Source organism: Dryobates pubescens, chromosome 7 (assembly GCF_014839835.1).
Source record: "Dryobates pubescens isolate bDryPub1 chromosome 7, bDryPub1.pri, whole genome shotgun sequence".
Lineage (NCBI taxonomy): Eukaryota > Metazoa > Chordata > Aves > Piciformes > Picidae > Dryobates > Dryobates pubescens.
The window spans coordinates 5,737,715-5,881,893 of NC_071618.1; the positions used below are offsets into that span (position 1 = coordinate 5,737,715).

The 144,179-nt window shown below is 40.8% G+C and overlaps 3 protein-coding genes across 4 annotated transcripts; 2 read left to right on the top strand and 1 right to left on the bottom strand.

Annotated features, from left to right (window-relative positions):
• Positions 1 to 3,763: 3,763 nt before the first annotated feature.
• On the top strand, positions 3,764 to 40,457 carry RGPD4 (RANBP2 like and GRIP domain containing 4). 2 transcript variants are annotated; one of them, XM_054162837.1, is made up of 30 exons: positions 3,764 to 3,932; positions 5,943 to 6,010; positions 6,575 to 6,686; positions 7,543 to 7,695; positions 8,501 to 8,731; positions 9,162 to 9,307; positions 10,636 to 10,828; positions 11,518 to 11,608; positions 12,441 to 12,650; positions 13,146 to 13,324; positions 13,413 to 13,588; positions 13,872 to 13,995; positions 14,316 to 14,477; positions 15,844 to 15,981; positions 16,058 to 16,201; positions 16,677 to 16,859; positions 16,943 to 17,023; positions 17,519 to 17,657; positions 17,831 to 17,928; positions 18,440 to 23,189; positions 24,155 to 24,232; positions 30,882 to 31,046; positions 31,905 to 31,997; positions 32,900 to 33,084; positions 33,506 to 33,716; positions 34,284 to 34,382; positions 34,545 to 34,687; positions 37,271 to 37,544; positions 37,680 to 38,014; positions 39,885 to 40,457. In XM_054162837.1, the coding sequence occupies exons 1-30, from the start codon at positions 3,858 to 3,860 to the stop codon at positions 40,188 to 40,190; spliced, it is 9,342 nt and encodes a 3,113-aa protein (XP_054018812.1). In that variant the 5' UTR covers positions 3,764 to 3,857; the 3' UTR covers positions 40,191 to 40,457. The 2 variants fall into 2 exon arrangements, with proteins under 2 accessions (XP_054018812.1, XP_054018813.1); XM_054162838.1 differs by lacking the exon at positions 24,155 to 24,232.
• A 3,800-nt stretch (positions 40,458 to 44,257) lies between these two features.
• Positions 44,258 to 87,224, top strand: CCDC138 (coiled-coil domain containing 138). The gene is given in 13 exon segments (XM_054163027.1): positions 44,258 to 44,391; positions 45,135 to 45,256; positions 47,345 to 47,529; positions 49,151 to 49,309; positions 53,928 to 54,047; positions 55,460 to 55,537; positions 55,617 to 55,727; positions 59,046 to 59,210; positions 59,996 to 60,112; positions 61,212 to 61,404; positions 67,969 to 68,145; positions 85,318 to 85,456; positions 87,031 to 87,224. Coding segments are annotated over 13 exon segments (1,872 nt in total). The 3' UTR covers positions 87,203 to 87,224.
• Positions 87,225 to 106,324: 19,100 nt separating this feature from the next.
• On the bottom strand, positions 106,325 to 135,757 carry EDAR (ectodysplasin A receptor). Its single transcript, XM_054163065.1, has 11 exons — positions 135,693 to 135,757; positions 134,892 to 135,014; positions 133,601 to 133,782; positions 126,080 to 126,165; positions 114,403 to 114,489; positions 113,241 to 113,366; positions 113,078 to 113,152; positions 112,692 to 112,764; positions 111,228 to 111,387; positions 108,194 to 108,254; positions 106,325 to 106,644 (listed from the first exon to the last, which is right to left on the bottom strand). The coding sequence occupies exons 1-11, from the start codon at positions 135,741 to 135,743 to the stop codon at positions 106,325 to 106,327; spliced, it is 1,344 nt and encodes a 447-aa protein (XP_054019040.1). The 5' UTR covers positions 135,744 to 135,757.
• Between the last annotated feature and the right edge of the window lie 8,422 nt (positions 135,758 to 144,179).

Genomic DNA, 144,179 nt, shown 5'->3' on the forward strand with positions numbered 1-144,179 from the left:
TCTGGTTTTATTTTTCCCTTTCTTATAGAAAATACAGTTACTTAGGACTTTTTGATGGTACTACATTATGAAGTATGCAAACTTCTTTTTTTAATTATTTTTTATATTAGTGACTTAAATTTTATGTAATTACATGATAGGAACTTTTTTTTCATGTTTGTGAAAGATCAGTTGCTTTAAAATGTCTGCTTTCCAATGTCATCAATAAAGGCTGTGTTATTAAACCTCTTATCACATCTCTTAAATGAGTACCTGAGAAGGGGGAGAAAGCAACTAGACTGTCTTGGTTCCCTATGCCTTTATCTGTGGCTGTATGTAAATACTTCCTTATTATCCTGATTTAAAGGAGACAAGCTTTTCCTAAATATCCCACTATAGTTAGTTCTTGGGTTTATAACAGAAAGTGCAGTTTGCTTCATAAAGAAATGTGTGAGCCAGAACAGGCAGGATGTGAGAACAGCTACAAAACTGTGACTGAAATGCAAACAGTAATAAATATATTCTTTAGAGCTCGCAAACCAGGGGACCTCTGCAGCAGCACCCAGGCAGAGGCACACAGTGAGGAGCAGGCACTGCAGAGCTTGGTCCTTGATAGAGAGCAAAAAAAAGCTTTGGACCCTGCTGCTTTTGCCTGTATATCAGGGACTTCTGCAGCCATAGTTTGCCCCTGTGCTTTCATCTCTCACACAGCAGGGCAAGAACCTCAGGCACACTGTATAAAGCGTTATCTGTGTTGTCTGAACACAGATGTTCTGTTTGTCAAACACACCAAGACAGAAACAATTAGAATTATCTATGTGCTGCAAGTGACTGGAGCATGTTTATAATCCTTCTCTCCAATCTTCCAGTATTTTCTCACAAGAACAGTTTGGTTCTCATGGACATTTTCTGAATTGACATAGTTGCTAGCATTTCCTAAAGAAAGTATCTTGTCTGTATTTAAAACATACACCTTCCTATAATTTTTAATCTCCTCCTTTGACTGTAATGAAACCGTTGCCCCAAACTTCAAGTTTGGTGCTAAGTAGGGTATTTTGGGGCTATTTTATCCTACATAGTTATTGAATGCCACAGCAGTTCAGTAACTGAAGGCAGTCCTGACTGTGCTTAACATGTCCCCAGAAAACATTTACATAACTAGCATCGTGGCCCTGTTGGGGTTTTGGACTGTGCCATGCATTGAGTAAAGCATACTCATCAATGCTTCCTTTAAACTGTAATTTACTTCTTGTTCTAAGTTTTTCATGTTATACTGACAGTACTTATTTTCTTTCAGTCTGTGTATGCACAGCCTTATGCTCAAAGAGTTGGGAAGTGCCCTTAACTGAGGCTAAACTGCAAGACCTGACTCACATCCACATTGCTTGGGGTTACATCCATCTACAACAGTGGCTAATGCTGTCACAGGCCTCCTGTCAACTCTGGTATCCCAGTAGCCCTAACACAGGAGGGGTTTTTTTTCTGTTTCCAGGTTGCTGATGGCCAATGCTGTGCTAAAGTTCACCAAGGCAGCAGGTTTTATTTGATGAACATGAGCATGTGTGGTGCTAAGAGCATCTGAGGATACTTAAGGGTTCAAAGCCTGACCATTCCTGAATCATGGAAAAACGTTGGTTGGAATAAACTACTAGAGCTTAGCTACTTCAACCATCTGCTCAAAGCAGATCTAATTTCAAAGCTGGATCAGCACTGAAAGTCTTGTTCAGCAGAGCTGTGAGTATCTATCTCAAGGGAGATTTCTCAGACTTTAGTGGGCAATATGTTCCAATATTTAATCACCCCCATGCTGAAATTCTACTTTTGTTCAAGTCCTGTCTCCATTGGAAGGTTCCCCAAACCCATACAACTGATTTGGGAGTTGTCTTTGAGGTGAACTGCCATAGAAATAATACCCCTGGACATTGTCATGAAGAGACTTAATTAAAAGCAGTTGCAAAATAGAGCCAATGAGTAAGCTGGCAATTAGGCAGCCTGGACAATTACAGGCCCTGGTGCTGAAGCACACTTCCTGGCCTGTCACAATTAAAGATATTTTGTATACCTGCACATACTTTCCTGAAAGAGGCAGAGTTTATTGTTTTTCTACCCATGACCCCTACTAGGTCTCGCAAAGAAGGCTGTGAGCCTGGAATGTGGGAACGGATGCCTGGGAAGCTTTGCCCCTTTCTGGTGCATAGGATTAATCATGCATGGGCAAAAGAGATTCCTTTAGGAGCCCCTGCTTAGACTAACAGTTAGAGAGCACTTCAGAAAACCCAATGAATGCAGCTGTAGTGGAGAAGCTGTGCCTAAGGCTTTTCTGCTGCCGGCATTGGCAAGCCCTGTACTCTGTTCCAACAGGTAGGTAGTGAGCTGAACTCAGCAGTCAGGGTGCAGGGATATCACTAGACGCAATTTCTTCCTGGTTAGCTGCTTTCCTGGTCTGGTGACAACATGCTGGGTGCTGCTACAGTCATGGGTGAAAGATGGTAACCAGTGTCAAGGCACTGAATCTCATCTGTATGAAGGCAACTTTCCATGCCTCCTCATCAACTGAAGAGCAGTAACTTCTGCTAGTGAGCCCACTCCAGCATTGTCCTCTGCACTAGCACCAAGGCTTCTGTTATGCAGCCTGGCATGTGCTGATAAATTGTTTGGCAACCTTGGTTATAGACATAGTATTAAATAAAGTACTTAAAAATAGATACCCTTTCTTCTTGGAGAATTAATTTGAATGTCTGCATGAATCACCATTAATAAAAGAGGGTTAATTCTTTCAGTCAGGGGATTAGATGCTGGGTTGGTGCTTTTGATGGGTGTGGTTTGGTGGGTGGTGTTTGTGGTTTTTTGTGTGTTTGGTTGGTTAGTTTTTTTTCCCTTTCTGACAAAGATGGTAAGAGTTCTGGAGATACCAGTATTTTGGGAGTGTAGCAGGAATTGTATGGCTGTCCATGGGTTGCTTGAGATTTAAAATGGGAGAACTTTTTAATGATGCTTCTTCAAAGACAGAGCCCAGTGGTCCTGACGTGGTCTTGAAAGACCATTCCAACCCAAACCATTCCATGATTGCATAATCTTTCAACGAAAGTGCTGAATTTAGATTTTGCACACAGGAAAACGTTCTGTGATAACGTAAAGCCCACACACAAATGGAATCTGGTCTAGTAACAAGGCTGCAGTGGCCATTTCCCCCTTAAAATTTACAAGGACACAAAGCCAAGGCAGCTTGGCTTCCTATGGAGGCTGACAACCCTTAAGCGTTGCTCCTCCCCCTGCCTCGCTCATCTTACCGGTCCCTGCCAGTCCACTTGGGTACCCTGCCCCCTTCATCCGCGCCTGGCTCTGGCGAACGGCCTGGCGGCGCACGGGAACAGGATGTCCGTCACCGGCGCGGCACGGGAATCGGCCCTAGACGGGACCGGTCCCGTTGCCATCTCTCTTCCTTTTGCCCAGGGAAGTGGTGGAGTGTCTCTGGAGGTGCTCAAAAACCGTGTAGCCGTGCTATTTTGGCGCACGGTTTAGGGGCCACGGCGGTGTTGGGTTGACAGTTGCATTTGACGTACTTAGAGGTCTTTCCCCCCGTTAATGAGTCTATAGTTTTAGGCCCCACCCCCCGCCAGCCCTCCCCTCAGCAGCAGCAGCGCGCTCCCGCTCCCGGCCTTCCCACGGGCGCATGCGCGAGGGCGGACGAGGCCCCGCCCTGCAGAGGGAAGGGGCCGCTAGCGGGGCGGCTGGTGGCGTTTCGGTGTTCTGTGCGGTTGCGCGGGAAGTTGCGTAACGCGCGACGGCCGCCGCTTCCTCCATCCCTCCCCTGCGAAGGCCGGCGGGCAAGGCGCTCTGTCTGGAGGGAGGCCGGGTGCGGCCCCCGCCGTGGCGCCATGATGCGGCGTACGAAGCCCGAAGTGGAGCGGTACGTCGCCTCTGTGCAGGCAGCCGCATCTTCTCCCAGAGAGGTAAGCGATGCCGGCGTCGGGCCCTGTCGGGAGCTGCCAACGGACCTTCCGCGGCCTTGTCCTTCTCGTCCACGCCGCTCAGTTGTGGCTGCTCGCGGCCGCCCGGCCTGGCTTGGCTCGGTGGGGCCTGTGGTGGGGCCGTTTCCCACGGCTCATAGCGCCAGGCTTCAGAAGCAGCTCGTGTGGGCCGCAGCGGCGGCCCTTCCTCGGTTTCGGAGGGGCGGCGGCTTCCCGCGCAGGAGCCTCGCTGCTCCTGCCGCACCGATAGGGGCCCGGCGACTATCTCTGTGTACCGTGGCTGGCTTCCCTCACTGTGTCGGGCCCCGCCGTGCCGGGGCTTAGTCTGTTCTGCACTTCCTCATCCCTAGTCGTACGAGGAAGTTGTCTCTGGCGTATTTCTGAGTCAGTAAACTCGGGGGTTTTTCAAGTCGAGTGAAGTACGGGAAGCTGCTGTGAGAGAGGGTGGGAAATGGTGTACAGATTGAGCAGTCTGTTACAATTCATGAGAGCTATTTAATCCTGAAATACCCTGTTCTACTGTTTTGAAAGGATTTTATTGCAGAGGTAGAATACTCATCAGTGTGTTGTGCAATGTGACTGCATCCATGTTCACCATTATGCAGCAGGGCCTTTATGCAGGGCCTGTGTACAACATCATCATTTGTACCTTTCCCAACAGTAACAACGTTATCCTGTGACTTTAATTGGCTTGGGTACCGTGTAGGCTAGACAATGTCCAGTACATCTGTTAGAATCGGAGGTGTTTTTCAGTTGTTGTGATATTCCTCTTGGACACAAACTAAAAAAATTCCTCCCCTTCTCTTGTGCTTAAGGCCAGCTGGCATATATTTAGCAGGGTGGGATTTTACCTAGTGCTTACAACTAATTATATAGTATAGTCAACGGTGGAAATAGTTACTGGTTTTCTTATTGTGTTGATTTGGGATGGAGGCGAGCCACTTAGAAAGCTGCAAAGCGTGTACCTTGAGGTTTCTTTTCACACACGTTTAAAAGGAGATGCCAAGTGTGATTCCACTCTGACGTGTTTCAATGTTTCCTTTTTCTAACATACTTCTAAAATAGACTGATAATGTGAAGTGCCTTAGTAGGCCTGCTTTCTAAACCACTATTTAAAATTTTGCAGGAATAGTACAGGTGGGAGAGAGGGGGAAACTAGTAACTAAAACGCTTTTTAAATCTGCATATTTTGAGTCATAGATGTAAGTATTGCCAGCATTTTGAGGGGTTCACAAGCAAAATAGGTTTTTGGACTGATACTGGGAGCTCAAGTGTTAAATGTGTTTGGTTTACATCTGCCTTAATTTTTTTGCCTGTGACATAGCAAGTTCTTCAGCTTGTTCCTTTCACCCTTTTCCTCCTCCCCTCTTTCCACCCTCTTGCCCTCTGCCCACTTTTTGTCTATTTATTTTGTCTCTGTTGCTTCCTTGTTCTATCCCCCAAAAAATTACTTTTAGGAGATGTTTCACCTTTCATCTATAAAATGTGTCTGTTCAAGTTACCTTAGACTGACATCAGAAATAAACTGCATAAATACACTTCTTACCCAAACTGAGAGTGACATGGGTAGAGATTGCTTTTTCCATACGGATGTTTAAACAGTACTGTCTGATAGCATGCTACAGCGCCTGCGAATGACACTCTTGGTTTGAAGTTGGGTTTTTTCCTTTGCTATACTGAAACTGATCCCATTCTTTCACTCACTTTAATGAGAAGCATTTATGAAATACCACATGTATAAGAGTTTGTTGCTTGCTTCGCTTGTAATCGCTATATTGCCTAGTAGCGTTTGCTAATTATAGGAGAAATGTTATTAATTCTTAATCCTGCATCTTTGAAAAACAAACTCTTAAAGGTGAGGAATGGATTTGAATCAAATAACTAGTTGTCAGATTCAGTCATTTTAAAGCATTTTGCATTATTGAAAGATCACTGAATTACTTTTGAAGTACTGTATGGCTAAAATATGTCGCCCATGTTTTTTTTCTTCAGAAATCAATGAAAGGATTCCTCTTCGCGAAGCTGTATTTTGAAATAAAAGAGTATGAACTTGCTAAGAGGTAACATGCATTGATGTATGGTGTTTGTGTTATTTTTCTATTCTATGAAGTGTCAGAGAAAGCTAAATTAATATGAAGTTTACCAGAGAAACCAAGATCGGTGTCATGCTGTTTAAAGATGTGGATATTAAACCTTTAAATCTTTATGAAACAGCAACTTTAAAGAAGATTAGTTACAAGATACTGAAAAACTTACCTGTTTGGAATGGCTCTTATTTCCTCATTGTGTTTTATAGGTCTTACTGTTTCTGTGAACTACTGCCTTCTTTTTTTTTTTAAACAGAAATACTTGCTAGCCATTAAGTAGTATCTGTATATATAAAACAATATTATTTCTCACTTTAAGGTCCGGAAAGTTATCTAGAACAAAATATGCCTAGCAGGGTAAGTGTAGTGGTTTAACACAGTTTGCTTTCACAAACAACCCTCCACACACAGATGGGAGGGAAGTACTCATCAGCAGATTCAATTGAACGCGTGACATTAGGTTGTTATAGCTCAGGAAGGAGAGGAGTACTGTTGAAAAACATTGGTCAAATAACTGACTTTTTTCCCCCTCCATAGATATATATCTACATACCTCAATGTGCAGGAGCGAGATCCCAAAGCACACAGATTTCTTGGACAAATTTATGAAGCTGAGGATAACATAGAAAAAGCTTTTGGATGTTACAAGGTAAGTACTATGCTCTATTACTCTTTTGTAAATTGACTTCTAAAATCCTTCTGTTCTGGACATTCTCAAACCTATAGAAGAAAATGTGTTCCTGGGAAAATGGCATTATTTATACACCTTTGGCAATGGAAAGCATACATAGCACTGCATCGTCACTTGATGTCACTTGCTTCAGTAGTTTCTTCATTTTTTGTTTGGGACTTGATCTTTCTGCTTCCTGCTGTTAAATTCTTCCTATGCCATACATTGCCTTTTGGGTTATGGATTTGTGGCTGTTGTAGAATTCCATAATGTGGGTTGATGACAATAGAAGTCTAGTTGCTACTGGGAGACTGTAGTCCTGTTATGGTTTTTTGCTTGTTAGTTTTGGTGGGAGCAGGGGCAGAATGGCAGGATAGAGCTCATCTAGATTAGGCTATCCTACAAATGTCAAATTCTCCGTCTGGTTTTGGAGAGGCAGATGATGTGCTCAGAAGTTTGGTCGCCAACACAACTCCAGGAAATGCTATCACACGTGTTAAACTGGCTGTCTTGACTGCGTTTTCAGAAGTGTCTGTGTCTGGGTAGACTAGAGGTAGTTGTACTGCCTGTGTAGCTAATAGCTAGTGGTAGGTGCAGAGGAGCTGGCTTTTGCATTGTTTTGGTTTATGTGCTTCTGAATTCCAGCAGTTGTCTGGAATGCTGTAAACCAGTGGTGGCACTTAGAAAGGCTTTTCTTAATATATTCTATATTGATAGATCTATCTAATCTGGGTAGCTGGCCTCATTTGTGTGAGGGTTAACTCTTTCCTGTTATATATGGATTGTAAAATCGACTGACCTTTTTTTGTCTCCTTTGTGCCCAATGGAAAACTAGCGTTCGGTGGAGTTGAACCCAACACAGAAAGATCTTGTCTTGAAGATTGCCGAGTTACTGTGCAATAATGATGTTACTGATGGAAGGGCAAAGTACTGGGTTGAGAGAGCTGCTAAGCTCTTCCCTGGGAGTCCTGCTGTTTACAGGTTGAAGGTAAATTCCAAATTACTTATGTTCAATGGCTTAAGGAAACTTTCAGCATCTGATTGCAGTGCTCTTTGTATGTTGTTTTACACACAACTCTTCCTGGCTGGATTGTTTCAGAATCTTTAACATGAAATCTGAGATACAACTTTCTTTGCAGTCTTGACATTTTTGTCTAGCTTTCAAGAAAGATGCATCTACAGGCTTTCATTCACTTTTTAATGTTTCAAGGTTAACCCACTTAAAAAATGCCGAGAAACTATTAGTTGTCATATCTGAGAAGTTAAGACTAGATAAACACTGCATTATCTTTGTTTTGTCATTTGCAGGAATGTAAACTCAGACTTTCTTACTCTGCACTGATCTTTTGTTTTTAAAGCTGTATTATGATCACTTTTGCAGAATGTGAGAAATGCTGTAATTCTCAAATACTGTGTAAATGGCTGTCAGTCATGCAGTCTCACTTTTACACAGGTGTACTAATTTTGTGTAGGTAGGCAACAGGCACATGGGAGTTTTAAGATGTGTGGTTTGTATTGGTTTTTCCTTATGCAAAGTAGTCTGTGGCAGTGTATACCGTCATTGAAAACAAAGTTTGACAAACATTACTTAAAATTGGTAAGGGACAAATTCTTCTGAGGATTTTGATAGCTATCTCCATGTAAAAATATTTCAGCAAACTTCATGTAATATCTGAAAGCTTTTAAGAGTAGTGTAGTTTTGAGTCTATGTAGTGGAGTAGTTTAGTACTGTAGTTGTTTGAAAGGCTCATGTGGGAAATGAAATATTAACATGTTGCCTTCATGCTTAACAGGAGCAGTTACTGGATTGTAAAGGTGAAGATGGACGGAATCAGCTTTTTGACTTGATTCAAGCAGAACTTTATGCAAGACCAGATGATGTCTACATAAATATCAGACTAGTTGCACTCTACCGTTCAAATAATAGATTAAAAGATGCTGTGCTTCATTGTCAGGAAGCAGAGAAGAAAATACCTTTACAGTCAAGCTTGGAATGGTGTTCCTGTGTTGTAGAGACACTTGAGGTGTTTAATCATATTTTGATCCTGTGATAGTCTTCCCTATCTTTTTAACTGGTCTATTTCTCTTAGTATCATTACTCTGAGAGCTGTTTCTCAAGTGATTTATCTCCTTCAAATGCAAGTCTACTGAAACCAGTGGAATTACAAAATACTTCTTGGTTTTTTTAAATTGGAATTTTCTCATTAAAGTTTAACCTTATAGAACGATTGAGTTTCTAACTTCAAAAGCTGAGTTAGATACAGCAGTTCCATTAGGGATAAAATTGCTCAGGCAAATAGTTCTCTGGAACTTTGCTGCTGAAGAATATGTTAAGATCTCACCTATGAAACTGGATTATGCAGTAAATGCTACTAATGTGTTTTGGAGAAGTGCTGCCCTTGCCTTCATGGAAGGATGACTGTTCCTTATCCTGTGATGAACTTTCTTCTTTAGGAATATCTGGAATCTTTGCAAGACTTGGAGTCTGATAAAAATAACTGGAGAGCTATCAGGAAAGATTATCTGCTGGCCTATTCCAGCTTTGTCAAAATGACACTTGCTTCTAGAGATGTTCAGGAATGCAGAGAGACACTTGAAAGGTACTATTTTAACTTTCCTGTTAAAAAGTCTCTAATAATTGTTATTTTTTTCTTACTATTCATTGATTTTTACTGGGTTTGAACCTCAGGATGTCTTTTGTAGACATGCAAGCCTTGTTTGAATAGTCAGTATGCAGCTATGAAGAAGACTTACTGATCCTGAATCAATTAACTTTGTACCTTCTTTCCTTTCAGTAAGAGTTCTGTATTTTAGCAGTTGACCAATTCAGATTTTCCAGAGAAGTGGGGGAAAGAAAACCAAACCACCACCAGGCCACCCAACAACAACAAGAGGAAAAGTCAAAACTACCTCTTACGGATCAGCTTTGTCCTGATCATTTTGGTCTAAATAAACACAAAGCATGCTGAAATAGTTAAGAACTTTATGTATATAGTACAGTTGGGAGGGAGGAAGCCACTTGATGGAAGAACACTCCTTCAGGATAAATGTTGATGTTGCAGGATCAGCTAAATCAGCTGACTTCAAGGCATTTAATCTGTGGTGCACTTAGTACTACAAAACAGTGTTTGTAGTCAATATATTAAGGTCTGTGTTACTTCTGTTATCTTCCCTTTCTTACTGTTTTTTATTGACTTACCTTTGTTCCTTAATTATGCAATGGCTGTTATGCCTCTTGTAAAACAATATTCTTCAGTCTGTTAATCTTGAATTAGTATTTGAGGTAATACAAACAGTGGTTGAGGAATACTTAATGCTCAGATGTACTTTATTTTCTCTTCTCTGTTATTGACTAAAATTGTTATGGGTTTTTTGTTGTGATTTTATTAGAGCAATACAAGGTCATGGCACTGCTAACAGCCATTGTAGTTCTGTCAGGCAACTGAAAGAGTATTTTAACTGTACTCTGGAAAGCCTCTCATGAGTGGGGGTTGTATACTAGTCTACACTTACTCAAATTATCTACAGTATGTTTTGTTTCTGAGGATCCTGTCTACCTGTATTCTGAGCCTTTCTGATAAGCAAAGGAAATAGTAAAGCAAAGTGACAAGTGCTTCATGCATGTCTCTGAATCTGCTGTAGAGAGCAAGTTTACCCATGTAGTTTGGGAGTATACTTTTGAAACCAGCTATTGTAAGATACGCCAAAAAGGACTGTAAATATCTAGGTAGTATTTATTATATTTTGCTTCCAGTAAGCTTTGGGAGTTTGAAACTGGTTATTTTTAGTGCAAGTTTGGTTTATGCAACAAAAGCGGTTCTAACCATTGATTCCTGGAGTTACTTGATTCATGTTAAATGTTAACCAAAATCATCTGCTATAGCTTTTACCAGGGCACTGTTTAGAATGAGTCTTCTCTGCATTTTAGTTTTGATCGTGTGCTTCAGTCAGTGAAACCGTATGTGAATGGGGCTGATGAGTTGTCTCGGACCTTTGTGGAAATGAAAGGACAGCTATACATGCATGCTGGAACTTTGCTGCTGAAAATGGCCCAGCACAATGAGGCACAGTGGAGAGCTGTGTGTGAACTAGCAGCATTGTGTTATCTGATAAGCTTCCAGGTAAGTAATTTTTCAGTTTATACCTTTTAGTTTGTGAAATGTTCTTGCTGTACATGTGCTGAACTGTATTCCTGAGATGAATTAGTGTTTGTGTGCCTAAGGAAAGGCTTCCTTCTCATTCACCAAACCCTGTTCTTTTGTAATTCTTTAAAAGTTTTCAAACAACTTGAATAAGGCAAAAGTATCTTCAGCTATTTCCCTTAAACTCACTAAGCCTTTTATTTCCTACAGTATATTCCTTTTTCTGTAATACAGCTGCACACGTGTTGAGTGTTAGGCTTATTGCTATAGGGAGGGAAGGGGATGAACTGTATAGTTCCCATACTTGTTGCATAGAGAACAGAAGTGAAAAAACAAGCATAATTTTTTGCCTTATGAAATAAAATTGATTGTTGTCTTTGTCACCACTTGCTTTCCAGATGTAATGTTTCCTCTCATGTTCACTTAATGTTGCTTTCAATAGCTGTAATTGCCCACTGTGGGATTGTGTATGTTTTGGGTGGGTTCCATGACACTCCCCACCTCCCCTGTCCAGGATGTGACATTGTGATTTCATATTAAATCGTGGGTTTTTTTAAGTCCTGTAGTTTTATAATGCTAAAAAGCTTCTTTCCTAATTCTTAGGACTAATTTAAATGATCCTCTATTACTGAGAAAAAGCTGTAACAAATTTCTCCTTACTTTACCAGGTTCCTAAACCAAAGTCAAAGCTAATAAAGGGGGATCAAACTGGACAAGATATGCTAGAAGTGTTGGCCTGTGATCGAAAAAGCCAGTCTGGTAAAAAAACCCAAAAACCTAAAATACAGCTGTGTAGCTACTTTAAAGGCTGAGTGGTTTGTTAAAGAACATAGCATTATCTTGAAATGCAGTGTTAATATTTCAGATTGTGATAAAAATCTTCTAGAGTCTGACTACATACATAAAACAGCAATTTTATCCTGAGACCTGGTATTTCCTTTTTATCATGCTGTTAGTGCACATTCTCATTTTTTAAAGTGTCTGTGAGGGTGTTTCACTTCCTCTTTGCCTCTCTAACATGCTAAGATAGAATTTAACTTGTGTGGTCTATTTATCTACTGTAAACGGCTTTTTGCCTGATATAGTACTTTGCAAGTATTGTTAGCCCCAACAGGAAAAGAAAATACTACTGCTTCCCTCTTCATCAACTTTGCTCTTTTTGCTGCTAATGATAGACATTTTTTCAGTTTATAGACTCTTGCACGTTCTAAATGTGAAAAGAGGCACACTAGGCATGAGGTTCAAGTGTTTCAGATTGGATTTGAATAAGAGACTTCTACTTGTGTTACAGCTACTTATTTTCAGGACAGTTGCAATGCCTCTAGGAGAGTAATAATACAAAGATGGCTTTGTTTTCACAAAGAACCGCATTTACCCATGGCTTGAGATTCTTGTCAGTAAGAGCTTGGAAAGCCAATGTGCCGATACACTGATCTAATTACCAGGGAGAAAGAATAACTTAACCTGTAGGGTTCATAAAAGGAAATCCTTATTCGTGCCCAGCTTTCGGGAACAAGAGCAGTGCAGTGTATCAGATATTTTCTTTATTTTTGCTAACAGTTTTATGTCAAGTGATATTTTTGTTTTCTAGGTCATATGCTGCTGAACTTAAGCCATGGCAAGCAGGACTTCTTTAAAGAGATTGTGGAATCATTTGCAAATCAGAGTGGTTTATTTACGTTGTTTGATAGCCTATTTGAGAGTGGAGCTTCTAGAGAGAGATCTTTTATTGGCACGGATGACATTGGAAATACCAGTACTCAAGCCCCAGTGCAAGTGGAACTTCATAAATATGATATTGGTAAGAAATTGTGAAACTCAGCACAACTTTCTACATCAAAAGTTCTTCAAATACTTTGTATTACAACAAAAGACATACCTGGAATAGCTGTCCAAAGTCGTTCTAATCTCCTAGGTAAGACTTAGACTTCATTGCAAAGTAAAGAAGCACTTCTCTTAAAAAAAATTGGAGAAGAAAATAGCTTTGGTAAAAATAGTTGCCTGTTAAAATGAATATGGTGAGCACAGAAGTGAAGGAAATTGTAGAGTGACCCCCTTTTAGAAGCTTAGGGAGTTGATGGTTTGAGCACTCAGAAGAACTGTCTATATGATATATTTGGCTAAGTTGAAGCTTAATCTTTTGTAAGTGAAAGTTAGAATCTTGGTGCTTGTAATATTACAGTTCTTTGGCTGCTCTGAGAGTGAAATGTGAAACCAGACTCTGATTAGACACAACAAATCTTGCTGACTTGTAGAAGCTAATCTGTGCATCCAGTTAATTCTTTTTTTTGCATAGGTGCTGTTCGTATGCACAATGGCAGTCTCCAGCACCTTGTGTGGCTTGGCTTGCGCTGGAACTCGATGTCAGTTTTACCCCCCATACGCAAATGGTTAAAACAGCTTTTTCACCTGCCCCAAGAAACATCAAGACTTGAGACAGATGCTCCTGAATCCATTTGTCTATTGGACCTTGAAGTAAGTAAACTTAGTAAGTTTTTAAATATAGTGTACAATCTAAGCTTTTTGGTATTGAATACATTTTATCCTTTTTTTTTTTAAACAGGTGTTCCTGCTTGCAGTGGTATTCACTAGCAACTTACAGTTACAAGAGAAGTTTAATTCTCAATACAGTGCACATCAGCCTCAATTCTTACCATTGCCAGTGTGCAAACAGCTCTTTACTGAAAAGCAAAGATCCTGGTGGGATGCTGCTCGTGCTCTTATTCAGAGAAAAACAACGTAAGACTCATAGTTTGTTTAACTACATTTTTAGGCAGCTTCTGCTGCAGCAGCTTGGATTGGTTCCCAGTATGTTCTTGTAAAATTATATTTTTCTTGATATGTTTGAAGTTTTGTATACTGGGGACTTGATACATATGATAGACTTCTGGAAATAGAATTTTTAGTTCTACCAATGCATGTTACGACCAAAACTGCTGGCTATGTTCATCAGAGAAATGACATGTGAACAGACTGAAAAATAAGAGAATGCTAATCAAGGAATGTTTCTTCTGATATGTAGACCAGGAACAGCAGCAAAACTGAGACTTACTGTACAGCATGGAATAAGTATTCTGCGAACACTAGACAAGCATGGCCTTCAACCTGCCTTAATTATTCACTGGGCAAAAAGTCTGCAAAAAACAGTAAGCTGAGATTATTTCTAAATGTGCTTCTTATTTGCCAAACTACAAACAAGCTGGGAATGGGGAAATAATCAGTTAAGAGCATATTATTGGGATCTGCTGGTTTTGTCTGGCAAAAGTCTCTGTAGTCGCCCTATAAAGTACTCTGTCTTAGACTGTAGTGCTGTTTTCTATATGTTACTTTACATGGCTCTTGAGAGAAACTCCCTAAGGTGTATCTCAAGTATCAGAGAAGTACTCCTGGAACTTTTCAAGAAGTAACTTTTTTTTCCTTGAATTCACTGAAATAACATGTGCTTCTGTTCCCTTCTCTTCATCAGGGCATTAGCCTTAACTCTTTCTATGACCAGAAGGAATACATTGGACGAAGTGTCTACTACTGGAAGAAAGTTTTGCCTATGCTGGAAACTATCAAAAAGAGGAGGAGTATTCCTGAACCTACTGATCCACTCTTCAAACACTTCCACAGTGTAGACATTCAGGTACAGATTGATGAAGCCAAAGCTGATCTCTGTGGTAATGGTTGCAATAAGCAGTGAGAGCAATCTGGCAGTGTAGGCCTGGAGCCTGACGTGGTGGTAGGCCGTGTCCAGCACGGGTGCAGAAGTAGCTAGCAGCATAGCAGAATAGTGCTGTGCCTGCACCGTGTAACCAAAGCAGGACACCGGTAGCTATAAACACAGAGTTATCTCAGAATAACAGGACACACATGTGCATCAACAATCTTGCGTGTTAGTACTGGTTTAACCAATAATCTATAGTAATAGTGTGTGGTCACTCGTGAGGGGCCAATGAAGCCATGCCAGCAATGCCCTCTGAGTTGATATAAGTTCTAAGGGTTTTCTTACTGCGCACTTTCCTCCATGCTTTTCTTACTAGCCTGTCAGCTCTGTCTGCTCTGTACCATGCTTTCACCATAGCCCTAAGCCATGGGCCTGCAATACTGAAGCAATAAAGGACAATACTTGATCAGATGTATTGACTCCATTCTCCTTCGTTGCTAAATCTGGTGCCCAGCGTGGGGCGCCAGATTTAGCCAGATATGGTGATGACGGAGGTACTTGGAATCAATACGGCTGACCAATATGATCGGGTATTGATCCTTTATTGTTCCAGCATTGCAGGCCTGTGGCTCAGGCCTATGGTGAAAGCATGGCACAGTAAAGCATGGAAGGACAGGAGACAGGCAGAAAAAGAAGTGCGTAGCAAGGAAACTGCTACAATTTATATAACCTTGGTGTGCCTTGTTGGCATGGACTCATTGGTCCCCTATGAGTGACCACACATCACACTATTGTAGATTATTGGTCCAACTATGGATGACACGTGAGGTTTGTTGATGCAGGTGTATGTCCTGTTGTCCCAAGATAACTCACTATGTTTCTAGCTACCAGCGTCTCGTTTTAGTTACAGTGCTGCAGGCACAGCACTGTTTTGGCATACTGGTAGCTGGCTCTGCACTTACGCTGAGCATGGCCTACCACCATGTCAGGCTCCAGGCCTGAACTGCCAGATTGCTCACACCACTCGTAACTGGTGTTCCCACAGATCTCAGAGTGTCTACATCAAAAACTTACATCATGGGATTTTTTTGTGCATTGTACATGGCATTTTGTTATTACTGTAAAACTGTTTATGATGAGATTTGGTAGTATAGGTGTCTGATAGAGAGCAGGGCAGGGAATCTCTCCTTACAACTTGATTCTTCAAAGTTGTGTACATGATTGGAAGGCCTGAACACCCTTAGTACCAACTTCCTATATTACAGGAAAACACTTTTAAAAGAAAAACCCAATAATACTTGCGTCATTCCATTCTTAGGTATGAGTTGTCTTTCATTTTTTGCAGGTGTTTCAGGTTGCAGCATATGAAGAGGAGGCACGTATTGCATTTGCAATGTTGGATGCAGTTGATGGCAAAACCGATGATGCTTTGTTAGCATTTGAAGCTATTAATAATGTGGTTTCGTACTGGAATCTTGCCATGGTAAGTTTATAAATTGCATCACCCCAACATTGCATTTTTCTGACTGACCCTAAATAATCTGCATCCTGTCCTTCAGATCTTCCAAAGGAAGGCAGAAGACGTTGAAAGTGATGCCATGCCAGAAGAACAAGAACAGCGCAAAACCTACCTTCTTAAAAGCAAGCATTATTTAATGCGGATCATTGAGGAAAACTCCTCAGATGTGTCAGTAACTGAGAAAGTAAGTAGTTCTTGCTTTTGAAACCATTTTCGATAAATGCAGTGGACTTGCTTATTGTTTCAAAATGAGACTGTCTGCAGTTATGCTTGCTTTTTTTAAGGCTAGGCTCTGCATTAAGGCAAGTAAACTTAGTTCTTTGCTCAGGACAAATGACCTGCTTAATACCAGTGGATTGAAAAACTGAGTAACTACTGTAACCTAGCAGATCATGCAGTATTCAGACTAGTCTGGATGAAAGCTATAAACAAACAACTTTTGCCACTATCTTTTTCTGGAGTTCGGTAGTTTGAAAAAGTAGCATGCATGTTTATGTGAATTGTTTTCTTGTATTACTCTTAAGACATTTAGTGCTTTGTTGTAAACCTGGTGTTTGTGTAATGAAAGCCTTGTGAACTGTTCAACCACCATTCTGACTGCAGTCTGTCCTGTTCCAAATGAGAATTGCAATCATCACATGTTTCTAATAACTTTCTAGCTGCCAGTGTCTATTGAAACTGTGAGGGAAATGCTAGATACAGTGATTCAGGAACTTGGTGAGAATGATGAAGAGGGAAGTCCTGCCTTCAGAAATGGTCTCTCAAGTGCTGCTGATTCAGAGGTGAAACATTCTACTCCATCACCAACTAAGTTCTCTCTTTCACCAAATAAGAGTTACAAGGTACTCTAGCCAATTATTACTTCAGGGAATTGTTGTCTGAAGAAAAATGCACAAGATTAAATCAATGTTTGTTTTCTTTCTAGTTTTCTCCTAAAGCTCCTCGGTGGGCAGAAGATCACAGATCTATACTTCAGATGATCTGTGAGCAAGTGGAAGCTTTAAAGGTAAATAATTTTGTCACTGTATTCAGTGAAGAACAGTTAGCCTTTTAGTTACTCTAAGGCTTTGGTGAGAATAGTATAGGCTAACTTACAGTTCCTAGACTACTATTTAAATCAGTGGTATTATCTTCTGTAAATGTTTCCCTGAATTGATCACTAAAGTAATCTTTTTGCTTAAAAACTTTCTTGGGAATTGGGCAGGGATGCAGAGGCAATCTATCCAAGGACTACGCAGAAGGCAGAAAGTTCTGCTTTCATAAGCTTGGTTCTCATCTACTTGTCTCTATTTTAGATTTTTGGTGGGTAGTTTTGTTTTGTTGTTTTGTTTGGTTTTCCCTTTTCCCCCCCTCCTTTTTTGGTTGGTTGTTTTTTTTTATTTCCCCTTCTGATGTCAAGCATGTTTTAAATAGTAGAAGGGTAGGGATCATTCTTTGTTTTCTTCTACAAATACCTATGTAATATATACTTACACACCTGATTGGCACACTGTCTTGACAGCATGAAATGCAAGAAATGAAACATAATAATTCCAACTTAAACACTTCATCTCATCGGTGGCCTGCTGAAAGCTATGGAACAGATACAATGCCAGAGGGTTATCAGAGACCACAAAATCTTCATGAAGCTCCATTAACAGGTAAATGGCTGCTAAATTTTTATCTAAATGCTTAGCTAAATCAAGTAAGTCTTTAGAAAATTAATGCAGAAAATGTTTTAATGATTTACAATCCAAAACTGATTGCTGGGGAGAGTCCTTTCAAAACAACAAGAAGAATCAAGTATAAACTGTTCCTGTTGTTCCTTTTTCAGTTGCTACCACTGGCCCATCTGTTTACTATAGCCAGTCACCTGCCTATAACTCTCAGTATCTTCTTAGAACTGCTGCGGCCAATGTAACACCAACAAAGGTGAGAACAAATCTATCCCCTTAAGCTACTTCCATTGATCTACTGGAAATAACTGCTTTTGATTCTGTGTGTAGTTGGATGTAATGGCAGTCCTTACATAGCATTTGGTAAACTTGAGCTGCTGGGGATAAACTCCTAATTTATAGTTCTGCTGTTTTTTTGGTGTGTGGGGTTTAGAAGGAAAAGACAGAAAAATGTCTGTAACATTAGCACTTTCCCCCTACTGGGTGTATATATAATTCTCTGCTTCCTTCCCCCTGCAAAGTAGTATGGCCAAAGACAATGGGATCTTCAAGGCTTTTTTCACCCAAAAAACCCAACCCACTCATCTTGTGCCACTTTTTGAACATTAGTTTTCAGATCCGCTTCAAGACTTAAACTTAAAAGTTTAAGTTAAAGTTAGTTTAAACTCATATGAAAGTATTGCCCTGCTGTTAAGTGAGTGCATATTATGTGGGCACAGTGAGACTTGGTCCTCTGCAAAGCAATTGTTTTTCTGCTTTTTCTTTAGGCTCCTGTCTATGGCATGAACCGACTTACACCTCAGCAGCACATATATGCTTATCAACAACCGATGCATACACCACCTCTGCAAAACACTTCTTGTATGTTTTCCCAGGAGATGTATTGTGCACCTCTACGTTTTGATTCTTCTGCCACTGGAATAATTTCTCCTCGTGGGGGTGATGATTATTACAATTACAGCATTCCACAGGCGAGCACAAATCCACAGTTGCCTGAACCAGGATATTTCACAAAGCCTTCAGTCGCACCACCAACTTTAAAGCCTGTGGAATCATCTAAAGTGATAGAATTTCCAAAATCTAAACTTGTACAACCAGGAGCAGCAGAAGGATCAAAACCACCTCTGCCAACACCAGCACAGCCAAGTCAGCCAACAACTTTTAAATTCAACACTAATTTCAAGTCTAATGATGGAGACTTTACCTTTTCTTCACTTAAGGTTGCACCGCAGCCTCCTAATGCACCTTTTAATAGCAGTGAAAGCCTCTTGGGTCTTCTGGCATCAGATAAGCCTTTACAGGATGATAGATACGTTGAACATACGCCAGTTAGTGATCATACAAATGGCCAGAGAAATGTCTTCAATTTTGGCAATAAGCATGCTCCAGGCATCTCTTTTAGGGAAAGCATGCCACAAAATGCGCATAAAAACCTGGGGTTTGAGAAGAGTGATATGTTTAGCATCCAAGAATCAAGCAAGTCTGTATGTATGACTTCAAATTCTGATTTGGCCAATAGAAGTCTTGAAACAGAGGGAGGAAGCACCCATGGTGGAGATGATGATGATGATGGTCCTCATTTTGATCCTGTGGTGCCACTCCCTGACAAGATTGAAGTGAAGACAGGTGAGGAAGATGAGGAAGAATTCTTCTGCAACAGAGCCAAGCTCTTCCGTTTTGATGCAGAATCTAAAGAATGGAAAGAAAGGGGTATTGGAAATGTAAAAATACTGAAGCATAAAGTGTCTGGCAAGTTTCGTCTCTTAATGAGACGAGACCAAGTGCTGAAAATCTGTGCAAATCACTACATAAATACTGACATGAAATTAACTCCAAATGCTGGATCAGATAGGTCATTTGTATGGCATGCCTTAGATTATGCAGATGAGTTGCCAAAACCAGAACAGCTTGCAATTAGATTTAAAACACCTGAAGAAGCAATGCTTTTCAAAAGTAAGTTTGAGGAGGCACAGAGTATTTTGAAAAACTTAGGATCAAATGTTGACACATCTGTGACTCAGACTACTGGGACTGCAAGGGAAAAAACAAATCAGGACATCAAGGAGCCTAGCAGATCTGTTTCTGGGATGCCAAACTTTGTCTTTCCATTCCCAAAAGAAGGGGTGAGCAGTGAAGCTGATAGCAAAGGTAGCCTTCCAGCTACATCAACTGTGTCTGGCCCTACCACTTTTTCATTTGGAAAGGAAACTCTTCAAACCTATTCTTCTGATGACTTTGGGCAGCATCTTATGAAGAAGGATCAATGGATGTGTAAAGTGTGCTTAGTTCCAAATGAAGCAACTGCAAAGAATTGTGTATCATGTAAAAATCCAAATCCAGACACATCCAGAGACTCAGCTGTAGATTTCAAAGCCAGTGGTAACACTGCACAGGACAAGTTTATGTCTGCTTTTTCTAAAAAAGAAGGTCAGTGGGACTGTGATGTTTGCTCAGTAAGAAATGAACCCACTGCTTCCAAGTGTGTTGCCTGCCAGAATCCAAACAAAACTAGTACAGCAGTATCTGGTCAAGAGAGATCCTTTACATTCAGCCAGTCAAGTGCTCCAAAGGCTCAAAATGATTTGGCAGCTGCTTTTGCTAAAAAAGAAGGTCAGTGGGACTGTGATGTTTGCTCAGTAAGAAATGAACCCACTGCTTCCAAGTGTGTTGCCTGCCAGAATCCAAACAAAACTAGTACAGCAGTATCTGGTCAAGAGAGATCCTTTACATTCAGCCAGTCAAGTGCTCCAAAGGCTCAAAATGATTTGGCAGCTGCTTTTGCTAAAAAAGAAGGTCAGTGGGACTGCTCTGTATGCCTAGTCCGAAATGAAGCGAAAGATGTGAACTGTTGTTCTTGTCAGAGTCCTAACTCTCAAAGTCAACCAAATGTGTCTATACCTGCTGCTCAGGCATCTCCTGCTCCCAGGTTTGGTTCCACTGTTGATGCAAGTAAGCCACAGAAAAATGGATTTGAAGGGCTTTTTAGTAAAAAGGAAGGGCAGTGGGATTGTACTACTTGTTTTGTGAGGAATGAAGGTTCTTCACTATCCTGTGTAGCCTGCCAAACACCAAATCCATCCGGTAAACCTACTGGTGATGCTTCATCAACTTCCTTTGGCTTGAAAAGCAAGTTATCTGAACCTGTTGGAGGACAGTCAGGGACAGGCTTTAAGTGTGATTTCTTGGAAAAGAGCTTTAAATTTGGTCATACTGAGCAAGGCAAGACGCCATCATTTACGTTTCAGATTCCTTCTGATACTGAAGCTAAATCTACAAAAGAAGGGTTTAGCTTTTCAATGCCGGTGCCTGCAGATGGATTTAAATTTGGGATACAGGAGTCTAGTAAAAATACTTCTAAGAAAGATGAGCCATCCAAAGAGTGTACAACTGGCTTCTTAAAAAGCATTGATGAAAAAGACACAAAGGAACTGCCTTCCAACAGTGGGATTAAATTGCAATTTCAAGAAACAGCAAGCAAGGAGAAAGGTGACTTTGTTTTGGGGCAGAATAGCAACACTTTTACATTTGCTGACCTTGCAAAAAGTACTCCTAAGGAAGGCTTCCAGTTTGGCAAGAAAGACCCTAACTTCAAAGGATTTTTGGGTAAAGGTGAAAAGCTGTTTTCTTCACAGAATTCTGAAACGGATCACAAAGCAAACACATCTGCTGATGGTGAGAAGGATGATGATGTCTATAAGACAGAGGACAGTGATGATATCCATTTTGAACCTATAGTTCAGATGCCTGAAAAAGTAGAACCATTTACGGGGGAGGAAGATGAGAAAGTGCTATACTCCCAAAGAGTAAAACTATTCAGGTTTGATCCAGAAACAAGCCAGTGGAAAGAACGTGGGGTGGGCAACCTTAAGATTCTTAAAAATGAAGTTAATGGTAAAGTAAGAATATTAATGCGGCGTGAGCAGGTACTGAAGGTGTGTGCAAATCACTGGATAACAACAACAATGAACTTGAAACAGCTGTCTGGCTCAGACAAAGCATGGATGTGGATGGCCAGTGACTACTCTGATGGTGATGCAAAGTTGGAGCATCTGGCAGCAAAATTCAAGACACCAGAGCAGGCTGAGGAGTTCAAGCAGAGGTTTGAAGAATGTCAGAGGCTACTCCTAGATATACCACTGCAGACACCCCATAAGCTTGTTGATACAGGTAGGACAGCTCAACTTATACAGAAAGCAGAAGAGATGAAGAGTGGCTTAAAAGATCTCAAAACATTTCTGACAGATGACAAAACTAAACTGTCAGAAGAGGAAAATGCGAACGGCGTTTGTGCCAGCAGTACCTCTGATCTGGTTATAAAACCACATGCTGACAGTACTGGGCCTACTCTTGAATGGGATAATTATGACTTGCGTGAAGAAGCACTGGATGATAGTGTAAGTAGTTCTGTATATGCATCACCTCTTGCAAGCAGCCCTGTAAGGAAAAACCTGTTTAGATTTGGAGATTCTACTACAGGCTTTAGTTTCAGTTTTAAATCTGCCTTGAGCCCATCCAAATCTCCTGCTAAACAGAACCAGAGTAGAACATCAGTAGGCACAGATGAAGACTCTGATGTTACTCAAGAGGAAGAGAGAGATGGGCAGTATTTTGAACCTGTGGTACCTCTGCCTGATCTTGTGGAAGTGACCAGTGGTGAGGAGAATGAACAAGTTGTGTTCAGTCACAGAGCTAAACTCTACAGATATGACAAAGATGCAAATCAGTGGAAAGAGAGAGGTATTGGGGATATTAAGATATTGCAGAACTATGACAACAAACAAGTGCGTATAGTAATGAGAAGGGACCAGGTACTGAAACTCTGTGCCAATCACAGAATAACACCAGATATGAATATACAACAAATGAAAGGATCTGACAGAGCATGGGTGTGGACTGCATGTGACTTTGCAGATGGGGAAAGGAAAGTAGAACTTCTGGCTGTTCGATTCAAACTGCAAGATGTTGCAGACTCATTTAAGCAAATTTTTGATGAAGCAAAGCATGCCCAAGAGAGAGAGACATTGATCACACCTCTTTCTTCTCGAGCCAATACACCAAAGGAATCTCCATGTGGCAAAAATGCTGTAGCTGTCCTAGAAGAAACTACTAGAGAAAGAACTGACCTCAGCCATGGTGATGATACTTCTGATGTAACTGTAGAGGTCACAGAGGTGTCAAGCACTTCTGAAACACCAACAAAAACAGTGGTTTCTCCTCCAAAATTTGTATTTGGATCTGAATCCGTCAAGAGCATTTTCAGTAATGAAAAGTCAAAGACATTCACCTTTGGAAATAATTCAGCCACTAGTTCTCTCTTTGGCTTCAGTTTTAATCCTCCAAGAAAGACTGAACACCATAGTCCAATGTCTCCGAACAAAGCACAGAAAGAACAAGAAGTTTCTGAACAACCAAAAGGTTTTAGTGCACCTCAGAAGCCTCTAGACAGCAAGGTAGACAACTTGCCTACTTCAACACAAGATGGAGCCTCAAACTTCTCATTTAGAATTCTGGATAAAGGTGAGTGTCAACTGAACTAGCAGTTTATTTAACTGCGTAACTTGACCAAATAGTCTGTATGCTATTTTTTTACTCTGTCTCAAAAATACATAGTTTATTTCAGTTTTAACATGGATATCTCCATCTTCACAAGTTCTCAAGTTTCACCTAAAGGAGTGAATTTTTATATAAATGATTGTGATGTAGGATAGATTTTTATTGATTGGCAAGGAGATTTCAGGTCGGAGCTGTAACTCTGAAGTGCTGTACGTGACTCTCATGCTTAAGTGCTTTAAAGAAGGAGCTGTGGATTTCTTTTTTGAAATGTAAGTAGGTAGCTGAATTGATACCTGGGCCTTTTCTCTAGAGTGGTGAAGTGTGAGAAGAGAAAACAGATGCTTTAGCTAACATTGAAATTATTCGTGTGATTGAACAGATGGTATTGTAAAATTGCTCTATATGAATTTGTTAAGTCTTCTTTGCCAGTGCGGTTCTAGATGTGTAGCTTAAATAACACCAAACATTAGCCTTTTCCCTTACCCTGGAAAGAGGTTATATGAGTGCATCCTCAGTTACACAGTTCATGACAGTGCCTGAAAAAGATGTGCATGCAGAAGCTCTGGCTGTGACACAACCAGTGTAGTGTGCTGAAGTGTCTTTTAGGAGAATGGGATTTACTAGCATTTTAATGGTAGAGTACTTGACAGCTTTGTGTGCTGCTGCCTGTCAGAGCAAGACTGTTTAATCAGATGATAGTTGTTGCATTTACTTGCTAGTCTCAGAAGTGTGAAGATACACTAAATTATGATAAAGTGATGTGGCAGATGATGATAGGTACAGTCTGTTCACATGGGTTGAATAATCTCAGGTAGAGAAATGCATGCAGTTTCCAGGACTGTGGGGTGCTTCCAGTACACAGAGAGGTCTGGTTTACCATTCTGAAATTCCAAATGAACACTTATATCCAAACAATTTATTTTCTCTAGGGTTTAATTTTAGCCTTTTTAAATCTAATCCTATGGCCTTTTGGACAAGCACATCTTCCTTGCAACCTGATAGTAAAGGTATTTACATACTGCACTGAATGTGTGTGAAGGACACTATAGCAGGCATGGACAGTAACTCAACTGTAGCAAAGTAGTTGAGTCAGTAATCTTTATAATTAACTTGCATGCTCAAGATGAGTACTCAAAATTGTGTGTCTGACTACTGTATTTGTCCTTTTGGAGAATGGCTGTAGCCCTTGGTATGTTAATATGAGCTAGCACAATGGATGGCCCTGTTTAAGCTTTTGGCTTCTGTTTGCCTCATTTTCTGATGGTACCTGCCTTGCACTACATCACAGTTTTACTGAATGTGCACAGTGGATCTCTAAAATACCTCTTTTCCAAAGAAATTATTTTTAGTGAATGCATCTTGTAGTGCCTGAGGTCTTTGACTTCAGTGACATAAGCCTGAAGATCTCAAGACAGGTCATCCAGTAAAATGCTTGAATGCATTTTGCCTCTCTGTAGGAAATGTTTAATTCAGTTCCCTGATAATCAGTATTATTGGTCAGTTGCTGAGGGAAGCTGTTCCGAAGCTGGCCTGGCCAGCAGCTTGTCCTGAGGTAGGAAAACACCAGGGTGAGCAGAAAGACCTGCCAGAAGCTAGCAGCTCTTGCAGGAGCCACAGAGGACTGCTGGGTATTGCCAGAGCAGTGTAATAAACTAGCTTTTGTTTGCTAAGGAAGCTTCCTCAGAGCTGGCCCAGCCTCACCAGAGTGGCATGCAGTGGCTTTTCCTGAGGGCAGTGGAGACATGCACCAGCAGGAAGCAATTCTAGTGGGAGGGGCTGGTGAGGCCTGGGCATTGCAAGAGCAACCACGGGCCACCCTTGCCTCTAAAAAGCAGCCTGGGGAGTGCTAGTGATTAAGAGTGCTACAACCAGAATGGGCAAACAGGGCATGAGCCAGGGTATGGTGTAGTTGTTTGCATGGGAGGGCACGGAAGGTCCCACAAAAGCATGCAATAGTCCAGGTTGCAGACTGCAGAGATTGCCAGAACCTTTCAGTGGTAAGAGGTAGCAGCAGTGAGAACAGTTGTGTTGTATAAGCAAACAGATGATTTGCTGAGCCTGGTGACAGAGCTGTGACAGTAGAAAGTTTAAGGAGCATCATGGAGGCTGAGCAAGCAGATAGACTAGTGAAAATTGGGCATGGAAGGCAAGAGAGTGATATTGCAAAGCTGAAACCTGCCTTATCAAAAAATAAAGGGCGGTGGAAGCAAGGACATATATCCTGGGAAGAGTATGAGGATATTGCCTGGTGGTGTAGGGCTGGGGTCAGGAAGGCCAAGATTTGGATGGAGCTAAACTTGGTAGTCTGTGTCCCTTGCCAAGAAGGGCTTCTGTAGTACATTAGTGAGAAAAGGAAGGTCAAAGAAACATAATCCCCTGATGATAAAGACTGGCGAGCTGGTGACAATGGACAAGAAAGTGTCTGAGGCCATAATAATGGGGTCAAGTGCATCCTCAGCAAGTTAACAATATGCCAAGCTGAGAGGTGCAGTTGGCTTGCCTGAGGGACTGGATACTCTCCAGAGGGACCTAAAAAAAACTTGAGGCTTGGGCCTTGGTGAACCTCATGAAGGTCAACAAGGCTAAGTGCAAGGTCATCCTGCACCTAGATTAAGGAAATCCTTGGTATTAGTACAGGTGGGGGGATGAAGGGAAAGAGAGCAGACCTGTGGAGAAGGTCTTAAGGGTACTAATGGACATGCATGCTTGCAACCCAGAAGGCTAACTGTATACCTGGTTGCATCAAAAGTAGCATGGCCAGCAGATAGGAGATGATTCTCTCCCTCCACACTTGAGACACCATCTGGAGTACTGTGTCCAACTTTGGAGTGCTCAGCACAAAGATGTAGACCTGCTGGAGCAGTTCCAGAGGAGGGCCACAAAAATGATCAGGAGGATAGAGTACCTCTCCTATGAGAAAGGCTGAGAGAGTTGGGATTGGTCAACCTGGAGAAGAGAAAGGTCTGGAGAAGATCTTACTGTGGCCTTTCAATACTTAAAGGGGCCTTACAGGAGAGATTGGGACAGTCATTTCAGCTGTCTGTGACAGGACAAGGGATAACGGTTTTAAACTAAAAGAGGATAGATTTAGACTAGATATGAGGAAGTATTTTACAAAGAGGGTGATGAAACACTGGAACAGGTTGCTGAGAGAGGTGGTAGATGCCCCATCCCTGGAAACATTCCCAGTCAGGTTGGATGGGGCTCTGAGCAACCTCATTGAGTTGCAGATGTCCATAGGGGATGGTTGGATTAGATAACCTTTAAAGGTCCCTTCCAACCTGAAGTATTCCATGATTCTGTGCTCACTATTAAAAGCAAGGAATACATGGAAATGAGAAAGCCAACTCTTTAGCTACTACTTCAGTGCATATATTTCATGTATTCTGTGAAATTTGCCTTAGCTGGTCAGAAAACTTCGTAGTAACCAATTTGTTTAGATTCAGAACCTGTAACTGAAACTGTTACTGTTAATATTTTGATATGTCACTATAAGATGTTACTAATGGTTCTTCCTGCAAATGTACTTGCTGTAAGCGTGCTCAGTTTACACAGTTCAACATAACTTTATAAAGCAAATTCTTATTCTAGTCTGCACAAGAGAATATTGTCATGATAGTATCTTACATTTTTAATATGGCCAAAATATAATTCCAAACACCATTTTCCCAAAACTGTATTACTAGAAAAGCTGTTCTTTATTTAAAGAACTGAACTTCTGTACATATGATCTAAAGTCAACTGTTCTGTGGTTTTGAGTATCCCTGTGCATGGAGTCTATTAACAATTCAGGTTTGATAGCCATAATATGAAATGTTTAAGCATTCTGCACCTAAGGATACATGGAATAACTTTTGCTACATCAAGTTGATCCTGTTTTTATATCCAGTAGTTGTGCTTGTGTATTTAAAAGAGCCAAACAAACAAATGAAGGCTTTCTGGTATTTCAGACTGTTCTTCACTTCTACTTTTCTGGTAACTAGGAATGATTATACACTTAGTGGTTTACTTATGGTTGGTAATTGTCTTCAGTGTAGCTTTTTGGTGACTTGATTTTGAGCTTGGAATTTAATAGCAAATCACTTTGGAAAGTATTCAATCCAAGTTTAATCTGAGCCTTTCTCATGGGAGCTATCTTTGGAGGAGCATCTTCCAAGTTGTGTTACAGCAACATTCAAAAGAAGTCTAACCTCAGCAGTTCTGCATCTGCATATAAAAACTAATGAAGTTTTCCTTTGGTCGGGTCATGAGCTTTCCATACACAAATGCTTTACAAGTTTGATTTCAAAGTTGTCAGTTGCTTGGTACAGTATCAGTTACATTCATTGAAGTTTAAACTCTGGTGCTTTTCTCTTGCATCCATCAGATACTCACTGATACATGCCTTATATGCATGAGAAAAATATTGTGGCTAGCTAAGTATTTTGGCCTACCTAGTATTAATCTTGGCTGAAACAAAAGTAAAAATCAAAGATGCAAGTGAAAAATGCTGCTGTGTATGGCAATGTTGTTTATTTTGCCCCTTCTGTATGCTAACCATGTGGATTTTTCTTTTTCTCCTGAGGAGAAAGTTTTATTGTTACAACACGCCTTTTAAGACTGTGTAGTATGTATGCATGGCTCTTTGCTTTACAGCTGCCTGTGAAGATATGTTTAGGCTGGTTGCAGCATTTTAGAGTAAGTAAAAGTTAACTTTCTTGTAGGGAGAGTGAGTAGAAAATGACTTAGCCAGTGAAATTCTTGCTCAGTTTTCTCAAATTGCACAAATACATGTTATAATCCTTTTTGTTGAACCCTTTCATCGCTTAGAGGGATGTTTGGAACACTTGAATCTTAATGCAGTGTTAGATGGGTCATCTTCATGGAGAATTTTACTTGTGGATTAATCTGAAATTACTTCCTATGTATTTATCTTACTCAGCTGCTTTGCACAAATGGTACTGAAAGAGACTGTGTGGTAGCTGATGGACTATACCACTCATCTGTTGCAGGCTCTTCTACCTAGATTTATACTGTTTATATTAAGGCAAGCTCTCACCCTTTTGCCATCTACCTGACTGACTTTGGAAAGATTTTGGTTTGGTTTTGGTTGCTTTCTTATGATAGTTTTTGAAAATTCTAATCCTAAAAAGGCAGGTTTTTGCTGGGACCTTTAATGGCTGTGACACTAAATACACTTAAACCTCTGTGATTGACTTTGTGCAAGCTTAGTCCACTTGAGACACTTGCTTAATTGATCTTGGAGAATGAAACATATCCTAATATGCAGGATACCTGCATATCTTTATAATACTGTACGAGATTTACTCCTAGTTCCTAAATCAGTGAGTTTTTTGCATAAGATTCTAAGACAATATGTGAAAACATTTGTAGCCAGCTGTCATTTTATGAACTTAAGAAACTGCTGTTCAAGAATTTTACCATGTATTACTTTATACAAGCTCAGAAGAGCTATTGAGATTTAAAGAAACTAAGCAAAAAGGATTAGCCTACAAGACTGTATATGCTGGTAATGAGTTTCAGCTATGCTGTCACATATAATTGCCTTAAATGATTAACTTGCAATCAAAGAGACAGTCAATTAGGCCAAAGGTTGGAGAGGGAATGTTTTGGGAAAAAAGACTTAGATTTTAAATGGTACTTTGTATTTTGCTTTTATTCTATTATTCTTTGTTGAACATAATCTGCAGGAAGATACAAGTGGCAAAACTACTTCTAAATGGCAGATTTATTGTAGTATAACAGATGTACCAGAGGATCAAGCAGCACATCTGTAAACATTACTGTTCTGTCCTTGTCTCCTCTTACAATGATGAATATCAAAATGCATGAGGAAAATCGGTGTTCCTCTGGAACTGAGCAGTAGTCTGATGGCCAAGCTGAAGATTTAGGTTCCAATTGATTAAATTGTGCCACAAACTTATCAGGTATTATCTCAAAAGTTGACTTTTCTTTTAATTAGAAAAAAAATCTGCTGACTAGTTTAACTCAAACCTGGAAAACATTAACAGACAGATTGACTTAAAGCAATCAAATCGTTCGTAGAACAGCCAACACAAAGATATTAATGTGTTTATGGGGTCCTTCTTACAATTTTAAACGTTGTTGGGTTTTTTTTTACACATTTATCCCCAAACTCCTCTCAAAACAACACTAAAACCCAACCCTAACAAACCTCAGACAAAGAATACATGACACTTAAATTGGTATGAGAGTATGGAAGATAAGGAGGAGGATATAGTCTTTGTTTCCAAAGCTTTCTGCTTGTGCATACAGTCTATGTCTTTCTGCAGTTTGCTCTAGGCTGTGCTTTCAGCTTTGGCCTTTGATTATGCACTGTTTTCTTAGTACAAGTGGAAGAGACAACTTAATATTGAAGGAGAGAGGAGAAAAAGTTATGTAAGTAACTTGATAGTGGCATTTGTCTTTGCTTGAAAAGCTAGTAAAACAGGATAAGAGCGATATTTTTCTGTTGTTCAACAAGGTGTGAATAAAAATTACTTTCCTTATGCAACAATAAAAGTTAGAGCCACAGCTATTAAGGTAAATTGAGATAAGCTAATAACAAACCCCAGATTTTCCATAGGTAATCTGAAATAAATTCTGTTTGGTTGCTGTTTAATATCTTCTACAATTGAAAACACTTCTCAGCAATGCAATGGGATGTGTCACTGTAGATCACTTTATGTCCTGGTTTGAGGCCAGGCACATCCTCTCTTGTCCTTGAAAGGGGCAAAAGAATGACACTCTCACAAATGGATTGCAAAAGTGATGGAAAGTTTTTAAATGGAAAATCAGTAAGTATTTTACAGAAGCTACAAAGCATAGTGACAAAAGAATCCCAAAGCATACAGAATCCCCTATAGCTCACCCAGAAGCCTAACACTTCCTACCTGAGGGTATCCCCAAAACCCCCAGGGCTCTTTCTTCCCACCCCACTACTGCTAGGCTAGCCTCAGGCTGACCAGGTCTGAAACTGTCCCTCCCCCTGCTCCCCTCCTCCCTTCTCCTGGCATTAGGCCTAGCAAGGCCTAAGAGGCCTTGAGATACTCCCTAGCATTACCCAATAGGGAGCATCTCCCCCTGGAGCAAAGAGGAAGAGAAAGACTTTGCAGATGGATTCATAGGGTGCAGGATATTATGGGTGTGAAATACACCATTTCCTGTGTCCACCTACTGGGTTGGTCACTTGGGACACTGGAGGTGTAACTTAGGTGGCAGTAACAGGAGGCACCCAGCCTAAACTGCCACACTTTGCTTTTTTTCAGGCCTCAGTTATTTTACTGCTCTTCTTGTAGACAACACTTAATATCCCTCTTCGCTATAGTTGTCTTTTGTTTGACAACACGGTTAAGTAATCCTTGTAACAACACAAAGATGCAGGCTTGCTCCTGTTTTGGTTCCTGAGTTTTAAAGGCAGTAAACCAAGTTGTAGTTGGACATGCAGGTTAGAATTTCTGAAGTTTTAGCAGGATGCTTTGTTTTATTAACCTGTAGCTTTGATTTTTTTATTTTCCCCTTCTCATGCATTAACAGAAAATATACAGGCTTCAATGTATTTATGATGGTCTTAGAATCAATTCAGTTCTGCAATAATGGGTTTAATGTTAATTTCTGTTCTGAAATACTCTTATCTTGTTCCATTTCTGTGAAAAGCTGAGAAGACAACATCAGAAGATTGTCTTCCATCTGATGAAGTCTCAATAGTTTATGAGTTAACACCTACCCCTGAACAGAGAGCTCTTGCTGGCTTTCTCAAGCTACCTTCAACATTCTTCTGTTACAAGAATAAGCCTGGATACGTGAGTGATGAGGATGATGGTAAGGAGTGCCAAAGTTTATGTTTGTGTTGTTTTTTGTGGGGAAAGGATGTGATACACTGCACTGGTATGGCCCCATCTCAAGCGCTGTGTGCAGTTCCGTGTGGTTTAGTGTAAGGAGGACATCAAACTAATAGGGTGTAGGCAGAGGAGGGTGACCTCCTTGGCTAAAAGGCTGTGAGGGCCAGACTTAATGATCAGCTGAGGTCGTTTGGTTGGTCTAGCTTGGGGAAGAGAAGGCTGAGAGGTGACCTACAATTTCCTCAAGGTGGGCAGCTGAAGGGGAAGTGCTGATCTTTCTCTGGTTACCAGGTATAGGACATAAGAAAATGGAATGTAGCTGTCAGGGGAAGTTCAGATTGGACATTAGGACAAGATTCTTCACTGAGGGAAGTGTTGGTCTCTGGACAGACAGGGAATATCTAGATGTTGTGCTAAGCAGCAGATATGTCAAATAGAAATTCTGAAGCATTGAATTAAAGAGAAAATGGGGAGAAGACCTCTCCCTCAAATAGCTGAGCTTGCTTACTTTTATAAAAAATATTTTCAGTCTTCCATCACAATCTGTTTAGTGGTATTCTTAATAAAATCACTCAATGAGAAATGTGTTTTCTGAGAACATGATTGTTACAGCTGTCTGTGCCTTGCATCTGCAATAATTGAGGCTGAAAAAGGTGGTAGTAGCACTGAAGCATATGGATGTGGAATAGGAAGGGGAAGATTACTGATGACCTGTGGAACTTTTAATAAGCAAAAATAACACATGTGCTTGTGTGAGGCTTGCAACTTGGAAAAGCTTCACAGACTTCCTGTACTTAAAGGATGCTTGAGAATCTAATGCTTTTTTACTGTATTTAAGATGAAGACTATGAAACAGCTGTGAGGAAACTTAACGGAAGACTGTATCCCAGTGATTCCGAAAAGAAAAAGAAGTCGCAAGATCCTGTAAAAGGTATGTCTTAAAATGTAATGCTTAAAATGTCTTATGTGCTGAAATAGTCTTTGAATATGAATATCACATGGGCACACTGAGAATAATTTTGTTTCCTGAGATAGAAACACTGATGCTGGCAGCAGAAAAGCAGCATCTCAAAATACGACTTTAAGCCCATTGAACTGGTAGTGAGCAGTAAACTCTCACCTGAATGAGAAACGTATGTTTCAGATGGCCTTTAAACAAGATCAGAGTTTCTTCCTACCTTGAGCCCTTTATGAAGAATTTAGCTTGGCATCATGCTGTTACAAAACACAAGTTGTTTATCTGTGAATACCTACTACTTTTGCTGATAGTCAGTTTGTTAAGCTTATGAGCTAATATCGTTCAATTACAAATAATTTGGTTTTGTACTGAAAATATGGGTGTAGAAAATTGAATTTGCTGCTTGAGTTTGTCTGCTTTGGCTGTGCCTCAGACTTCAGTGTTGCATAACTGAAAATCTGGTATAGACAATTCTGGAAGGGAGGTTTGGAGGTTTTTTGAGGACGTGTGTTAGAAAGAGGTGGTATATATAGAGCCATCTGAAATGTGAGCAAATGCTGAAGAAAGTTATTAGCAGTGGTAGATACAAGGTTGAACAGTTAACCATTTCATAGAAATTGCCTTATAGCAGTAGAAAACCAATTATGATGAATTTCCAATTCTGGTCACCAGGAGTGGAGTTAAATTAGTCTTCAGTTCCACTGTTTAAATAGTAATGCTGTATGAAAAAACTCTGCAGGTCTTTCTTGAAGTTGCTCTGACTATCATGAGGTTATTTTATAATACACATGCCAATAATTACTTCAGTATGTAGCTGCCTGCCCAGCTGTTTTCTGCTAACATTTTTGGGGGTTTTTTTGTGGAAAATATCATAGGGAAAAATGAATTCAACAATGAAAGAGAACATCCTACTACTTCAGAAAAGAAAGCAGCTCCTGAGGATGGAGTTAAAGCAGAAACTCTGCAGGTTCCTTCTACATCTCCCCATAGTGTCAGCAGTGACAGTGAGGACAACAGTCCAGAAGACTTTCAGAGAGAAGCTGAAGTTCAAGAAACAGAAGTAGGAACTAAACCTTTACTAACGTTTTTTGTCATTAAATGTGTAAAATTATTTTATTTGTGGAGAAAAAAGAGTGTGACTCTTGTGGCTATGCCTCAAGTCTTTGCCAACACTGAAGAAGCAGCTTAGATCTTATGTTCCTTTGCCAGAGAAAGAAGGTACAGCTGTTCTTGAACTGCTTTGGCTAGTAAAATCACTCCTAATATTTGAAAGCGTGCAACTTCAAAGGTACTTCAGTCTCTTGTCAAGTCAATGTCTTTGCTGTAAGCGTTCTGAAAATGTTCATTGATGCACAATTACTTTTTTTTAATTGATGTTCTTTTTATCTGAAATAATTGTACTTAGTCTCCTGAGGAATTAGTTTGAGTACTAGGCCCTTCTGGCCTATTTACTTATTACTTTACTTTTCTATTAATCTCAGGAGAATGAGGTTACAAGCTCAACCGACTTAGTCTGTTCCAGTAAAGAAGTACCTACTCCAGCCAGTGAGGTGACAGTACTTGACCAGTCAGCTACCAACAATGAAGAACCACATTCCACCACAGAAACTGTGCATGTATCAAGATCTGATGAAAAACCTGTGGATTTGTCAACGAAGAGAAGTGATTTGGAGAGTTCAGAGTCAACACAAGGTAATGTCAGTGGTATGTTCAGGTTTTTTGTAGGAGTGTAAGTATGCTTTTCTGTAGATCAGATTCATCTAACGTAGTTGTTGCCTTGGAGAGAAGTGGTATCACTGCTAAATTAGAAGCATGAGTATCAGTCTACTGAAAACATGATTGGGGAGTAGAATAATTACATACATTCTGATGGGCTCCAATGTGCTGCTACAGAGCAATGCTAGTGTCTGTTTAATTTATATATGATGTACTTCCAGTTCACTGTTAAATACTGCAGTTACTTATGTGAATCTGCACAGAAGTAATGTGCTGAAAATGTCATACAGTCTTGACACACCTCCCATTTAAAAAAAATTAAAACCCCAAAAAGAACAACAAAAATCACAAGCAAACACACACCCCACATCCCCCACACCCCAAACATGATAAATTTATGACTTAAGACAAGTGTCATGCAAACTTAAGATTTATTGTAAGGTAAAAATACCATGAAGACTTCTCCAGTTTATCCTTCTGACTGCCTAACATTAAATGCATTTTCTTTAAGGCAGAGAGAAACTTTCTTCTCTTATTTCATAGAAAACAGAGTCATCTCGTTCGGTTTCAGCAATACTGCAGGCTTGTCATTTGCAGATCTGGCTTCCAAAAACACTGGAGATTTTGCTTTTGGCTCAAAAGGTGAGTTAAACTAATCTCTGAGACAGACTCAGCTGGAATTCTGCTCTATGTGATACACCTTTTGTGCACCAAAGTTTCTGTTGATCAGTTAACAATAGATTTTTGGAAGTCTTTGTCAGGAAGAAACAACTACACAAAGCTTAAAATGTAACTCTTCTGTAGATAAAAACTTCAAGTGGGCAAATACAGGAGCAGCTGTGTTTGGAGAGACAGCCCGTAAAGCAGACGAAGATGAAGGTGGCAGCGATGATGAGGTGGTACATAGTGATGATATCCACTTTGAGCCAATTGTGTCCTTACCAGAGGTAAGGTGACTTCTGTAATATAAAATGACATTAAGAGAAGCATGTCTACTAATACTACAAGTTTTTAAAACCAGGTTTGCTTAACTAACTTTAGTTTGTGTTGTGTACTTGGTTCTGTATTCTTGAACTGCCTGTGTAGAAACACCTGCTGTAAAAATCCTAGCTTAGTTCTGGGGAAGTGTCTGGTGCATCAGTTAAAATCATCATTTATTTGATCACACTTTTGAGTGTTGATCAGCATGCAAATTTGTACACACAACTTGTAAAAGCACAGTTGAAAACCAAGGGGATGAACTCAGTAACTGTTAGTGCTTATACAGCTCACCTCTGACTTTGTACCAGTGATTTGTAGGTTTTGTTAGTAAAAGTTATGCCAACTTTGAATTTTTAGGCTAGGCAAGAGATTTCTAGAATCCCTAAGCAATAGAGATGTAGTACAATTAACCTCACCTGAAGGCTAAGGGGACTAACTGTGTCAAGGAACAAACCCACCAACCACCAGAGATGAAAGCATAACTACCTACCATTTGTTGCAAGAAATTAGTATCAATACATGTAACACAAATTCAGATGCTACCATAGTTGGCTCACACTTAACTATGGAACAACAAAACTATGCATGAGCAGAACTACTACAAGGATCACCTAAAGGCTTGTGATTTAAAGGGAAGGAGAGGACCTGTAGCTTGTCCACTCACTAGTTAATGCAAGGGCAGTCCAACTCAAGAAGTAGCCAAGGTAGGCAACCCTTACCACAGGGTGTTGCAGACCTGCTGCTCCATGGAGGACTTAAATGGAGTCCTACCAGAAAACATTTTAATACCCAAATCAAATTGGGGATTGGGGTGATATACGAGAACACACTACTTTGGACTAAGGAATCTCATCATCTTAGAGCTTTGTCCACCAACTGAAGGGGCTTCTGTTGACCAAGGTGGCATACATGGCAGCAGTAATGTTGAGTGCTGGGGAGTATTGTGGCTCAACTGTTGAGGGATCTCTAGTGTTGTCAGGCCAGGTGCACCTGGCATGCTTTGTTAGTCTGAAAATAACTTACTTTTCAAGAAGTAGAACAACTATCATCTTTTGAAGGTAGCCTCATAACTTTGGCTTTACACAGTCATTCATGTGTTGATTTTGGATTTAGCTGTAGTATGCCTAAAAACCATTTCAAACTCTTCTGATGGTACTGTTCTTTCATGTAGCTTTCCTATAAACATTATACTAATCTAAAAGTATATTTATTATACAAGACAGAGCCCAAATAAAGTGCCCAGTTCTGGTGCTCTCCACTGTAAGAACGACATTGAGCTGCTGGAGCGGGTCCAGAGGAAGGCCACAAAGATGGTCAGAGAACTGGAGCAGCTCCCTGATAGGAACAGGCTGAGAGAGCTGGGGCTGTTAGCTGGGAAAAGAGAAGGCTCTGGGGAGACCTCATACCAGCATTCCAGTGCCTGAAAGGGGCGTACAATAAAGCCATGGAGGGACCTTTTACAAGGGCTTGCAGTATTAGGACAAGAGGAAATGGATTGATGCTTTGGCAGGAGGGCAGGTTTAGACTGGAGATTAGGAAGAAATTCTTTATAATGAGGAAGGTGAGATGCTGGAACAGGTTGCCCAGGGAGGTCATGGAAGCCCCCTCAAGGCCAGGTTGGATGAGGCCTTGAGGAACTTGGTCTGGTGGAAGGTGCCCCTGTCCAGGGCCAGGGGACTGGAACTAGATAATCTTTTAAGGTCCCTTCCAACCCAAACCATCATATGAATCTGTGTAGTTTGTAACATACTTTTAACCATCTTACTCAATTTTTGGTATGCTTTTATTCATCTGTGTGTCTTACAACTCTTATAAATTGGGGTTTTTTAAGCTTTTTTTCTTTTCTTCCCTTACTTCCTGCTTCTCCAGTCTCATTTTTTCCTCCACAAATTGTTGTTAGATATTTCTCTAGTTCTTTCAAGTGTTCCTTAGGTTTGGAAGCTGTGTTAAGGAGGTTAGAGACCAGTAATATGCATACATGAACTGAGGAGGAGATACGGGTGTCAGGGCTCAGTTTGTTAAACTCAGTTGATGTTCATACTATTTAAATGCAAATATCAGGTTCTCTAATCATGTTCAAAAGCAAATGCCTGGAATGGTAATAGTACTGGATCTTAACTCTCAGTGTATACATTACTTCTGAAGAACTTGCCAAAACACTTGATAGTGTGCTTTATTTTTCCCAAGAAAGATAACACACAGACACACGCACACACACAGAATCTGCTAAAAAATCAATTCCCCAAAAGAAAGCCACATCAAAAACCACCTCTAAAGCAGTGAGCCTCTATTAAAACCATACAGAGCATGGCAAAGAAGTATTGCAGTGCTAGAATTAATCTCAAACAGTAAAATTTGTTGTGGTTTTAAATTCTGAAAAGGCTAGACTTTTCACTCATTTTGCTGTGATGGGTATGGTGTTGGATAAAGGACCACGTTGAATATTTTCCTGTTGTAGTACGTCAGAATCATCTTACGTGTGTGTGATACTATTCAACATCTGTCACAGCAGCTCTTTGAGAAATTACAAGTACTGTACTGTGTTTCAGGTGGAGGTAAAATCTGGAGAAGAAGATGAAGAAATTCTCTTCAAAGAGAGGGCAAAACTTTACAGATGGGACAGGGGTGCTGTTCAGTGGAAGGAGCGTGGTGTTGGAGAGATAAAGATCCTCTTCCATACACAGAAGAAATACTACAGAATCCTGATGAGAAGAGACCAAGTTTTTAAAGTCTGTGCAAACCACATCATTACCAAAGAAATGAACTTAGTGCCCTCTGATACATCAAACAATGCTTTTATTTGGACAGCCACAGATTATGCTGGTGAGGGGTTTTTTTAGATGTTTTTTTTGTCTGTAGTTTTTGTGGGTTTGTTTTTCCCTGAAGATTATATAAAACAAAAGGTATTTGTTTCTGATGCTACTGAATACAACTAAAACCTGTTCTCTGATTTTTCAGATTATGAAGGAAAAGTTGAACAACTTGCAGTCAGATTCAAAAGCCAAGAAATGGCTAATTCTTTCAAGAAGAGGTTTGAAGAATGCCAGAAAAGCTTGTCAGAACTACAGAAGGGACATTTATCTCTGGCAGCAGGACTGTCAAAGGACACCAATCCTATTGTGTATTTTGAAGTTTCTGCTAATGATGAACCGCTAGGACTCATAACCATGGAGCTATTTTCAAATATTGTCCCTCGAACTGCTGAAAATTTCAGAGCCCTGTGCACAGGAGAGAGAGGATTTGGATATAAGAACTCCATCTTTCACAGAATAGTCACAGGCTTTGTGTGTCAGGTAAGCATAACAAGAACTCTTCACTGAGAAACTGAGATGCATGTTGACTAATAATGGCACTTCAAAAAAATTGCTTGTACAGGAAAGCAGGTTTGTGTTGGCAGCATGAGTCCAGTGTGCAAGATACTCTCATCTGCCCTTTTCCTACGAGGAGATAAGAAATGGTGCTAGCAGAGCATGCTGCTCTAAACCAAATGAATTTTACCAAATGCTTTTGTCTGCCAGCTGCCTGATGCTTTAGTGTTACTTTGTGCTGCCATGTTGGTGTTGAAGGAAAACCAGAGATTCCCTCTTGCAGTAGATAACGGATCTGTTGCTGAACAGCAGCACCAAGGAAAGTAGGGGTTCCTAAAACTACTGCTCAGCCTTCTCTCTCTACAGAGATGAATTTCTTCATGCTCAGCGGCTGAGAAAACTTACTAAGTATCTCTTCCATTTCAAGAGTACACTTTGTATTTCAGATAACTTGCACTCTAAAACTGGTATTTCAAGTATTTTGAATGCTCAAGTTTCCTTCTAAAAAGTCCTGTAGATCAGTGCAGTGGCTTGTTCCTTAATACACTCAATTTCTTTACCTACATCTGAATACCTACATAGATAGTGGGTTTGAAATTATCAAGTCTCTTGATTAGGTGTCATCTGTGTTTGAAGTATACCCTTTATGACCGTTAAAACTCTGTGCCCTTCTGGTAAGGGAAGCAGTCTTACTCCTTTAGCGTTTGAGCTTGTTTTGAAAGTATTCCACAATCTATAAGGAGCAGACTTTTTCTTTTAAAACAGTTAACTGTGGTGCAGTTAATGGTCTTAAAACAAAGTGTGTACCCTGACAAAAAGTGAGCTTTTAACACATGAAATGAGTGTGTTCTAAGCTATGTCTGCTTTGCCTAAACTTTCTTCAGGTACACTGAGATTTTCAATGACAATTAAGGCTTTCCTTTAAAGATATACATAAAGGTGGCAGCATAGATTATCATATAGTTAAATATGCAATGGAGTCAGAAGTGTGCTGCCTTATGGAAAGACAGAAGACACTGCTCACTAGCAGTGACTGCTCTCCTGAATAAGCAGGTCACTGGTGCTTTAGCCTTTTTCAGATGTTCAATTCTGTGCCTGCAGGATGAGCCTTTTGTGAGATAACACAGGTCCTAACTGTCAGGGTGGCAACTAAGCACCACATAGCTGCTAGCTGACTCCTCCGCTCTTGCAGTGAGATAGGAAAGAGAATTTTGGGGGTAGGAGGGGAAAAACCTAAAACTCATGAGTTAAGAACAGTTAAACAAAATATGATAAAAAATATAATAATAGTAGTTAAAAGGATGTAACAAAGAGAAATACCCAAGAAATGACAAGTGATGCACAATGCATTTGCTTATTGCCCGCTGGCTAAGTCTTTGTCTAGTTTGAGACAGCTGTCTTGGCTGTGCTTCCTCTCAGCTTCTTATGCACACTGGCAGAGCACAGGAAACTGAAAAATCCTTGACTTATAGGTGCTATTTAGCAATGACTAAACCATCAATCTGTTACCAACATTATCTTTACACTAAATCCAAGACACAGCACTGCACCCACTACAAGGAAGAAAATTAACTCTGTCACAGGGCCAAGTGATGCAGCCTAAAGGAGCAGGAAGGTAAAATACTGTGGTGAGAATAAACAAGGGCTAAACTGTCCACTACTGCTTTCTTTATCATGAACAAAGCTGATGAAGGTGGGGAGTTGTATATCTAAGTAAATATGGTACTTGTAAAACTTAAGAATGAGCTCTTCCAAAGCAAAGTCTCTTAATGTTGAAGGGGAATGTAATTGTGCTGTTAGTTTGTGTTTCAGGACTTAACAAATTAATGCTGTGCCCTTTTGTTTTGTTTTTAAGGGAGGTGATATAACTAACCATGATGGAACAGGAGGGCGGTCAGTTTATGGAGAATCATTTGAAGATGAGAACTTTGAAGTGAAACACACTGGCCCTGGGTTGTTGTCAATGGCAAATAGGGGCAGGGATACAAATAACTCTCAGTTCTTCATAACACTTAAAAAAGCAGAACACTTGGACTTCAAGCATGTGGTATTTGGGTTTGTGAAAGATGGAATGGATGTTGTGAAAAAGATTGAATCCTTTGGTTCTTCTAAAGGGCAAGTAAATGGAAGAATTGTCATTACAGACTGTGGGCAAATATAGAATTATTGCTTCAAGTATACAGATGTTCTAGTGGTATAAATCGGTATTTAGATGTTACTGACTAATTATTTCAGCTTCTCAAAATGGACACTTCTGATGTATAAATGTAAAATTACACCTTATAGTTGGGTTTTTTTATGTGTTCTAATTGATTTTTTTTTTTGCATGTTAAGAGTTCAGACACTGGCATATTTCAGGTGTATTTCTGTTATCCTGCCATATTTGTATTAAATGTTAAATTTTAAAAATAAAGCTTAGTCTTGTTAAAATAAATGTGTTGTCTTCACTTTGATTTGTCAAAAAAAAGAAAAAAATAGAAACTTGGGTAATCTATTTTCTTGCTGTTGTAAATCTGTTTTGAATATGGAACTTGTAGGTGTTCATGGCTGGTCAGCAACCTGAAGGCCTTTGAAATGTAATGTTTACTCTTAAGGTGTGGAAAGCGAGCTGAGGCAGCTGGCAGTCTCTGAACAGCACTGGAATAGTTGAAAACTTGAAAATAGTTCTTAAACGTTTTGATTGGTAGCATCTCCAGCAAAATACCAGGGTGTTTTTTGTGTGCATACACTATTCCTAACTGATTTCATGCAGTGATAAACATCATTGGGATTTTACCTCACTGAAATGCCGTAGCATCCTCCATTACTTGCTGTGTTTCTCCTGTTCTTTTCCCAATGTCTGTTGGCTGCTGGGATAGACTTCTTGTAGCTCGCTTCTCCTAGCTTGCTGCAGAGCAGAGTAACTGCTTTTAATAGTGAATACGCGTGAATCTTAGGGGTGTTTAAATTTCCACTGTACAGCTCAGTGCTGGCGTTCTCAAGATAAATTTGGCATGGTCTGTAAGTTGGAAATATTTAACTTGTAAGGGTTAAAGCTGAGCATACAAGGACTTCTTGTTTTGAGTTTTTTGTTTGGTCTGTTGCTTCTCTTGTTGCTGGGCTTCGATGGTGATTTTGATTTCTGACTTTTTGTCGAGGAGGCATTAAAAAAAACCAAACAACCAACAACACACACACAAAAAAACCCCACCACCAAACAAACAAAGAGACAAAAAATCCACAACCACCAACCTGCTGTCGCTGTGAGGCTGCGGTTTAGTCCCCTGTCCCCCTTCGTGAGCAGCAGGCGTGGGGGGCTGCTCCCGCAAAGAAGCGCTGTCCCGCCTTGCTGCGGAGGGAAACGTTGGTTGCTACGGCGCGCGGCTGCCGCGGCGCTGCGGCGCGCCGCTCCCAGCCCGGTGGGGGCGACGGCAGCCGGCGCCCTCTGTCGTCGGCACAGGGAACCGACGCTCCTCCGCCTGTTCCCGCCCTACAGGCGGTACGAGTCTATGCGCCTGCGCACCGCCGCGCGTCCGCCAGTCAGCCGCTCCCTGCCGCGCCTGCGTTCGCCGCCGGACGGTGGTGGCGGTTTCTTCGAGCGCGAGCGGCGGGTCATGGCGGGTCCTGGACTGGGCTCGGGCCCGGGCCCGGGTCTGGGTCTCTCCGCGCAGTGTCTCCACCGGCGCTACCGGCGGGAGCTGGCAGGGGTGAGATGGGAGAGCCGGGAGCGCTCGCCAGTGGCGGGCAGACGGACGGTGTGGGAGGAGGAAAGACATTGCTTCTCCGCTAGTCCTTTGGCGTCTGGGAGCGGAGGACTCTGCGTCCCCTCCCGTGGGGTTCCTTGTGAGCATTGTGGTGTTACGTGTACAGTGAGAGAGCCCAAACCAGGATTTAAACAGACTTAGCTTACGTGTAAAGTGTGCTCTTTCTAGTCTTACCCCGTCCTTTTCCTGTGATTGTTACAATCCTTTTAAAGTAGTGCACTAAGCATGTATTTTTTATATATATATATATATATAATAGGAGAATTAATTACTTTTGTGTCTTCTTTTGCCACCGCAGTTGCCAGCCTTACTTGTCACTGTAAAACTTAAAGATTATCTGTTTGCAGGATTAGGAAGTCGTTCCCTATCTAGTTAACCATTACCACTATAACCAGACAGTGAATGTATGCATATCGTTGCCCTGCCAAGGTAAAGCAGTATTAATTTACACTAGAGAATGCCAATTTTTTTTACAGCAGTATGAATGAAGAAAATGGATTGTGATTCCTGTTTCCATTGCTTGTGCTGATGTAAGCATTTACTTGTCTGCACAGTGGATAAGAAAACTGGCCTGCCTGAAAATCCATCACCAAACACCTTTTCCACATGCTGGTGTTTAAAAGACTTTGGTACTCTGTGGAAGGAATGCTTGATGACTAGGCACTTTACTTTGACTGAAGCCTACCTGTCACAGACAAATTTTTGCAGTTGTTTCCTTGCATCTGTATTCCATGGGTCAAATGCTTTCACTCTGCACAGGGGTAACAGACTTTTTAAAGTGTTCAAACCCATGTTGCAACAGAAGCAATACTTTGTAAAAATAACTGAGCACCCAACAGTCGACAGAGGATGAAAATTGGATTTGAGCTAGCAATATAGTTGGACTGGGAGATCAAGCTGGCCCTGGGAATCTTCATGGTTGCCCATGAGCCAGCAATGTGCTCTTGTGGCCAAGGTGGCCAACACCATTCCAGGGTGAATTAGAAGGTGTGTGGTTAGTAGGTCAAGAGGGGTTCTCCCTCTCTACTCTGCCCTGGTGAGGCCACATCTGGAATATTGTGTCCAGTTCTGTGCTCCTCAGTTCAGGAAGGACAGGGAACTGCTTGAAAGAGTCCAGCACAAAGACACAAAAATGATTAATGGAGTGAAACATCTTCCTTATGAGGAGAGACTGAGGGAGCTGGGGTTGCTTAACCTGGAGAAGAGGAGGCTCAGAGGAGACTTTATTGCTGTCTACAACTACCTGAAAGGAGGTTGTAGCCAGGTGGGGGGTTGGTCTCTTCTCACAGGAAACCAGCACCAGAACAAGAGGACACAGTCTCAGGCTGTGCCAGGGGATGTTTAGGCTGGATGGTACAAAGAAGTTCTTCACAGAGTCATTTGCCATTGGAATGGGCTGCCCAGAGAGGTGGTAGGGTCAGTGTCCCTGGAGTTGTTTAAGGAGGGCCTGGATGGAGTGCTTGGTGCCATGGTTTAGTTGATTAGATGGTGTTTGGTGATAGGTTGAACTCAATGATCTCGAAGGTCTTTTCCAACCTGGTTAATTCTGTTCTGTTCACTATTAGTATTTCGTTATCAGTCTGTGGGAAATATATTTGCCTCTATATTAAAATGAAGTCCATTTACATTTATATATTGAAGAGAAACCACTCCCTTTTTCTAGTTTGTAATAAGAGTTCTGTCACAAGGCATTGTAGCTGTTGAAAAAGTATGCTGTAAAATATTCTTTTCCCTGAAAATTCTGACTATGTTATGGTGATTTTGCTCTTTCCTGTAGGATTGCCTTTCAGGAGCATTAGATGCTGAATGTAAGAGTGGAATCTCTCTAGCATACAAAGGTAATACCAAGCAACAGTGCTTTGATGTCTTTTTCAGGGAAAATAAATACTAAAGCTGTATCATTCCTAAACTTAAATAAATTTGATTTTTTTTCATTTTAAATAGCTAGTCATTCTTGATCAGGGGTTTATGATATCTGGGAACCATGCCTGGAAATGTTAGTATTCACATAAAGAGGACAACAAATGCTTTAGTATGATGATTCCGAATCTGTTTGTGTTTATGCCCTGCTTGAAATATTTGGTAGCAGTTCACCTCACAGTGCATATATCTGTCTTTCATTTAAATATGTTTAATATTTGGAATGTCTTTGTGCTTCTTGAGAAACATGTTACTGGTGCATGTGGGCAGGAGGGTAAAACAATGTATTTATTTATGGAAAAACTGGTATATGAAGGCAAGCTGTAAGACTTCAGAAAAACAGATTTGCTTTGAAAATAATTATTTCTGTGGTTTAAGCTGTTGTAATGCTTTATTCATTTGTCAGGCCTCAGCAGTTGGGTGTATTGTTGGTTTTTTTGGGGTTTTTTTTTTGTTCTTAGACCTATGTGTACACATGGTCAGCATTTCTGAAAAGCTGGTTTGGGGTTTCCTAATGTCATCTTAAATGCAGAACAAAATTGTTACTATTGTTGTTCCAGGTGACATGGACAGCTCACTGGAAAATACAGCTATTTCTTTATCCAAATCTTCTTTAGAGTCAGAATTTGCTGAAAGTGGAAGAGAAAACAGCATCAGATCTTCTAGTGATTTGCTACAGAATTTTCAAGATTGGGATTGGTGAGAGGTCTTCTAATTTCTCCTTTGCCATTTATTATCTCTCATAATCCATTTATTATCTCTCATAATCCAGATTAACCATAAATAAATGTTTATGTTCAGATTGTGCAGCTGCAGAAGTTGTTTTAAGATTTTTGTTGCTTGTTAAGTAAATAACTCCTTGTGGCCAGTGTATGAAATAGCATGAATGCCAGTTTTGATGAGGACACTTACTTATCTTGATCACTTTCTAATCTAGTCTGTGCGTGATGGAATTTCTAATGAGATGCAGGAATGATGTAAACCAAGCTAGGAAGTATAAACTGAACTAGGAGGAGAGCGAAGAGCTCAAACTGATGAAAAGCTTTAAGTTTATTTAGAGATAATGTGACTCCAAATTCCAAGAAATCTCTTTTTGGGGCTGCTTCACACAAAATAATTTTAAAATTTGTATTTTTATCTTCCCTACAATTTGGTGGTTGGTGATAGGAGAAGACTGTTGCTTTTACCTGCCTCATACATATGCTTCCAGTATGAAAATTCTGGTTATTGTTAGCTACTTTTAGGTCAGCAACTTTATTACTAGTTCTGGTTAAAATATTGCCTTCCATCAAAATGATTTAACTCTGCTATTTGTTGTCAGTTAAATACCAAATTCTTAGATCAATCTGTGTTTCTATTTTATACAGACTTCTCTCACCACTCTATATGTAGCTTCACATTGTTGGCTTTTTGTGGTGTTTGTTTGTTTGGTTGGTTTTTAGTTTTGATGATAAGTAAGATTATTTTTTTGTGTGTGATTCAAGTGATATAGAAATAGAAGAGAAGACCATTAGTTGCTCTGAAACTGATGCACTTCAAAATACAGCTCTATACATGGAAACAGGTAATAAATATTGAATTTCAAATAATTCTACAACTGAGTGATGGCTAACATGAAATTTAAAAATCTTCCTAGTAAATGTATTTTTGATCACTTCAGAAATACAATAATCATCTAAAATCGGTTTTAATTTGGGGATTAAGCCTTTCATGTATCTCTAAGTAACTCCTTTAGAATTAGATTAGGAGGTCTAGACATACTTGGTGCACAAAAATTCAACCTTTCATGGAACCTCCTTGCCAAGTGACTTTATAATGCAAACAAAGAAAGAGGGTGGGATTTGGTTTTTTTTTCATTTGCTTTATTTCTTCATTAACAGCTCTGTTAAGCCAGATGTCTTTTGCCAGTTTTTCATCCTTAAACTGGCAATGGTTTTAGGTTCAGAAGAAGATTGCTGTAGTCTTTTGAACATATATCTGCAGGTATGGAGGCTGGCAACCAACCAACCTCAAAGTGGCTAAAAGAAATTTTGGAAGCCTGGCAGAATAGTAATAGACTCTCACTAAGACTTGTAGTAAATGAATGGGAAGATTATAAGAACAGCTTTCTGAAAAGCCATTCTTTCAGAAAAATGTTTAAAACTAAAATTAATTGTGCTAGGAAAAATGAATAGTTTACAATACTTGGGATCAGAGCATTTGCTAAATGCAAAACTAATAAATAGCATACACATTTGTTTCAGATATGACTGCTTTTTTCTGTTTTCTTGTCCCTTATTTTCTGTTTCTGTTATGATTTGCTTTGGCATTGTACTAGTTAAGCTCTTTTTCCTCATTTCTGAAGGCACTGAAGGCAGAACAGGTTTGGTTTATTGTGCTGCTCCAGCTGTGATGGGTGATCAACCCAATTGCATGCCACCAATTAGCTCTGCTAGATCATTTGCTTATCTAGTAGCCTTTTTCCTGTTTCCTGATGCTCCTTCTCATTTTCCTTCTTTTGCCTTCTCTAGCTGCTTGCCAAATAAACAGCCTATCCCTAACTACTTTTTCCTCATTGGCCTGACTTTTGCTACATCTATACCTGTTGTGGTTTAACCTGCACAGGCAGATCAGCCCCACACAGCTGCTGGCTCACTTTCCCCCCAACCCTTCCCAAGTAAGGAGAGAATCAAAAAGGGGTAAGTGAGAAAACTCATGAGATAGACAGTTTATAGGTAAAGCAAAAGCTGTTCATGCTAGCAAAGCAAAACAAGGAATTAATTCACTGTTTCCCGTCAGCAGGCAGGTGTTCAGCTCTCTCCAGGAAAGCAGGGCTCCATCATGCATAATGATTACCTAGGAAGACAAATGCCATATATCTGAAAGTACCCCCTTCCAACTTATTCCCCAAGATTTTATTGCTGAGTGTGATGTCATATGGTCTGAGATATCCCTCTGGTCACCTGGGGTCAACTGTCTCAGCTGTGACCCCTCCCAATTTCTTGTGCACCCCTAGCCTACTCACTGGTGGGATGATGTGAGGAGCAAAACAGGCCTTGATGCTGTACAAGCGCTGCTCAGCAATAAGTAAAACATCCCTGTGTTATCAACACTGTTTTAGTCAGAAATCCAAAACAGCCCCTAGGAGCTACTGTCAACAAAATTAACTCTGTTCCAGCCCAAACCAGCACAGTACCCAAATTTGTATTTCTGCTGCTATCACCTAGGTAATTTTGTTCTGATGTAGTACCTAGGTGCAGCTGCACCTTGTAAGGCATCTCTCCCCAGAAGACCCCAATATTTCCCTTCAACTATCTGTGAATTTTGCCCATTTGACTGAAATCCAGCCATTCCTTGCTGTGCTCTCTGCATTGTTCATCATTATGATTCAGTCTGTGCCTAGATTTCATACAGACATCTATGGAATTTCTATAGGGCGTAGTTTTGCTTACAAAACTCCGTTGATCACTTATCAATCCAAACAAGTCACAGAACACCACTTTGAGCAATTCTCCATAACCCTTCAGATTACTTTGTCATTTTTGATACGTCTTTCTCTATAGTTGTCACTCTAAAGGCCTAAAATAAGATTTTGCTGTTTTGAGACAATAATCATGTCATTATTTGTCTAGGACTAGTTTTTTAATGTCACATGGGTTTTTCCTTTATACAGGCAGCACCTTACCATCCCATTTGTCTGCAAATACACAAGAAAGTAGTGACCAAAATCTTATCAATGGCTTGGTAAGAAAAATGTTCAGTGGAACTGATGCTCAGGCATGCAGTAGTCAAGGATTAATACCACCTCACATCAATCAAATTTATGATGAATTATTTGTCATACATCAGAAGCTCCAGGTAGGAAGTGGAATCACCTTAAAATTCTGTGGAGTAATGATATGAAGATTCTGACTTTTGACAGATTTCAGACATTGCTTCTTTACTAAATATCTATTACATATATACTAAAACTCACTTATATACTGACACATTTATTACTACTGCCTACACTAATCACAGTTACTTACATGATAAAACTCTCATCATCTGCCTCTTCTCCTAAATTGATGAACTGTTTTGGTAGTGGTGCTTTGATTTGCACAGTGGGTCAATCAGATGGAAGTCAGCTTAAGTGAGTTTGAACACAGCACTTCTACATCCAAGAGTGCCATGTCATAAACTGTGGACATGGAGGGAAACACCTGCAGCCATTGCTTCTCCTGAGATCATATGAAACTATTCTCCTGACCCTAGACATTCAAGAGTACTTGCTTTCATGGCCTCCTGTGAAAACACTCCTTTTACCCTTATCTTTAGTTTTGTGCGGCTAAGGAATTCCCATAGTTCATCCCCTAGCAGGCTTAGGCCACTAACAGAAGAACCTGCTATATGGTTTTAGTCTGTAATACCGCCCATACTTCTGCTCATGTCCCTGTCAGGACCATCTCTTGCACTGTATTTTTTCAGGAGTGCTTGCCACTAACTGAAGAAACAATAGGCTAATCTAGTGTTCACTGTAGACAGTCACACCAGACTCTGTTTTTATTTCGAGTTAATAGCATTAGCCAAAACTTGTAGTAGCAAAAGCATAAGTTCAATTGTCTATGTTTATACTTGAGGAACCACTCAAGCAATGAGTTGAATTTAGTGATGTGGGAGGCCAAGACATCCCTATGCACATGGACGTGATTTGGGTCAATATGTAGGTGTGATAGGTTGAGAGAGGGCCTAGCTCTCTCTCCTCCACAGAGAAAGAAACCACAGCTAACCCAGTCAGAGGAGCAAAGCTATATATTTACAAGCATATATGGAAAGCAGGTTATATATAACACAACATATACAGGTATTTACAATATATACACAGAAATATACAGCAAAGAGAAATAACACAACAAAAATCCCTCCCCAAGGAGGGATCCCCTCCCTATAACCTCCTGTCTCCCCACCACTACCTCCCTTTTTCCCCAAAAAGGGGTTAGAGAGAAAGAAAGGCAAGTTATTAAGGAAAGGAATCGTTATAAAGCTTTCAAAAGCCCATGCAGGATTAGTTTTTGCTTATCTGAAGGCCAACTCCAGCAGTTCGTGAAGAAGCAGGCAGGGAGAACAGGCTGAAACCCAAACTCCCCAACTCCCAAACCACACTGAACTGAGAGAAAAAAATTCCAACTGCTCTACAATTTAAAGTTGCATTTTATCCATCCACCAATGAAATTCTTTTAGAATATCAGAATGTTTTTGTTCTAGTACTGAATACATGCAGCCAGCGTGTCCCAGCACTGTTTGTTCTTAAAGGCACAGCCTCAAACGGTCACAGCAGGGAAACTAAACATAGATGGTCAGTGTAGGGTATTTTTAATTAGTAAGCAATTATGTAACATTGAAAGCTAAGCATATCTCTGTAAGAGAAAAATTCAAATTACTTAAAAGTTGAGAGTTTTAAAGCCATTTAGACTTCTTTTTTTTTTTTTCTTTGATACAGAGAGAGAGTTCAGCACAGCAGGAGTATGCTCTGCAACTCCAGAAACGAGATCATTTTCTAACAGAGCGAGAAGCATTGCTTTTTCGACATGAAGCAGCTTTGGCTAAAATCAGAGGTGTTGAGGAAGAAGTTCACACAAAATTTGGAATTCTGAAAGAGGTGCAGTAATATAGCTAATGACTTGTGTTGCTCTATGTGCCATTTAACTTGTTTGTAGTTATCTTAAACCATCGGGTTTGCTGGTTATATGAGTATTTCTTTAAAGTGCTTGAAATCCCCAAATCAAAGGTTTAGGTAAGAAGTACCATCAATATTGTTAGGGATTTTGTATGGCTTCTGTTTCAGAATGGTGCATTTACTTGTCTGATGTGTAGGCACATTTTGTTGTTACAACTTAGAAAACAAGGTGACTAATTTCTAAAATAATTTCTAAAATAATTTCTAAAATTTCTAAAATAGCAAAAACTCTGGGGTCAGAGTGGCTGGAGAGCAGTCAGGTGGAAAGGGACCTGGGGGTGCTGGTTGATGGTAGGCTGAACATGAGCCTGCAGTGTGCCCAGGCAGCCAGGAGGGCCAATGGCATCCTGCCCTGCATCAGGAACAGTGTGGCCAGCAGGAGCAGGGAGGTCATTCTGCCCCTGTACACTGCACTGGTTAGGCCTCACCTCGAGTACTGTGTCCAGTTCTGGGCCCCTCAGTTTAGGAAGGAGGTTGACTTGCTGGAGCGTGTCCAGAGAAGGGCAACAAGGTTGGTGAAGGACTTGGAGCACAAGCCCTATGAGGAGAGGCTGAGGGAGCTGGGGTTGCTTAGCCTGGAGAGGAGGAGACTCAGGGGTGACCTTATTGCTCTCTACAACTACCTGAAGGGGGGTTGTAGTGAGGCAGAGGTTGGTCTCTTCTCCCAGGCAACCAGTACCAGAACAAGAGGACACAGTCTCAGGCTGTGTCAGGGGAGGTTTAGGCTGGAGGTTAGGAGGAAGTTTTACACAGAGAGAGTGATTGCCCACTGGAATGGGCTGCCTGAGGAGGTGGTGGGGTCGCCATTGCTGGGGGTGTTCAGGGCAAGGCTTGACAGGATGCTTGGTTGCATGGTTTAGTTGATTGGGTGGTGTTGGATGATAGGTTGGACACGATGATCTCGAAGGTCTCTTCCAACCTGGTCTATTCTATTCTATTCTATTCTATTCTATTCTATTCTATTCTATTCTATTCTATTCTATTCTATTCCTATTCTATTCTATTCCTATTCTATTCTAACTGTATGACCTGTATTAAAGAAGAAATTGTGGTCTGTCTGTAGTTGTATGTTACTTAAATGCATTAACTGACAGTGAAATAAATTTCCTTGGGAAGGCTTTAAGGCACGAAGAGATCTCAGAGCATAACAGTTATTGCAGAGAGCATTAGCAAAGCCACAAAAAGCTCGAAGGAGGAAAAGATCAGCCTAGCTTTCAGGGTGTGGGAGGAAATGAATTGATAGGATTTTGCTGTAAGAAGAAGTAGTTATTGACAACACTTTTTGTGAGTGTTTGCTATTGAATTTAGGCCTTATGAAAAGTTTCGTTGGTTATTCAGAAGGTCACCAAGAGAAGACCTTAAATACAAGTACTTTGGGTACATGTATTTTGGGTCCTTTGGGCATGTGCATTCAAGGGTAGAATGGTGTACATGTTAAAAAGGGGGGAAAGGATGTCAGAGAAGTAGGACCTCAACTTTGGAACAGGGAAGAAGTAGGTTAAAATGTTAATTGAGATGTTTCAAATCTTCTGAGCTTATAGTAATGTTACACCAGCTAGAAAACAGTTCATGAAAAGCTGGGAAAACTTTGTAGCTATCTGTGAATTTTTGTGGAGGTCAAATAGAGTATTAGATTACTAAAATGCACTGCATTTTAGTGCAGCTGTTAACTTAATGTCAGTTCTCTAAATAAATAAATAAACAGATCCTGAAACAAGCTAAGAACAAACCATAGGAAGCGTAATGCAATGCAATAAATGACGTGATGGATTGTCAGATCAGTGTTATTTCCACAGCAGTGAGGTAACTGGCATTGCTTTTAGAGGAGTAGTAGTTTTATGCATATACATATATAAATATATACACACACACACACACACACTTAATCAGAACTTTTTTTAGACCATTTTGCATGGGAAGTATAACAAATGTAATGTATTTGATGTAAAACTGTAGTGAGACACTAGTTCATAGTAAAGCTGAAGGATGTACATAGTGGATTCTGGAGTATCTTTTTGGTCCAGTATTACTCAGTATTCTCAATAAGAAGCTTGATGGTGAGAAAGATCACACTTACTGAACTTGAGGAAAATAGCAAGTGAGGGAGAATTTCAAGCATGCTGAAAAAGAACTTTAGGATTAAAACTGATCTTGACAAATTGAAGATATGGTAAGTAGAAAAAACCAGGGTAGCATTCAGAAGGTGTGAGCATTCAGTATTGCGTTTGAATAGGAATAACAGCTACAGAATTAAAGGATAATGAGTGGATACATGGGTTAGCTGTACAGGATAAAGGGAAGGTGAATGTGCAGATCTTCAGCTACATTAAAGGCTGTAACAAAGGGGAAGAAACTAAGATTTTTGTCATTTTTTTTTTCTTTCATGTCTGTAATAGAACATTGGTGTGGGTTATGGTTAGATGCCTTAAGGACCAGAGGGCTGAGAGTCCTCCAAGGGACTCAATAGACACAGGAAATTGTAATCTGTGTTACTTTATCCCATAAACCCTGTATCTGCTATATAAGCTAAGTGCAGAGATCATTCAGCCCTTTTGTCTGTCCTTCTTTCTGTCTGCCTCTCCCTTCTGAGCACAGATCCTTTATCTCTTGCAGTGTGGGGGAGGCTTGCTGCCTGGCCTGGTATTGGCAAAGCTATTTTTGTAGCAGAGCTGTTCAGCCAAGCTTGGAAGGGTAGGGAGTAAGGGTGGGAGGCTTGGGAGGGCATTGAAGCCTGGGTTGTTGGAAGGCTTTTGGCTTAATGAACTGGTTGTAAGCTAAAATGTGAATTTTGGTGTTTCACATGCATATAAATAGTGTAAACATTTGTACATAGTATATCCATTTAAATTGCCAGCTCTGTGTGGAGTGTTCTCATTTTATTCCTTTTGGGAGGGGTAAAATGGATTTTCATTCTGCTCTAAACTAAACTAAGACAAACATGTAATAGTAGTATTAGGAGAAAATTAGATTATGTATTACAAAAAAAATAGATCTAATAAAAATAGTTAAGCATATGAACAGATAGATTGGTAAGACCACAGAGTTTCTAGTATTGGAGGACTTAAGAATGGACAGGACAAACATCTAGGGGGAGTGAAATGGCTTGTTAAGATACAGATGACACTGCACATTTGGTTATGGAAGTGGATGGCTTAGGCATCTGGCATCACCTACAACCCTATGGCTTAGCTGAAACCTTCTGGTTTAATTTTTGTCTACTTATTCTTCATAGAGCAGCTATTGATCTTCAAATAAAGTTCTTAACTGTGTATGTGGAAAATGGAAGTGAACATTCCACATGATGCAGTAGGGTGCACTCAATTATATGTAGGCAGCATCTGCATGTTCATTGGAATGAAATGGGGATTTGTCATTTCATTCAGAAGAGGATGAAAGAGAACAGCCTTGATTTGCACCAGGGGAGGTTTAGATTGGATGTTAGGAAAAATATCATAGAACAGGCTGCCCAGGGAAGTGCTTGAGGCAGTATCCCTGTAGAGGGGATTTGAAAGATGTGTAGAAGTGCTGCTTAGGAACATGGTTTAGTGGTGGACTTGGCAGTGTGAGGTTTGTGGTTGGACTCTATGATCTTAAAGCTCTTTTCCAACCTAGATGATTCTCTGATTCTGTGTATTAGGCAAGTGAGGATAGGTGCTTTAAACCAGAATGTGCAGCCCCTAGCTGCTCTGATTCTATTGGCTAAAGAAGAGTGAGGTTTGATGAAAAGAGAGATTTCAGATGGTTTTACTCAGTAGAAGGAATGGATGTTACTGAGCTTCCAAGTAGAAATACAGAAAAGGATCTCTTCAGGGCTTGTGTGCTTTATACTTTACTATGCTTTGTTTTTGTCATTTGCACATGTAGTAAGAGAGAATACGACTGGAAATGGAAAAGTTGAGAATGAGTGGGTGAATAAGTGAAGAATATGTAGCTTGTATATGTAGCTGGAGTATTTTCAGTAAGGCATTTACTGAAAGAGATACACTAGTGTCCAGAGAAGATTAAAATAAGATCTGGGGGAAAGAGAATAATGGTAGGGGTTGTGCAGGCTGTAGTAAGCAATTCATCTGCTTGTGCTGTAAACTAGAGCACTAGTTCACAAGGTATAGCATTAGTTTCTTGCTCTTCATGACTCAGAGTGAGCAAAGCCAGTAAAACTTGTTGAAACCTGAAAAATTACTGAAAAAAATAATCACTTTAAAAAACAATTATATGGGAAAATAAGCTGAAAATCAAAGCTGTGTCACTGATTTTGAGTTTGCAAGTATTTCCCGTGTTTGACACGCTCATATTGGTATAAACTAGGGCAGAATCTGGAAAGCCTATGAGCAATAGGCTGTGCACTGTCAGTTTCTTGACAGATTCTTCTTAATATGCAGTGTGGATGTTGTTTTTCTCACTGCTGGTCAAATGTGTGATTTTGGCCATTTGGAATTATGAACTTCATCTTATTATTTTAACACTAAAATGGACCTTAGCTTAGAATTGTTTCTAAAGTACTCTCATGTAAGTCATGTTTTTAAGTCTGATATTTCTGCAGCAACATGGAGCAGAAGTTAAACAGCTGACAGAAGCCTTGAGAGAAATAACTAAAGAAAATAGGAGGCTGAAGTCATCATTTGACACCTTGAAGGAAGTGAATGACTCTTTAAGAAAACAGGTAAAATTAGTTATTTCCTGTTGTCTGGAATTTTACAAGTTACAGTCAACAATGTAAAGTATTTTAATGGCTTAAATTTGCAAAATTGCTGAACTTACTGCTTCTGTCAGAAACAAGAGTTGTATGAATGACTGAAAGCACTTGCTGCACCTTCTTCTAGTACTTGATGTTTAGCCTCAGTGATCTTTTATGGTATAAAGAAAAGTGGGACTCACTCCTCTGATGCACTGCTGATTTTTAGCAAGGAGAAATACACATCCTCTAAAACGGACTGAAAGTGGATGGAGAGAAAATATTTTATAACATAATAGAACCACCCTGTGCTGAACTGCTGTGCTGATTCTATTAAATAAAAAGTAGAATGTGTATTTCTACCTTCATGTTTGCCGAGTATTTTCAGTTATTGGTACAGATGTTAATTAAGGAAATATTTTCTCAGTTTTTAAACAGACACAGAGCTTCACAGTAATGCAGAGAGTAAAAATTTTTGTCTCACTTGGCTATGAAGTCTAACCTAAAATGCTAACATGCAAATTGCTATCTAAAATATTTGACCATTGTTTTATCATTGAATTAATTACAGCTCTGATAGAGTACAATAAAAATTTACAACAGAGTGTAATTCTTTCTCTTAGAGGTCAGATCTTACTCCCTACGATGTTGATAGTTGCAGTGTAACCCATCTCTCTATTTTCCCTCACTGTAAAATATTTGCATTTCTGTGCATACTGAAGGCTTCTGTTTATTGTTGTATGCATAGAGTGTGTTTCTTAAATATAAGTGGAGTTTACAGTTTCCAACCTGGTCTGGTCTATTCTATTCTATTCTATTCTATTCTATTCTATTCTATTCTCAGAGAGCAAACTGGTTTTGCAGCATGTTCAATAACTGTTTTATTCTTCAGAGAACCCCCTCCCCATTGAAATGTGTGCTCCATTTTTATGCCACTGCTATGTAAAAGTGTGCAGTGCTTGTATGTCTGGATTGGCATTGTAGGGCTTATACTGCCCCTGCAAACTAAAAGGTTGGTCTGCAAGTCAGCAAAGAGCTAATGCTGCCTTATTTATCCTGGAACATGTTGCCCAGAGAGGTGGTAGAGTCTTTCACCCTGGAGATACTCAAAAGCTGTGCGGACATAGTCCTGACCAGTTGGCTCTCAATGGCACTGCTTGAGCTGCAGGGTCAGACCAGCTGACCTCCAGAGGTGCCTGCCAACCTCAAATAGTCTGTGATTATGTTATTTCTTATGGAGATTGATGATGATTTTGTTTCTATCACTTCACATGCTCAGAAGAATAAACATGAATTTAAATAACTTAGCCACTCAGCAACTAAATTAAATTATTTCAGTGTAATAATCAAGAAGTGAGTTTTGAATTTAGAGATGCTTTAATATTTTCTGATTCTTTCAGCTAAATGATGTAACTGAGCTGAACAAGAAGTTGGAAGGTCAAGCAAGAAAAGTACAAGCTCGTTTAGAGAATCTGCAAGTAAGGTTTGTTTTTACAAGCACCTGCTTCCCTTACAGGTATCAAGTGAAATATAATTAATTGTTACATTTTCTTGCAGAGGAAGCATGAATTTTTAATGGTAGAGAAGTCTAAGCATATATGTAAAGTGGTGCAACAAAGCAAACCTGTCAAACAGGAAAAAGTGATGACAACATCAAAAATTGCTAAGGTGAGAACTGGGAAAAATGAAGGAATCATGCAAAAAACATTAAGCAGTGGAATATTCTCTGTATCTTCTAGAAATTAGGAAGTGTAACTTCAAATTTTGTGAATAAATTAGTTACAGTAGGAAAATATACAGGTTATATCAAGGGAGAACTGGCAGTTAAGCATGTTGCTAAAACTAAGTCTGTTGGATTTTGTATGGTCTGCCTGTGTAGTAGATGTATATATTTGTATTGTATGTTTTCTTCTTCCTGTCATGTCATCTTTCATCTGTCAATTAGGACTGGGCCCAAGACAATCTCATAAAGTTCAGCAGGGCCAGGTGTGAGATCCTACACCTGGGTTGGGGAAATCCCAAGCACAAATACAGACTGGGCAAGGAGTGGCTCGAGACCAGTCATGAGGTGAAGGACTTGGGGGTCTCAGTTAATGAAAAACGCAACATGAGCCAGCAATGTGCGATTACAGCACAGGACAACTGTGTCCTGGGCTGTATCAAAAGAGGTGTGACCAACAGAACAAAGGAAGTGATTCTCCTCCTCTGCTTTTGTGAGACCTCACCTGGAGTGCTGCGTCCAGTTCTGGTGCCCCCAGTATAAGAAGGACATGGAATTGCTGGAGCAGGTCCAGAGGAGTGCCACAAAGATGATCAGAGGGCTGTAGCACCTCACTGATGGGGACAGGCTGAGAGAACTGAGGCTGTTCAGCCTGAAAAAAAAGAAGGTTCTGGGGAGACCTCATACCAGTCTTCCAGTATCTGAAAGGGGCCTACAAGAAAGCTGTGAAGGGGCTTTTTACAAGACTTGTAGTGATAGAACATGAGGGAATATATGACACTTGAGGAGGGCAGGTTTAGACTGAAGATTAGGGAGAAATTCTTTATAGTGAGGAAGGTGAGATGCTGGAACAGGTTGCCCAGGGAGGTCATGGAAGCCCCCTCCCTGGAAGCGTTCAAGGCCAGGCTGGATGAGGCCTTGAGCAGCATGGACTAGTGGAAGGTGTCCCTAGCCATGGCAGGGAGGTTGGAACTAGATGATCTTTACGGTCCCTTCCAACTGAAACCATTCTATGAATCTATGAATACTACATCCTGCTTACACTGTAACTGGATTCTTTCACTGTCAGAGCAAACCTTAAGCAGTACAGCACTGTTCTTGCAAATAACACTAAAAAGTAGTCAGAAAGACCACATAAAGAAATTTAATTTTCTAAGCCCAAAGTAGTTGCACTGCTGTTGGTTTTTTGAGAAATAGTCTTTAATGAGGGAAAGAGAACAAATACAGTGTTCCTGCACAGTTCCAAAATTACCATGTTTTCTTTAAAAAGTCTCCATACACCACTGAAGTGCTTTCTGTCTCCATGTTACTCTGTTTAGTAGGAAATCCTCCAGTAATGCGCTCCCAAGTGCTAATGATTTTCTCTAGCTAGAGGCTAAACTGTGAAATAGGAGAGAGAGATACTTCACACTATCCTACTTAATCTATATCTGATGCCTTAAAACTGTACTTCTTATATATAGCCAACATGACTGTTTACATAGGTTTTAGAATAGAACAGAATAGAATAGAATTAACAGGTCAGATAAGATCTTTGAGATCATCAAGTCCAGCCCATCACCCAACACCATTTAATCAACTAAACCACGGTGCCAAGTGCCTCATCCAGTCTCTTCTTACATACCTCCAGTGATGGTGACTCCACCACCTCCCTGGGCTGTCCATTCCAATGGCAAATCACGCTTTCTGTGAAGAACTTCTTCCTGACATCCAGTCTAAACCTCCCCTGGTGCAGCTTGAGGCTGTGTCCTCTTGTTCTGGTACTGGTTGCCTGGGAGAAGAGACTAACCCCCACCTGGCTACAACCTCCCTTCAGGTAGTTGTGGACAGCAATAAGGTCTCCCCTGAGCCTCCTCTTCTCCAGGCTAAGCAACCCCAGCTCCCTCAGCCTCTCCTCATAGGGCTTGTGCTCCAAACCCCTCACCAGTTTTGTTGCCCTTCCCTTTAGTGTGCTTTGGTTGCAAGTGAAATAGAAACAGTAGTTACAGTACTGAGTGAAGAGGGAAATAGTTATCTGAAGGTAGAGAAAAGAATTTAGGGAAGTGTTTGTACAGCCTGTCTTCAGGTACCTCTGGATATCTTTTATAGAGTATTTCACTGCAGTGTAGTACAGGGACACAATGACAATTTCATTAAATCTTTGTTATTTTTCTAACAATGTTCATACCCAGTTAAATTTTAACATCAGAGAATTGTATGAAATAAGACAAAGGGAGGTCTAGTGCATTGAAATAAGAACTTCCATGTGCAAAGGATGTTAAAGATTTGCTTTCTCCTGTAATTAATTTGCCCAGAAGTACAAAATGTAGTGCTTCTGTATGTGAAAATATTTTCTGAGGCTGTTTATAAACTTTTGGCTAAGTTCAAAATGAACTACAGTGAGGTGTGAGAGAAGTGATGCAGGGTTCTTTCTGGATCTCTGTAAGAAAGGCTTGACAACAAATGGCTTAATGAAATGGCTGTTTTAATGAGAGAGAGTGAAAGGAGGAATATAGACAGGGAGTAAATCTTAAATCTCTTAAGATGCTGGGAACCTTGCATTTGTGCAGCATCAGATAGCGCCTGAGTGGATTTTTCCCAGGGCAGGTCTTGTCTGTGTAGAGAAGCTCCTACTTTTTTGGCCATTCAAGCTGTTACATGTGTTTCTTGCAATAAAACAAGTCTATTCATGAAGGACATTCAGAACAGCACTTCTTGTTGCCCTTTTAGACACAGGCAAGGCTAGGCAGGAGGCGTGATCGCCAGTACCAAGGGGGAGCTGCCTGCAGGCTAGTACTGTTGGCTGGCTGAGTTTATCTTGCAGCCAAGCACAGGACAAACTCTGCAGTTTCTTGTTCTGTACAGCACAGGCTGCCCCTGCTTAGGTTAACCGTGATGTGAATCTCAATGTACAGTAGTCTTCAGGTCAGAATCACCACCTTCCACCCTTTCATCCATATACAGTTTACCTTTCCCAGAATTCTAAGTTACAGGTTACATTAATAACATGCAGGCTTCTCAAACCTTGTATGCTGGGTACAAGGCCTATCAGAGCACACACAGCTTGTTCAAGGTCACTGTTTGCTTGAAAAGTCACATTTTCCACACACTCCCAAGACAGTAACTTACATCCCAAATGTTATCAGGTATATGCTCATCATCCTTTACATTACACCAAATACTTCAGAACTAATATACTCTCATATATTTCAGTCTGCTGTTATTTTGGTTTAGAGAAGTCATTAACTTGAATGCTGACATAGCTGATGTTGTTGGCTATATTACAGCTACCACTGAACTCACACGTTTATGAGCTCTTAACTTTCCTTATGGATTGGATCTCAGACCAGCATCTTAACAAAATAAAAACACAAGAAGAAAGAGAGGACAGTCATAAGTGTCTGGTTACCCAGACCTCCAAAAAAACCTGCACCCAGGAAAGGTGTATGAAGGTAAAGGAGTTTGGTTTGGTTTCGTATGTTGATATGTTTTCAGATTTTAGGTGGTGTGTGTGTTTAAATGATTTAGAGAATACAATGGGTCAGGCTGTTTTATGCATACTTTGGATGCCATAATTAAAATCACTGTTAATAAGTAAGTCAACATTCATTCTGGCACTGAGATATGACACAGTATTTGTCATTTGTAAAGCGTGCAGGTAGGTCACTTCTAAGGAAAAAATACAATGTTCAGTCTCTATTTGAGAGCTTCAGCATTTTCAAGTCACTTCTGTTATTTGTCTAATGTTTTATGTGTACATAATTCCTTTTCTCAAATGAGATGAACACCTATAATTTAAAATATTTGAGTACCTACATTAAAGTTTCTGTCTCCGACTGATAAGGCAGATGCTGTGCTATAGTTGTAACATGGCAATGCCAAAGTTTGGGAATCAGTGAGATGTTTAAAAAAATCTACTACTGTTCTACATTATATTAAAAGATTTAAAGCCATTGGGTTTGGATATACTGAGGCTGAGCTCACATGATGTGTCTCTCCTGTGCATGTAAACCTTTGTAAAACTTAAAATCTGTGTATATGTATAATTTTGTTGCATAATTTTCTTTGGATCTACACAGTGAGCATTTGCAGTACACAGTCAGTTAATCTGCAAGAGAAAGTTGGAAATTGTGTGTGTTTGATTTTCTTAAACAGTAATCTTATATACTGCATGTAATTTTACTTCTACAGTAATCTTATATAGTGCATGTAATTTTACTTCTGTATATTTTTACAGCTTTTGCCTATGGTGGCTGAGCAACTCCAGTGGATGCCATTTGTGAATCCTAAACTACATATGTCTGTGATTAAATTTATTTACTGGTCTATAAGACAGCTAGACACTAGTATTCAGGTAAAACAAGTAGTCCTCTTGCATTATGGTCTTTTAAAAACTAAATTCACGGAAGATAGTTACAGATTTTGTGTCTTGGTTAAATATGAAAAGTGGATGCTTTCAGGTAGCATTTGTAAAAGAAACTTTGCTGTCTATGCAAAGCATAAATTCATTGTGTTTCCCACAGATAAATTCTTTTTCAAGTTAATTTTTAATTTTTCATTGTGTATCTCAGCAGAGTTTTCTTAAGTACCTGATCTCTGTTGTGGTGTCTGAGCATCTCAGGAATTATATTTTTATATATGTTTCTAAAATTTTGCACTGCAAAAATGCCATAACTTTAGCTTCACTTTGTGTATAAGATTGTTGATATTTATGGAAGTGTGTGGCAATGCAGAGAAAGAATTTTTGGTTTTCTGTTCTCTGCTCAGTGTCTAACTATCAGACATTCCTTACTCCCTTTGACTGGACTGCTATAAGAAAATATTTAGTAATATAATAAAAAAGACAATAGCTGTAGTGCAAAGACTCAGTGTAATGCATAGTGCTGTCAAAAGTGCTTTTGCTAAAGCTAAAGACAGGAAACTTTGTAAATATCTTGAAATAAAATTCAGTAGAAGAGTCAAATGTTAATTTCAGTACTAATAAGAAACTATATTTTAAATGAGCACATTGTGAAATTTTGATTCTGAAGTAGTATTTCTTTATAGCCTATGATGAAAAGCCTTAAGGATTTCAAGCCTTCAGTGCTCATGTTTGATTCTATAAATGCATATTGATTGTATGAATACTTCCACAGGATATAACTTCAGGCAACCTTACAAAATAGAGTTGACTGAACCTAAGCTTGTTCTGGAACCAGGAGCAGCTTAAATGTCAGCATATCAGGGGCCCTCACTAACTACTCTCATTAAGAAGTGTGTGTTCATTAGGTGCCATGATAATGATGGTCACCTGCTTTTTGGAACACAAAGTAGCATCTTGTGTCCAGGTTAAATTCCAATAGATGGTCAAACCATCTGTTATTTAGTATTTAATTACTACGGAAATATATTTATATAGTACAGAGGATTTTGATGTGCTTTAGTGTTTACACTGTGTGCATTGTTTGAAACAGCACACAACAATGGCATCAACAATGAGGAGACTTGGTGAAGATATTTTCAAAGGCACAGTAAGTAAGGGAAACCCACACAGTTCTTCCGAACAGTCTACAGAGAGTAAATCAAAATCAGCAGCTTTCTTTAAGAGTTCCTGTATGCCTCTGAGGTTCCTGTCAACTTTAATTGTGCTTAAAACAGTGACACAAGGTGAGTTCTGATTTTTTAATGATTATGTATCTATTTCAGTCATGTGCCTGGACAAAAATCGTATCAGTGATACTGTAAAGTCTATTAACTTTCACCTCGAGTACTGTGTCCAGTTCTGGGCCCCTCAGTTTAGGAAGGAGGTTGACTTGCTGGAATGAGTCCAGAGAAGAGCAACAAAGTTGTTGAGGGGTTTGGAACACAAGCCCTACGAGGAGAGGCTGAGGGAGCTGGGGTTGCTTAGCCTGGAGAAGAGGAGACTCAGGGGTGACCTTATTACTCTCTACAACTACCTGAAGGGAGGTTGTAGACAGACGGATGTTGGTCTCTTCTCCCAGGCAGCCAGTACCAGGACAAGAGAACATAGTCTCAGGCTGCGCCAGGGGAGGTTCAGGCTGGATGTTAGGAAAAAGTTCTATACAGAGAGAGTGATTGCCCATTGGAATGGGCTGCCTGGGGAGGTGGTGGAGTCGCCATCACTGGAGGTTTTCAGGAGAAGACTTGATGGGGTGCTTGGTGCCATGGGTTAGATGTTTAGGTGGTGTTGGATTGGTTGATGGGTTGGACGTGATGATCTTGAAGGTCTCTTCCAACCTGGTGTATTCTATGTATAATGGAAAGTGTTTTGCTTGACTTTTATTACCTTGTGAAGCAAAATACACTGGAAACCAGTATGAATCTGGCTATTTCTCATTTCATGTGGGAATGTGTATGTTCCTTTTCATAGGACTTCTTGTCAGGAAAATCAACATTTCTGAAGATGGGGAAAAGAGATATTGGTAATTTTTTCAGACTGCTAGTACAGCAGTGATTGGATTGCCAAGATCCTTTACTGCTTAGAATGGCACAGGTAGTTGCTGTTTCATAAACTGAAGCAGCAGATTTTGCACAGTTCTAGAATTTCACTGTCCTGTTTAAGCTAGTAGGTTGTTTACCTATCCTGTGGAAAGCTGATCTGCTGCAGTGTCAAGTTTGGTTTTTTTCCCCCCCCAACATAGTTACAACTGTGCTACATTTATCTTTATAGGTATTTTTGGTGTATTTGTAGCCACAGAGAGCCTCTTGTGTAGTGGATTATAATGGTTAGATCGAATTGTGATACAATGTGTCCTGAAATTGCTTTGTCCCTTGGTCTTTAGTGCACAGTTGATACTCCAGCTCTTATCTGTCTCCTGCTCCCTTCTTCTACCAAGTCTGGCACTGCAAATGGCTATCCATAAAACATTGTCAACACTGAAAAACACTACACTGTGAAACTGGTGGTTCTTGATATGATTGTCAATTCAGATTCCACTGCTAAATAGAATAATTTATAAAGGCAATGTATTCTATGTAAAAATGGGAAAAAAAGGGAAAAAAAGAGGGTGTATCATCTTTGGAAGAAAGGTGAGGCAACCCATGGAATGTTTAAAGAGGTTGCTAGGGCATGTAGGAGGAAAATTAGGGAGGCAAAAGCATATTTGGAACTTAAACTGGCCTCTGATGTGAAGGACAACAAAAAGTCCTTCTATAAATATATTAATAGCAAGAGGAAGGGCAGGGACAACCTCCACTCCTTGGTTGACATAGAAGGAAATGTTGTAACACAGGATGAGGAAAAGGCAGAGGTACTTAACACCTTCTTTACCTCAGTTTTTACTACCTGGAAAGAACGTCTTCCAGACAGCTGGCCTGCAGAACTGGCAGAGGGAGCCAGGGAGCTGCATGGTTTCCCTTTGTTCCATGAGCAAGTGATAGGAGCTCTCCTCAGCAGCTTGGACCCCCACAAGTCCATGGGACCAGATGGGATCCATCCTAGGGTGCTGAGAGAGCTGGCAGATGAGCTGGCCAAACCACTCTCCATTATTTTTCATCAGTCCTGGCTCACTGGAGAGATCCCAGCTGACTGGAAGCTGGCCAACGTGGTACCCATCCACAAGAAGGGCCGGTTGGATGAGCCAGGGAATTACAGGCCTGTCAGCCTGACCTCAGTACCAGGAAAGATTATGGAGCAGGTCATCCTGAGTGCAATCACACAACACTTAGAGGATGGCCAAGGGATCAGGCCCAGCCAGCATGGGTTTAGGAAGGGCAGGTCCTGCCTGACCAACCTGATCTCCTTCTATGATCAGGTGACCCGCCTGGTGGATGTGGGGAGGCCTGTGGATGTAGTCTACCTGGACCTCAGCAAGGCCTTTGACACCGTTCCCCATAGCAAGCTCCTGGCCAAGCTGTCAGCCCATGGCTTGGATGGGACCACACTGCGATGGGTTAGGAACTGGCTGGAGGGCCGAGCCCAGAGAGTGGTAGTGAATGGTGCCACATCCAGCTGGCAGCCAGTCACCAGTGGTGTGCCCCAGGGATCAGTACTGGGCCCCTTGCTCTTTAACATCTTTATTGATGATCTGGACGAGGGCATCGAGTCCATCATCAGTAAATTTGCTGACGACACCAAGCTGGGGGCAGGAGTTGATCTGCTGGAGGGTAGAGAGGCTCTGCAGAGGGACCTCGACAGGCTGGGCAGATGGGCAGAGTCCAACGGCATGAGATTTAACACATCCAAGTGCCGGGTTCTGCACATTGGCCACAGCAACCCCATGCAGAGCTACAGGCTGGGGTCAGAGTGGCTGGAGAGCAGTCAGGCTGAGAGGGACCTGGGGGTGCTGGTCGACGGTAGACTGAACATGAGCCTGCAGTGTGCCCAGGCAGCTAAGAGGGCCAATGGCATCCTGGCCTGCATCAGGAACAGTGTGGCCAGCAGGAGCAGGGAGGTCATTCTGCCCCTGTACACTGCACTGGTTAGGCCTCACCTCGAGTCCTGTGTCCAGTTCTGGGCCCCTCAGTTTAGGAAGGAGGTTGACTTGCTGGAACGAGTCCAGAGAAGAGCAACAAAGTTGGTGAGGGGTTTGGAACATAAGCCCTACGAGGAGAGGCTGAGGGAGCTGGGGTTGCTTAGCCTGGAGAAGAGGAGACTCAGGGGTGACCTTATTACTCTCTACAACTACCTGAAGGGAGGTTGTAGACAGACAGATGTTGGTCTCTTCTCCCAGGCAAGCAGTACCAGAACAAGAGGACACAGTCTCAGGCTGCGCCAGGGGAGGTTCAGGCTGGATGTTAGAAAAAAGTTCTATACAGAAAGAGTGATTGCACATTGGAATGGGCTGCCTGGGGAGGTGGTGGAGTCGCCATCACTGGAGGTTTTTAGGAGAAGACTTGACAGGGTACTTGGTGCTGTGGGTTAGTTGCTTGGGCGGTGTTGGATTGGTGATGGGTTGGACGCGATGATCTTGAAGGTCTCTTCCAACCTGGTTTATTCTATGTATTCTATGTATTCTATGTATTCTAATGGTTTAGTCTTTGAAAACCACCTGGTTAGCATGAAAAGTGGCCTTCTTATCCAAAATCTTCCAAAATTCCTCTGTTGACGTAGTATAGTAATGTACTTTGTTAACAAAGCAAAAGCAAACAAGGTCATATCAGGATGTACCACATCTCTCAAAGATAGTGACTGCTACCTCAGATATGACAGGTTACTCCACTTGTGCAGTTTTCAAGATGCTGTGGCAAGACTCCCAAGTGGGGCCTTCTTTGAAAACAGATATGGGTTGGAAATAATTAAACATTTTCTTTAAAATGATGACATAAATAGATTGGGTTTTCTGAGATCTGAGTGCTGAGCACATGATGAGAAGAGGCACAAACTCAGATTTTTAATATTTTTTTTTTTAAGGATTTCCTTCCTTATCCTTTTGATGCAGAGGCTGATGTACTCTGTCGGAACCCAGAGAAGAAAAACCTTAAATCACTCTGATTTATAGTGATATTTTTAAATGAACTTACAGATTAAATTTGGTCAGTTCAACAAACTCAGTTCTTACCTATTTCTAATTTATATATAACATCTTTGGAAACCTGAACAGTAGTCCATAATCTGAATTATGCTTGAAGGTTCTTAATTCACAAATCTGCAGATTTCCAGAGTCATTCCAAAAGAATGCCTTGTTTTCATTTCTGTTATTAGCTTTCTATTTTGATTTAATTGTTTTAATTCAATAATGGCTTCAGTGATTGCTTTAAAGCAATTTTGTTCACCTATGCAAATGAGTCCACCAGCATAAAAGCAGCAGAGTTAATAGGTCCCCTCTGAATCCTAAATGCAGTATAATTGCAACGTATTATCAGGTTGAGCTTCTGACTATATAAAGAGTGGACTTTTTGTCTATTAATTTATTTAGAAAGAACAATGATTAAAAAAATCCAATATCCTTTTAAACTACATAGTCCAGAAAGCCTTGAATGCTTGTTTGTGGATTGTAGTATCTGACTTAGCTACATCATTTTGATTTAAATTCATGCTTCTGCCTTCTGTTAATCAATAAGAGCCAGGGGTTATTGTATAGGGGGGTGTCACAGGTAAGTGACATTTTCCTTCACTGAGATTTTTTCTGTTTCAAATTTGCTCACAGGATTCTCCCACCTTTCACATTAGCAGATATATAAAATAGTAGTGTAGACTTCTCTACTTAAAACCTATATAATTTTGTGTTGGCAATGAAACAGAAAGTTTAGTCTTCCCTGCCTCATGGGAGACAGAAGGTAAAGGTTTCAGAATAGACACTACTATGAGTTAATAAGAATCATATTGTGCCTGGGCAGGGTAAGAAAAAACTGTGGAAAAGCATTCTCTCAGCTGATTTGTTAACTGCTGCCTTCAGTTATGAAGCCCTTTCTCCTCAGATAGGAAATAGGAAACAAGAGGTGTGGCAGATCCTTTTTATGGGAGTTGGGTAGAAAACACTAATTAGACACCATTAAGAGCAGGTGTAAAAGGTAATTACTGTCTGTCCACAGCACCTTAGGAGTACTGTGGAGTTTCCTAGCTGGGATTTTCTGCAAGAATGTGTTTTACAAGGATAGCATAAGAATGAATGTATATATAATGCTTTTCCAAGTCTTTGTGATACTAAACACTTCCCCCCCACACTTTTCAAAGGCATTTTTAAAGTACATATAATTTTGATAGCAAATAATCTTTCAGTGAGGTTATGAATGAGCAATCTAACCTAACTTCAGAAAAGGTCTTGCTTTGGGCTGGAGGGTTGGACTAGGTTCCAGCCTAAATTGTTCCGTGTTTCTATTTGTGCTATTTGTTCTCAGAATAGTTTGTATTTTAAAATGTCTCTACTAATAACACATCCCCTCTGCTAGTAACACAAAGAGATGGAGACACATTATAGAGCTGTTAATTTTCAAGGCAATCCTGAAAGACTGCCAGAATGTCAGAATCAGATGCTGCCTACTTTGGCATCAGATTTTTTTCACTCTCTCATGAAATAAGTTATGTATCTTGGGCCATTTCTTAGCAGAGATCCACTTCATAAAATTGCTGGTACCCTAATGGACACTAAACAGGAATGCCAAGGATTTTAAATCCATAGATAATGACCAATGTTCTTGTTAATGGAAGTCATCCTTTGGCTTAGATAGTTTAGCAGATTAATATGTCTTTGTGTTGAAATGACCTGCCCTGGCATCATCAATAAACAAACAAAATATTTAAGCTGTTGGTGGGAACTCTTTCAGTCAAGGTATTTTTGTGCAGCATGATAATTACTGTTAAATTGAGACTGACATTTCCAGAAATGTTTAATAGAAAGATGCAAAAGATTGCAATACAAAAAACAGTTCTTTCAGAGATTTACTGACACTATGTAGATGAGCACTCTTGACTGGAACTAATCAGTTTGGCAACTTCCTAAAGTTGCCTTTTACTGCTGGCTTCTATAGCATGGAAAATATAATCTGTTGTTAAATATATGTTAAATGTCACTGTGTATGAATTTTGACCACTCTGACCATGTGGCACTAATGATTAGTGCTAAAGTAGCAACACATTTGGTTTGAACACATATCCCCATTTCCATCAAAATACCAGTGTCCAGCAGATGGCACAGTAGTTAAACATTTGCTGCAGGGTGAATTGTCCCCTTGTGCTTAAAATTTCTATACTGCAGATGATTAGTGCTATTCAAAGATACTGAGAAAAATTGTACATCAAGAAATCAAGAAAATTAGAGAGGTTCACTTAATCTACATCCTTCATGTAATTTATTGCACTCTGCATTGGAAGAGTATAGAAAATGTGTGCACTGAAACTTAAACTACAGCTTTTTATAGAAAGGAGTGGGGAGTAGCTGCTCTCACAATAATGATTGCTCTTATTCAGACAGATCAACCCTTGGCTCCTTTGACAGAGGTTTCCTAGATATTGAAACCAACATTCTCTCTAACTGTGCAAGCTTGTAATTTCTTTCCTCTTAAAGCAAAATATTAGGGCTCTATATTTGTAAGTGCGTTTTTCTTCAACATATAAGTTGCACTTAGTCTTTTTCTTCACTCACAATGAATTGTTAGGGAATAAAAATAAGCAAAGGATATATTTAAATTAAAATTCAATTTAATATTTTCAGCAATTTAACTTTTAAATATATATATCTGCTGCAATAAATCTCAGGGTATTTGTTCACATATTGCTTAATGGAACTATGATTACAGCAGTTTTATTGTCTGTATTCTGGTATATTTCAGTGGATTACCTGGCTCAGGCATTTGATTCCCTTCGCACAGACTTGAAGACAGATGAAGGAAAGGCCTTATTTTTGGAATACCAATGTGTGCCTGTCATATTAAGTCACTTAAAAGTATCCAGTAGAGGTTTGCTTTCTAGTGTGCTTGATGGATTACTACAGATGACCATGGAATCAGGTAAATTTGTGTAATGAAAAAACAAAATAAATTAAAAAATCATCCCCTTGTACTCAGCACTGGTGAGGCCACACCGTGAGTATTGTTTACAGTTCTGGGACCCTAACTATAGGAAGGATATTGAGGTGCTTTAGCATGTCACAGAATCACAGAGAAGGATTCATCAGTCCTGGCCAGCTTAGGATATACATGCAGTATTTTCTACAAGTATGATTTTTGCCTTCTGTTGTTGGATCTTCTTATCACAAGTAATAGAAATATGGAGTTAAGGGAGTAGAATAGAATAGAATAGAATAGAATAGACCAGACCAGACCAGACCAGACCAGGTTGGAAGAGACCTTCGAGATCATCATGTCCAACCTATCATCCAACACCACCCAGTCAACTAAACCATGGACCCAAGCACCCTGTCAAGCCTCGCCCTGAACACCCCCAGCAATGGCGACCCCACCATCTCCTCGGGCAGCCCATTCCAGTGGGCAATCACTCTCTCTGTGTAAAACTTCCTCCTAACCTCCAGCCTAAACCTCCCCTGATGCAGCCTGAGACTGTGTCCTCTTGTTCTGGTGCTGGTTGCCTGGGAGAAGAGACCAACCTCCGCCTCACTACAACCCCACTTCAGGTAGTTGTAGAGAGCAATAAGGTCACCCCTGAGTCTCCTCCTCTCCAGGCTAAGCAACCCCAGCTCCCTCAGTCTCTCCTCATAGGGCTTGTGCTCCAAGCCCCTCACCAACCTTGTCGCTTCTAGAGTGATTTAGGTATCTGAGAAAGCTTGCTAGATCACAAGACGGTCCACAGGATGCCTTCAAGGCATTTCAAAACCTGAAAAAAAAAAAATTCATTAATTTTCCTTCTGGAAACTGTGGCCAGAAAGCCAAATAGCATGTTCAATGTTCTCTACTCTTTATTTACCTGGTAAGTTAGGAATAACATTTAACAAAGGGTTTTTGGTAATAGAACTGCAGCAGCATTTTTTGGCACTTTAGCGATGCCATTGTTCATTCTAGGGCTTGCTTTGTGCTAGTCAATGTTTCATAGCTACTATTTGGGAAGTATTGAAGCAAAAAGGATCACTTGAAATAAGTCTGTTTAAAAAAAATAATGCAAAGAAAGAAAAAGGACAGCAAGCCAGAATGTCTTTGACAAGAGCTATTTCTCTGCCAATTTCAAAAATGTGTTGGTGCTCACCATTTGCTTCTGTCAAGGTAATGCTAACTTTAACTTTTCTGTTTATAAAAAGACTTGCACACAATAGTGGGAAAAAGTAAAATCTATATGGTGAGAGGCAGCTGACAGCCAAAATTTTTTGTGTATCACGCTGCTTCGTATTCAGTGTGCCCACGTGTGTTCTTGCATGTTTGGGCACATCCATGCCCTTAAGACTGTGGCTGATGGAAGATAACTATCAAAGCTGGAGTTTAAGTCATAAAAAATACTGAATTTAAAGATCGGTACTTCTTCACTTCAAAGTGAATTAAACACTTTGCTCATTGAGAATTTGGAGCTCCTTTTTGTTTTCAGTGGTTTTATGTACTCCACTCTGAAGGAAGAAGTAGATGTCAGGGTCTTTTTGCACTGCAGAACTCGGTGTCAAGTACAAAGCAGGAGTCACATGTTACCACACTAAATGACCCCTACACAACTTGAGTGACAGACTTTCTTTAGAAAACCTCAAAAGGAGTCCCCAGATCTGACAAGAGCAAGAAAGTGAATATTGCAGGTAGTTTCAGTGAATTTGTACTGGAATTACCTTTATCTTCCATGCCTTCATGACAAGGTGTGGTGGGTTAATGCCCATTCTGAAAACGAAAAAGCAGGGTGGAGGGCTTTCGGGTACTTTGCCCTCCCTGCAGGGTGTTTTCCCCCTGGGAAGCTGAGTCTGTTTCACTCCCCGCTCCCTGCCCAGCTAGGGTATAAAAAGCAGGGCATTGCAGCTATTAGCTCTCCTTTTGGCTCCTGCCTCTCCTGGATGAGAGCTACTGTGGCTGCCTTCCTTCTCCTCTGCCACGTGGTCGGGCCTGATCCTTCTCCCTGTTGCCTCTGCACCTCTTCAGAGAGAGACTGGTCTTCTTTGTCCTCCTCCCATCCATCCTTGTTCCTTGCCCTTGTGAACCTTACCTGTTACTGTTATATATATATCGTTTAAAGAAAACTCTTTACCTCTCTACTTCCAAGCCAACTCCAAATTATTGTTTGGTGGATTTGCTCCTTCCTTTTTTTCCCCCTCTCTGTCAGGAGGGAGGAGGGGGGAGTGGGGGAGAGATTCTCAGCCTTGCCCCCATCTGAGCTCTTAACTCCCAGTTAAGGCTTAAACCACCACACAAGGTACTGTTGAAGCATTATCTAAATTTTCAGTTAGATGGCATAAAAGTGAAAAATGTAACCTTAGTAACCAGGGACTAAGTATTTAATTTCTACTCCAAAGATAAAAGTGGAATATCAGCTTATTTTTACCTCCCTTTTGTGTATCCATTTGCGTTCTTGGTGGTAAAACTATTTGTCATAGTTTTCTCATTAGAGCCACAAGATGGGCTATCAGCCTTCAAGGTGCTCTTTTTGGTTTATCTTTTGGTATTACTTTAAATTCCAGGTTAGAACATTTTTGGTTGCTACTAGAGTCAGCATTTCCCAGAATCACTGAATGTTAGGGTCTGGAAGGGACCTTGAAAGATCATCTAGTCCAACCCCCTGCCAGAGCAGGATCACTGTGACCGTTTGAGGCTGTACCTTTAAGAAACAGACAGTACTGGGACACTGGCTAGATGTTTTCAGTACTAGAACAAAAACACTCTGATATTCTAAACGAATTTCATTGGTGGATGGACAGAATGCAACTTTTAAGTTGTAGAGCAGTTGGAATTTTTTCTCAGTTTGGGAGTTTGGGTTTCGATCTGTTCTGCCGTGCTAGCCTGAACTGCTGCTCTCCCTGCCTGCTTCTCAGAAAATTCAGCAGAGCTGACCTTGAGATGAGCAAACTAATCCTGCATGTGCTTTTGAAGCTAAATAACAACTCTTTTCCTTAATAACTGCCTTTCTCTTCCTCTCTAACCCCTTTTTGGGAAAAAAGGGAGGTAGGGGGGGAAGAGAGGGGGTTACAGGGAGGGAAACCCTCCCCGGGGAGGGAGTTTTGTTGTGTTATTTTCCTTTGCTGTATATTTCTGTATATATATTGTAAACACCTGTATATATTGTGTTATATATAATCTGCTTCCTATATAGGCTTGTAAATATAGTCTGCTTTCTCCGACTGAGTTTAGCCGTGGTTTCTTACTCTGTGGGGGAGGGAGAGCTAGGCCCTCTCTCAACCTACCACAATCACCTATACCAGATCACACAGGAACTCATCCAGGCAGGTTTTAAATATCTCCAGAGCAGGAGACTCCACACCCCCCCTGGGCAGCCTGTTACAGTGTTCTGTCACCCTCACAGTGAAAATCGTTTTCCTCATGTTTCCATGGAGCTTCCTATGCCTCAGCTTCCGCCCATTGCCCCTTGTCCTGTCATTGGGCATCACCGAGAAGAGCCTGGCTCCATCCTCTTGGCACTACATTCACCATTTGCATATACATAACCATTAATGAGATCTTTAATCTTTTTTGATACAATGCTAGTGGGAGCTTACCATATTCAACAGGAGTGATGCCAATCTACGGATCTTGTAAACCAGCTGCAAGCTCATTTAAAACTATAAATAGAAATATGCCTGAGGTCCACAGCTGCATGAAAAATTTATCTGAGTTGTCATATATTCTGTACAAGAGTGGATAGCACCAGTGTACCTATCCAGCTAGGCCATAGAAACATGGTGGTCTTTAACACTACAGGAATGTTGTGATTAAATGATTAAGACTTTTGGTACTCTTGCAAAGCTTATTTGTGCATGTTTCTTAAAACTTAGTTGTGTCATCATAGTATACAAAGCTCCAGAGCCTACATTATAGTATGCAATACAGGCACATTATTTCTTGGAAGGATTCAAGTTGTGTTTGTTTATGAAACTGCATACATGTCACCAGACTACTTTATGGTGTAGGTATCAGAACTTGGATGGTCTTTGAGCTGCACCGGTGTTTCTCAGACATCAGTGGGTTTTCATGCAATTGTGTGATTTTGAAGCATGATGCTGGCCAAAAATAACCCCACCATTTTTTCCCAATCAGTGTTCTTGGAACTGTAACAGTATGTCATGGATATAGAAAATATGTATATTTATGCCAGTCTTGGTTGCATCACCTCTTTTACAAAAATGTTCAAGCCTAACAAGGAGATTAAAATGTTATATTGATTACTGTTCTTTTTAATGTATAAAATCTTTCATAGATGGAACAAAGGCTGACTTCTAAATGTCAGGGGTGAAAAAAGTTGAGGTTAACTTTGGCTGGCTCCTCAGGGCGTAAGAGTGAGAGGAGCTGCTAGAGATGTTATGCAGCAGTATTAGAGTTTGCTTTATGTCAAGAGCACTTCAGTTTCAGCTTACTTGCATGCTACTATAGTCTTTTTTTTCTTTCCTTTTTTTTATTTCCCCATCTTCCAGTAATGTTATGGGTTCTGTTCAGTACTTTTACTGTTACTGCATTTGAGGAAAGAAATTTTGACTTTGCAACTGAGTCCTTACTGTTTGCTTTCATTTTACTAGAAACTTAAGAAGCAGTTGAAATTAAGTTGTAGGTAATTGTTAGGACAAACAGTACAATAGTAAATAATTTATGTTTTATTTCATGCTGTTTGTGTGCTGAAGTGACTGTTTTCCCTCAGATGAGCTCAGTGACCTACATTGAAGTCTAGCTGTTTTAGTTTTAAATCTTCAGTGGGAGTAATTGATTGCTTTTAAATTCCACAGCTGGGGAAGTTAACAGCTTCTTGTGAACCTGACAGTAGAAAATCATCCCAGCATAGATATTTTACCCCTTTTCTCTTACTACATTCTACTATTTTTGCTTTAAAATGCCCATAACGGTGTACAAATTGCTACATTTCTGCTTGTTCAGTCTTCTATTTAAACACAGCACCAAAGCAGCAGTTTAGCTGTATTTTCACTGTAGCTATCTCCTAAGCACTGATTTTGTTTCATAGTCAGATGGGTGCCAGTTGAGGTTTATCCTTTTCAATTTCTCATTCTGCTCTCTGTACCTGTTACCAGGATTTCAATCTGTTTGTTTTCTGGATGATGCTCATCTTGCATTTGCTGCAAAGATTGCCTGATAAAAGTAGAATCAATAGAGCAAGTCCTGCAGGCTATTTTTAATAGTGGTGGTATTTTGCTTGATTGTGGGTCTTCAGATGAGCGTCATGAAACTCAACTTGATCTTTCTTTTGGTCTTTGAGTGGTCTATAAAGACACATTTTTTTTGCTTCCCATTGACTAGAAGAGGAGGAGATATGTTCCAGCTCATTTGACAGGGAAAAAGATTTCAGAACCAAAAGTTTTGAAGGTTTCCTGATCTTAGTTAAGGAAATCAGGCTACCACACCATGATCATAGAATCATTTTGGTTGGAAAAGAACTTTAATATCGTGATGTTTGGCTTTTAGTCCCATGTCTAAGCTATGAACCTGTCTGAGGGTAGAAGTAAGACCAAAACCTTCAATGTTAGTATTGTCAGAGAAAGTAGAACTCTGAATGCATTCAGTGATAGATTTCTACAAATGCAGTGCTTTGAAATTTTGGGAGCAAAATATTGATACGTTTCAGGTTAGTTCAATGGCTTATAATGTGTTTATTGCTTAACAAGTTCTTACTATTTCCCATTTAAATCACTATTAAAATTAATGTTTAATGTAATAGTTACTTTTAATAATCCTTTTTGTTATAGTATGACACCAGTGGATTCCAGAGTTTCTTCATACTGTAAAGCTCTCTCCCCAAGACTGCAACTTTTGCAGCAGATCTTGTTTCTAGGATGGTAGTTGCAACATGTTCTTCGAGAGAATTCCTGGTTTCCAGACATGAAACGTTTTCTGGAAACAATCTAGTGATAAGGAGCATGACCTCAGCAATAAAATTTGTTTTGTGGGTGTTGAAGAACACAACATCAGTATTAAATCACCCTGTAGTGAATGCTTGCCATATACAATCTTTTTTAATACTGCTGCTGCTGTCTTCTTGTTTCTCATGTAGCTGACTTTTGTTTTTCACTGGTTTGTTGGGGTCTTTTTTATCAGATAAAAAGATTCCAAAGCATGTAGTTAGTTTACAGCACCTGTCAAAAATACCATTGTTGAACAGTAGTCTGATTCGTGCTTGATCTGAAATCTGCTGCTAGCAGAGAGCTGCTTGCTCAGTTTCACCCTTGGCAGTTTTACACAAGGACAACTACAACTTAAGTTTCTGCTGCAGTGATAGCTGACTTCTGTCACATAACGAGAAGCTTGCATTTGCTTTGTCTTCAAGCTTCTGTTTTGTAGAGAGAATATTGTGCATTAGTGCATGCTTATTCACAAATTGAGACGAGTGATTATTGAAAGAAATCATTAAATGCCTTGTGTTTACTGTAAGATAAGGCACATTCTGGTACAGCTTGAGTAGCATTTCTTAACCATATTAACATCACTTCAGGTTTTTAAGTGATGCACAAGTGAGCTATATTTACATATTCACTGAAGCTTATTGCTATATTTTTTTGTTAAAAAAAATTATGGCCATGATTAACCAAATCTGTGTTGAGGTTTAGTTATCTCATAGAGAAGTCATTCAAGCCAGTGGAAGTAAAAAGAAGTTGTGATTGTTTACTTGTAAAATGAATCTTTTTGTGTGGTCTGCCTATATGGACACTCCCACTCTTCCTTCGAATTGGAATGCTGCTGTGACTGATGTTAGGTATTCCATAGTTCACATTTTTCTTCATGTACTTCTAAGAAGTTGATGGTCAGAATCTGTCAAGGAAACTCAAGGCTGCTCCTTTTTTTTTTTGTTTTTCTCGACTCTTAGAATTTTGAGACTTTAAAAACTACAAGCTGTGAAGGTATGAAGTAAAAAATGCCTTTATGCTTAAGCAGATTAAAATTTAACTGTGTTTTTCAGCATGCTCTCTTTACTAATATCAGGCTTTGCAGGAATGAAGCTTTTCAAATTAACTTTTTTGCAATACTGAGTAGGTAAGCCTGGAGAAGAGGAGGCTCAGGGGTGATCTCATTGCCCTCTACAACTACCTGAAAGGGGGTTGTAGCCAGGAAGGGGTTGGTTTCCTCTCCCAGGCAACCAGCACCAGAACAAGGGGACACAGTCTCAAGCTGTGCCAGTGGAAGTTTAGGCTCATGGTGAGGAGAAAGTTCTTCACGGAGAGAGTCATTCGTCATTGGAATGTGCTGCCCAGGGAGGTGGTGGAGTCACCGTCCCTGGAGGTGTTCAAGAGGAGATTGGACGTGGCACTTGGTGCCATGGTCTAGTCATGAGGTCTGTGGTGACAGGTTGGACTCGATGATCCTCGAGGTCTCTTCCAACCTTGGCGATGCTGTGATACTGTAAAAATGTCGAGTCTGCGAGTACAACACCTAGGCAGGCTTCCATACCACCTGTGTGAAAGGCAGATGTGGAATTATACTGAGGAACTGTGTTTAAACCTATAGTAAAAGAATTGACTTAGGGCTTATGTAGGATAAGCATTAAAATCTGGACCATTTAAAAGGAAATCCTTCCTCTATTATCTTGTCATGCCTTTAATTATTGTAGTCGTTCTTCTGAAAACAACAAATAATTATGTTGGATTAATAGACGCTTTAGTTTAATATTTTAACCACAGGTAAATCTCTCTAACACTGTTAAATGCAGCCTATGATAATGTTAGGACCAAACTGTATGCTTTCTGAAAGCAAGCAAGTAGACCAAAGGTTTATGCACACTTTTGTTAATTAATTGCCAGCTTAGTTTAAATACTTTGATTTTGATGACATACTTGTTTACAGGTGTTAATAATGAGCACAGTGATTGGAATCATGTCTTTTGATTTCTACAGAGGTGGGGTGACCTTATTGCTCTCTACAACTACCTGAAGGGGGGTTGTAGTGAGGCGGAGGTTGGTCTCTTCTCCCAGGCAACCAGTACCAGAACAAGAGGGCACAGTCTCAGGCTGTGTCAGGGGAGGTTTAGGCTGGAGGTTAGGAGGAAGTTTTACACAGAGAGAGTGATTGCCCACTGGAATGGGCTGCCTGAGGAGGTGGTGGGGTCGCCGTCACTGGGGGTGTCAGGGCGAGGCTTGACAGGATGCTTGGTTCCATGGTTTAGTTGATTAGGTGGTGTTGGATGATAGGTTGGACACGATGATCTCGAAGGTCTCTTCCAACCTGGTTTATTCTATTCTATTCTATTCTATTCTAATTTCTCTAAGAAGAAAAAAAATATGATTTTCATTATTTTCTTCTTGTTGTAGTAACAGTTGTGTAATGTGTAGCTATTCTGAATTTTCGATGCCTGTCTCGTTCACTCCAAAGTAAGAAATAAAAGGGACTGTTAAATGTAAAGTTATGTAGAGCCAAGTAGCCACTTTGTAAGTAAAACTTCACTGTTCATTCAGGATAAGACTGTGCTTCGTAAGCAGCACACTCTATTAAAAGTAGATGTGAATGCTAACTTTATAAAAGTATTTGATGTAAAAAGGAGTCGAAAATCAGTACATCAGAGATATAAATCAGTACTTGGATATAGACATCCCTTTTCAAATCCATTTAGTTTATGAAATCTTTAGAACAGTAAAATTTATTCAAGCAGGATCTTGCTTACACCTATTTACTATGCTTGAGAGTTTTAGAAACACTTTACAGTTTCATATCTTTCTGTTAAATGGTTTAGATTGTTAAAGTATGATTTCATTAGAAAAGCAATACCATTTTAAAATTTTATATTTGACTAGCAGGAATAGCCAAATTTTCTCTGTAACTTTCAAGGCGAATTTAGAGCAATGTTGTAACTGAAGTAATCTCATCAAGAAAGGCTTTTTTTGGAAGCAGATAGTACAATTTTATTCTTTTCTGTTTGAGTAACATCTGTGCATTGTCAGACTTTATTTACTTGCTTACTTGCAATCTGGTGTTACAGAATTACAGGTCATGCCAGGTTGTATTTATTTATACAAAGGTTTCCTTATTTGAGTTTGTCATAGTGTTTGAAATACTGTGCTTAGTTCTGAGCTGGTTATTACAGGAGTGGAGATATGGAAAAAGGAAAATAAGGCAGTCAAGCTCTTTTAGAAAGTGTTGGAACAAAGCTCTTTAAGGTCTATTCTGTGAGCCCACATCCTGAGCTGCATCAAGAGCATAGCCAGCAGGTGAAGGGAGGTGATTCGCCCCCCTCTACTCTGCTCTGGTAAGACCCCACCTGGAGTATTGTGTCCAGTTCTGGAGCTACTGTTACAGGAAGGATCTGGAGGTGCTGGAGCATGTCCAGAGGAGGCCTATGAGGATGATTAGAGGGATGGATCACCTCTCCTATGAGGACAGACTGAGGGATTGGGGCTATTCACCTTGGAGAAGAGAAGGCTCTGAGAAGACCTTATTGTGGCCTTCCAGTATCTTAAGGGGGCCTACAAGAAAGCTGGGGAGGGACTTTTTAGGGTGTTGGGTAGTGATAGGACTAGGGGGAATGGATAAAAAACAGAAATGGGTAGATTCAGACTGGAAGTTAGGAAGAAGCTCTTCACCATGAGGGTGGTGAGGCACTGGAACAGGTTGCCCAAGGAGGTGGTGGAGGCCTCATCCCTGGAGGTTTTTAAGGCCAGGCTGGATGTGGCTCTGGGCAACCTGATCTAGTGTGAGGTGTCCCTGCCCGTGGCAGGGGGGTTAGAACTAGATGATCTTTGAGGTCACTTCCAACCCTAACAATGTTATGATTCTATGATTCTAAGAGGAAGTTGTGATTCCTTCAGTGATTCTGATAGTTCATTAGGCTTTTTCTGTTTTCTTGAACCAAGTAATCCATAATAGTGCATAGCTTTAATTTATAATGCTATCTAGGTTATTCACTAAAATGATGTTTTTCTCCCTCCCAGGCTGCATGAGAACCAGTCTTTAATGGATAGACCACTGATTGCTTTTAGACATACTGAATCAGCACACCAGAAGTTTTCATTCTCTGATGTTTCTAATCAGTGATTTTCCAGGAAAAAAGTTTGTTATGTCTTAGTTTATTGACATTACATTTGTGCTTCTGCTCTTCTAGCAAGCAAGAGAATTCTGGGTTTCATGTATTTTATAGCTGTTGCCTTCTAGATGGGCAATCCCAGTATGGAATTTCATTAGACTGCTGCTGTTTTCATGCCACAGTTATTAATTAATGCACTAAATTAGCACAACTGCAAAAAGCAGTATTTAAAACTAAAGCTCATTTTTCGAGGCAAAACATTTTGCTTTGCTTTTAGTCAGTTCATGACACTACACCTTTCCTAGTCCTTGTGCTAACTCCCATCTTCTTCAATATGAGAATGTGGTTTTCTTTATCAAATGGTATTGAAATCTAGCCAAGTTGTAACTGCTGTAGCATTTATTTACCAAAGTGTACCTTTAATTACTGCACACATTCTTGCACATAAACCTATAATATGCTTTATGTAATTTTTAATTAATCTCCTCTAGTTCCTGAAAATAGAGCCTGTTTACATGGCCTTTTTTATGTCTCCAAATCCCACATATATATATATATATATATATATTGTGCACTCTTCACAAAGTGCTGCTTACTGGCATGTTATCAACAGCTGTTTAACTCTTCTTGTCATAAAATTGAGGTGACATTTCTTTCAGAGTCATGCAGTCTTTTCTTGCGCCACTGACTAAAGGACACTTTTGGAATTAAGAGTTTTGGTACTCTTTTATGGGGTCCCTTTCATCAAGATAGAGCTCCAAACCAGCATATTAGCCAAAGTATGCACCCAAAAAAACCTAAAATACTTCCATCCCATCTTTCTTCTGCTGTCCACAGATGCCCGTGATACCTTGTTTTTGTTCTCTCTTTGCTTAAATGACTACAAGAACCCTTTTTTTCTTAATGAAATTTGACTTAATTTATTTTTCACACTATTCTTTTTATTATAGAGATAGTTTGTGATCTCCAAGGCATAGCTTTTTTTTCTGATCTTTTTTTGTTTTCCTTGTTAAGCTTCTTCCAAGCATCTTTTGTGACATAAATATTCCTCCCTAATTTGTTACCCTTTCCTATTATATTTTTGTGTGAATATAACCTCCAGTTACCATTTGAGAATGACATCCTATCTCATGTCTGCATGAATGCCTGCACATGCTCGGAATGTAAGGAGCAATTCTGGTCGTACTGAGGTTAACACAGGTGAAATTGTCACTTGGTCTCTCTTAACTCAGTCACCCAAGTAGGCATCTATACTTGAGGTGCCTTGTGCTGACCGAAATCTTGCTCTGTCTCCACTGTGTGTTTAACAATAATGATCATGACTATTGATTATAGGAGAAAAAGTAAAATTCAACAAATGTTTCAAATCTTGCAGATGACTATAATAAACAATTGATTATTAGCAACATGTAAATAATGAAACTGTTTCCTTTTTAAGTGTTCCTGCTGTGGTACATCCTTAACTTCTGTGTGGGCTAGCAGACAGTGCTGTGTCACTCACTTGCATTGCTGTCGTGTGTTCTCCATTCTCCATCATGCAATTAGAAATGAGGCAAACCTGTCAGTTTGTTAAAATATGAACTTGAAATTGTCATTCCTGACAGTTTTTGTTTTCTGAGGTGGCATAGCTTTAGGTATAAACCAGAGTTTTCTGAATAACTATGGCTGGTGAGGCTTTATGCTGTGAGCGACTGATTACTTTGAGGGTAAATTTCAGTTTAATTCTGTTAATTGTTCATTGCAGTCTATCAATTAAGTTAAGCTAATGCAAATACAGCATGCTGCAATTTATTAAGGATACCAGTGGAGGCTTTTGCAGATTATGTTGAATTGTGCCAAAGTCCTGTCAGGATGGGTTCCAACTTGATTTTTCTAAAATAGTTAATAGAAACAAAACCAGCAGATCTAAACCACCATGGCAGGGAGGTTGGATTAGACGATCTCTAAGGTTGCTTTCAAGCTAATCCATTCTGTGATTCTGTGAAAATATTGAGAAATGTGAAGCTTATATTCTTTTTGTTCAGCAGCTAGACAGGCATTTAAATGGTATGCTTGTTTTTTACTTTTTCTGATTATTTCAAGCTATTCTGCAAAAGCTTATCTGAAGTGAATATATAAGCAGTCATATTAATTTACCTGATGTGAATATATAAACAGTGAACGGAATGAATACATAAGCAGCGTACAGCAAGTCCATTTAAGCGTGTGCCTCTATCAGTTTGTTTTCACATAAGTGAACTTTGCAAACTTTCAGAAATTATTTCCACTTCTGCTCTTCTGTTTTATGCTAAGAATATTTGTCTTAAGATAATACGTATCTTTTAAATTGGTTTGTAAAGTTCACAGTCAAAACATTCTCACAGTGCGTGTGTGTGTGTGTGTGTGTGTGTGTGTGTGTGTAAATATAGGGATATTTATTTTTTAGAAAACAAAATCCTTTTCAGAAACCAGGAAGAGCAAGGCAGCAAAGAAATATCTAGCTCAGCTGGAAAGGATCTACCCATGCAGAAAAGGAATGTAAAACATTTTATGGCTTTTAAAGGATACTTACAGGAATAAATTGTAGGACTGCCGTCTTCATCCCAGCAGTCTTGTTACCTTCGGATCTCTCATAAATCTGAGTTCATCTGAGTCAGAAGTCATGTTAAATAAGAGGTTTCTAAAGCCATTTGTTTAACAGGCAATGGAAAGGAGAAAAACCTTAATCTACTGCTTTAATGTCAGTGTTGTCATACATTGATTTACACTTTTCTTACCTTTCTGGTAAGCATCTTTGGTAACTAAGAGATAGTCTTTCAAGTTGGTGTTGTTAAAACAAACTTCATCAGTAGAGCAATGTGGATTGATAGGAACATTTTAATTGCTTGGGCATAGGTAGTCATTTGTAGGAACTCCAGCAAGTTGCACAGGAATTTCTAGAGTTGTTTTTCCATAGAATTTCTGTAAAGTTATGATGCCCATTGGAATGGGCTGCCTGGGGAGGTGGTGGAGTCGCCATCATTGGAGGTTTTCAGGAGAAGACTTGATGGGGTGCTTGGTGCCGTGGGTTAGTTGTTTAGGTGGTGTTGGATTGGTTGATGGGTTGGACGCGATGATCTTGAAGGTCTCTTCCAACCTGGTTTATTCTATGTATTCTATGTATAATGTAATTTGTAGTGCTAAATTTTTCTTGCTTTGGAGAAGGTTATCAATTTTTGCTTTCCATATAGAATTTTTTTTTACTTTAAACACTTTAACCGATAGAAATGTTTTGTTATGAAGTACTCTTGCAATGATAGGATTGTGTTTATTGGGGTTTGCTTATTTACTATTTGTAGTTTTTTCAACACTCCTCATGGATTTTAAAAAGTTAGACTCACTGGGGCATAATACCACCATACTAGAAGTGAATTCTGGGTTAATTATTTTTCCAGGTTTAAGATACTGCTGTATATACTTAACTTCAAAGTTCTGTCCTGGTGAGCAGTGGCTCAGTAGAGTGCTGAGTCTTGAGTATGTGTCAGTCATGCCTCACTAAATTTAGTACATATTATGAACGATCTAAGGATTTTCTGCTTGCTTCATTTGACAAATAGCCCCTAGTTTTTGATGTCACAGTTTCTGAAAAATGATACCTTCTGCAGCCAATATTAAAAGAAATATTAGAAGTGGTATACCCTGAGTAACTGTATCCTGGGTACTGTGTTTGAAAAACATCAAGGGCAGAATGCAGTCAATAGTGACTTCTGTTACTGAATTCCTGGTAAATTTGTTCAGTTTTGTTACCTGTTAAGTTGTACAAGTAAAATCTTCCTTACAACATATATTATTCTCATCTTAAAAAAAAAAATAATTTTAAAATCTACATCCCACAGATCCCTTGTGATATTTGATAAAAGGGCATTTTCAGGTCAGTTCAAACATATTTGGCAAATGATCTCTTTATATGTATCTGTTTTATATAAATATGTGGCTTTGCACACATATAAAATGTTTCTTCAGCATGAATATTATTTTCCATCTTAAGGAGGCTGTGTCCTTCTCTTTGTTCCTTTTACCAATTTTGTTTTAGCTTCTAGTCATCAATTCATTCACTTCTATTGTGGTCTGCAGATTTATAGAAAAGCAGTCTTAGTTCACCGTGAGTCCTGTGTCCAGTTCTGGGCCCCTCAGTTTAGGAAGGAGGTTGACTTGCTGGAGCGTGTCCAGAAAAGGGCAACAAGGTTGGTGAGGGGCTTGGAGCACAAGCCCTATGAGGAGAGATTGAGGGAGCTGGGGTTGCTTAGCCTGGAGAGGAGGAGACTCAGGGGTGACCTTATTGCTCTCTACAACTACCTGAAGGGGGGTTGTAGTGAGGCGGAGGTTGGTCTCTTCTCCCAGGCAACCAGTACCAGAACAAGAGAGCACAGTCTCAGGCTGCGTCAGGGGAGGTTTAGGCTGGAGGTTAGGAGGAAGTTTTACACAGAGAGAGTGATTGCCCACTGGAATGGGCTGCCCGAGGAGGTGGTGGGGTCACCGTCGCTGGGGGTGTTCAGGGCGAGGCTTGACAGGATGCTTGGTTGCATGGTTTAGTTGATTGGGCAGTGGTGGATGATAGGTTGGACACGATGATCTCGAAGGTCTCTTCCAACCTGGTTTATTCTATTCTATTCTATTATTCCTGCTTCATGATGTTTTTCTTACCTTAAAAGCTGTCAGTGGTACTTAGTACATCACTTCAGTCCCAGCATTCTGTCCTTAATTGAAAACCAGAGGTAAAATAAAACGAGAAATAGTTTCTTTACTGACAGAATAAAAATACATAGATACTTAGTGTTTTTTCACTGACCATTGCTTTCATTTTTACTTCACTTTCATTCTGGTTTTATATTTACTACTGTTACAATTTTACGACAGCACATTGTAACTGGAAATAGCCCTAAAAGTGAGAGGACAATATGCATAAAACCATAGGTGGGTTGAAGATGGAAGGAAGAATACAAGAAATGTGAAAGTAGAAGTAAACAGAAAAAATAATTCTTAACTGCCTGGTGCCTTGATAATGTGTGTCTTCTGGAATAATGACTGTTTTGTGTTGCTTTGGACAAAGAACAGAGTCCAAGCCAAAAAACACCTGCCTGCCTTTTACAAACTGTGTAGTACATCAGTTGTTAGCTTGCTTTTTATTGCTGCAAGGTTGGCCCCCTTGCTAACAGAGTCTGCTGTCCTGCATCTGTATTGTTTCCATTCACACATTCCAGAATTTTGAGCCAATTCTGTCCAAAGCACCTCCACTGAAAAGGAAGATTGCATGTGGCCATAGCTTCTCTGCTCTGTGTGAGAGGCATTTGCTGTTTCTCATTCTCTTCACCTGATGATGTAAGCTAGCAAAGGCCTGCAAATACTGTATTCACTGTATGGTATAATGCATGCTAAGATCTACTCCAATACTGATGGGAGTGGCATTGGATCATTTGTTGGTGTAGCCAACTGACATGTCATTGTTGTGCAAAAAACTACAGGTTTTGAAAGATCTTCTTCCTACCAGTAATATCTGGGAATTACTGGATCCCTATTAATTTTTTTCTTAAATTCTTTTCCAAGCAGTTTTCTGTAGCATTTCTTCAGCTGTTGTGCCAGTAACCTTCCTGAAATAAATTAAAACCTTGAATTCACTCCAAGGCTACTTTTTACATTTAATAATTTGTATGTCCTTGGACAAGGAAAGGGAAAATTTTAACCAAAGGATACATCCAGTCAGCTTTGTACAGATAAAAGCACCTTGACCTCCTATTCAGCATTATGTGCAAAGAATTATTTTAATGTCTGTACTTGTTTGCTTATGCTGGAATTTTCATATTGCAGTTTCTTATTAATATTTAATGTTTTTCACATATTAAATGTTTTTAACATGTAAACACAAATCATTTCCTCACATCTCTCTTATTCTAATGCAAATGCTATATGAAAGACTATTTTAACAACAACAACAAAAATTCAGTTATTATTTATGTTCTTTATAGTTTTACTATAAATTAATCTGTAATATCAGAACCAAGAATGAGATAACAAGAGAACAGATTTAACCTTATTCTGAAGTGATTAGATTTTGGGAAACAAGCCCTTGTGAGGAGAGGCTGAGGGAGCTGGGATTGTTTAGCCTGGAGAAGAGGAGGCTCAGGGATGACCTCATTGCCCTCTACAACTACCTGAAAGGTGGTTGTAGCCAGGAAGGGGTTGGTCTCTTCTCCCAGGCAACCAGCACCAGAACAAGGGGACACAGTCTCAAGCTGTGCCAGGGGAGGTTTAGACTCGAGGTGAGGAGAAAGTTCTTCACTGAGCGAGTCATTCATCATTGGAATGGGCTGCCCAGGGAGGTGGTGGAGTCACCATCCATGGAGGTGTTCAAGAGGAGATTGGACGTGGCACTTGGTGCCATGGTCTAGTCGTGAGGTCTGTGGTGACAGGTTGGACTTGATGATCCTCAAGGTCTCTTCCAACCTTAGTGATACTGTGATACTGTGAAGATAGACGGAAATGTGTCTTAAAAATCTCATCCACTATTTTAAGGGAATTTTGTTGGTCTTTAAGTATTGTTACCTAGCTTTTACTTTTACCTCTCAATTATTATTTTGGCTGGCTTGAAACAGAGTAGAGTGGAAATATTTTGATAATGAAAGGCTGTCAAGTGTCACATTAGCTTCTGCATATACTATCTCTGCGTGATTTATAGCAGCTTAAAATATTTGCCTGTGAGTCTTTTTGCATGGCTTAATGTGCCCTTCACATGATCAAAAGGAAAGAACAATGATAAATGAGTATTGAAGAAACATGTTCAAGATAGGAATTTTTATTTGAGTTTAAAATTGTCCAATTTCATGTTTTCCTTTGTTCTCAAGGGAAGAGGCATTGTTTTAATACAAGGGTTGGTAATGTCAGAACTCTTAGGAACTTTCAGTCTTTTTGAATTACTAGTTTTACCTGAATTTTGCATTGTGACCTCAGCACAAACCCAATTGTTTCATTGTTCTAATAGGTGCACAGCACGAGGCATTTACAGTCCTCTAAAGATACCAGTAGCTGTTTTACTTTTCCCTGCAGCAAGGTCTCTGATACAGGTTTAAAATTATTTTCTTTTACAGAATTCCTACAGCCTTTCCTGGAAGCCTGCAGTAACGAAGCCTTCTTCCATACTTGCTCTCTATTGCTTCGAAGCGCTAAGCTAGATATTCAGAGTTTGGAAAAGCTCTGTGTTATACTGCAAAAACTCTCCAGGATGAAGTAATCTTTTATTATCATTATTCTGTTAGTTATTGTTAGATCAGCAAACTTGGGGCTTATTCCCAATTTTTAAAAACTCATTTCTGTTTTGCTGTTTAGTTGCTCCATGTGGCCAGCAGGAGCAGGGAGGTCATTCTGCCCCTGTACACTGCACTGGTTAGGCCGCACCTCGAGTACTGTGTCCAGTTCTGGGCCCCTCAGTTTAGGAAGGAGGTTGACTTGCTGGAGCGTGTCCAGAAAAGGGCAACAAGGTTGGTGAGGGGCTTGGAGCTCAAGCCCTATGAGGAGAGACTGAGGGAGCTGGGGTTGCTTAGCCTGGAGAAGAGGAGACTCAGGGGTGACCTTATTACTCTCTACAACTACCTGAAGGGAGGTTGTAGACAGACGGATGTTGGTCTCTTCTCCCAGGCAGCCAGTACCAGGACAAGAGGACACAGTCTCAGGCTGCGTCAGGGGAGGTTCAGGTTGGATGTTAGGAAAAAGTTCTATACAGAAAGAGTGATTGCCCATTGGAATGGGCTGCCTGGGGAGGTGGTGGAGTCGCCATCACTGGAGGTTTTCAGGAGAAGACTTGATGGGGTGCTTGGTGCCGTGGGTTAGATGTTTGGGTGGTGTTGGATTGGTTGGTAGGTTGGACGCGATGATCTTGAAGGTCTCTTCCAACCTGGTTTATTCTATGTATTCTATCATAGACAATGCTTTACTTTCTCTTACGATTAACCTGTTTGTGTCAGGGATGTCTCAGTTCACATGTAAAGTTACTTAAGTTTACAGAGTACAAACTAAAAAAAACAACAAACCCCACAACATATCACAAAATAGCACTTTTGTATGTGGATGACAAGAATGATTACAAGAGAACCCTTTTCCTTCCCCCTGAAAGGAATAATACCCTGCAGTTCTACTCAGGTACTTAGTAATAATCTCCTTTAAAAATTTAGCCTTATCTGGAACTTGCATACAATCAGCTGCCTTTTTCCTTAAAAACAAAATTATAAGTCTTGAGCTATTTAAGCCCTTTTGGGAATGTTAATCTTTATAAAATATTTTTCTGTTGCTTACTGGTTATTAGTTTATTGTAACAAAAGTCTTCATCACATCAATAGTAATCAGTAGCCATTTTTTACATTAAACTTAAAGCTGTTGACAAAACTGAGGTTTTTATTTCACTTTATTAGGAACAAAATTGAAGTCCAGGGGGAAAAAAGTGCCATTTTCCTGTATAATAATCTAATAAGTCATAACATATTTTGGCAATGCACTAAAAGTAAAATTTACTTGACAATTCTAATTACTTAAAATGTTATGTGACATGAGCGAGAGCCTGTGATACCCTTTCCTTATACTACACTTACTCAGGTGGTGGGGTTTTTTTTGCCAAGATCTTTTTCCCTGTGTATTCATAACTTTCTGCTTAGAGACATTGTATATAGTATAGAATAATTACATGAAACTCCCAGTATAATGTATATTTTCCTTCATTAAAACCCCCATATTTTCTGTAGAATCTTTAGTGTGCAGAAGAAATGTCTCAATTTTCAACTGACAATTATTTTATATGAAATCTTTTACAGAAGCAATAAGAAGATGTTTGAATCATTTAGTCTTCACCAAATGATCCAAGAACTGCATAGGACTACAAATCCAGATCACTCATTCCTCTGTGTAAACCTCAATTCAATTATGTTGAATTTGGGATGGTTGAGGAATAACTCTCTTACCTCCAGTCCAAGCACAAGTCACTAGCACTATCTTTCAATCTGAATATTATTTTACATGGTTTGTACCAACTGCCAATGTTACTTGAAATTGGGAATTACTTTATTTTGCTATTTTATATAAATGAATAAATACAGAACCTCAGTACTGTATCATGTGGAATCTCATTGATATTTCCCTCATATATAAAAAGGAAAATGAAAAGTTATTTAATATGCTAAATGGCTTCCTTCAATACTTGTTAAAGAAGTGAAATAATGCTGCTGTTCTAAATGAGTTATGCAGTTCTGAGGAGCTGGATCCCATTGGATGGTAGTTCACAAATACAAACCTTTCCTTACAGGTATGAATCTCAGAGTTTTGTAAATTCGTTTTTTGGTTGATAAGTAACAGGCAGGTATCTTACCAAATTATCTGTTGAGATAATTACTAAAACCAGATTTTGACTTAACATAACTAGCTGTGTTGAATGAGAGATTTCATTGCTCTTTTGATTTCAGAATGTCTGTAGTGTTTGTTTGATCTTTTCCTGTATTTATGTAACATTTAATATTTCACCCTGCTTTATATGAATTTCTAGTGTAAGTTTGGGCTGTAATAGCTCTGCAAATGTAAATAAAAATATTTATTAAAATGTCTGGCAGTAGTAGTCCCTAATTTACAAATACTATAGGTTATTGTTTATGCTGTATTTTGTGTGAATTTCCAATATCATTCTCACAGAACCCAGATTTCTTTTCTGAGCTTGATTAATACATATTTTGCCTGCCACAGTTCAGTCCTGGCCAACCAGGGAAGTCCCAGCTGACTGGAGACTAGCAACTGTGGTGCCCATTTACAAGAGGGGCCTGATCTCTTTCTACAATGAAGTGACCTGTCTAGTGGGTGAGGGAAGGGCCCTGGACATTGTCTGCCTGGACTTTGACAGTGTCACCCACACCATTCTCTTTCAGAAACTCTTGTCACACTGCTTGGATAAGTGCACTCTGGACTGGATGAAAAACTAGCTGGCTGGCCAGGCCTAAAGAGTGACAGTGAATGGAGCTAAATTTGGCTGGCACCCGGTCACTAGTGGTGTCCTCCAGGGTTCAGTACTGGGACCTGTTCTGTTTACTGTCTTCATTATTGATCTGTACGAGAGGATTGAGTGTACCCTCAGCAAGTTTGCAGATGGGTGGCCGTGTCAATCTGCTAGAGAATAGGGAAGCTTTATAATGAGATCTGGACGGGGAAGACCAATAGGCCAAGGCTAACTGCATGAAGTTCAACAAGGCCATGTGCCAGATCCTGCACTTGGGTCATAACAACTCCATGGCAAGATACACACTTGGGGATGTGTGGTTGGAAGGCTTGGAAAGGTATGTGGGGCTACTGATTGGTAGTTCACTGAACATGAGTCAGCTGTGTGTCCAGGTGGCCAAGAAAGCCAATGGCATCCTGGCTTGTATTAGAAACACTGTGGCCAGTATGAACAGGGAGGTGATCATCCTGCTGTACGCAACACTGGTGAGGCCACACCTCGAGTATTGTGTTCAGTTCTGGGCCCTTCCATGTAAGAAGGACATTGAGGTGCTGGGAGCATGTTCAGAGGGTAATGAGGCTCATGAAGGGCCTCTGGAGCACATGAACTACAGGGAGCATCTGAGGGAGCTGGGGATGTTCAGTCTAGAGAAGAGGAGGCTGAGGAAAAGACCTTATGTCTCTCTACAACTACCTGAAGGGAGGTTGGAGGGAGGAGTGGGCCAGCTTCTCCTTGATGGCAAGTAACAGAACATGAGGAAATGGTTACAAGCTGCACCAGGGGACATTTAGGCTGGGTATTAGGAAATGCTTCTTCACTGAAAGGGTTATCAAACATTGGAATAGTCTGCCCAGGGTGGTGGTGGAGTCATCATTCCCAGAGGTACTTAAATGGTATGTGGACTAGGTGCTTAGGGATGTGGTTTAGTGGTGACCTTGCTGTGTTGGGTCAAAGGTTGGACTAGATGATCTTGAAGGTCTTTTCCAACCAGATACATTCTGTGATTCCTTACACATAAGGAACAGGATACTTTTAAAGAATTCAAGTTAGTCCATTTCTGATTTGTACTGTAATTACTGATTGTAATTAATTGCAAAGTTGATACTGCAATTAAAATTTAAAGGTAGTCTTTGACCAGCCCTAGCGGTCAGTATAAAACTTGAGACATTTAGTTCTCATTTCACACATTTCTCTCTTGGTTTTCCTTTGCAGCTTTTTACCAGAAGCATTTGCATTGAATCTGTGAAGTTTAATTCTAACTGCATATATTTTTCTAGCTATTTGAATTACATTTCTAAGAAGCTCTGCTATGAACAGGGTCTACGCCAGATTTGGCACCATGTCCAGAAGAAAGAGCACGCAGTGTGTAATCTTTGGGCTGGAACCCAATTCTAGGCAATTTTTAGATAACAGTAATCATAGCTTAAAGCTTTTGCTGGCAATGAATTATGTTTTGGAATAAGTATTTCTTCATCAGTAGTTTCGGTTTTCTGTCAGATTTACCAGCAGTGCAGGAATTTGCATTAGGCTTTGGCCGGAGACAAAATCCTCTTACTTACAAAGTATTTTCCCAATCCTCAGGTGCTTCTCCATCTCTGTCATTAAAAATACTAGAAAATTAATAACCAAAAAAATAAAATAGAAAGTTGTTACTTTGTCTATATTCACAGGAATGTTGATTGTGCTCCTGGCTTTGAGCCTTTCTCACTGTTGTTTGTTAATCTACTAATCCTCCTTGTGGTACTAGCTTAACACAATGTGCTCATGTAATAATGGTAGAGGTAATGATGTAAAAGAGGCACACAGAGTGAGGTGGAGCATTTACTGTTGGTCTCTTGTGGTTTCTATGCAAAAGTGTTTGCAGCCTGAAAAGATGAATTGCTATTCATTCCAGGTTTTTATGATCTAGAATGTTTCTCTTAAAAATGAAAGAAAAGAAAAGAAAAGAAAGGAAAGGAAAGGAAAAGAAAGGAAAAGAAAAGAGAAGAAAAGAGAAGAAAAGAAAAGGAAAAGAAAAGAAAAAAAGAAAAGAAAAGAAAAAAGAAAAGAGAAAAGAAAGGAAAAGAAAAGAAAAGAGAAGAAAAGAGAAGAAAAGAAAAGGAAAATAAAAGAAAAAAAGAAAAGAAAAGAAAAAAGAAAAGAGAAAAAAGAAGAGAAGAGAAGAGAAAAGAAAAGAAGAAAAGAAAAGAAAGAAGAAAAGGAAAAAGGAAAAGGAAAGAAGAAAAGAAAAGAAACTAAAAGAAAATAAAAGAAAAGAAAAAAGAAAAGAAAGAAAAAAAGAAAATAAAGAAACAAAAAGAAAAGAAAAGAAAAAAGAAAAAGAAGAAAAAAAGAAAAGAAAAGAAAAAGAGAAGAGAAAAGAAAAGAAAAGAAAAGAAAAGAAAAAGATAAAAGAAAAGAGGAAAAGAAAAGAAAAGTAAAGAAAAGAAAAAAGAAAAGAAAAGAGAAAAGAAAAAAGAAAAAAAGAAAAGAAAGAAGAAAAAAGAAAAGAAAAGAAAAAGAGAAAAGAAAATAAAAGAAGAAAAGAAGAAAAGGAAAATAAAAGAAAAGGAAAAGAAAAGAAAAAAGAAAAAAGGAAAAAAGAAAAGAAAAAAGAAAAGAAAGAAGCAAAAAGAAAAAAGAAAAGAAAAGAAAAAGAAAAGAAAATAAAAGAAGAAAAGGAAAAGAAAAGAAAAAAAAGAAAAGAAAAGAAAAAAGAAAAGAGAAAAGAAGAAAAGAAAAGAAGAAAAGGAAAAGAAAAGAAAAAAGGAAAAGAAAAGAAAAGAAAAGAAAAGGTTTTTGAATTTGTTAAATATTGATGCAATTACATTGATTGTTGAAACAAGGGTGCAGCTATTGATTTTAGTCCAGTACGTTTTAACTGAGATGTGAAGAAAAATGCAAGTTCTTGATTTGAAATGTGTATTACAGTTTCAGAAATAAATAAATGCATGAATTATGCAAATGAAGATGAACTTCATGAAGAACTTGTGAAGAGTAGATACACCTATAAATAAAAAAGTTATAGTGGATTTCCAAAATGCGCATGTGATTTTTTTTTGGCTCAGGATAATAGATCTTGGGTCAGAAAGGAAAGTCACAGTTGCATTCTCATAGTCGTACTATCAAGAGCTAGACCTGCAATGGTAGGAGATAAATCTTTGAAAATCAGTCGTTGACACACAATTTGTAGTAGTTCCTTAGTATGCTGTCGTAAGAACTTAAGACCTTGAAAGAGTATAGACCATGGCATGTTTGGTTTTTTCCCTGAATGTATTGCTAATCAATCCTGTTAATGCAGAAAGATTTATGAGGCCTCCTAATATCTAGAAAGATAAAATGAAGAATTTGTGTAATGGGTTGGGGCAGACCCCTCCCCACCACGCGCAGAAATAATGACTCAGGCAAACGGATTGCAAAAGTAGTGGAGAGTTTAGAGAACAGTGAGTGTGCACAAAAGGAAACATAGTGACAAGAAAGGAACCAAAGTAAACCCAGAAAGACTCCAAACCCCACCTGAGGGTGCATCCAAAACCCCCAGGGCTCCTCCCTCCCCCCCCCTACTATTAGGCTGGTCTCAGCTGGCCAGATCTGAGACTGCCCATCCCCCAGTGGCCTTGGGCCCAATCAGGCCCATGGCCGGGAGATCTCTCCCCCAGTTACCAAGTCTCAGAGAGGGAAGGAAAGAGGAAGTGCCAGACCCCACCGCAAAATTTATAGTGGTGCAAGGGATTATGGTAGAAATACCTAATTTCCTGAGTCCACCCACTGGGATGGACTTCTGGACACAGGAAACACCCCTGTAGCAGAGGGCACCCAGCCCAAACTACGACAATTTGGAACTGGGTTTGTTTGCAAGCAGATTTCCATATTGTGTTGGATTGGACCTTTAAAGTTGCATGGTGTCATGGGACATGCAAACTAGAAATACAAATGAAAAGTTTGGTTTGCAGCGGTATGATTTTGAGATCAGAGTCTTCAAGGAGAATAAAATGTCAGTCTGCCAAAAAAATGAACTAGAATGATTGGAAATAAGTTGAAATGGATGTTTTTAGATCTGTTCTGTTTGAATTTGTAATTGATTATCTAGACTAGATAAGCTAACTAATTATTGTGTCTATATTAGAAGAATGGTGTAATGGGTTGGGGCAGGTCCCCTCCCCACCACAGGCAGAAATAACGACTCAGGCAAATGGATTGCAAAAGTGATGAAAGTTTAAATAGAAAGCAGTGAATGTTACAGAAAACCCAAAGCGCAGTGACAAAGAAAGATCCCATCCCCACCTGAGGGTGCATGCAAAACCCCCAGGGCTCCTTCTTCCCCCTCCCTCTGCTGGGCTAGTCTCAGCTGGCCAGGCCTGAGACTGCCCATCCCCCTGTGGCCTTGGGCCCAGTCAGGCCCATGGCCGGGAGATCTCTCCCCCAGTTACCAAGTCTCGGAGAGGGAAGGAAAGAGGAAGTGCCAGACTCCGCACTGGATCTTATAGTGGTGCAAAGAATTATGGTAGGAAATACACAATTTCCTGTGTCCATCCCTCTGGGCTGGACTGCTGGACACAGGAAGTGAATGCACCAGGGGGGCACCCAGCTCAAACTACAACAAATGGATAACATAGTTTGCTAGTTTGCATTTGTAATTTTCAGGCAGAAGTAAGTGCTAGGATCAAATTTGTACCAAAACCACAGTTATTTATGTATTTCTGCTTCTGAATCTGCAAATCTGTGAGAAGCACTGTTCCCTAGTGAGGGGGCAGTTGTATTTGCAGAAGCTTGCTATGTCTAAGTAAAGTGGGCTAACATTGCCCATCCTGCATGATTGTGCTCTTCATAGTTGTGACTTTCACTAGCTTACAAAAGGCCAGCCTCTTAAAACAGAATTTACATAGAATACATCATAGAATAAACCAGGTTGGAAGAGACCTTCAAGATCATCGCGTCCAACCCATCAACCAATCCAACACCACCCAAACATCTAACCCATGGCACCAAGCACCCCATGAAGTCTTCTCCTGAAAACCTCCAGTGATGGCGACTCCACCACCTCCCCAGGCAGCCCATTCCAATGGGCAATCACTCTCTCTGTATAGAACTTTTTCCTAACATCCAGCCTGAACCTCCCCTGGCACAGCCTGAGACTGTGTCCTCTTGTCCTGGTACTGGCCGCCTGGGAGAGGAGACCAACATCCATCTGTCTACAACCTCCCTTCAGGTAGTTGTAGAGAGTAATAAGGTCACCCCTGAGTCTCCTCTTCTCCAGTCTTCCAGTTCTCCTGAACATGACTGGCTTGCAACTTTTTCTAATATATAACTGAATTTAATCTAGTATGAAGAAAAATCTCTTGCAGCAGATAAATTAACCTGGAAGCTGAAAGGATGCTGAAGGCAACATAGTTTTGAAGAAGTTTTACTCATGATCAGCATTAATGTCTAAAATATATGGTTAACTTATCAGACCAGATTTTAAAGGAGCTGTCAGTAGAGTTCACAGTTCAGAGCTATGACACCAGATTCTTTATATGTAGAATTTTTCACCTAAAACTTATATGGCTTCAGAGATTGATGGTCCGGTAGAAAGCATTTATCTTCAGGATAACATATTTAAATGTTGTCCAGGAAGTCTGAAAATTTGAGCTATGAAATTACTTCATAATCTTCCACTTTCCAAACAGTCAGAGGAACTGCAGTGTCAAAGCAGTGACCCATTGTGCCCCTCCTAATGATAAAATGGTCACATTTTTAAAACTGAAAAAAACTGTAACAGCAATAGTGCTGAGCATGTTGAGATCCTGCCTTGGACACCTTGCCTGAGAAACGCTGTGCATCTTTCTGTGTCACTCTGATGCTCATAGTGTGCTGTGTTAGAATAGAATAGAATAGAATTAACCAGGTTGGAAGAGACCTTCAAGATCATCATGTCCAACCTATCATCCAACACCACCCAATCAACTAAACCATACAACCAAGCATCCTGTCAAGCCTCGCCCTGAACACCCCCAGCGACGGCGACCCCACCACCTCCTCAGGCAGCCCATTCCAGTGGGCAATCACTCTCTCTGTGTAAAACTTCCTCCTAACCTCCAGCCTAAACCTCCCCTGACGCAGCCTGAGACTGTGTCCTCTTGTTCTGGTACTGGTTGCCTGGGAGAAGAGACCAACCTCCGCCTCACTACAACCCCCCTTCAGGAAGTTGTAGAGAGCAATAAGGTCACCCCTGAGTCTCCTCTTCTCCAGACTAAGCAACCCCAGCTCCCTCAATCTCTCCTCAAAGGGCTTGTGCTCCAAGCCCCTCACCAACCTTGTTGCCCTTTTCTGGACACGCTCCAGCAAGTCAACCTCCTTCCTAAACTGAGGGGCCCAGAACTGGACACAGTACTCAAGGTGCGGCCTAACCAGTGCAGTGTACAGGGGCACAATGACCTCCCTGCTCCTGCTGGCCACACTGTTCCTGATGCAGGCCAGGATGCCATTGGCCCTCCTGGCTGCCTGGGCGCACTGCAGGCTCATGTTCAGTCTACCATCGACCAGCACCCCCAGGTCTCTCTCAGCCTGACTGCTCTCCAGCCACTCTGACCCCAGCTTGTAGCACTGCATGGGGTTGTTGTGGCCAATGTGCAGAACCCGGCACTTGGATGTGTTCAATCTCATGCCGTTGGACTCTGCCCATCTGCCCAGCCTGTCGAGGTCCCTCTGCAGAGCCTCTCTACCCTCAAGTAGATCAACTCCTGCCCCCAGCTTGGTATCATCAGCAAATGTAAACTACCCCCAAACTACCCCCATCCATTGTCAACAAAAGGGATGTGTTTTGAGATGATGACAGCCGTTCATGCCGTTTTCTGACCATGGTTAGCAACATGCCTGCTAACTAGGCTTGGTGGGGGTTTTTCCACATAATGTTGAAAGCAGATGTCTTATGTATTTATGACTACCTGATCGCTATGAGAAGAGATGCCTTTGAGCAAAACCACTTACTGTTTGCTTGCCTATAGCTACCTTTTTAATTTTTTTTAGTGAACAGTCATGAGCTGAAGTTTAAAAATAAGTAAGTGAAAACATCCTGATCTCTAAAGTCACACTGAAAGAATTACCTGAGAAAAAAAGATCTGAGAAGCCATATGTATGTATTTTTTCAAAACCAATTCTCTCTGTGCTCATTACTCAAGAATATTTAAACGGGTCCCAGGGAGCATTTCTCTAAATGCACCACCCACCTCTCTTTTACCCTGCCACTTCATGGTGAACATCGCCCTGGTAGACCTACACAAGCTAGGGCTGCTAACTCAGCAGCCAGGATGCTGCCAACAACAGTAGCTATGAAAGCTCAGCGTAGGGTGATGCTCCTGTTAGTGAGTTTACTTTCAGGTCATCTTCAGCTCCATGAAATTATATTCTTGGTGCAGTTCATTATGGAAAATAAGAGAGATAAAAATAATCTATTGAGCACGGGGGGCGGGGGGCAAAAAAAGTGTTGTGGCAGAATTTCAAACAGGAGCAGAATACTCCACCCACACATCAATAGTATGCCTTTGAAGAAGGTCAGAGAGAACCAATGTTGCCAAACTGGTTTTGTCCTTCAGAAGAAATAGTGTTCTAGTGTGTGTACGCAAGTGCTTTATATAAGAAGAGCAAATAAACACAGTTTCTCTGTTCTGTGGTCCTTCCCACAATGTAGCAGTTTGTTGTTGTCCTCCTGATTTGCCCTCCACACTTAAGTGCAACTATGGTTTCTTTATTTTCAAGGCAGCCTTGCACACCAAGGCCAAATTCCAGAAACAGACACCTAGCTCTGCTTCCTTCCTGTTTAAAATGTGTTTCTACTCATTGGTCTTCAGTGTTACCTCCTCCTGATTTTTTTTTTGTTTACTTCTATGTGGTGAATTAAACTGGCAAGTCATTGTGTATTCCTGAGTTGTCTTGCAATTCTTACCTGCATCCTATTAGAAGCTTGTTTTTAAAGCAGCCTCAACTATAGGAAAAAAAATAATACCTTTTTCTTTATTTAAAAGGTGATGAGCAAATGAGATGCTTATGTCTGACCTGTATAACAGCTAATTACTGACATTTCTGCAGAGGAGCATGCAAAGGCCTCTTATCATTCTTCCATAAGTATTCAGACAGGCTAGTTTCACAGAACACTGGCAAAAAGGAATCAACTGTTTTCTGTCCTTGAAGTGTGGTTGAAAGTGATAAATTAATCCCTGAGGTAACAGACACTATGCATTATAAATCATATCACAATAAATAATCCAAAGAGTTTATCTGTATGTGGGGGAAACAAAATATATATACAATGTTACATGTTTAGGACTAGATATTGAGAAACTATATTTTTACCCTATTTGTATTATTATATTTACTGGAATATGCACTAGGAAGCCTATCCAATGAATTATAAGCGCGTGAGCTCTTTGCTTTCCGTTATCACAGAGCAGTATAGAAGTTCTTTGCAGAAGAATGACTTCTGCATACAGATCCTTTGAGTCATGATTTCCACCTGTAACAGTATGATTTTTTTCCCTTAAATACACCCTCCTTATAATGAAGCCAGACTTCCAAATTGTATGAGGCTTTGAGTTCAATGGGGAGGAATTGAGCTGGCATCTTCAGCTTGTCCTCAAACTCCTGCTGCTGTGCATTTATACACATTACCTTTTTGTTCATGGATACTGAATTAATGATCACAAATTGTAGAATAGAAGAGCAGACAGTGAGATGGATTAGCAACTGTTTACAAAATAGAATTCGAAGAGTGGTCAAAGGTGTCAAGCCCAGCTGGAGAGCTGTAACTAGTGTAGTCCCCCAGGGATCAGTGCTGGGTCCAGTCCTGTTCAACATCTTCATCAATGACATTGATGAGGGGACAGAGTCTGCTCAGCAAGTTTGCTGATGACACCAAACTGGGAGACTTGGCTGATACACCTGAAGGCTGTGCAGCCATTCAGCAAGACATGGACAGACTGAGAGCTGGGCAGAGAGGAACCTAATGAGGTTCAACAAGTGTAAGTGAGAGCGCTGCATCTGGGAAGGAATAATAAACTACACCAGTACAGGTTAGGAGGTGATCTGCTAGAGAGCAGCCCTGTGGAGAAGGACCTGGGAGTCCTGGTGGATAACAAGTTATCCATGGGTCAGCAGTGTGCCCTTGTGGCCAAGAAGGTCAATGGGATCCCAGGGTGCATGAAAAGGAGTGTGTCCAGCAGATCGAGGGAGGTTCTTCTCTCCCTCTACTCTGCCCTAGTGAGGCCACACCTGGAATATTGTGTCCAGTTTTGGACTCCCCAGTCCAAGAGGGACAGGGATCTACTCAAGGGAGTCCAATGGAGAGCTACCAGGATGATAAGGGACTGGAGCATGTGCCCTCTGAGGAGAGGCCTGGGGATTTTTAGTCTGGAGAAGACTGAGAGGGGATTTAATAAATGTTTATAGATATGTGAGGGTTGGGTGTCAAGAGGGAGGGGACAGCCTCTTCTCCATTGCACCCTGTGATAGGACAAAGGGTAATGGATACAAACTACAGCACAGGAGGTTCAACCTCAACACGAGGAGCAACTTCTTCACTGTGAGGGTCACAGAGCACTGAAACATGCTGCCTGGGGAGGCTGTGTAGTCTCCTTCTCTGGAGACTTTCAAGAACCATCTGGATGTATTCCTGTGTGACCTGTGCTAGATTCTATGGTCCTGCTCTGTCAGAGGGTTGGACTTGATGATCTTCGAAGGTCCCTTTCAACCTCTAACATCCTATGATCCTCTGATTATAGAGAGGCACTCAGCTGATGTTGTCTTTATAGTGCAAAGGAGAGACCCATCCTTTATGACCCACCTTACCTCTGTTGTTTCTTTTTATTAACATCATCAGAGCAGGACTATCAGATGTGAAACTCTTTGTAGAAGGTAGTTTCTGACAGTAACGTAAGATCAGAGAGTCTGAAAAGTCCAGCAAGTTTCTCTAAGGGAAAAACAGGATGATACTGGTCAGGTTAGGAGCAGGAATTAGGTGGGAAAAGTCTTGCAAGATAATAAGCATTAATCTTGCCTGGGAGTGACTTTCCACAACGTCACCCAAAAGGGAACTGGTGGAGTTGGGACTAGGTTATCTGTAGATACACAGTTAAGTGCTCTTTCCAATTGTGCCTGCTGATACAAAGCAAAAGGAAAAAGCCCTAATGCTGTCTAAAGACAGTGCCCACACCATGGGCTGTGGAAGTCATTGTGCCAAAACCTTGAGTCAGCCAGAGGTTTTTTTATGAAAAACTTTTTATTCTAAATAGGATTTTCCAAGCGCTGAACAGGTCTTTTCAACTTGAAACTGGGCTCAATCAAAGTAAAAAGAAGAAAAATTCTCTTTTAAGAGACAAAGAAAAATGCACGTCAAAAAGGAAATAAACCGTGGTGTTGATAGTTTTCTCCCTGAATCACTCATCTCCTTAGGGGTTGGATCTTAATTTTAGTTCCAGTTCTATCAGCTTTTGATTTACAGCAAATTTTGTGTATCTCTTCTAACTCCCAGAAATATTTATCTTTACATCACAATCATTTGAGACCTTGCCCTGTACCTTCCTCTGCCCTTACCAGTAGTTTCCCATTCCCTCCTGTGCTGCAGCATTTCTTTCTCACTTTGCCTCCCAGCCTTTGCTACTTTGCCTTCTTGAGGCCTCATTTGCTGCTGGAAGGTCCTTTACTCTGAAGGAAGGCATGTTTTTTCCCTCTGTCCAGAGGGAAAGCCCAAGCTAGTTGGTGGCAATTAGCGCAAGGCAGAAGTAGCCTTTCCACTGTGCTGTATAAAAACAGGCTTTTAAAGGAGAGTTCATTGAGTCTAACCCCTCTGCAAACCAGGACTACTTAGGGCAGGTCACACAGGAACACACTCAGGTGGGTTTCTAAGATCTCTGGAGAAAGAGACGCCCCATCCTCTCTGAGCAGCCTGTTCCAGTGCTTCATCCCCCTCACAGTCAAGAAGTTTTTTTCTCATGCTGAGATGGATTTTCCTGTGATTGAGTTTATGTTCATTTGCCCTCATCCTGTCACTAGGCAGCACTGAAAGAAGACTGGCTTCATCCTCCTGACAGCTACTCTTCATATATTTGTAGACATTGATAAGGTCCCTTCTCAGTCCCTTCTCCAGACTACACAGCCCCAGGCCTCTCAGTCTATCCTTGTAAGAGAGATACCTCATTCCCTTTTAACCACCCTTGTAGCACTGCATTGAACTCTCTCCTGTAGTTTCCTGTCCCTCTTGAACTGAGGAGCCCAGAACTGTACACACTATTCCAGATGTGTTTTAACTAGGGTTGAGTAGAAGAGAAGAACCTCCCTTGACCTGAGGGACAAACTCTTTTAATGCACCCAAGTATTGTATTGGCCTTCTTGGCCACCAGGGCACATTGCTGTCCCATGGATAATGATTTATTGTCAACTAACAACTCTCCAGCAGGTGAACCCCTAACCTGTACTGGTGTGTGGTGTTATTCCTCCCCAGGTGCAGGACTCTACACTTACCCTTGTTTAACTTCATTAGGTTTGTCTTTACCCAGCTATCCTGACCACAGAACAGACACTCCTCCCTGTTTTGTATCATCAGCAGGCTTGCTGGGGGCATGCTCTGCCTCTTCATCTGGGTTCTTGATGAAGATGTAGAACAGCACTGACCCCTGGGGAACATCACTAGCTAGGGATCTCCAACTGGGCTCTGTGTCATTGATCACAATCCTCTGGGCTCTGTTGCTTATCCATTTCTCAATCCATCTCACAGTCCACTCTTCTAAGCTACACTTCCTGAGCTTTCCCACAAGGATATTATGGAAGCCTTACTAAAGTCAAGGCAGACAATATCCACTGCTCTCCCTGAATTCACCCATCTGTCTGGACATATAAATCCTTTGACATCCTTCTCTCTGAACTGGAGACATAGGGAGTTAGTAGGTGGACTGTTTGGTGGATAAGGAATTGAACGCATGGTTGCATCCAGAGGACAGTGGTCAATGTCTCAATGTCCAGATGGAGATCAGCCACAAGTGGTGTCCGTCAGGGGTCTCTATTGAGACCGGTGCTATCTTCTTCAATGGCCGGTATCCAAGAATGACTCTGTCTGTTCTGCCTTTGATCCAAATCCATGGCTTCCTGAGTCTAGTGTCAGAACTCCGCTCCTGAATCTGGTTCCCAGGTATCTTTAAGTCCTGTCTGGGGCTTCCCAGTGCCTGCCAACAGCATCAATAGTGATGGTGGTATAATTGCCATCGTCAGGGGGATTGGGTTTGGTGCTGACTTTTGTATGTACCTGTGAGTATTTTGGTTTATTGTTATTATTTCCATTAAAGCTATTTTAGTTTCCCAGTCCATAAGTTTCTCTACCTTATTCCCTTTCTCTACCTTATTCCCTTTCTCTACCTTATTCACTTTCTCTTTACTTTTGGAAGGATGAATGGGTTAATAGAGACTGCATGTAACGCATCTAGTGTCTGGCTGAGCCCTAACCCTTGATGGACACTGAGCCAAGTGGCGTGGTTGACATGCCTGAGGGATGAGAGGCCATCCAGAGGGACCTGGACAAACTTGAGGGTTGGGCCTCTGAGAACCTCATGAGGGTCAGCCAGGCCAAGTGCAAGGTCCCATACCTGGGTCAGGGTAATCTCTGGTATCAACATGAGCTGGGAGGTGAAGGGACTGGGAGCAGCCCTGCAGAGCAGGGCTTAGCAGTCCTGATGGACGAAAAGCTGGATAAATGTGTGCTCACAGCTGAGAGGGCCAATAGTATCCTGGGTTGTATCAAAAGGCGCATGGCTAGCAGGTTGAGGAAGGTAATTCTGCTCCTCTACTCCACTCTTGCCACCCCACCTGGAGTACTGTGTCTAGCTCTGGACTCCTCAATATGAGAACAATATAAACCTGTTGGAGCAGATCCAGAGGAGGATCACAAAAATGGGGACTGGAACACCTCTCCTATGAAGAAAGGCTGGGAGACTTGGGGTTGTTACATCCTAGAGAAGAAAAGGGTCCAGGGAGACCTTGTAGCAGTGTTTCAGTACATAAAAAGAGAGTACAGGAAAGATGTGGACAAACCTTTTAGCAGGGCTGTCTTAGGAGGACAGGGGTTTTAAAGTAGAAGACAGTGGATTTAGACTACATATTGCCTAGAGATACCCCATTCCTGGAAACACTCAAGTTCAGGTTGGATGGGGCTCTGAGCAACCTCATCTAGTTAAAAGATATTTCTGCTTATTGCAGAGGAAGTGGACTAGATGACCTTCAAAGGTGGACTAGATGACCTTCAGATGTTTCCATGACTTTTTCCCCATCTGGTCTTTCACCATTGGGTCAAAAAGCTCAAATCAAGACAGTGAGTTTTTCCCAAAGAAGTGCTGTCATGAGGTGAAAAATGTATCTTCTAAACCCAAAAATGTGCATTGGCTTAGCCACAGCAAAAGCAGGATTGCTATTTTGCTCTGAAGAAGCTGATTCCTTGCAAGAAAGGAAAAGAGCCATTTCTGAGCAAGAGTCATCATGTTTTCTTCAGAGTTTGGATTGTTGAAGTGAATTCAGTTAAAACTGTGTGGTAAGTTATGTGCTTATATTTGAGGTAAAGTCACTGGAACAGGTTTTAATCTTTAAAGTTCTTACATTAAAATTTGAGAAAATTCTGTTTAAGTTCTTGATGCAAATTCCTCATCATATTTAGGATAGCAAATTCAGTCAGAACTTTAACCTTACTTGAGCCAAATCTGCTGTAAATGCTAAGAATGTCACTACACAATACCAAGGAAATTAACCTTAAGCACACCTTAAGCACACCTTAAGCATTCATCTGATGCAGTAATCCCCCCCCAAACAGCACACCAATTAACACAATTTGTAATAGTTTCTTGCTTGTCCTCATTCTACACATGCTGGCTGCAGCTCTTCCAGAGAGATTACTGAGCTGAAACACAATCACACACCTGAAATTCATTGCTCTCTTGGTATGGTTCAACTCATCTAGCCTTTGACATTGGTAGAATAAATGTTTACATCAAAGCTTTTCACTCCAAGTTTTCTTTATGGTCCAGAGATACTACAGCTTATATTCTGAAGATGCCACTCATGATGGTTATTCTTGTGCTTTAGCACAAGATGAATCTCACTGCAGACACCTGTATTTGCACAGGTACATCCTGGTGTGCACATGAATGTAAAACTGGGGCGGGGAGAAGGAAGATTTGAATTTGAAGCAAAGTTGGCATCTCACAGAAGCTCTGAAGTGGTTTGCCTTTGTGTGTTTCTGTGGTTTGTTTTGTTATTTTGCACAACTGTGTGACATGGACATTCTACACAGATCTGAGTTTGTGTTTCTCCAAGTTAAACCAAAGAAGCCAAAGTTTCTCCTCTGGGTGACTGTCCCTAAGCACGTTAAAGCAGAGAATCCTTAAGCATTTTAAATGCTATACTTGGATGTGGCAACGCCTGTTGCAGTGTTCTTTGAGATGTGTTAACACCTGCACATCCAACGCAGGGAGTAAGTAATAGAGAAAATAAATCACAGAATGCTATAGGTTGGAAGGAACATCTCCTCTGCAAAGCAGGACCACTTAGGGCATGTCATCACAGGTGGGTTTTGAAGATCTCTAGGAGGCTCCACAACCTCTCTGGGTAGCCTGTGCCAGTGCTCCAGTTATACACAGAATACCTGTTCCTCCCAATCATCTGGGAAACTTGGAACTTCTGTTGCAGTTTCAGGAACCTTTCATAGTATCACAGTGTCACTAAGGTTGGAAGAGACCTCAAAGATCATTGAGTCCAATCTGTCACCACAGACCTCATGACAAGACCATGGCACCAAGTGCCACGTCCAATCCCCTCTGGAATACATCCAGGGATGGTGACTCCACCCCCTCCCTGGGCAGCACACTCCAATGACGAATGACTTTCTCAGTGAAGAACTTTCTCCTCACCTGGAGTCTAAACTTCCCCTGGTGCAGCTTGGGACTGTGTCCTCTTGTTCTGGTGCTGGTTGCCTGAGAGAAGAGACCAACCCCTTCCTGGCCACAATCACCTTTCAGGTAGTTGTAGAGAGCAATGAGGTCTCCCCTGAGCTTCCTCTTCTCCAGGCTAAACAATCCCAGCTCCCTCAGCCTCTCCTCATAGGGCTTGTGCTCAAGGCCTCTCCCCAGCCTTGTTGCCCTTCTTTCTGCACTTTAATCAGTAGAACAAGAATACAGTCATGCTGAAACCAATCAATTGGAATGAAAACCATCCTAAATGGTTTTTAAAGTAGGACAGTGTTTGCTTTATTTGAAGAATGCTGATCCATATGAAATACTCCCAAAAATCTTAGCTTAGTCACCAGGGTGGGGGGCGGAAATGCAAGCTGGTGCTCTGTGTTCTGTAGAAGCTAGCAGCTCTGCTGGAGATCTCATCAGTGCAGCCTAAGATTTGGAGGAACATAATTACCCTGTCACTCAGTGGAAGCTTCCAGTTAAGATCACTGATAATGTAGTGTAATACTGCTAATTTAGAAGCACAAAAGGAGGACATGCATGTGAGAGAGTATTGCTACTATGAGATTACTCACCAGGTGCACAGTCTGTACCAGTTCTTAGTACACATATAATAACTTACAGTTTCTCCAAGGAGTTGCCAGGAGTTCAGCATTTTTTTAGTACCTTCAAGGTGAAATGTTGCAGCAAAACTAAACTGACACAATCATTTCTGCTTCAAAATCTTTTGAAGTGTGATGCAGAGAAGCAGTGTCCCATGGGAATGCCAAGAGCCCTTCATGTCTGTTAGCTAGACTCTTGCTACTACAGGAATGTGCCTGCTAGCCCTTGGCTACCTCCTTTAATTACTGACATATGGCAACACTTTACTTAAATGAAATGGCTAACACAACTGTTTGACCACTTTCTTTTATTAGCATATTTTTATGTTCATACTTTACAATAGAATAAGTTATATATACAGCATTAAACAAAATTATTAGAAAGTAAGCTTTGGCAAGAGCTACAGGATATTTTTTTCATTCCTGTACGTCTTTTGTGTAACAATAAAAATACTGTATCCTAAATAAAATAATGTTAAATAGTCTGTGTTCACATTGGCACCATCCCTTTTTAGACCCTAACTCTTCATGGCCCAACAAACATAAAAGAAGTCCTGCATCTTCTTTCAGAATACTTAATTACATGTACTAGTAAATGACACATGAAATATAGGAGGCAGTCCACCGAATAACACTGCAGTTAACCACAGGCACAAGTGAAATACAATCTTCACCTTTGCTTTTTTTTTGCTTTCCCTGTTATTATTATTATTATTATTATTATTATTATTATTATTATTATTATTATTATTATTATTATTATTATTCCAACAGCAATAATACTAAACTGCAAATTCAGGGTCTTGAAAATCTTGGGGCAGACTGCTGAGTTGTTGGCAAATTTAGTAATCTGATAGAAGCCTCTCCAAATCTGTACGAGATTGTCACTGATTTCGAGATAAGACAAATTCCACCCCTAAATTAAACATCAATTAGCTAGTTCAGTGTTCAAACAAATGCAGCTCGCTGCTTCATTAGCAGTTAAACTTCTCATTAAATTTGGCATATGCAAATTAATAAAGAGTATGTGATGATACAAAAGAAATGGTGGAAGAATAATGAGAGGGATAGGTTTTATCTTGCGGTATGCGCTTTGCTATACAAATTGAGTGGTGAAAAGATACTAACAAATGTTAAAGGGCAATACTAAACATTCTGCACAATTAAGAAGGTGCTATCAAAGATAAGATGTAGTAACAAAGTGATGGAATTGTTAAATTCAGGGTAACAGTTAATATTTTTCATAACATTTTGTTCAGTCGTGCATTTTGGAATCTAAAAACTATCGCTTTGTAACTGACACATCTCTCAATTCAGTGGCTGCACTCATTGAAATTTAGCATCACTCATTTTAGCTTTAAATTCAGCAAACAAGTGTGGTATTTTTTTGTGGTATCACCAGGTTTTAGAGAACTTTTTACTGGGAAAATGAGAGATCAGGTAAAAGGAAAAATGATGTCATTTTTGCTGTATACAAACTCATGATAATGCATTGCTTTCTGAAGGAGTTGGTTTTCACCTGTGGATTCTGTGCTTGGGGGTCTATGTTTATAAGAGTATAACATTAAACCCCCCACTTTCCCCTCTGCATTTCAAATGTCTCTAAAGAAATCTACTCTTTTTGCTCTTCATGTTAAAAGTGCACCACTCTTGTCTGAAATTCCTCTGCTTGGAATATATTTTGATGTATAAATGTCACTGCACATTTTTTTGTGGTAGTGGACCAAGCTCGTTTTGTTGCTTCCTTTTTTTTGTGTGTGTGTGATGGCAAAGAAAAGAACTCACTGCTCTCAACTACCAGGGAGTGACTGCCAACTTTTATTGTCCACTTGCTAACCAGCCTGTCCTCAGCAAGTCAGCAGCTTGAATTTACAAGTTCTGAAATGTCAGTGTGGACCAAGAATACATGTGAGTGCATTATGTACAGCACTTTGAAGCACATCAACCTGTAAATTATGTTGACCTTTTTTTTTTTTTCATATAGCAGAGTAAGTTAGTCTGAGGACTGTGTATACACCTGTGCACACACTTCTAGAGAAAACAAACCCATAGCAAGTGTAGAAAATTAAACTGATGAGATATTGAATGTGTCAGGGCCAACAGAAGTGCACGTGCCTAATGTGTCTTCATTGATATGGCGTCCGTGGTATCGCTTTTGGCTGTAAGTGTTAAAGCGTTGAACAAAGCCCTAAGAGACAGGAATATTTTCAAGGAGCAATTCAATAGTTTTCTTGAAGGCCAGGCAGAAAGGGTATTAGCAGGATTATCTTCAGTTATACACAGACTGCAAAATGGATGTTTGTGGGTTCAGTTATTATCATTACCATGTTTAACATGATCACTTTGTTTAATGATGTCTCATACCAAGCTTCTTAGGAGATTTCTGTCCTTGGTTCGGTAGATGTGTAACTTCACTTCTTGCAGAAGTCAAAGAGAAGAGCTTCCTGTTGGTTATCAGGAATGATTACGTAGAAGAGACATCAATGGTCTTTTGTCCAAGGTAACGGTCTTCTCCCTAAAGTCTTTGATGCTGGAATCATGGTCCATGTGAATGACTTGGAAGTGCAGGTCCCAGGCAGGAACATCAAGATGTCCCTGCTGGTTCAGGAGCAGGCATTGCTTGTGCCCATTCCAGAATATCTGCACACAAGGATTCAACAGCATCCAACCGCTCGATTTGCACCAGTTTGGTTAGCAGTTCTGGGATGCTGTAACCTGCTGTACTGATGCGATCAAATAGCTGCATGCCATCTGTCATACCACCTATCTCATCTCTCTTCAGTCCAAAGCTCTCGGCAAGGTGGCGCCACGTTTTCACGATAGCTTTTTCTGTGTTGTAGGTCGAGCTGAGCATTCGGCTGGTCTTCTCCAGGCAGTCAAATGGCAGCTCTGTAGGGCTCAGACCTGAAAAGTGAGGCATTTGTTTTCAGATGATTGTGCAAGAGCCCTGAGTATTCAAGACATTTATTAATTTACAACAGTATATACTGTTAGCAATAAGGACAGCTAAAATCTTTGACTGATAGCCCATGATAGATATGTCTAGCTCCAAAGTTATTACTGTGTCTTATCAAATTAATTCTTCCTAGTGACTGCAGGGTACAATAATTAGGGTAAAAAGCTTTCTGCAAAAGAAGTATTAGAAGAAATCCCACAGCACTGCCCCTTCCTTCAACAATTTACTAGCTGTTAGAAAAAGTATATTGCAACCATATCCCTAGTGAGCAGCTCCATTAATACACCTCTGCACATCAGGCACTGTGTTTGAGCTCAAGAGACAGCTTTGATGCTTTCTTGAGTCTGTCACCAGCAGCTGCTGTAACATCTCTGTAATTGAAAATTGCCCTTGTAGGAATGTGAGGAGTGAGGTGAAGCAATGATGCCAGATGCTCGAAAGCATAAAAGTCCCTGCTTGGAGTGCTCAGTTGTCATTACTATCACTGAATCTCTAGGGAGGATTTAACATTCATCCTGTGGGGGAGAAGCTATTTTTTTTTCCTGGACATTTTTTTCTCTGTATTCATGCTCACAAAATAGAGGAGAGAATAATCTACAGTATTTTTCCAAACCAGTCATTTACTTCCATAGCTTTTCTGCTTTGTACTCAAAAGCAGTAATTTGGTGGGAGATAGAGCTACCTGAACCACAGACAACTCAATCACCTTGTGTATGTGCTTGTGTGTGAACAAACACAGTCAGGTCTCCTGTTCTGTGGGGAAATTAGTTCATGTCTCTTCTGCCAAAATAATCCAGGTAGTCAAATGCTAAAGAGGGTTAAAACATGTAAAACTTGGAAACTCCAATTTTTGTTGTGAGAGGTGGGACAGGATTTAAAGAAGCAAGACTTGTGTCTTACTCTCAGTCCTGACCCTCCCCAAATCACACTTTCATATTTGGAACTAGTTTATATCTGTTATCCAAGCGACTAAACAAATCAAACAGGTTTCCTCTAGATGGAGAATGCAAGATTAGAGCTTTGGTCTGTGTGCGTGTCCCAGACCAACCCAGTGTTATCATATAATCATAGAATAGCTTCGGCTGGAAGAGACCTTAGAGATCACCTAATTCAACCTCCTTGCTGTGGGCAGGGACACCTCTCAACTAGACCAGGTTACTCAAGGCCCCATCCAACCTGCCCTTGAACATGTCCAGGGAGGGGACATCTACAGCCTCTCTGGATTTCTAATTCTTCCTGTTCTCCATAGGAAGGAAGCTCATGTACACCCCTGTAGTGAAGCCATGGCGTGCTCCAGCTCAAGGCCAGCCTGAACAGCTCTAGGGTCAGGGCACCATCAGGTTCCTGACAAGTGAATACAAATCTGCCTACAGAGTGTCTTTCCTGGCTTGGGACTTTACATTCCATAGGAAGGCTGAGACCTTTCTTACTTTAAAGCAACCACTTTTGATCTAATTTTGTGCTGTTAGTGAACAGGTATAAGTTTTGTACACTCACCTTCTGCAACATCACACACGTTAGCATACACGTCAAGTATCTTTTTCCTTCGACTCTGAATCTAAATTAGAAGAGTTTTATTTCATTAATTTTTCAGTCATGGTAGTAAACAATTAGCAGACAACGGTAAAAAACCTGTGTAAGGCCTTCATTTCATGGCAGTGGGGATTATCACATAATGTCCTCAAGGGTCTCTTTTGAAAAAGAAAAGGACACAGCAATTATTCTGCAAAGCATAAACCTATTTCTGACTTACTTGTCCACTGCTAGAAATATTTCATTCCATCTTCTAGTCTTTTTGGGTTTTTTAAGATCAATTACATTTCTGTTCCAAACGTTTGTATGTGTTATTTCTCTTTCAGGATGAAGCAAACTCCTGACAATGAAGATGAATCAAATAATATGCACTCCAGCAGCTTTCCTGGGCATGTCCAGGGAAACCAGGACAGGACTAGCTACAGGGAATTAAATTCATACTGAAATGGTCTTCTTCCAGAAGAGTGGACTGTGGAGGACAGGACCTTCCTTTCGGTCATTTGACATAGAGCTGCTCAGTGCATTGCTAATTGACCATTTCCCCCCCCCCATGATATATTACCTGGTTTATCTGAAACATTTTAGGAGTAGATTTTAAAAAATATTAAAATCAGCAACAGTTTGGAGTGGAAAATCTGAGGTCCAGGGTGCTCCAGTCATTTTCAACAAACTTGGACTCAAAAGCTGACATTTTTCAAGCTGAAAATGGACGTTTTGCTATGGTTTCATTTAGCAAAAATATTCTCAAGGTTTGGCTTTGGAATCAACGTGGAGTGAAAATGAATGTCAAAATGTCATGAGTTCTCAGGGACTGGAATTGTTATCCTTCTGCCAGCTCTCATTAGAGCTGAGCTTTCTGAAAAGCTGTCTTTTTGACAGGACTCTAGCATTATCTCCACAAATTTGCCACTTTTCGCCACAAACCAGGCTAGGAAAAAAGCTCTACTTTCAGTATGGGTTTTTTGGATGGATTTTAATTTGATTTTTTAATGGCAAAATTTACTCTGTTTACTTGGGCTGTAAAGGGTAAGGTACATCAATGACTGGGATTAACAGACTTGCAACTGGAGAGCACAAAATGGCTGCTCCAACCCAAGCCTGTCTTGTAGGCATAGATGCTGTGCAAGTGTGTTTCATTGCAGAGCAATGCCATGCAGACACTAATTGTTGTTCACATATTTTTGGTATAATTTACATGTATTTAATCACTTGTGTTGATATTGCAGGCTTGCATTAGCTGTTTTAGAACCTTGTAAACAAAACATCTTCTTCCAGTCAGATTTATTAAAACTCCTCTTAAGCAAACTCTTGGATAATATTTTCATTCTCTTCTCATTTTTAGGGCAAGGAGAGTAGTTAAATAGTTTCATGCCCATGAAGAATTACATAGGATACTCTTTTGACCAGAGCCAGAGGATCAAGTATTGGGAAAGTTTATGCTCAAAGCAAACAGGTAAATTTGAGTCTAATGATCATCTGTGTGGTAGCTCATTGCATAATGGGTTTGTTTTAACTGAGAAGCATAAGACTTAGGAACAAGATTCTAACTTTTTTCACCCTTGCCAAATAGCTACTTAATACCCTTTCTTGTACTAGAAATGTTGCTTAATCTCCAGCCTGAAGCAACTTACTGCTTTTCTAACTTCTGGCAACTGTGAAATATTAGGCATGTGGATTGTGAAATATTAGGCATGGAGTGGCGGATCTTGATGCAATCTGCACTTTCATTGTAAAGTTTGTCTTCAGCTGTGTTAGGAGTCTTCAATCCATGAGATGTATGTTCAAACAGAAAAATGAATTTTAAAATGTGAGTATTGGGGAAGTAAATTACTTTCAGGTGGTCATAACTGTCCACAAATGCATATCTGCCTGCAATTACATAACTGTCTACAAGCACAAAAACATTTCTGTTGAAATTGTGTGTGTCTGGACTCAGATGAAAAATGGGCTGCTTTAGAAAGCTTGAGTTGAGCCCTCTCAACACTTTAAAACATGCAAACATGAAAAGATGCATTTTCAAACCTTTTTATTCTTGAGGGATATCTGATATTTGATACTAATGATGTGATTTTGTCCTACCTATTGACATTTAAAAATATTTTTTAAGCTCTAAAAAGATCTTTTAATTATCTAGGCAGACACCACCTTTCTGAGGATAGCTTCCCGTTAATATAAACTAAAAAGTTGTGTGGGTGAAGTGTGGCCTAAACTGTGCCTTGAAATACTCCAAGTGAGATAAAATGTCCTGAGTACTACATGCTCAGCAGGAAGAAGTGAAGGCCTTCACAGCAAAACAAGCAGTATATTCAGAGCATGGGAGCCACCTTCAAAGCATGTGTGTGTCCTTCAAAATTACACATAAACCCCAAGCACAGCACCAGGTATTATTGAAAAGTCTGTGCCATGGACATACCAACGTGACTGGGTCAAGGTACTCTGATACAATGCTATTGTAAGAATCCAGCTGTGCTGCTACACTATTTTCCTGTTCTGAATTTTCTGTGTTAAGTGTAGCATGAGGGTTACTTCATATAAGCATTAGCTGTATTGGAGAGGGGTGCTATGGTGTTTTGTTGTTGGGTTTTTTTTCATAGATCATAGAATGGGTTGGATTAGAAGGGATCTTTAAAAGTCCATCTCATCCAACCGACCTGCAATGAGCAGAGACATCTTCAACTAGATCAGATCAATCTAACCTGAGCCTGAATGTTTTTTCTTTCTTTACACTATAAAATATAACACTCAAAAGAGAAAAGTTATTACTCTTGTAGGAAATTTGAGCCCCGAACAGTATAGGTGTACATATGTTTCAGTATACAAAGGAGATTCTGTAATAAATTTGTCTGAAGAAGCTCTTGTAAATTAGTCTGGGCTGCACTATAATGCATTGGGGTGGTGATAGCTTGTATATTGTTCTCTTAAAAAAACACACCCAACAACCTACAAAAACCCAACACAGAAAACTGCTCTCCATTTTTACATCTCAAAATAGCCTTACCCCAGATGATTTATTGCTTGTAGAAGATTTATCTCTGGCCAAATGCACTAAAGATAACAAGCATCTCTCTGGAGTCCCTTGCTTGTCAACCGCAGCTTCTTCATCACTATCCATACTACGGCTTAGAAGTCGTTCGTTCTCAGAAGACGCATCATTTTCACTGTAAGAGGAAAGATATGGTTGTCTTATTGAAGCCTCTTATGGGTCGACTTCAATCATCTTGTTTTTTGCTATCCTAGAGTAATGGAATAAAAATGTCTTCCATTTTTAAAAATGCCTTTCCTCCAGAATACAGCAAATGCCCACCAAGTCACACAGGCATGCATAGGTTGCAAGAATCCTTCTATAGATGGATTTTCCAGCTAAGGACGGTATTCAGCCCACCTTATCTGTGTTATCCTGCTGGGCTTGGCCACCAGGCAGACACAAAAGAAGAAAAACTATCCTACTGTACCATGCAGATAATGCTACAGACAAGGAGTTTCCTTAAGGCCTTGAGCAGAGACTTTTATTCCTTCTACATGAAAATGTCAGGGAGCCCTACTAAGGGTATGTATGCAAGAACAACACGCATGTGACCGTTTGAGGCTGTGCCTTTAAGAACAAACACTGCTGGGACACTCTGGCTAAATGTTTTTGGTACTAGAACAAAAACATTCTGATATTCTAAACGAATTTCATTGGTGGATGGATAAAATGCAACTTTAAATTGTAGAGCAGTTGGAATTTTTTTTTTCTCGGTTCAGTGTGGTTTGGGAGTTGGGGAGTTTGGGTTTCAGCCTGTTCTCCCTGCCTGCTTCTTCGCAAACTGCTGGAGTTGGCCTTCAGATAAGCAAAAACTAATCCTGCATGGGCTTTTGAAGCTTACTAACAACTCCTTCCCTTAATAACTTGCCTTTCTTTCTCTCTAACCCCTTTTTGGGAAAAAAGGGAGGTAGGGGGGGAGAGAGGAGGTTACAGGGAGGGGATCCCTCCTGGGGGAGGGATTTTTGTTGTGTTATTTCTCTTTGCTGTATATTTCTGTGTATATATTGTGAATACCTGTATATATTGTGTTATATATAACCTGCTTTCCATATATGCTTGTAAATATATAACTTTGCTCCTCCGACTGGGTTAGCTGTGGTTTCTTACTCTGTGGAGGAGAGAGAGCTAGGCCCTCTCTCAACCTACCACAACATATCCCAAAAATGGACCTTTCAAAAGAGGATTTCCAAGAGCTAATGAACTTATCACAGAAAGAGTGGGAAGGACACAGGTTTCTCTTGGGAAATGTCTGTAATCCTCTCTTAGAAACAGGAGGAGGAAGAGCCTACTAAGGTGTCCAATCTTTTCCTGCTGCAGCAAACTATCAGCATATCCATCTAATTTGTTCTTCATGTATTTTTCTGTACCAGGATGGTTGGGTGACTGTATGCCTGTCCCACTTCAATCAAACTGGAAGTATGCTTGCCTTTTACCTACCTTTTAACAGCCTTAGCTGGAGCTGCTGTAAGTTTTTCAAACTCTTCTTTCTCAGAGAATATCACAACATTATCTGCAGATCAACAAAGAGAGAACTTCAAATTGGCAATTAATTTTGAGACCAGTGTTTTGTTTCAGCAGTTGGTTCTGATGGCAGCCTTATTGTAAACATAGATCTCTCTGCTACATTTTTAATTGTTATTGAAGGTTTAAATGACATTCTAGATGGACAAAAATTATTAGACACAATTCATGAGTAAACTGACATGGATTTTGTACAGATCAAAGGAGAAATTTTAACTAAGAGTTAAGAGTATTGAAGCCAAATTAAGAGTATTGAAGCCAAATGTTTTCTTGGACAGAAAAAAAATTAAAGTGATTTATACCTTGCACTTCTTTCTTCTCTTCTTGTGTGTTAGCCTGAGCTTCAACATTTTTTACTGAGTGGCTCTTGCAGCAGGCTAGAGTATAAAAATACAAACCTAATTATTCTGAGAAGCTTTCTAAAGATAGTATTTGCAGCTAAAATTTCATGTACTGAAAAATTACCTTGAGCAGAAGGTTTTGTTTTCACAATGTAGAACATGATGATAAGAACAATGGCAATAGCCATTATGAAGATGGTAGACATTGCAATTATAAGAGCTGTAGCCAGATGTCCTTGTCCTGAAAGATCTGCTGGAATAAACCACCACAACAACAAATATTTTCATAAAGAAGCAACTCAGAGTTGCAGAGAAGAGGTAACAGTTTGCAGTCTGCTCTACACCTACATCTTGCATGCTCATTTAGGTGACCTGGGTCTTAGTCACTCATTAAGCATTGAAAAACTTGCTGCTCCGTCTCAAAGGCAAACTAATTAACAGTTTTTCATAATTGTGGCACTTATGCCAGACTAACCAATTAACAGTATTCATTAAAAAGTAACAATCAGGTGTAAAGATGTAGAAAATTATCTGGCAACAATAGAGGAAGCTATATGTAATCCAGAATAGCAGCTTTCCTAACAGTATTCTGGGAAGCAGCAAACAAATGGGATGAGAGCTACAATGAGTGTTGATAGCAATGGCTGCCTAAAAAGCTGTGCAGTAAAAAGGAAAACACAATGCACATGTAGAGGAACTGATGTTTTTCTAGGACAGACTTAAAATGCAGCAGGGCTAGCAGGTGAATTTAAAATAAGGTATGCAAAAAGGTATTTGGAAGCAGAATTTGGATGTGAAAGACTAGAATTAAAAAGCCACAAAAGGATGTGGAAAAATGACAGATATGCTAAAACTCATCAAAACTTTAGCTTTCCTGAAAACATGATCCTCAGCAATCATATTTCTAGACAATAATAGGAAGATCAGCATCGCCAGTACTTAATTAACTGCATCATTCCTGTTGTGTCATCTCAGCTTCCTGTATTCTTAAAGCCTAATAATCACGCTGGAGAACTGTTTATGTTAGCTCAGTAAGAGACTGGCCACATTTTGTGCTTTAAATTATTTTCACTAGTCTAATCTAAGCCTGGCTGAGGTGTAGTCTCATTTCTGTACCTCTACAAATAATGAGCTAAATTTATTGCTGTCATTACTGAGTAGGGTTTTAGAAATCCAGAAATAGCGGCAATGAAGTTCACAGCAGATATTTTCAGTTCAATTGCACTTTGTTGATGCCATTTTCAAAATAAACAGTTGCTAAATTAACTATGTGAATGCATTTTTACCTTTATGAGCATGCTGGTATGGAGAGAAAGTGCTTGTGCCAGAGGTACTTGGAAAAATGGATGAAATGCCAGAGGTTGCCCCTGTGCCTGCAATATAAGCAGAAATGCCATAAACTTCCATGGTTTCTTCATCTAGGAAGGAAGGAATACGGTGGCTCAAGTAAACAGGGACTTAGCTTTGATTGCATTTCCCAATCATTATCAAAGAACCACTAAAAAAGCAACCATTGTTGCTTTTTGAAATGTTACTGATCCAAACACATGATTCTGGCATATTGAAAATTGTACAAAGATCACATTTTTGCATAGCATCTACAGGGAGTGGAATAAGTCAGTGCTCCTGAACAGTTACAAACATAGAAGAAATCCAAGCATCTTCAGACACGGCCAACTGTGATACATGGATTCCTGTGTTACAGATCTGTCATAGAATCATAGAATGGTTTGGGTTGAGAGGGACCTCCTAAAGTCATCTAGTCCAACCCCTCTGCACTAAGCAGGGACATCCTCCATTAGATCAGGTTGCCCAGAACCCTGTTGAGCCTGACCTTGCCTGTCTCCAAGGATGGGACCTCAATTACCTCCCTGTGCAGCCTGTTCCAGTGTTCCACTCCCCTCATGGTAAAGAACTTCCTCCTAATGTTCAACTTAAATCTTTGATTTAAAACCATTGTCCCTCATGCTACCTCTACAGGCCTTTGTAAAGAGTGTCTTTCCAGCTTTCTTGTGGGCCCCCTGCAGATACTAGAAGGTCACTATTAGGTCTCCCTGGAGTCTTCTCTTCCCCAGGCTGAACCACACCAGCTCCAGCTCCCTCAGCCTGTCCTCACAGGAGAGGTGTTCCAACCACCTGATGATTTTTGTGGCCCCCCTTTGGACCTGCTCCATCAGGTCCATGTCCTTCTTGTGTTGAGGACACCAGACCTGGACACAGTAACAGAATAAAGGGACAGAATAAAGGGCCGTAATCACCTCTCTTGATCTCTTGGCTACTCTTTTGTCATGGGTAGTGGAAATTTCTCCAGGATCCAAGTGATGAATTAAACTATTTACAACCTCCACTCCACTATTTGCAACTATAGGTCCCAGGTCCCAGCTAGTAAATTCATCAGATTAGTGTTTCTCACAAGCATCCTTCACTAGCAGGATCACCGTGATTTATGCAAGCACCCAAGACCCCATAGGAAAACCTAAGAAAGGTGACAAATAATAGTGTTGAATGCCTGTCTGTTTCATGGGCCTGTACTATCATAAAAGGGAATATTAGAATTTCCTGCAGTCTAGCTGGACTCTATGTTTCTTATGATTCCCCCTGACAATCCTTATCGACATTCTGGGGAGGGAGCAAATCCACAAAATCAGTGAAATAAAGAACTTGTGGGAACACTTTACACTGTCAGAGGAGTGAGATTGTCCAATAAGGGTTTCCATGTCTAAATTCTATGGCTAAGTTTAAAAGTTACTATTAATCTTCTAGATGGTGCCACACACCATGATTTCAAAACATGAGAACAAGTCATAAATTAACATATTTTGACAATACTAGACCATACTGAATACTGTTAGGAATAAGGCTGTTGATGGGAATGCTTTCATGGAGGATGGTGGTGGCATAAAATTCCAAAACAGCATAAAAAAGTTAGAGTTGGGAGAAAACATTCTCCTCACTCCCAAGCAAAACTTCAATATAATTGGTAAGCAGGTAATAAAAGCAGCAACAATCAACAATATCTTTTGGCTTGGAAAAGCAATGCAATCCCTCCTGCTTTGTATTAGCTGTCTATGGAAATGCCCAGTGATAATTAAATGTAGGAGATCTAAAGCCAAAAGTCTGTTCCCATCATCTGTGAGGTGCACATAGCACACAACTCCACAAGCTAGTTTGGCAACCAGAGTAGCTGAAAACTAACTTTGAAATTAAATCCACCAGGTAAACCTGACAGGAAATTGAGCACTCTGGAATGTTCCATGATTAAGAGCTAAACAACAGACATTAAGAGAAATGGTATCTAAAAAGATAAAAAAGTATTACCTAATAGGAAGCATGGTTGCACATAGTGAATGAGAATTACAGACTTTAAGTGGCTACAAAAGATTATTTGCAGGTGGTTTCAAAAGAAATGTTATTTAACAATGGAAAAACTTCTTTCAGACCTCATTTGTTGGAAGAAAATGGATTAATTTATTATAACTGGGGGTTTTGTTCAGGCTGAAGCAGTGTTTTAATAGCATTTAAACTACACTAACTTGTTAATTTAAATGCTTTTCATATATATATATATATATGTATGCTTTTCATTTAATGATAGGCAGATTACATCAGCTTTGCCTTTGGTTCCTTCTCTGTGGCAGGCTTTCTTTTAAGAATAACTAGTTATGAACCCCCTAAGCTGCAATACAATAGTAGACCATCTAGGCATCAGTAGGTGAAGATGCCGTCATCATGTAGTGGAGATTAAAGAGGTAATTAATTAATTTTTTGACAATTCTTCATGAAACTGAAGTGAACCATCCTTGATCCCAACCTCTGTATTTATTCATCATGGCTGGACAATGGAAGAAATCTAGTCAATGGCCAATGTTGTAGCCCAGCACTACCTTTAAATCCACAGCCACCAGGCTCAACGCCTATTCTTGCAATCCCCCTGGCAAATCCACTTACAGCCAATTGTGATTCTGTGCAGTCCTTGCAAGCTGCAACAAGTCAACAATAGCTTCTCTTATACTGTCTCTCACTGAATACAGGCAAACTGTGCTGCTTTGTCTGTGTGGAGCTTATCTAACAAGCTTCAGCTCGTCTCCTCCATAAGCAAGCTTTATCAAACTCTCGTCTCTCTGATTTCCGTCATCTGGAATATGTAGTCACTGAAGTATTTCTGCCTAATCAATCTTTCAGTTGTTTCCCATTGTTAACCTTATGTTTTCCACCCATCTGTGAAAGGAAGTGGAGCCTTTCAAGGTGGTAAGTCACTCAGTGGTGCGTAGCACAGGAACGGTAAGGAGGAAGGTCATCCATTCTTTGTTCAGCATCATGTCACTCTTCACCCGTCTCTATCCATCAGGATGCTATGTGCTGCCCACGCCTTGCACAGAGATGTATGTACACACAAGAGCTGCTCCTATACACAGCAGAGAACTGCTTCATCTCCAGAGCCTACGTGTGGAATTTTCTCTGCATGGGAATGGGGCCACCTCATTTGCTCTGTAGTGCCTTTCATGGCAGAATCAAGGTTGGTGCTAAAACATGATGGCCTTCTACATATGCCTGGGTGGGTGTTAGTCCTTATGCATATTTTAAACCTATTATCAAATTTAATAATTTGGCATATTCATTATGAGCCAAGAACTTCTCTTTAGATGTGGCTTAGAAGAAAGTGCCAATTTGTGCACCTGCACTACAAAAGGAACCCCAAATGCTCCAGCTTCTGCAGAACTTCAGTTTGTCTCATCCTCGTGTGAGCAAAAAGAAAAAGAACTTGTAGCTGCTGCTTTTTGCCAGTTCAGCACTACACCATGACTGCAATATCAGTTGTTCCTGTGCACATCCAATTTTGCATTCCAACCACGTTATTAATTCTTGTTCCACTTACATAATCTAGAAAGACTTAGATACAGCTCGGGCAGAGACATCCTAAGGTGTTACAGCACAACATATGGAAACAACTCTGTTTTAAGACAGAAAGACTGATGGATGCAATATAGCTGTGCAAAGGAGTACTTTATATTCCTAGAGACCTGTAAATGATATTGCAGGAACGTGATACAGGCATTAGGAAAGAAGTTTATCGCAGAAGATTAGTCAGCTTTTGCAGTACAAATATTTTTATTAAAAAAATGTGATTTCTTGGGGTCTAAGTGTAGTTTCATTTTAAAAAGGATTGTTTAAAAGAACAATTGAATTTGCATTCACATTTGAGTAATTCAGATTTTTTACCTCAAAAGGTAACTTTAACCTAAATTGCCACACGGTCAGACTTTCGCCCTCGTAGTGAACAAATGCTGGGCAATGAAAGAACCTTTCAAAGAACCTTTCTGCTTCATCTAACAGGACTGTTGCAGTTGTTCCCGTATCTTGGGACAGACATGCAGTAAGAAGTGACAAAACAACCAGATTTGTGAAAGGAGGAGGGCACAGAGAGAGGAGATTTTAGTAACATGCCCCCTTGCAAGTGTTGGAATAAAATCTGGTGCAGTACGAGACCATATGTGCTCCTGACATGTGTCACTGGTGGTGTCAGCTTACTGGTCCATGCAAAGGACTGCTGCTCACAGCCAGCAACAGCTTTTTCTTTTATTTCATATTTAATAACATATTATAAAAACACCCAAAGTGTCTATACAACAAACTATCAGACTGATCCTAAAATAAGAAGTGTTTAAAAAAATTATTTGTGTATATATGTATCTTGCCACTGAGTGCAGCTTGTTTTCTTCTGGTGCATCCCTTTTCTCACAGCCATGGTCCACTTATGAATAGCAATGTATGCTTGCTACAGCTAACCAAGCTGCAAGTACCATCACTGAGACTGCTTTACAGGAGCAAACTAAGTTAAAGCACACACACAAAATAAATATATAGCAGCCTGGAGTATGAAATTAAAACTAAATTATACTGAGATGAATTTCAATAAGGATAGACAGTTTATGGCTGACAAAATAATAGAAAACTGGATTATAACTAAAGCTAGTAATAAATGAAGACCTAAATGTGCAGAAAGCCAGCATCAGAATTTTCAAATTGATGTAAATTTATATTCAAATACTTACATGAAAGCTTTGGTTTTAAACTTAAGGAAACAACACTTCATATGGAAACCCTGTGCACTTTGAAAGCTGAAGCAGCAGTGAAAGCCAAACCACTCTCCAAGGTGACTACATGACTTCAGTAATCAAACTTAAACCAGTTCTCAAAACATTACAAATCACTAATTACAGAGCTGACCCCAGACAATGGAAGACTGACTTGCTACTATTTATTTGCTGTCTTTTATTTTCAGAGGACATACAGCACACTGTAAGACAGGTTACTCTAATGCTTCCTAGAGACACAAGCAGATACTTCAGTTAGTGTAGGCAGTGATTAAACCAGGAAGAGCACGAAGGAAACTAATTCCTGAGGCTGAACTTCCTGAAAATGGTGATAGCAAAGTTTCCTCAGACTTCTATTCCTGATCTGGTCATTCTCACTGTAAGCAACCACTGCTGCTCAAACACATAGAAGGAAGTATTTTATGTTGTTGTGCTCTCTGTAATGTTTTTAACTGCATTATTTCTCTCTTTTCATTGTGCTAGGGCAGTGAAGTGGCCTTAGCCTGACAATTCATTTGCATCTATTGGAATTCTGTTTAGGATTCACTTGGAGCTGTAATCACTGCACAGTACTAGTCATAGGCATGTGCTCCAAGAACTAAGCCTACACTCAGAAATTCAGTGTTATCATCTCTTTCTCTGTGCAATATGAAGGGGATAATTGCCAATTAAACCTTATTACAATGATTTCAGAGCATCGGAAGGAAGAGAACAGGCATGCAAGATACTGCTGTCCCATTTATGGTTTAGGAGTGAACTTTGTAGAATAGGTTATTGTTTGGAATTGGTGTTCCTGAGGGTCTTTTTCAACCTGAATGTTTCTGTGATTCTGTGATTTTGCCTGCATCTTCACAGCCAGCCTGTACAGGCAGTGGAAAGCTGCAGCTCTGCAGTTTTGCAGCTTGTTAGCCTGGCCAGAGCAATGCTGAAGAAACTTGCAACATCTCCCACGGGCGGATGGTGCTCCCCGTGGGAGCTGAAGCTCCAGCACAAACTAAAATGTCAAAGTGATTGGAGTTTTCTTTCAGGAGAACTGCATGGGAGCAGATGCCAGCCTGAGTGATACCTGGGCCAAACTTTCTCAGCAGTTAAAGACAGCATACCCCATATTTGCTTCTCAGATCTCTCCTTTTGAAAGTTTATGGCTGAGGCTGGCCAGTTTTGTCCTAAGATTAGGTTCCTTTCCTAAGACAAATCCTAAGGGGCTGTGAATTAGATCATACCACCAGTGAACAATAAAGCAGTTCCTTCAACATTTTGGCCATTCCATATGTGAAGAGGAATGAAGTGTTCCAAGATCAAACAAACAAACAAAAACAACACCAAAAAAACCCACAAACCCACAAAGAAGAGTTTGTTAGCTCCAGCTAATAAGCCTACCCAAATGTAAGCATAATGTGAAACAGAAGGAAAATCAAAACAAAACAAAATGTCCTGTTGATCATACTCCAAAAGAACAAAACTGGTAAGGAAAGAAAGTCTGTGATATTATAAAGACTAGAGTTAAAATTAAAATATCTGAAATAATTGTTTTTCACTAGTACAAGTGGTTTTGGCAGTGGGTTTGTTTGTGTTCAGCTCTTCAGTGAAGGAGGCTGAGTTCTTGGTCTTCAGTACACGGGTAGAGAAATGACCTCCCAGTTACAACTTGTCACTTCCATCCAGTTAGTCAATTGTTCCATCTCCTCTGTTTAGTTGTTTTTTGAGTTATAATGATACAACAATAAAAACTATCTTCTGTGTTTCTAGATGCTATTTGTTCTCTGGTAATTAAAAACATAGCTACTTCTTTTCCTTTGTTGTTTTTCTGTGTTTTTTTTAAAATAGATTCCTGAGGCATCAGCAGTAGGTGTAGGCTTGAAAGAGCACACACATGTTCATTATTGCAGCTTTTAAAACATGCAAGCAGAAAAAAGGTAAGAGGAAATAACAGTATTTTGTGTATGAATATATACAGACCAAAAAAAGGAAAAACCTCTGTCAGTTGCTAAAGTTCTCTAGCTCAATAAGTTGTGAGTGGGACAAGGAGTTGTGTTGTTGATGTTAATGTGTTAAAAATAACTTCAGAGTAAATGTTCTCCAAGTTTTTGTATCAGTGGTTGATTTTGCTTTCTTCTATCATTTTTAAAATGCAATGGTAAATATCAAAGTTGAGAGAGAGGAGCAGAAATTGCCTGAGAATTGCAGCTGCAATTTCTCTATCAGAGAAGCTCCAGGTAGGCTGAAATTTTCCATCTTTTGCGTTCAACTTTACACTGGATAAAAGAAAAGAAACAAACCACAGCCCTCCCCCCCACAAACTACCAACACAAAAACAATAAAACACCCTACTTAGTAACTCCAAATCCAGAGGTGTTGACAGAAAATCCAGCACCATTAACCACATCTTAAAGTGGTTTGGTGCTCATTATTTGATTTGCATAGGAAACCTGCCTCTCCCACTTTTTGCAGAGCTGCAATTTATCACCAGTTTACTGTCAGCAAGGGGCAGTAATGGCTCATGATTTGCTTCAGGCATGGCTTTGACAGCTTGACTTTGTGTTTCTCTGTGTTTAGGAGACCAGTCCTGAGGTGCAGTAGACTTGAGGGAACTGCATATTGAGAGCCCAGAAGACTTCCATAGGTATTTCACAGTGCACAAGTTAGTGCAAAATTGCAGTCTTTATGGTGATGTTTATCCTTTTCCCATTAAGAAAAAATCTTTCGTGCTACAGCAGCACATATCCTTATGCTCACATGTGGACAGCCCCTTCTCCATAGGTGCCTATTGCTTGTCATCTGAGACGAAGCCTGCTATTCCTCCTAGGCTGCTGAACAGCATTGCTCCCATCTTTCAGTCCAAAGAGTTTAAACACCATAACCTCTCCATACACTTGCCTCAATTAAAGTGCTGACCTCTGTGAAATGATTAGATGGTGTTGGGTGATAGGTTGCACTTGATGATCTCGAAAGTCTCCAACCTGGTTGATTCTGTATTCTGTATTCTGTAAATGTCTCACTCTCCTCCCACTCTCTTCCAACCTATTTTGTGCTATTTACGTTTCAAGTCCCTTGAGAGGGAGAAACAAAAAAAAATAACAACCAACAAACCACCAAACCCAAAACCAGCAGTTGACACAGACCCTTCAGGGAATTTCTTTCTCACTTTCAATGCTTTCTGCACTCATATTTTCAGATGCTGAGACACAGGGTGTTCATCTCCTTTCCGTTGCACGGCAGGCTCTTAGAGTTGAAAGCTATTTGTTTGCCCTTTGATCAAACCCAAATACTTTTCTGCCAGATAAAATGCATCATCAGGCAAATTCTCTGAGCAGGTTTCCATGCAGCAGCACACGCACCTCACTTCATTCTCCCTCTGGCCCTCTGTGGCACACAGGCCAGGCACTTCGCCAACAGGGTATTTTTCCACCTAAGGGGAGCACTGCTGTCCTCCGACCCTGTTTCAGACATGCTGAAGGTGTGAAATGGGATTTATCGGCCTTCATTTTTCTGTCTAGAAGTGCAGAGGCAGAGTTCATCAGCTATAGTTTCCTGGTTTTATGTAATTTGCCATTGTTCATTAGGTCACCTTTCTCCAGAAGTGTGTTTCATGCAGGAGTGTTTGAAAGAAAAGGAGCTCTAGGGCAGAGTCTCCGCTTCAGTATGAGGCTGTCTCCTGAACATTGTTCAATGCTATTTTGAAGTATTAAGAAAGGAACAGAAGATTCCACTTGGACCACTTGGAGTTATCATTCTGGGTTCTCCACCACAATAGCTAATCGTTAAACAGAAGGATGTTCTGCATGGAAGAACCATTCCTTCCATCGAGCTGATACTATCCTTCACATAAACAGAAGCCATGTGTTCATGTTAAGGTGTGCTCAAAGCACAGGACTTTGATGAATTTTGAACATGCAAACCTCAAAAAATGATGTGGTTGTCCAACACTGACATGTTACCTTTTCTTTACACTGGTATAATTTGATGACAGTGAAATGTGTGATAGAGATCATTTGCTAATGCTATGCTTCCTGCTAGCATAACAATGAGTTTGCCAAGAAGATCCTGCAGCAAGGCTGGTTTTCTATCTGGAGTACAAATGGTTACTTTGAATTAGGGAACTGCCATTCCAAATAGGGTCTAGAGGTTTAGACATCATAAACCAAATTGCCTGAACTTAGTGATTAGAGGTATTTTGATTTTAAGAAGCTTTCCCACTTTTTGAACACCTGCAATCATATGGCTGATTTCACAGATTTGATTAAAATGGTAATTTTTACTCTTTCTAGGACTAATGCTTTCTCCTGTGTTAGTACCCAGTCAATTTGTTGGTTTATGCACCCGCCTAAATTCCTCTCAAACATAATATATATTTATTCTTCTGTCTGTCAAGCAAAAAATTGAATGTGGTTAATCAGTTGTGGAATTTGTACTTTCCTTACTTACAGAACTGAGTACGTTGTATTTCGTGTCTGCCTATAAAAGACAATACTTGGGTTTTGAATTGAATAATAGCTCTAAGATCTGCTGGTAGGTCCTTGCCAAATCAGTAAACTACAACATGTTTGTTAATATTTAAACCCCATTTCAGCATGTGTTTGAGGCAGACCATCAGAGCTGAGGAAGGGATTAATTTCTGGCTGTGGGCTAGCAGCAGGCATAGTTGTGTTCTCACCAGCCAGGCAGCTAGCCTGCACTCACATGCAGGAGAAAGCTTGTCTGCATCCTCCTTCCATAAATCCATAACTCCCACTGAGACTACTACCCTTATGTTTTCACTTACCTCTCTACCTCTACCAACACCTTACATTTACCTTATTTCCTAACACAGAACTATCTCACTGAAATCACACTCACTCTGCCCTTTCCCACTCCTGCTTTCTCAGGAACACTGCAGGACCACGTGGGCTTCTGCATTTAAGCAGGGCAAGGGACTGTACAGCTGATTCACCACTTTGCATTCAGACAGTTCAAGAATATGCTTCCTCCCAGGTTGTTATTCCTCACCAGGAGCTCTGTGAGGTGATAATTTTCCCCTGGCTTAACTGAGCCCTATAACTTTTGGAAAGGTGGTAGGTGTTCATGACATCCTCACAGAGCACAAATGATGCAGAGTTCAGCAGCATCTGAACTAATTACTCTTTATATACACAAAAAATCTCATTACTTTCATGTCAACCTCTGCTTTCAGATCAAGCAGGCAAAAAATAGCAATTATTTATCATGATACAGACGTTCAAAATAATAGAAGAGAAGCAGAATTTCAGTTTTAAATACATTAGGTTTCTCTGTGGGACTGATTATTTTCTTTTCTTTTTTCTTCTTTTTTTTGGGTGTTGTTTTGTTGTTGTGGTTGTTGTGGCTTGGTTTTGTGTTGGCTTTTGCTTGATTGATTGTTTTGTTTTGTTTTGGGTTTTTCAGAGATTTTTCACCTGATCTGCTCCAGAGAAGGTTTGTAAATTAATCTTCCCTTCCCTTCCCTTCCCTTCCCTTCCCTTCCCTTCCCTTCCCTTCCCTTCCCTTCCCTTCCCTTCCCTTCCCTTCCCTTCCCTTCCCTTCCCTTCCCTTCCCTTCCCTTCCCTTCCCTTCCCTTCCCTTCCCTTCCCTTCCCTTCCCTTCCCTTCCCTTCCCTCCCCTTTCCTCCCCTTTCCTCCCCTTTCCTCCCCTTTCCTTTCCTTTCCTCCCCTTTCCTTTCCTTCCCTTTCCTTTCCTTCCCTTTCCTTCCCTTTCCTCCCCTTTCCTTTCCTTTCCTCCCCTTTCCTTTCCTTCCCTTTCCTTTCCTCCCCTTTCCTTTCCTCCCCTTTCCTTTCCTCCCCTTTCCTTTCCTTTCCTCCCCTTCCCTTTCCTTTCCTCCCCTTCCCTTTCCTCCCCTTTCCTCCCCTTTCCTCCCCTTTCCTTTCCTTTCCTTTCCTTTCCTTTCCTTTCCTTTCCTTTCCTTTCCTTTCCTTTCCTTTCCTTTCCTTTCCTTTCCTTTCCTTTCCTTTCCTTTCCTTTCCTTTCCTTTCCTTTCCTTTCCTTTCCTTTCCTTTCCTTTCCTTTCCTTTCCTTTCCTTTCCTTTCCTTTCCTTTCCTTTCCTTTCCTTTCCTTTCCTTTCCTTTCCTTTCCTTTCCTTTCCTTTCCTTTCCTTTCCTTTCCTTTCCTTTCCTTTCCTTTCCTTTCCTTTCCTTTCCTTTCCTCCCCTTTCCTTTCCTCCCCTTTCCTTTCCTCCCCTTTCCTCCCCCTTACTTCTAGGGTGTTGCCTTTGCATTCTAGGGTGTTGCCTTTGCATTATAGTGCCTGGCTGTCCCTTCTCTCCACAACAGGAAGAGGTACCTATCCATTGCACACAAATGCAAACAAATAGGTACTGCTAGAGTGTCACACACACATACTTCCCCCACCCTTAGCAGCTCCTTTTGTCAATGAAATCTACAGAATTACCTCTCTTATCAGTACTGACAATAACGTGCAAACATCAGCCCTTGTATCAGTTTGAAACCAAAGGATGTGAAAAGCTGTCACACACTTTCACTAGGATCTACAAAGTGTCCCACGTTTCATAGCTGAACTGAAGATGAGTTTTTAAACACAGATTTATGTCTTCCTCTAACTACTGGTTAAGTAACCATAATAAGTCCTGTATAGCATATCATAGAATCATACAATTGCCTCTTAGCTGTCGAAAACCAGAGCACGGTTGAACACCAGCAGGTTCTAAAATCAACGATCTCTCCCCAGATGGTCAGTTTTCAGTCCTGTTGGCAAGGCTAGTTGGAAGCAGAAATTGCTTTGCCAAAGATGGAGTTATTTTTTGAATGTAATAATCACCCCTGAAAAACTCTGTATTGCGCTTCCAGATGACGGCAAGTCAAAGCCAGATGAAAAGCACAGAAACCCCAGAGCACTTACATTCTTTGGTGTTAGGAGGCGCCAACAGGCACGAGTAACACACCATCCCGTATATATTGCGAGGTCTGTTTTCCAGCATGTAGTAACTGAAATGAAGGGCAAGATGAGGCAAAACAGTGTGAATTAATATGCTATGACTGAGTATGGTTCAGCAGCAACCAATTATACCGAGATAAAATCATTTAGAAAAGCTCTCTTATAAGAAATTTGATGCAAAGATTGTTCTTCCCCCCCCCTCTTTTAACTGTGAATGGAAGCAGTGTTTCTCTTCTTCCTCTCCTCCTAAAATGCAGTTAATCAACCATCAAGCCTACATGACAAGCAGTAGTATCATTGCCTAAAACAACATTATTCTGCTTGCTGAGTTCAAGCTGCAGTTTACAGCATGCCCTGAAACAGGTTTTATTCAGAATAAGGAAATGCTATTTTTTGAAGCAGTAATCTTTCAAGCAAGCCTACCAGTTGGATACGGTTGGCTAATTTTTTTCACAAACAAGAACAATCTCCTCAAAGTTAAAACCAAACCAAGCCAAATCAGAATAGAAAAGCAGCACTCTTCCAGGGAAAGCCAGATTAGGTTTCACAGCTTTTCTTCTTTCAGTGCTTTCTTGTTGTATACTTAGTCCCTGATAATGGAATTACAGCACACAGGAAAGTTTTTCCTTATTGGAAGTTCTGGGCTGCTAATAAAGTTAGTGTTGACATGAGGTAATTGGTTATGCAAGAACTGGATCCACAGGCAACCTATTGAGTAAATTGCATCAAAATCATAACACAGTCAATGTTATGGATATGTCTTTACAAATCACTTGTGAATCACTATAGATGTTAATGAAGAAATTAAGAAATTCATAATCTGTATTTAACATAATAAACACTTTACACAAAGGCAAATCTGTTTTCTGCTCTTAGGTACCTGCCTATGCATGATACTAGGCTTTTTTTTCTGGAAAATGTGTGCACTGTCACAAATTACCGGCTAAAACTGTCCATCAAAATCAGCTGGTCATTAATGAATGACAAATTGCCTACAAATAATGGATAGAGGTCCAGAAAATGAGTGTGCAGAGATGAAAGGTGGGAACAGGGGCTGGTGGTACCTCAGAAAGCAGGTAAACTGAACATGGTTCCTCCTTTCTTTCTTACTGGTTTTAAAAGAATTGCTGGCACCCATCCCTTCAAATGTCTCTTGTTCCCACTCTGCCAGTCTACCCTTCTCTCAGGGGCAAAACTACATCCTTCCTCTCTTACAGGTGTTATACTCACATTAGATTGTGAAACAGTTAGTATGACTGCCAAAAAAACCCACCCAAACCCAAAAAAAGCAAAAGAGTGGCAGTCCAAAGATACATATATAACCTATAAAGAAAAGACAAGACAGCTACAATGCACAGTCTAAAAGCTGCAGTGGTTTTGGAATGACAAACAACTCTTCCGACAATTAATTCAATCAAGCTGGTGAAATATTTGTTGGGTTTTGCCACATTGCAGACTGGTGGAGGACATGTAAAGAAAACTGAAGATGATGTTGATGGCAAGCAACTGAGTTCATCCACATGACTCAGAAGCTCTGCAGCTGAAAGCACGAATGATTTACTCATACGAAGCACTGGCAACAGATCTGTATTTATGGCTACTCTGCAATGCATCAAATATTAAAGGCAATGCTGGAAATACCTGATCATGGCCCAGTAATGAAACAATGAATTTTCACAGTGTTACTTTTCCACTATGAGACTCATTCTTTGTCTTTCCTTTAACACCTGCAGCCTCAGATTTTTAAGTGTTACAAGCCAAATTCAAGAGTAAAGACTAGACAGAAAACCAGTCAAAATGCCACTCCTTCCTTAAAACACCTCAGAGGAGAGCACTGAATTCACATTTGCTCTAACCATGAACAAACACATGAAAAGGAGAAGTGTCTGCAGTGGAGGCATCTCTGCTTACATTTAAAAATAAAATTATTTCTTTGCAATTCCATCCTTCTTAACCTGTTCTATTTACCGTGATGGAAGATCTTCTGGACAGGAGCAGCAGATGAAACCTGCAGTGTCAAGGAGGGTAGTTCTAGGTACCTCCCAAGTTCGCTGGCAGCTGAACTTTGGTTTTGAGCTTTGGAGCCAAGCTTTTAAATGTTTCTACTCACAGCCTTGAGTCCCTCTTGTGTGCATGACAGATAGTATTATTCCTATTTTATGTGGAAGGGAACCCGAACACAAAGAAGCAGTGGATAGTGGAAGTTGTGTTTGACCAACCTGATAGCCTTTTATGAGGACATAACCAGGTGGATAGATGATGATAGAGCAGTGGATGTGGTTTATCTTGATTTCAGTAAGGCATTTGACACTGTCACCCACTGCATCCTTGCAGCTAAGCTGAGGCAGTGTGGTCTGGATGATCAGGCAGTGAGGTGGATTGAGAACCGGTTAAAGGGAAGAAGTTGGAGAGTTGTGGTCAATGGGATGGAGTCCAGTTGGAGGTCTGTGTCTACTGAGTTCCTCAGGGGTCAGTACTGCAAACACTGCTGTTCAATATATTCATCTACAGCCTGGATGAGGGCACGAAGCGCACTGTCAGCAGGTTTGCTGATGACACAAAACTGGGTGGAGTGGCTGATACAACAGAAGGTTGTGCTGCCATTCAGCAAGACTTGGACAGGCTGGAGAGTTAGGCAGTGAGAAATTTAATGAAATTCAGCAAGGGCAAGTGTAGATGCTTGCTGGGAAACAACCACCCCACGTACCAGCATGGGTTGGGGACTGAGCTGCTGGAGAGCAGTGAAGGGGAAAAGGACCTGGGGATGGAATGTTGACCATGAGCCAGCAATGTGTTCTTGTGGCCAAGAAGGTCAATGTCATTCTGGGGTGTCTTAGAAGGGGTGTGGTTAGTAGATCAAGAGAGGTTCTAGGAGAACTTCCACCTCCCCCTCTACTCTGCCCTCATGAGGCCTCATCTGGAATATTTTGTCTAGTTCTGGGCTCCTCAGTTCAAGAACTGCTGGAAAGACTCCAGCACAGAGCCACAAAATGATTAAGGGAGTGGAACATCTTCCTTATGAGGAGAGGCTGAGGGAGCTGGGGCTCTTTAGCTGGGAGAAGAGGAGCCTGAGGAGTGACCTCATTAATGTTTATAAATATGTAAAGAGTGAGTGCCAAGAGGATGGAGCCAGGCTCTTCTCAGCGATGCTCAATGACAGGACAAGGGGCAAGGGGTGGAAATTGAGGCATAGGAAGTTCCATGAAAACCTGAGGAAAAAATTTATCACGGTGAGGGTGATGGAACACTGCAACAGGCTGCCTAGGGAGACTGTGGAGCCTCCCTCTCTGGAAATATTCAAGACCTGGCTGGATGAGTTCCTGTGTGATCGGTGATCCTGCTCTGACAGGGGGGATTGGACTGGATGATCTTTCAAGGACCCTTCCAACCCCTAACATTCTGTGATTCTGTGATAACCCATGCTCTTATACCAAAGTTTTCCTTCTTTCCTAAAACTGATTATCAGTAATAGTGGGGGGGGGGGGGGGGGGAGGGGGGGAAGGAAAAATGTATAACTATCTAGCAGCTATTTTAAAGTAAACAATAGAGGAAGGCATTTGTAACCATGGGGAAAAGGCTGCCAGTTGAGTGATGTTTAGAACTAAGGGAAAAAAAGAACTAAGGGAAAAAAAGAGGGTGTATCATCTTTGGAAGAAAGGTGAGGCAACCCATGAAAAGTTTAAGGATGTAGCCAAATCATGCAGGAAGAAAATTAGGGAGGCAAAAGCACATTTGGAGCTTAGACTGGCCTCTGCTGTGAAGGGCAACAAAAAGTCCTTCTATAAATATATTAATAGCAAGAGGAAAGGTAGGGACAACCTCCACTCCTTGGTTGACATGGAGGGAAATGTTGTATCACAGGATGAGGAAAAGGCAGAGGTACTTAACACCTTCTTTGCCTCAATTTTTAATAGCAGGACAGAATGTCTTCCAGACAGCTGGCCTGCAGAGCTGGCAGAAGGAGCCAGGGAGCTGCATAGTTTCCCTATGTTCCATGAGCAGGAGATTGGAGCTCTCCTCAGCCACTTGGATCCCCACAAGTCCATGGGACCAGATGGGCTCCACCCTAGGGTACTGAGAAAGCTGGCAGATGAGCTGGCCAAGCCACTCACCATCATTTTTCAGCAGTCCTGGCTCACTGGAGAGGTCTCAGAAGACTGGAAGCTGGCCAATGTGGTGCCCATCCACAAGAAGGGCCGGTTGGATGAGCCAGGGAATTACAGACCTGTCAGCCTGACCTCAGTGCCAGGAAAGATTATGGAACAGGTCATCTTGAGCGCAACCACAGAGCACTTACAGGATGGCCAAGGGATCAGGCCCAGCCAGCATGGATTTAGGAAGGGCAGGTCCTGCCTGACCAACCTGATCTCCTTCTATGATCAGGTGACCCACCTGGTGGATGTGGGGAGGCCTGTGGATGTAGTCTACCTGGACCTCAGCAAGGCATTTGACACCGTTCCCCAGGCTGTCAGCCCATGGCTTGGATGGGAGCACACTGCGATGGGTTAGGAACTGGCTGGAGGGCCGAGCCCAGAGAGTGGTGGTGAATGGTGCCACATCCAGCTGGCAGCCAGTCACCAGTGGTGTGCCCCAGGGATCAGTGCTGGGCCCCATGCTCTTTAACATCTTTATTGATGATCTGGATGAGGGCATTGAGTCCATCATCAGTATATTTGCTGACAACACCAAGCTGGGGGCAGGAGTTGATCTGCTGGAGGGTGGAGAGGCTCTGCAGAGGGACCTTGACAGGCTGGACAGATGGGCAGAGTCCAACGGCATGAGATTGAACACATCCAAGTGCCGGGTTCTGCACATTGGCCACAACAACCCCATGCATAGCTACAGGCTGGGGTCAGAGTGGCTGGAGAGCAGCCAGGTGGAGAGGGACCTGGGGGTGCTGGTTGATGGTAGGCTGAACATGAGCCTGCAGTGTGCCCAGGCAGCCAAGAGGGCCAATGGTATCCTGGTCTGCATCAGGAACAGTGTGGCCAGCAGGAGCAGGGAGGTCATTCTGCCCCTGTACACTGCACTGGTTAGGCCACACCTTGAGTCCTGTGTCCAGTTCTGGGCCCCTCAGTTTAGGAAGGAGGTTGACTTGCTGGAACGAGTCCAGAGAAGAGCAACGAAGTTGGTAAGGGGTTTGGAACACAAGCCCTACGAGGAGAGGCTGAGGGAGCTGGGGTTGCTTAGCCTGGAGAAGAGGAGACTCAGGGGTGACCTTATTACTCTCTACAACTACCTGAAGGGAGGTTGTAGACAGGCGGATGTTGGTCTCTTCTCCCAGGCAGCCAGTACCAGAACAAGAGAACACAGTCTCAGGCTGTGCCAGGGGAGGTTTAGGTTGGATGTTAGGAAAAAGCTCTATACAGAGAGAGTGATTGCCCATTGGAATGGGCTGCCTGGGGAGGTGGTAGAGTCGCCATCACTGGAGGTTTTCAGGAGGAGACTTGATGGGGTGCTTGGTGCCGTGGGTTAGATGTTTGGGGGGTGTTGGATTGGTTGATGGGTTGGACGCGATGATCTTGAAGGTCTCTTCCAACCTGGTTTATTCTATGTATTCTATGGTTTGTCTAAAAATCTTTGATCAGAATGTGTCATGTGTTCATCTTTTCCTCAGGCTTCCTTACTGAGCTGGTGAAAAATTACAGATGGATGAGATGCCCCTATATATAGTTGGCAGCATGTGGACTGTTACCTTGGGACAGTTTGCATTACACTAGGGAAGCATATTTCTTAAAATGGACATTTTGATTTTTCCCTTTCATTGACTCACGGCCTCTTTGAGGTTTACTGCCCAGGCAAGGGATCATTCAGCCAGCTGGCACTTACCTAGGTGCCTGGCTGTCCCTGTGTCACTAGGTACAATGAGGAAGGTGGCTGGTCAGTTGCTGCAGCTCACCAGCTCTCTGCTCTGATGCAAGGCCTTTGTATTTTCCCCACTACCACACAGGAGCAATCTCTGGGGTCTCTTTAAGCTGCATAAGGACTCAAGGCAGCTTCACAGCTTGTTTTAGCACATATTTAATTTATCTTGAGAATTTCACCTCTTCAAGTTCAGAGTAAGAAGGTGTTTCTCCTTAGCTGTTGGCTTTGTCAAAGTATCTCAGGGCCCGAGAGTCACACACAGAGTGGCACACTGCCAGACTCAGGCAGGCCAGTTTCTGCTCCAGGTTACACCTGTGCAAACACGCTGTTTTGAGATTGCTCCCCAAGCACCAGCTGTGCAAGCTTATTATTTTCAGCTAGCACTCTGTTCCCACCTGTGTGACCTCATTAGTCCTGACAAAAATTGCAAAAGAGCAACTGTTGCCACTATTTAACTTTCTTGCTCTTTATGATAAAGGAGGGGAAGTCAAGAGGGAACTCAGTTCAAATCACATCATCAGTCTGTTCAGCTGGCATCTAGACAAGTCCTTCTTTTTATTTGTAAACTGTGAACATTTCACACAGACTCGCTGACATAATAAACCTGGAAGCTTGCAGGGCCTCTTTAGCAGAGCCTCTTTTGTACTGTAGGTTGTACAGTGTCTGCAAACCACAGAAAAGCCAAATGCCAGTAGGACTTACTCTCTAAACCAAAGAGGCATACTGGCTGAAACTGAAAAGGTATGTAAGGTGAGGTTGTGTTTCAGAGTGTTTACTCACCTTAAAAAATAAAATAAAAAGGTTGAGAAAGCAACTGTGTGCTTGGGTTTGCAGACTTTCTAAGGTAATACAGTCAAGAAGATATTGCCAACACACTCTATGCAACAATTGCTTTGTCATCATTGCTATTGGAATTATACTGAATGTAAGACACCATAAAAAACAGACTTCTTGGCATTCATTTTAAGCCCCTTCAGCCACCCCTGGAACTTGTTTTAAGTCTGAACAACAGCATGCACACCACATTAGCAGCTCTTTAGTCCTGTTTCTGTTGACTAGAAAGGAGCCTGAGAGACTAAAATGTGTTGGTAAATCACACCTAATAGCTATGTTATCTCAAGACCACAACTACTGACGAAGCAGCCAGTTCCTAAATACCCTATAGTGCCAACATCTACTCTACAGGGTATCGATGGCATCTTCATGGACCTTGTTAGTAGGATGTAGGACTTTAAAGGTGGCTCTCTGAAGCTGCAGCTGGAGGCCAATTTGAATTTCTGAGACCATCTAAAATGACACTGCACCCCTGTGCTTGGGTACATGATCAGTTCCCTTTCCACTTCTAGCAAGAGGAGAGGTTTCAGTTTTTCTAGTTGTTCCAAACAGTTGTTTCTCCAGTGTAATATCAGTAAGATTAATGACATAATCTGAGCTACTAAAGTCAATGGTGCTTTTGAAACACTTAAATGTATTCTTTTAGCAGAAATTAAAAGCATAACCCAACAGTATTGTATCTACAGTCAGCTAGAACATGAAGAAAGGCTGTCAGAGATTTTGACATTAAAAAATGGTATTTTGCAGTGCCTTGGGTAGAACAAATGTCTATGGTTAAATCTTTACCCTGGGAGACAAGGGCCACACTCTGCATCATTCTCCTGATCTCCAGGTGTCATGACTGTGGCTCGGAAAAAACCCTCGCAGTCTTTGTGCCGCCTGCATATCTGGTAACCTCCTCTGGAAAATTTCTCTGAAGGACAAGGAATGCAGCCATAGTCCTCATCTTTGGTGCCGTATCCACAAGTCTGCAACAACACAAAGTCAGTGAAAAGAAGGCTTGTGCTGCACACTGGCTTCTAGCAAAAGGGACTGTTTTTATCTTGGGCTGTTGGTTGTGTGGCACAAAGTCATACCAAGGGAAAGAAGTCTGTCATTTGGCCCCTCAAAAAGGACTGTCTCATAAAAAGGCTATAGAGGGATATAAGGATGTAGCATACTGTGTCCTGGAGAGCATTGTGCTCCTTGAAAGTGATTCCCCACAGCTATTTATACCATATTCCAGCAAACCATAGAAGTGAATTTCAACTACTGCTCAGACAGAAAGTGAATGGAAAATTGAAGAGTAGAGAAGAAGGTTACAGGGGAAACAGAGCAATGGCAGGGATATCAGTGATCTGGCTTTCGTGCTTAGAGAGGCCAGAAGGACCATTACAAAAGGCAGGATGAAATTTTGTAACCTCTGAACTCACATGTCCCAGCTGAACATTATGTTTAGATTAAATAAAACTAAACCAAACTGGTTATTATTCAAACAAACTTGTTCGGGACTACCAACTGTGTGAAATTCCTGCAATAGGATGTTTATCCCATTAAAACCAAACAGGATTTCAGTAATTTATTTTTTTTTAATAAGCAACAATTATCCGTTGTAAATCAAATACTTACTTAGGAACCATAATTTGAAATGTTGCAGAAGCATCCAAGTTCCTCTAGTGCCAAAATACCTTAGTGGGAGAGCGAAATTAAACCCTCAGTGCAGGGGGCCAGCGAGCGTGCCAGACTAACCAATTTATGGTAACCAATTTATGACACCATGCTGGAATGGTAGCATCAGATTTAATATAACTATTGAGTTGGGAATGCACTGGCAGAGCCTATGGGTGAAACTTTTACCTTACAACTGTTACAATACCATTTTCAACAGGTTGCTCCTGGGTTGTGTTGTACCACTATGCACGTGTGGAGCCTCCGCCTTGCTCCCACAACACCTCTGCAGGTGTGAGCACTCCTGCTTAAGCATCTCTGTCCTTCCCCATTTTCTCTACAACCTATACATTACAGTCATGTAAACACTTGGTTTTTGCATTTGATGCTTGATGTGTGTCCCCCTACCAGCAGAAGAAGCTGAAATTACCATGTAAGGCTCTTCGCCTGGCTCGCACTTGGGGCAGTCATGGCACATGCCTGTGGTCTGGTTGTAGTATTCATTCTCGCCACAGTTGGAGTATTCAGCACTGACAGAGTACACCAGGGAGACCTGTCACCAGAGAGCATTCCAGAGTCACTTCCACTGCTTTTATCCACCATGCTTCATTCCCTCCCCTTGCCCAGATGTTGTGGCTCAGAAAGCAGTGGGGGAAACATTGCAAAACATTGTAAACACTCCTAACACTCAGAAAGAGAAGTGGTGACACTACGTAGGCAACCTGGTCCTTCTAAGACTTTTTCAGAGCATTGATGTTTGTGCTTGTTGGCACAGCTACTTCTTGAAATACTGAAGGCTGTGATTCCTGACCTATTAATTCTTGTTTCCTCCTGACCAGCAAATGCCTGAGTTTGCACCTTCACTTCTCCCAGCTCTAATAAATCCTCATAAATGTGACTGTGAGGGACAATTATAACAACCCAAGACAATGTGCTGCCTCAGGCCTCAACTATGATCATACTGTGCTTCATGTGACATCCAAGCTAATTAGCTTTTCCAGCACTTTCTGACTCTGCTCCATCCTGTGTCATTCTCCTCCTTCCTGGGAACCTCAGTTTAAGCAGCATGAGCCCAGGTGTTTTATTGATTAGAAACCAATCACTTCATCAGTGTTCAGTTCCTAAGTCACTCGTAGCTATGTCATGATAAATCACAGCCATTTGCAAAGATCCAAGCAGAATGCAGTTATCTTTGCAGGCTGGAAAGACCTGTAGGCACGTAAATACCTACCACCAGAAAAGGGAACATGTGAGTCCATTTACGTTCACCCAGGTGAGCCATGCTTTCTTGATGTTTTACCTGAAAAGACAGAATGGGTGATTGTCTATGAATATGAGTAAATATTTGTGCATGTTGCCAAAATAAGAACAGAGGGGTGCATAAGCAGGACAAAGGTTACATGGGAGTGATGCCCAGAGGCCTGAACAAAGAGAGAGTGAGATGCGCACGTGCACTCACACACCCCCCCCCCACACATCCTCACTGCACACCTCTCTCCTTGGAGAAGACTGATGGCATGAGGTAACCCAGCCTTGCAATGTTTATAAACACATGAGAAACCAGATTTAAGCCCCATCACTTGGATTGCTGAGAAATCCTCCCATGGAAGAATCAAGGGATGTGCTTCAGTTGCTAAATGGGAGAGGGCTGGGGTGTCAGTAGCCTGGCTTGTGTCCACATTACTTAGTGCTTGATCCCACTGGATTAGCTTTGTCTAGGAATGATCTGGATGGTGCAGGCAAAAGCAGAGCCAAGGGAGCAAACCACTGGCAAGCACTGTGGGCAGTCATCATGCCAGGGCTGCACCTTCCTTGCTGACTCCTGCAGATCCATAGCAAAAACTCCGAGCTGCCTTCTGTAGGAACCATTGGCTGCTCTTGATAAGCAAAGTGCAGATTTAAGAGGTTAAACCCAAGGAAGAAGCCAACTACTATGTTTGAAAAGCTATTACAATGACAGGGGAAAAGAAAAGCTGCAACCTCTGATATAAACATGTGCTAATTTATTTCATTCAAATGAATAATTTTGAATAAGAGCTCCTGTTACATATCCATATACTGAATTTCTTTCTAAGAGGAGAAAAGAAACAGGAAAAGTAGGCACAAATTGTTTTGTTAACATGATACAATGTATTGTTACAGTCCATAATATACCCTAGGGAATTTACAGCTTCAAATTGCAAATATTTAAGACGCAATTGCAACACTTTGGTCCCAGCAGATGTAAACTACTCTTCAAATTTTCCAGGTCTCAGACAAATCTTTTAGTCTCCGAGTACAATCAATGCTTTGTGCCACGTTCAAGCACACAACCTACATGAGAGCAGTGCTCTAATATTTGAGATAGCTGCTAACATTTACATTTTTAAACTCTAAGTAGATTAAGCAAAGATTATTATCACTGCAGCATCAAGCTGCGAACTTGCTTTATACGTTCCTTCTAGCAACAGGGCTAGCTGAGACAGGTAACTGGGTGGGTGGACAACCTGAACTATGAATGTATTAATTTCTGCAGGAAATTGCACTTTGAAACCTAGAGACAAAAGAGAATCAGGGAAAATTTGTCCTAAATCTGAAGGTAAGAGCTGGAAAACAGTCAGGCCATTGTATAAATTTTCAAACCTGTGAGCTGGACAAAGGCTGTGACAGTGCAGTTACTTGGGAAAGTTCCAAAGACATAATGCATATTCCTGTTAAACTGAACCTTAATTATAAAAAACAGCTTGTTTGGCTTTAAATATGAACATTATTTAAAGACTGCGTCCCCACTGATACAGCAAAATCATTGTATTTATTGTAAATCAGAGCTGAGGCTGCTCAGGACCCAAATTCCACCAGTAAAGCTTGAATGTGTAACTTCACAGTAAGAATATGTCTTACAGTAAAAAACATTCTTCAGTTGCTTTCAAGACACCCAGATGTTTGCTGTTTGAGGTACTTGTATGCAATCATAGCCAGATTTTGAAAATGGAAATGAAGTAGAGCCCATTAATGTGTAAAACAATCTTCTCCATCCATTTGGCTTTTATTTACAGAAAACATTGGAAATGTCAAGTTATACACACAGACAGAAAGTATTCTTCTGTCCCAGTATAAATATGCGTGTGGGGGTACGGTTTGTGTGTAAACACATTTTTCCCCCCCCTGCATTATCAGCAATAAGTCAAGCATATGGGAAATGCTCTTTCAACTGGAAAAAAGCCAGTTCAAAGTGCTGAGTATGACCCCATCAGAATTCCAGGGGAGATTTTTTCCCCCAAACTTGATAACCAAAATGTTAAATGCAATAATTCATCTCCCGATTCACAGTATCACAGTATCACAGTGTAACCAAGGTTGGAAGAGACCCCAAGGATCATCAAGTCCAACCTGTCCCAACAGACCTCACAACTAGACCATGGCACCAAGTGCCACGTCCAATCTCCCCTTGAACACCTCCAGGGACGGTGACTCCACCACCTCCCTGGGCAGCCCATTCCAATGACAAACGACTCTCTCAGTGAAGAACTTTTTCCTCACCTCGAGTCTAAACCTCCCCTGGCACAGCTTGAGACTGTGTCCCCTTGTTCTGGTGCTGGTTGCCTGGGAGAAGAGACCAACCCCTTCCTGTCTACAACCACCTTTCAGGTAGTTGTAGAGGGCAATGAGGTCACGCCTGATCCTTCTCTTCTCCAGGCTAAACAATCCCAGCTCCCTCAGCCTCTTGTAGGGTTATTTTCTGTTAGTTTTGTTTTGTTTTGTTTTTCTCCTTTGGGGTTAAAATAAAAAATGTGCATTTGAATTTTATAATACAGGAGTAGGGATGGCAGATGCAGCAGGAGTAGGGAAGAGGTTTCTGGCAGTAGGTCTGTAGGTAGCTCCTCAGCTGAAATGATACCTAAAGGTATCTACCGAGATATGCCAGGCTGCTTTTGAACTTGCTGCCAGTTTTCAGGCATGTTAATTTTATACCTGCATAATTGTTATCTGCCACACTTTAATCCCATCCACATGACAACAGATCTTCTGGTACTAAGATGCATTTTGTCTCTGGCTGATATCTGTGAAGACATGTGAAGCTTGGACAGTTAGCCAGCTTCTGTCAAGGAGCAGGAAAAAGAGTGACCAGTTATTATGGTTCCATTCATTAAAAGCAATTAGTTCCTAATGAATTAACAAATGCTGCACCCTTTCTTCATATTTGGCTGTGCTTTGACTAAAGGAAATTACTCTTTCCTGTGGGATGACATGCAACAGGGAGCAGGATGGAGCTGGAAATGTATTTTTACTGAGACCATGAAATCAATTCTAAGCAGTCTGGGGTCTCTGGCAGCTCACCTGCTGAGCCCTCTGCAGTTCCTGATTTGTATTTTTGTTTAGGCCACGTGGGTGTCTCTCTGGAGAGAAGGTGTAAAACACAGACCTATGCCTTTGTGAGTCAGGTGTGCAACATGCAACAAGCCTCATCATGACTAGAGGGAGTTGCTAATTACAGTCATATTTGCCTTTTGGGGCATATTCTTTAATAACAGTTAAGAATATACATGTAAGATGACAGGAAAAGCAAGACTATTTTCCTGGAGGCAAATGCAGCAAGAAATGCTAGAGACTCCCTGTCTCATCTTCTCTCCTGTAGACTGCAAGGCACAAATTTGGCCTGAGGGAATAGGAAAAGAGATGCCTGGGACGCTAATACTCAAATACTTCTCCTCCCAGGTGGAGGTCTTTCTTTGTATGTAGTCTTTGTGGTTTCTTAGCAAGAACAGGAAGAAGCAAGTAAATGAATAAATAAACAAATAAATAAATCCCCAGGCAGAAAACACTTAATTCATGCTGTCCAAAGGAGAAAAAGCATCAATCACAGTAATCAGCCTTTGATAACTGACTCAGAGGAGGAGGATGCACTGCAATGATATTTACAGTACCCATAAGTAAATGGAGTCAATGTAGCAAATGTGCAAACAATGAGGTTACAACAGCTGGTGGTCTAAGTTAAAGGCCACAGCTTTCACTGGATGACCACAGCTGTTAATTACTGAAGCCACAGGATTAAAATAACACAATGCAAAAGATAATTTCCTATCACAGACTTTATGATTTACAAAATTAATGTTGAAAACAGAAGGAAAACATGTATTGAAGTACAGAAGTATGTGCTTCTTAATGTTGTAGAGAGGTCTCATAACTATCATAGATACACTTCAAGGGCACAAAGCTTTACTTTGCAAGAGGGGAAGGCACAACCACTGTCTCAGACATCTTCACTGATTTGATATTTCTATGTGCATTTGTCTTCTGGGTTTTTTTAAGAAGCAGTTTGGTTAAGCAGGTCTGGGTTTATGAATGCATTTCCTGAGTAGCTGGCAAATTGGTATCGATCATGAATCGACATCCAAGATCTCAACTACTAAGAAGAGCAGAATGTGAGACAAATTGCTTTCACATAAATAGAAGTGATCAGGTAGTCTGTATTTCATAGGTGCCACCAACAAACTCAGTGTTTGCCCCAGGATCCCAGGATTTATAAAAGGAATTTTGTGAACTGCCTTTTCCACAGATTGTTACGTTATTATTTTTTTCATTAGCTCAGCGAGTAATCTCTGTATGCTCCCAATGCTTCCAGCAAATCCTACTGAACAGAGATAAACATACAATGCTCACTGCAGGGTCCCACAGGTTTCTGAGTTCAGCAATGAAGTTCAGTCTGACTCCAGTCTTGCAGAAAAAAAAAAAAAAGAAGAAAAAAAGATGTAGTCTGAGTTTTTCTTTCAGGAGGAAAGAGGATTCCCTGAGCCCATTGCTGAATGACAACAATAGCAGCACACACTCGGGGAGAGATTAAACTTAGAGAACCATAAGCAAATGAAAACAGAGATGATGAAGAAAACCATTTTGTAGCTTTGGTTACAGTTTGTATTGTTCTGAAAAACTATTGCACAGAACAATATTATCACAGTATCACAGTATAACCAAGGTTGGAAGAGACCCCAAGGACCATCAAGTCCAACCTGTCTCGGTAGACCTCACGACTAGACCATGGCACCAAGTGCCACGTCCAATCTCCTCTTGAACACCTCCAGGGAAGGTGACTCCACCACCTCCCTGGGCAGCCCATGAACGACTTGCACAGTGAAGAACTTTCTCCTCACTTCCAGTCTAAACCTCTCCTGGCGCAGCTTGAGACTGTGTCCCCTTGTTCTGGTGCTGGTTGCCTGGGAGAAGAGACCAACCCCTTCCTGGCTACAACCACAACCATATTACATTAGTAGGACAACATGAACTGCAGTTCCCATATCTGTTTTTTTATTTCTTTGACCTTGCAAATACACCTTTAAAATTACCTCAGAGAGAGATGTAAAAAGTGTTAAAATGATACAACAACCTCCTTCCTTTTACCTGAAACATCAAAAGTAAGGGAGAACAACTCAAGCTACACATAAAACTTTTATTTCCTCTGTGATCTGGCAACCCTGTCAGAAAAACAATTCATTGCTCAGGCACAGAAACAAGATTTCTTATAGTGGGACCTGCATTGACAAGAGGGGACATAGAAGATTCTGTAATTTGTTAATGGGAGCAGCACACACTGAGGATGTGGGGACAATCAAGCCCAGTGAGGAGCTATCTGTCTATTACCAACTCACTTATTTGGAAACCACATCTGGAAGTCTGTATTGGAATCTGCTTTCTCACCTTCCATAAAGAGATGTGCTGGCTCTCATGTAGACAGGCTATCAACTTTCGGAAAAGGTTTTCAGGGAAAAAAAAAATAATAAGAGCCTACAGTGCAGGAACAAAGAAAAAGAAAGAAGGAAGAAAAGGCTCTTTTCAATACACTTTGCACGTCTGGCATGCACTTCTGCAGAAATGGGGGCACTAAAAAAATGTATTTACAAAGGGGGTCTTGGAGTCTTCTTGTCTGGCTCCAGGGCACCTGCAGCCAGCTGATGCTACCCCTCTGTCTCCCTTGCTACTAGCATAGCTCCAATTAGGCCTCCCTCTAGGCTGACATTCATCTTATCTGCCAGCAGTATTCCTCCAAAATCCAGCTTTGCCAGGCCAGATCTGCCAGAGGATCGTGGTGGTCTCCATCTCCACTCCAAAGTCCTCCAAGGGCACATGCCTGGCAGGCAAACCTCCTTCCTTGCTGTCCCAGTTACCCAAACCACTTGGGAAGATGACAGGGCAATGAATAAGGAGCAGCCTTTTGGGCAGAGAAATGGTAATTTGTTGATTCCACAACCTGCCATTGCAACTTCAGTAATGCTCCTGCTAGAAAGGCTGATACTTTGGTGGAGAAGTGATGTTGTAGGGAAAGGACACTCACAACCTCCTGCCATGGAGGCTGCTGTGGTTGGTGCTGCTTTATACAAACAAGAAAATACTCATTAGAGTAAAAATGTAAGCAGGATCTTGTAGCTCCCCAGTCAAAAGACTGCCCTAACCTGTAGGCAGAGACATGATCTCTTTTGTGTTCTATAATTAAAATAAATATATAAATAAATAACCTGGGATGTGTTGTGACACATAATAATAACAACAAAAAAAAGAAAAATCATTAGAAACCTCCTATTTGTAATGGGGAAGAACATCTTGACTTCTTTTGGCCAATCCCCATGAGGATTCTCCTCAGTGGGAAAGGCTTGCCATCCATCTCTCCAAACTCAACATTTTTCTAAGATGATTTATAGGAGGACTTCTCTGTTATTTTTAGCCCCTCCTGCTACATCTGTCATGTTGTTTCTTCTGGTTTCCTGGCTTACTTGTTTGCTTTAGGAGGGCTTGAGCTTTTCTTTTAAGAAGCATTTGCAATAGAGGCGAGGTGGGAGAAGCCTGCTGGAGGTGCATCGGGGCTGCACCCCATTTCTCCCTGGAGAGCTCCTGCTCCACTGCCTAGTTGCGCTGGCTAAGCTGACAGCTTGCAGATGCTGGCGGGCAGTCAAGTTTTCCATGGAAATAGTTGGAAGATGGATGTTAACATCACCACAAAAAAATGCAAATGGCCATGTTAGTCTCCCTAGCCTAATAATTCTAGGGCAAGAACTTATGAACTATAGTACAGTTGTTCATTGTCTACCAGCTTGCCTATCAGCTTGGTGCTTTATCCATCACAGCTACTGAGGAAGTTTCCCCACCTGCCTGCCACCTGAGAGAGAGGAGATTAGTTTTGGGCATTTTGCTTCCAGGAGTGACGTAAACATTGCTGGCATGAAAACAACTCATTTTAGATTCGGAAGCTCTCCTTAGTTCCTAAGACAAGTATTACTTTCCATTTGGAGCAGAAAATGAAAAGCTTATTAGGAAAATACAAACCACTGAAGCAATGATGATGTTTTTTCTAAGTTTTTTCTCTAGATGACAGCCAATTAATAAGAACAGTCTGAGTCTAGGCTTGCATTATGAAGATTGGTAAGTATTCAAGCTCACACTTTGCTTCTATTTCTTGGGAACTGACCCTCTGAGTTGCCAAGTGCCTTCAAATCGCAGAGTATTTGAGAGGCAGAGAATTTTTTAGCACTGTGAGGAGACTAACGTCTTTTTAATACAGTAACAGTTGATGGACAGGACAGAGGTGGAGAAATGTAGAAATACAGGAAGAAACCGAGGAGGAATCCTACAGTGGCCATCAGCAGAATTTATTGAAATTGAAAATAGAATAGAAACTCCAGGGTGACCATCAATAAATAATGCCTGCTCTTAGCTCTGCAGCACATTTGCATTTCTCAGCTAAAAGCCGGAAAATTGTTGGAGAGGTCAACACACAGTTCTGGTTCTTCCATGATTTACACAAAAACATCTGAATTACCTCATCTTACAGGCACAGTGAATAAGCATCTGGGATGCTGCACAAGGGGCTGCAGTGCAGCACAGTGGTACCTTTGGAGGGTGAATCTGACCCTGAGCAGGTCAGTGCATGGAGGAGGATGCCATCGAGAGGGTCCTGGTCACAGATTTTCTTTCCTTGTACATTATGTGCATCAAGCAACAGCGCAGCACTTTCACTGTGTTTAGCAAATGTAATGAAGTCAGTATTAGATGGGAGCCATTTATACTTTGGTAATTGGTTTTGGAGTTCCAGAAAAACCTCTCATTTGTCACCAGGCCTCTGTCTTGCAGACAAAGGGATATGGGCATTGCCAACAAACATTAGGTTTTTTATTATTCTGCTTTTTACAATACTCTGTTTGAAAGGAATTTATAATTTTTGTAAACTAAGGGCTGGCCACATTTAAAGTCAAAAGTACATCCCAAGCTGCCTGGGCCACCATTGCTGGGGAGAGCAAGAAGAGGAAACATGGGGAGAAGAAGGTCTCCATTGGGAACAGGGGCCACACAGCAAGTGGGCATCAAGCCGGGGGGTGGCTGAGGGGAGAAGCAGCTGATGGTCATGGCATGGGACACCTGTGGCAGTAGCCAGGGCTTGTGGGCCCCTGTTCCACAAGCAGAAAGGATGTAGGGTGGTACATGGGAGCAGCTGCTCTGTGTACCACATTCACCCACCCATCTCACAGGCACCAGTTCCCCCAGGCGGAAAGCAAGAGATTGTGGCTTACAGGCCAAAATGCATCTCTCAGTTCAATGCCAGGTGGAGGAATGTGCCCAAGCAACCAAACCTCCCATATCTGTGGATAGTTGCAAGCTACAACCTGCTGGGTCTGCTATTTATGCCAACCACCATGCGTACAAGTGAGAGGAGAGACAACCACCACCTTGGCTAATAGCTGCCTGTAGAAATTGC

Coding starts and splice junctions, on each gene's coding strand:
- EDAR (XM_054163065.1), bottom strand. CDS start 135,743: ATGGCTCACCTGGGTGAACGTAAATGGACTCACATGTTCCCTTTTCTG. Junction 126,166..133,600: donor TGTGGCCCTTGTCTCCCAGG/GTAAAGATTTAA, acceptor CCTTCATTTCAG/TTACTACATGCTGGAAAACA. Junction 113,153..113,240: donor AACAAAACCTTCTGCTCAAG/GTAATTTTTCAG, acceptor TTTATACTCTAG/CCTGCTGCAAGAGCCACTCA.
- RGPD4 (XM_054162837.1), top strand. CDS start 3,858: ATGATGCGGCGTACGAAGCCCGAAGTGGAGCGGTACGTCGCCTCTGTG. Junction 13,325..13,412: donor TTTGTCTATTGGACCTTGAA/GTAAGTAAACTT, acceptor TTTTTTAAACAG/GTGTTCCTGCTTGCAGTGGT. Junction 31,998..32,899: donor GTCGCAAGATCCTGTAAAAG/GTATGTCTTAAA, acceptor AAAATATCATAG/GGAAAAATGAATTCAACAAT.